The sequence below is a fragment of the Loxodonta africana genome, chromosome 1 (genome assembly GCF_030014295.1).
Source record: "Loxodonta africana isolate mLoxAfr1 chromosome 1, mLoxAfr1.hap2, whole genome shotgun sequence".
Lineage (NCBI taxonomy): Eukaryota > Metazoa > Chordata > Mammalia > Proboscidea > Elephantidae > Loxodonta > Loxodonta africana.
The window spans coordinates 109,788,700-109,903,320 of record NC_087342.1 but is presented as its reverse complement, the minus strand read 5'-3'; the positions used below and the strand labels follow the sequence as shown (position 1 = coordinate 109,903,320).

Genomic DNA, 114,621 nt, shown 5'->3' with positions numbered 1-114,621 from the left:
CTTTTTATCACTGAGTAAAGTGTCGTATTGATGTACCACAGTTTGTTTATCCATTCATCTGCTGAAGGACATCTTGGTTGCCTCCAGTTTGGGGCAATTATGAAAAAAGCAGATTTTTGTGTGGACATAAGTTTTCAACTCATTTGGGTTAAAACCTAGGAGCATGAATTCTGAATTGTATGGTAAGATAGTGTTTACATTTGAAAGAAATTGCCAGACTATCGTACAAAGTGGCTGTACCATTTTGCATTCCCACTGAAATGAGTTCCTGTTGCTCCACCTTCTCACCAGCATTGGACGTTGTCAGTTTTCGATTTTACCTACTCTAATTGGTGTGTAATGCTATCTCATTGGTATTGTAATTTGCAATTTGCTAGTGATGTATGATGTTGAGCATCTTTTCATATGCTTATTTCCATCGGTATATCTTCCTTGATGAGGTGTCTATTTAGATATTTTGGCCGTTTTGTAATTGGATGTTTTGTTTTCTTGTTGTTGAGTTGTAAGTGTTCTTTGTATATTTTGGATAAAAGTCCTTTATCGGACATGTGTTTTGCAAATATTCTCTCCCAATCTATGGTTTGTCTTTTCACCCTCTTAACAGTTCATTACTTTTTATTACTAATTACATTGAACTAAGTTTCTTTATCTAGTAACCAATTAAGGACATTTGGATTATTTCCAGTTTTTGACAATTATGACGAGAGTTGCTACACATATTCACATACAGGCTTTATGTGAATATGTTTTTATTTCATTTGGGCAGATATCCAGGCTTCAGATTACTAAATCATATGGTAAGTGTATATTTCACTTAAGAATAAATGGCCAAGAAGTTTTCCAAAGCAGCTTTGCCATCTTGTATTCCCACCAGCAAAGTATGGGAGTTCCAGTTGCTTTGCATCCTTGTTAGCACTTGGTATTGTCAGTTTATTTATTTTGTTTGTTTGTTTTGCTTTGTTTTTGTTGTAACAGGTGTGTAGTGGTATCTCAAGGAGCCCTGGTGGTGCAGTGGTTAAACGTTCAGCTGCTAACTGAAAGGTCAGCGATTGGAACCCACAGTGGCTTCTTGGCAGATGGCAATGGGTGTTTTTTGTTTGTGGTTAGTGATATCTTATTGTGGTTTTAATTTGCATTTCCCTTATGACTAATGAGATTTAATATCTTTTCCTGTGCTTATTTGACATCCTTGTATCTTCTTTGGTAAATTGGCTGTCAAATCTTTTGCCCCTTTGTAAACTGGATTGTTTTATTATTATTGAGTTTTGAGCTTTTTAAAAAATATACTCCGTATACAATTCTTTTCTTCAATATATGTTTTACAAAGATATTCTCCAAGTTTGTGGCTTGTCTTTTCATTTCCTTAACAGTATCCTTGAAAAGCAGATTTTTTCTATTATGAATCATGCTTTTGGCATCATATCTAAGAAATTTGGCCTTATCAAAAGTAATATTTTTTTCTTTATTCTCTTTTAGAAGTTTTGTAGTTTTGCATTTTATTTTCATTTGTATGATCCTTTCTGTGTTAATTTTTATATTTGGTATGAAGTATGAGTTGAGGCTCATTTTATTGCATATGAATATCCAGTTGCTCCAGTATGATTCATCGAGAAGATTTTCCTTCCTTCATTTTATTTCCTTGTCGCCTGTATCAGAAATCAATCGACTATATTTGTATGTATTTCTGGGCTCTTTATTCCATTCCACTAATCTGTATGTCTTTTTTTTTTTTTTTTTAACCAAAACCACACTGTCTTGATTGTTGTGAGCTATGAAATCAGGTAGTATGAGTCTTCCAATTTTATTCTTCTTTTTCTAAATAGTTTTGACTATTCTAGTTCCTTTGTTTTTTCTTATAAATTTTAGAATTAGCTTGTCTATGATGTATTATCCTTTTTTATATATTGATGGTTTGGATTTGCTAGTGTTTGGTTGAGGATTGTTGTGTCTGCATTCTTGTGGGATATTGGTTTATTTGTTTTCTTGTAATATTTTTGTCTGCTTGTGGCATCAGAGTAATGCTGACATCATAAAATGAGTTGGCAAGTGTTTCCTCCTATTTTCTGGAAGAGTTTATATAGAATTGGTATTTATTCTTTCTTAAATGGCTGGTAGAATTTGCCAGTGAAGACATCTAGGTATGGGATTTTCTATGTTGGGTGATTTTTAACTACAAATTCAATTTTCATATAGGTACAGAACTATTTAGGTTATCTGTTTCTTCTTTAGTGAGCTTTGGTAAATTTTGCTTTCAAGGAATCTTTCCATTTCCTAAAAGTTGTCAAATTATGGGCATGGAGTTGTTTGTAGTATTCTCTTATTAACCTTTTAATGTCTTTGTTGTTGTTGTTGTGTGCCCTGGAGTCAATTCTGACTCATAGCAACCCAGAACTGTCCCCTAGAGTTTCCAAGGAATGGCTGGTGGATTCAAACTGCCCACTTTTTGGTCAGCAGCCTGAGCTCTTAACCACTGTTCCACCAGGGCTCCTTTTAATGTTCTTAGGTTTCCCCAACTTTTATTCATCAAAAACTGTGTCAAACCAGCAGTCAGAGTCAGATTAGCATAGAGGAACAAGGGTTGTCTTACTAAATTGGTACAATTTCAGCCAAAGTAAAAATTTGATGTTTGAGTTAGGTCAGTCCTATTTTGTAAGAACAATTGGTTTCTTTTAGTTATTTTTTAAGCATTACTCTTTCAAAGCCCTCACTGGCATGTTTGCAATCCAGTGACATAACTAGTTATAATAACTTTTTTTTTTTTTTAATACGGATCCTTTGGGATTTACTAGCTAGAGAGCCGTGTCATCTGTGAATGCTATATTTATAGAAAAGAAAACTGAGATCAGAAATGTCAAGTTTCCCAGGAACACTTTGGATAAAGACTGAGAATGAAGAACCCAGCTAAATCAAAAAAAAAATTAGCCCATGAGAACTGTAAAAGAATTGGCTCAAGTAATCAAGGGTGCAGCTGAATTACTTGCATCAGTAATTTATTGGTGGCTTGATTTCAGACAAATGACTTCACTAAACTTCCATTTCTTTATCTCGAAACATATTTAACTTACAGGATTAGTATGATGTTTTGAAGAGATTGATACAAAACACCTGGCCTAGGATCAATGCGTCTATTATTTGCCTCTGCAATCAGCTCAGCAACTAAAGTTAAAATGAAACCTGTGCCTGAAGATTAGGCTTGGAAGACGGAAAGGTTAAAGCTCATCAAGTTGCAGAGAACGTCATCCTTAATTTTCACATACTTTGGTACATGTTCTTTGAGGTTATTTTCATAGTATGGGGGGAAAAATCTTTCCTCATTCTCATCTAGAAAATACTTGCTGTTGTTGTCATTGGCTGCCGTCAAGTTGACCCCAACTCATGGTGGCCCCATGCACAGGAGAACAAAATGCTGTGCCACGTCCATGATCGGTTCGTGAATTGAATCATTGTGATTCATAGGGTTTTCACTGGCTTATTTTCAGAAGTGAACTGTCAGGCCTTTCTTCATGCCCAGCATCATAGCAATATGCAAGCCTCCGGTGACAGATTGGTGGTGGCAGCACATGAAGTGCATTGGCCCAGGTCTCCTGATGGAAGGTGAGAACTCTACTCCTGAACTACCAATGCTCCCAGAGAAAATACTTAGTGACTTTAATTCAGTCAAGAACTGTGTATTGAGTATAACATGTGCTCAGCGTAGTGCTAAGTCCTATGGGGAAAACCAAAAAAGTATATGCACAGCTCCTGCTTTTCGGAGAGCTTAACATAGAAGCTCTTATTTAATCCTCACCACACCCTGTAGAAGGAGCCCTGGTGGTGCAAAGTTTAAGCACTGGACTGTAAACCGAAAGGTCAGTGGTTCGAGCCCCCCCAGAGGCTCCGCGGAAGAAAAGAGCTGGCAATCTCCTTCCATAAAGCTTACAGGCTAGGAAACCCTATGGGGCAGTTCTACTCTGTCATACGGGGCTGCTATGAGCCAGAATCGACTCGAGGGTACACAATAACAATACCCCATGCAATACACACTGTTATTATCCCAGTTTGCATATGGGGAAACTAGAAGTTAAGCAATCTGCCCAAGGTGCCACAGCCTGAAGGGTCAGAGCTCTGTCCAAATCCAGGCAGGCTTTAAAGTTTGACACCTGTGTTGCAACAGCAGCCAGGTGACTTTACGGCAAGTTACTTAACCTCTCAGAACCTCAGTTATATGTCAATTAGGGATAATGATACCTGCTTGCAGATGTGTCATGCAGATTAGATATGATATGTGTAAAGTGCTTAATACAGAGTCTTAAACCCAAATCCACTGCCATCAAGTCGATTCCAACTCATAGTGATCCTGTAGGACAGAGTAGAACTGTCCCATATGGTTTCCAAGGACAGCCTGGTGGATTCAAACTGCTGACCTTTTGGGTAGCAGCTGTAGCTCTTAGCCACTCTCCTGTAGGGTTGCTATGAGTCGGAATTGACTCGATGGCAACAGGTTCTTTTGTTTTTTTAATGCCACCTAAGCCCCATTGTATAATTTGGCCACTCCACACTTTTGAAGTTGTATGCTACCGGCCCAACATCTCATGAAGACTTCTCTTCAAGTTCCCAGGAGAAGAATCTTATTGGCCCAGTTTCAGTTAGATGTTTTCCCCTGATCCAGTCACTGAGGACTAAAACAACCATGGCAACTAGGAACCAGCCCTGTGAATTGCAGAGCATAGAGAAAGGGTATTGATGCTCAGGGGGTAAATAAGCACTAGAAAAGGTATTCCCTCTAGCTACACTACTTTCTTCTAAGATGTTCAAGCATTTTTGTCCTTTCGGAAAATTCAAGCCAGACATAACCTGTACTAACACAAGCATTAATAGAGGAATGTGTAATAAATAGGTTAAGTGGCTGGAGATATAGACAGGGAAATTCGTACTAGAATGTGGAGTACCCAATTAAAGTCAAATATACCAGACCAACCTCGTCAGGGAGGCTTTAAATGTTGTCTGTGTTCTATAACAATGCTGTCCATAGAATTAAAATGCAAGCCAAAAGATTTTAGAAATTTTAAACTTCTAGTAGTCACATTTTTTAAGAAGTGAAATAGTAGAGGGAAAATTCAATTTAATAATATATTTTATTTAACTCAATATCCAAAATAGTATCACTGCAATGTATAATCAATATGAAATGTTATTAATGATATTTTACATGATCTTTTGTACTAAGCCTTCAAAATCTGATGAGTATTTTATATTCATTGCACATCTCCATTTGGATGCTGTATTTTCATTGGAAACACCTGATCTGTATTTTGATTTCATAAAAGTACAACTTAAAAAATAGATCTGCAGCCACAGTTTTCATTATTTTATGCTTTCTTTAATTAGTTATGTGAGATGAAATTAATTCATCTCAGGGTTTTTCCCACTGAGCTGTTCCGATGCCCTGACTATTCATCTTAGGCAGACGTATCATAGGGAAAATGCCCACAAAATAGCTGGAAAGCAGAAAATCCATTTTGTTCACTTCTTTGCTTGGTCTATGTGATAGTGAATATTTCTTTTTTTATAGATTGACTAAAATGCATATAATGAGAATTTTTGAGATTTGTTGTTACTTTTTTTTTGCATTGCATATTGGGGAAGTGTCAGAAGATACAGTGCGAATCTGATGACAAAATGCAAGTAGCTGACATTGGTCCCCTCCTGATAATTCTTGTACGTCCCTGGGTGGTATAAGCGGTTTGTACCAGACTATTAACCTAAGTGTTAAAAAGCAAAGATGTCTCTTTAAGGACTAAGGTGCACTTGACCCAAGCCATGGTGTTTTCAATTGCCTCATGTGCATGTGAAAGCTGGACAATGAATAAGGAAGAAAGAAGAATTGACACCTTTGAATTGTGGTGTTGGTGAAGAATATTGAATATATCATGGATGCCAAAAGAACAAACAAATCTGTCTTGGAAGAAGTACAACCAGAGTGCTCATTAGAAGCAAGATGGTGAGACTTCATCTCACATACTTTGGACATGTCATCAGGAGGGACCAGTCCCTGGAGAAGGACATCATGCTTGATAAAGTAGAGGGTCCGCGAAAAAGAGGAAGACCTTCCACAAGATAGATTGACACAGTGGCTACACCACTGGGATTAAACATAACAATGATTGTGAGGATGGCGCAGGACTGGTCAGTGTTCATTCTATTGTATATAGGGTTGCTATAAGTTGCAATTGACTTGACAGCACCTAACAACAACACTAACCTAAAGGTTGGTATCTTGAAACAACCCCGTTGCACCACAGAAGACGGGTCTGACAATCTGCTTCCGAAAGATCATGGCCTTGAAAAACCCCGTGAAGTAAAGTTCCACTCTGTAACACATGGGGTAGTCAGTCATGCACTTGAATTGACAAGATGGCAGCGGGTTTGGTTTTGGTTTTGGCAATTCTTGTGGACAGCAGGCATTAGCATGGAGGCAACACCCATATGAGAACACCCAGGCCAGACTTCCAGATCAACTGACAGGTCAGGACCTGCTGAAGAAGTGGCTGGGTAACAGCCTACAAGTAAAATCACATAAAGGCAACACACTTCTAACAATCTCTAGTGTGGTGCCAGGGAAAATCCCTTGCGAGAAAAAACAGGTTCGAGTCCCTTGGACTGCTTCAAAACTGTTTCAGCTGCTCACACTCTCCTCCCCTTGTGATTACGGGGCCTGGCAGGCCCTTGACTTTTCTTATTCTTTTTATTAGTGCTTTGACTTGAGGAAGGAAGAGACTGCTCCAGTTCTGTTTTCTTGGCGTCCCAGTCTTCATCCCGCTGATCTAGCGGCAGCCCGTTCTGCTGAGCGATGTGGCGGTGGTCCCTGCACTCAGCCTCTGCCCTAGAAAACGGAGAAAAGAGGGATTTCTTAACATGTGGGGCAAAAGAGCCTCTCCTTGGCTTTGGAATTTGCCTCTCTTCCTACCTTCTGAACACTGAGTGGATAATTCAGCAGCCCATAGGGAAGGAATAAGGCCAAGTTAGAGCATTGCTAAGTGCACACTCAGGGAGGTCGCAGACACTAAGTGGAGAACAATGGGAGTAACCTAGTGAAATGTTAATAGAAGCAAAGACAGTGAGGTGCTCTGCTAATTCTTAAAGTGCTCACATCTGTAGAGCAACCAACATATTATTGGGGTGGCTATTTCCTTCGTTTATTTTTTAATTATTTTTTTCCTAATTATAAAAGTGATGCATGTTCATTGTATAAAATTTAGAAGTACATAAACATGTAAGAAAATAAAAATTACTGATCATCACATAGTTATGTATTGATGGAGTATATAAAGAATAGATATTTATTTATAGATGGATTATTGTTGTTGTTGTGTACCAATCAGGTCAGACACTATATGACAGAGTACAACTGCCGCATAGGGTTTTCTAGGCTGTAATCCTTATGGGAGCAGATCACCAGGTATTTTCTCCTGCTGAGTGGCTGGTGGGTTCATACTGTCAACCTGTTACTGTAAATTGCGGGTTCGAGTCACCTGCTGCAAAGCCAGTACTGAGACAGGAAGAGGTAAGCAGTAAGAAGGCTTTACTGAGTACTGGTATTCAAGAGACAGAGGGGGTTAAATTTCTCCCAAATTCTGACTGCCCTAAAGGGTTGATGGGAGCGTTTTATACGGGAAAGATCAGGGTTACCTAATGTTTTGAGCACTTAGTCCACAGATGGTCTTATACATCACAAAACAACTACAAAAACTCTTTATTAAACTAAAGATAAACATGTCAGGCACCTGGACTCTAATCAGTATATTTATAACAGGCTGAAAAACTCTCATAAGAATCTCTCAGCTAGTGGAGCTGTTTTGCCAAGTCCACTGTGGCTGAGATAGGGAGCAAGAAAGAAAGGCTTCCTGTTGGTTTTCAGGCTGAAGGCCATTTCTCAAGAGAACAAAGAAAGAAGAAGAGAAACCAAGGCCACAGGAGCTGAGATAGCTCCGCACCCCTTTGGAAAAGACCGTGCAGCTGGTGCAATTAAAAAATGTTGAGAGATTACTTAGAGCATCACTATGGCATTAGTTATGTCAAGCTCTCAATCACCTATTTCGAATAGGGGAAAACATGTTGTAAGGTATTAGGGTGTTTGCTATGTTTAAGAGCGAAACAGGGTGCTCAGCTATATTTTGAACAGAGCCTGCACCATTTTCCAAGGATTAGAGATTAATCACAGCTTATACAGCTATACTAAAACGAATGAGAAAGTATATTCTCCCTAATATTAAAACACTAGAGAAAATGCATTTTTGCTACTTAGCAGCTGAGTGCTTACCATTGAGCTACGAGGGCTTCTTATAGACAACAGATGCATGGATGGATGGATGGATGGACGGACAGACGGACGGATAGATCAATCATCATATGCTCATGGACAATGGGAAGCACACATACGTACAATTTTGTGTGTGAGTGACTTGCCTAAAGACATCGATGAAAGCCACTATGCAGAGATACAATTTGGATTCTTATGAGAACGAATGGAATTTGAGAGTTAGGGGATGGAACAGACAAACCAAAAGCCAAACCTGCTCCCATCGAATCAATTCCAACTCATGGCAACCCCATGTGTTACAGAGTAGAATTTTTCCATAGGGTTTTCTTGGCTGTGATCTTTATGGAAGCAGTTTGCCAGGCCTTTCTTCTGCAAAGCAGCTGGGTGGGTTTGAACTTATAACCTTTAGGTTAGCAGCCTATCACAAACTGCTTGTGTCACCCAGGCTCTTCACAGCAGGCAAAGCAAACAGTATTTTAAGTAGAAAGTATTATGAAAAGCAGAGTTCATTCGGAGGACAGAAAGCCTGCCTGTGGCTCACCTAATACCACTCCCCTCCAACAAACTGGAAATGGCCTTTCAGCCCTCAGGCTGCCCTGCTCTTTTGACCCTTATCACTTTCCTTTTTGTATTAGGGACATTGATAAGTTATCCTTTGTCCCAGGCTGGAAACTTCTTTTTTTTTCCACTTTTTTTGGTGAAATTATACACAGCAAACAGACACCAATTCAGGAATTCCTACCTGTACAATTCAGTTACATTGATTACATTCTTCAAGTTGTGCAACCTTTCTCAATATCGTTTTCTAAATTATTCCACCACCCTTAAGATAAGCTTACTGCTCCCTAAGCTTCTCAACTAACCTTTCCAACTGCTACTGCCAATTTGATCCTGTATAGATAATTCATTAAAATAGCACAATGATCAAGGCAGAATTTACTAATTAAGCTAAACTATTTGGGTTTTTGTTTTTTTTTTTTTTTTTTTGGTTTAAAGATGACTTCAGGGCATATTTGGGTTTTTGTTTTTTTTTTTTTTTTGGTTTAAAGATGACTTCAGGGCATAGTTTCAGTTTAAGGTTTAAGGATTATCTCAAGGCACTAGTTTGGGGGCATGGGAAGGGGAGGTTTGGAGCCTCATGGCTCCAGAAAGTCTGAATTCCATGAGAATTTTGAAATTCTCTTCCACCTTTTTCCCTAGACAAGGAATTTCTTCATGTTCAGCTCTGTACCTGATTTATCTTTATGTCTTTTCCAGTATCTAGCTCGATGCCTACATAGCAAGGCTCAAAAAATATTTGTTGAATGAGTAATTTACTACTTAGGAAGGTTGGATCAAAGTTGAATTGGTCTAATGATCTCTAGGATCTTCAGAAAATTATCAAATATTGTGTAATTAAAATTCTCTTATATCCTCTCTTTTCTACCACTGTCTTCATCATCCTAGCCCAAGAGCTCACCTACTCACAACATGAATCCTTAGGAAATTCTTTAAGTGACTTCCTTGCCCATAGTCTAAATAGCTCCAACTCTACCTGCATAGCAACTCTGTTGCCAGTGTCTCTACAACCCATGTAACTTTGCTAAAGGATCTGTTTCATCTTGCCAATCCACCGATGAGTTCGTGCTCATCGGCTTGCCCGTCTCACTATGGTCGCCCATCCATTCCCTATCTGCCACTTCTCCCCAGCGTGAATGTTCCACTCAGCCAAACCATGCTCATCCCTCCACCAGCCCTCCTCCTTCACACACATACACACAACCTATGCACATTTCCAGCTGGACACCTTCACCCCAATTCCAACCATCTCCCTACTTCGTCCATTAGTTAGGTCTTAGCTGTCTTTCAGGAATCCCTGAGTGGCACAAATGCTTAAGGAGTCAGCTACTAACAGCAAAGGTTGATGGTTTGAACCCACCCAGAGGCTCCTTGGAAGAAACCCAGAGTAGCCTCGGAAGAAATGCCCAGCAACATGCTTTCCAAAGGTCACAGCTTTGAAAACCCTATGAAGCAATTCTCCTCTGCAACACATGGGGTCACCATGAGTTGAACTTGATGGAAACTGCTTTGGTTATTTTTTTGATATTTATTTATTTTTATTTTTTTTTTGGCTAACTGTCAAGGTTCAGATTAATTTTCCCTTAATTTAGGATTCCATCTCTAAATCTTCTGTCAGAAGGGAAACTCCTAGTGCAAGATGCTGCTAAGAAGAAATGACTTTCACATGACGTGCTTGATATTTGCTTTTTTTGTTTGTTTGTTTTAATCTGCTTGGCTCCATCTTCTCATTTTTCCTGGCAATAGCACTCCCTGCTTTTTGGGGAAACCAGTTCTCCTCCACTCAGTTATGCTGGGGTCATATATCATAGTCATGTACCCACTGGCCACAAGGCCGAGGATGTGATTACACAGAGGAAGTTACTAGAAGAGAGCCAAAGACAGAACCCAAAGGACTTTCAGCATCTAAAAGGAAGGCAAGAATAGGAGCTTAGAAAAAATGAGAAGAAATGGTCAGAGAGCTATAAGGAGAACTAGAAGAGAGGCACCTGAGAGAGCAAGGGTGAAGACTTTCAGGAATGTCAAATGCTAAATAGAGGTGAGATATGGAATGAGAAGCCAACGATTTAGTAACCAGGAGCTCACTGGTAACTTTAGTGAGAGCTGATTCAGTACAATGATGGGGAAAGAAGTTGCAGAGCGGGAGGGAGGTGAGGAGGTAGAGACAATTATTTACATTAACTCTCAAGTAGCTTAGAAGTGTAGGGAAAAAGAAGCTAGGGTTACCTCAGGGCAGAGGAAGGACTTTTTTCATTGCTGTTTAATAAGAATTATTTGAACGTGTTCATAAACCCACCCAAAAAACAGAGGTTAGGAATAGAAACAAAATACAGGAGAGAACGTGAAGGATGCAACAAAGAACAAAGGAAGGTGATCTTGTAGAAGACATAAAGGATTGGGTCCAGGGTCCATGTGAAAGGATGACACTTTTCACAGAGGAAGGGACAGGAAGGCAAAAGGAGAAGAGATACAAATGCATATAAAGTCTGTTGGTGTAGGAGGTTGAAAATTTGTACCCAGTGGCTTCAATTTTCTCTTTACACGGAAGTGTTACCAGAGAATGGCCTCGGTTCTTGTCTTTGGTGTAGGAAAGAATTCAAACACTGAGACAAGTAGTGCCAAGCAAGCAGAGGAATAGTAGTAAAAGTACACTTGACTAGGAAGCATCAAGCAGGCTACTCAGGTAGAGAAAGAATCTGAGTGCCCCGATAGTCATTTTCTTAGGGTTTTATACCCTTCTTGCCTCTTATCTCTCTGTTAGCATTTAATGTCCAGGATAGGACCCCCTGTGGAGACGATTTCCTTGGCTGAAGGTTTAGTTACCAAGTTAAGGACCTTATCAAGTTAGGGACTTTATCAAGTGCAGGACTTTATCAAATTAAGGACCCCTGTAAAGATCATTTCCTTGGCTTAAAGTTTAACTATGTAGGGACCATCTTATAGAGGAATGTCACCACCCCCTGTCTCTTCCTTTGTAGGGACTGTATTATTGAGGAATGTCACCACCCCCTACCTCTTCCTCTTCCTAAGTGCAAGCTCTCCCTCTCCCCCTTACAGAAGGTATTCCTCTGAGAGACATGACTGAAGTGTGCTGGAGACTTGAAACTGTCAGTGAGGAAGTAGGAGAGGAAGCAATAGCCATGCTGCTCTGATGGCTCAGCTGAAGTTGGAAATCTTGGAACTTCTGGTGGTACCCATCTACTTATTTGTAGTATTTTCTCTAGCAGGGCAAGCATAGGAGTGGAGAAGATAGAAGATTGACCCAAGGTTGGGAATTTTGGGGTACATGCTACGAAAGGTTAGAAAGTTAAGAATAGTAGGAAGAGGGGGTGGAGCCAAGATGGCGGAATAGACAGACGCGTCCGTTGAGCCCTCTTTACAACAAAGACCCGAAAAAACAAGTGAAATGAGTATATTTGTGACAAGCTGGGAGCCCTGAGCATCACAGGCAAGCTTAGACAACGAACTGAGGGGTAGGGAGAGGAAGAGGCCGTTCAGAAGTGGAGATGAGTTACTAGACCTGAATCTCAGGGAGCCCTCAGGCACCATTCTCGGGGCGGTAGCCGCAGCCTGGTCCTAGCGTTCTGCCGCAGTTTCCTCAGGGAGAAGCAGCGGGCCACACAGCCCACTCACACCTCCGGAACCTGAGCAGAAAGGCGCTCTCGGCAAAAGCTAAGTACTTGCGTATATTTTACCGCACCCCACCACCACCCCAACCCAGCTTCAGCGGCTGAATCTCTAGGCCTGAGATAGACCCTGATGGGCACCTGGAGCCGTCCTCCCAGCCTTGGGGAAGGAAAAAATTTCCAACTAGGGGGAAAAGATAATTTGCTAGCTCCATTAACTGGGGGAGCTCAGGACAGAAGCGGCTCCTGTCCAGGCATAAAACGTCTGTGGACCTTGAGCACCTTTCCCTTCTGCGTGGACCTGTGTGGACCTATTTCGGGAGAATAGGCCCTTGTTGGCAAACTCCAACCATTTCAGCGGTGTGGTGGACAGGTGGGTGTTTGACGTTTGACATTGCTTTGCCTATTAAAAAAGGTCCTCACCTACCCACAACAGGGACCTAAGGACTGGTGGCTCCACTTGGGTCACCCAGCCACCCGTAAAAGGGGCCCAGGAATAACTGGTACCTCCCGGTCCTTACAACAAAATCTTTGGGTGCCCATGGTCCCTCTGCAGAGCCCACCCACCAGTACGCTCTAGGGAACGGAGACGCATTTTCCTCAGAGACACTTGGGGGTCCGTTCTCAGCCCCCTGCCTTGTTCAGAGCATGACCCCCTGCCGCAATCAGATACCGGTATATACGCCAATCACCCCTGCCCCTCTAAGACTGTAGGACAGAGCCTGCACCACTCACTTAATATCAGCTACCTAGAAACCTGAGCTGAATTCATACAAGAAAACTGAATGGACTCCTAGACTGATATACCTGATAACAGCTCTAGCCAGCTGGGGACAGGACGCCAGAGCTCCAAAGGCGAAAATAATCAAGCTAGCTCACTCAAGCAACCCATAGGGGTATACCAAAACAAAACAAAGCAAGCAGCTACGACACAGTAAGCAAGCATAAACTAATACAATAACTTATAGATGGCTTGGAGACAACAGTCAATATCCAGTCACATAAAGAAACAGGCCATGATCACCTCAACAGGCTCTCAAAACAAAGAATCCAGGGATCTTTTAGATGAAAGTGCGTTCCTGGAATTACCAGATGCAGAATACAAAAGTTTAATATACAGAACCCTTCAAGACATCAGGAAGGAAATGAGGCAATACGCAGAACAAGCCAAAGAACACACAGATAAAGCAACTGAAGAACTCAGAAAGACTATTCAGGAACATAATGAAAAGTTTAATAAGCTGGAAAAATCCATAGACAGACAGCAATCAGAAATTCAGAAGATTAACAATAAAATTACAGGATTAGATAACTAAATAGAAAGTCAGAGGAGCAGAATTGAGCACGTAGAACCTAGAATTTCTGAACTCGAAGATAAATCACTTGGCACTAATATATTTGAAGAAAAATCAGATAAAAGAATTTTAAAAAATGAAGAAACCTTAAGAATCATGTGAGGCTCTATCAAGAGAAATAATCTACGAGTGATTGGAGTACCAGAACAGGGACGGATAACAGAAAATACAGAGAAAATTATTGAGGATTTGTTGGCAGAAAACTTCCCTGATATTGTGAAAGATGAGAAGATATCTATCCGAAATGCTCATCGAACTCCACATAAGGTAGTCACCAAGACATATTATAATCAAGCTTGCCAAAACCAAAGATAAGGAGACAATTATAATAGCAGCGAGGGATAAAAGAAAAGCCACCTACAAGGGAAAGCCAATAAGAATAAGCTCGTACCACTCGGCAGAAACCATGCAGGCAAGAAGGCAATGGGATGACATATTTTAAAAATTGAAGGAAAAAAATTGCCTACCAAGAATCATATATCCATCAAAACTGTCTCTTAAATATGAAGGTGAAATTAAGACATTTCCAGATAAACACAAGTTGAGGGAATTCGTAAAAACCAAACCAAAACTACAAGAAATACTACAGGGAGTTCTTTGGGTAGAAAATCAATAACATCAGGTATCTGCCCAAGACTAGAACACTGGGCAGAGCACCAGAAGTCAACCCACACAGGGAAATCCAAAAAAAAAAAAAAAAAACAAAGCAAGATTAAAAAAAAAAAAAAGCCCAACACAGGGTAACAGCGATGTTGTTATATAAAAGAAGACAACATTAAAATAATAAAGAGGGACTAAGAAATGTAATCATACACCTTCCATAAGGAGAGGAAGATACAATGATACAAAGAAATAAAAGTTAGTTATAAATTTAGAAAAATAAGGTTTAGTAATAAGGTAACCGCAAAGGAGATAAACTATCCTACTCATCAAAATAAAATACAAGGGAAAAATACAGACTCAGCAGAAACAAAATCAACAACAACAAATATGAGGAAAGCATAATATATAAAGAAAATCTACTCAGAACATAAAATCAAGTGGGTAAAAGAAGCTGTCAACACACAAAAAAAGACATCAAAATGATAGCACTAAATTCATACCTATCCATAATTACCCTGAATGTAAATGGACTAAATGCACCAATAAAGAGACAGAGAGTGGCACAATGGATTAAAAAACCAGATCCGTCTATATGCTGCCTACAAGAGACACACCTTAGACTTAGAGACACAAACAAACTAAAACTAAAAGGATGGAAAAAAATATATATGAAGCAAACAACAATCAAAAAAAGCAGGAGTGGCAATATTAACTTCTGACAAAATAGACTTCAAAGTTAAATCCATCAGAAAGGATAGGAAGGACACTATATAATGATTAAAGGGACAATACACCAAGAAGATATAACCATATTAAATATTTATGCACCCAATGACAGGGCTGCAAGATACATACAACAAACTCTATCAGCATTGAAAAGTGAGATAGACAGCTCCACAATAATAGTAGGAGACTTCAACACACCACTTTCGGTGAAGGACAGGACACCCAGAAAGAAGCTCAATAAAGACACAGAAGATCTAAATGCCACAATCAACCAATTTGACCTCGTAGACATATACAGAACACTCCACCTAACAGTAACCGAGTATACTTTCTTTTCTAGTGCACATGGAACATTCTCTAGAATAGACCACATATTAGGTCATAAAGCAAGCCTTAGCAGAATCCAAAACATTGAAATATTACAAAGCATCTTCTCTGACCATAAGGCCATAAAAGTGGAAATCAATAACAGGAAAAGCAGGGAAAAGAAATCACACACTTGGAAACTTAACAATACCCTGCTCAAAAAAGACTGGATTATAGAAGACATTAAGGATGGAATAAAGAAATTCAGAGAATCCAATGAGAATGAAAACACTTCCTATTAGAACCTTTAGGACACAGCAAAAGCGGTGCTCAGAGGCCAATTTATATCAATAAATGCACACATACAAAAAGAAGAAAGGGCGAAAATCAAAGAACTATCCCTACAACTTGAACAAACAGAAAGAGAGCAACAAAAGAAACCCCCACAGACACCAGAAGAAAACAAATAATAAAAATTAGAACCGAACCAAATGAAATAGAAAACAGAAAAACAACTGAAGAATTAACAAGACCAAAAGCTGTTTTTTTTAAAAACTCAACAAAATTGATAAACCCTTGGCCAAACTGACAAAAGAAAAACAGGAGAGGAAGCAAATAACTCGAATAAGAAATGAGATGGGCGATATTACAACAGACCCAACTGAAATTAAAAGAATCATATCAGATTACTATGAAAAACTATACTCAAACAAATTTGAAAACCTAGAAGAAATGGATGAATTCCTAGAAACACACTACTTACCTAAACTAACACAAACAGAGGTAGAACAACTAAATAGACCCATAGCAAAAGAAAAGATTGAAAAGGTAATCAAAAAAACTCCCAACAAAAAAAACCCTGGTCCGGATGGCTTCACTGCAGAGTTCTACCAAACTTTTGGAGAAGAGTTAACACCACTACTACTAAAGGTATTTCAGAGCATAGAAAAGAATGGAATACTACCAAATTAATTCTATGAAGCCACCATATCCCTGATACCAAAACCAGGTAAAGACACCACAAGAAAAGAAAATTATAGACCTATATCCCTCATGAATGTAGATGCAGAAATCCTCAACAAATCCTAGCCAATAGAATTCAATGACATATCAAAAAAATAATTCACCATGACCAAGTGGGATTCATACCAGGCATGCAGGGATGGTTCAACATTAGAAAAACAATTAATGTAATCCACCACATAAATAAAATAAAAGACAAGAATCACATGATTTTATCGATTGATGCAGAAAAGGCATTTGACAAAGTTCAACACTCATTCATGATAAAAACTCTCAGCAAAATAAGAATAGAAGGAAAATTTCTCAACATAATAAAGGGCATTTATACAAAGCCAACAGCCAACATCACCCTAAATGGAGAGAGCCTGAAAACATTCCCACTGAGATCAGGAACCGGACAAGGATGCCCTTTATCACCACTCTTATTCAACATTGTGCTGGAAGTCCTAGCCAGAGCAATTAGGCTAGATAAAGAAATAAAGGGCATCCAGATTGGCAAGGAAGAAGTAAAAATATCTCTATTTGCAGATGACATGATCTTATACACAGAAAACCCTAAGGAATCCTCCAGAAAACTACTGAAACTAGTAGAAGAGTTCAGCAGAGTATCAGGATAAAATATAAGCATGCAAAAATCAGTGGGATTCCTCTACACCAACAAAAAGAACATCGAAGAGGAAATCACCAAATCAATGCCATTTACAGTAGGCCCCAAGAAGATAAAATACTTAGGAATAAATCTTACCAGAGATGTAAAAGACTTATACAAAGAAAACTACAGTACACTTCTGCAAGAAACCAAAAGAGACTTACATAAGTGGAAGAACATACCTTGCTCATGGATAGGAAGACTTAACATTATAAAAATGTCTATTCTACCAAAAGCGATCTATGCATTTAATGCAATTCCGATCCAAATCCCAACGACATTCTTCAATAACATGGAGAAACAAATCACCAATTTCATATGGAAGGGAAAGAGGCCCTGGATAAATAAGGTATTACTGAAAAAGAAGAACAAAGTGGGAGGCCTTACTTTACCCGATTTTAGAACCTATTATACCGCCACAGTAGTCAAAACAGCCTGGTACTAGTACAACAACAGATACATGGACCAATGGAACAGAACTGAGAATCCAGACATAAATCCATCCACATATGAGCGACTGATATTTGACAAAGGCCCCAAAACAGTTAAATGGGGAAAAGACAGTCTTTTTAACAAATGGTGCTGGCATAACTGGATATCCATCTGCAAAAAAATGAAACAAGACCCATACCTCACTCCATGCATAAAAACGAACTCAAAATGGATCAAAGACCTAAATATAAATTCTAAAACGATAAAGATCATGGAAGAAAAAACAGGGACAACGTTAGGAGCCCTAATACATGGCATAAACAGTATAGAAAACATTATAAAGAATGTAGAAGAAAAACTAGATAACTGGGAGCTCCTAAAAATCAAGCACTTACGCTCATCCAAAGACTTCACCAAAAGAGTGAAAAGACTACCTACAGACTGGGAAAAAGTTTTTAGCTATGACATTTCTGATCAGTGCCTGATCTCTAAAATCTACATAATACTACAAAAACTCACCTGCAAAAAGACAAATAACCCAATTAAAAAATGGGCGAAAGATATGAATAAACACTTCACTAAAGAAGACATTCAGGTAAAGGTAGCTAACAGATATATGAGGAAATGTTCATGATCATTAGCCATTAGAGAAATGCAGATCAAAACTACAATGAGATTTCATCTCACTCCAACAAGGCTGGCATTAGTCCAAAAAACACAAAATAATAAATGTTGGAGAGGTTGTGGAGAGACTGGAACACTTATACACTGCTGGTGGGAATGTCAAATGGTACAACCACTTTGGAAATCGATTTGGCGCTTCCTTAAAAAGCTATAAATAGAACTACCATACAATCCAGTAATCCCACTCCTTGTAATATATCCTAGAGAAATAAGAGCCTTTACACGAATAGATATATGCACACCCATGTTTATTGCAGCAGTGTTTACAATGGCAAAAACATGGAAGCAACCAAGGTGCCCATCAACGGATGAATGGATAAATAAATTATGGTATATTCACACAATGGAATACTACGCATTGTTTAAGAACAATGAGGAATCTGTGAAACATTGCATAACATGGAGGAACCTGGAAGGCATTATGCTGAGTGAAATTAGTCAGTTGCAAAAGGACAAATATTGTATAAGACCACTATTATAAGAACTTGAGAAATAGTTTAAAGTGAGAAGAAAACATTCTTTTGTGGTTATGAGAGGGGGCAGGGAGGGAGGGTGAGAGAGAAGTATTCACTAATTAGATAGTAGATAAGAACTACTTTAGATGAAGGGAAAGAAAGCACACAGTACAGGGGAGGTCAGCACAATTGGACTAAACCAAAAGCAAAGAAGTTTCCTGAATAAACAATGCTTTGAAGACCAGCGTAGCAGGGGCAGGGGTCTGGGGACCTTGGTTTCAGGGGACATCTAAGTCAACTGGCATAATAAAATCTATTAATAAAACATTCTGCATCCCACTTTGAAGAGTGGCATCTGGGGTCTTAAACACTACCAAGAAGCCATCTAAGATGCATCAATTGGTCTCAACCCACCTGGATCAAAGGAGAATGAAGAACACTAAGGACACAAGGCGATTACGAGCCCAAGAGACAGAAAGGGTCACATGAACCAGCGACTACATCATCCTGAGACCAGAAGAACTAGATGGTGCCTGGCTACAACCGATGACTGCCCTGACAGGGAACATAACGGAGAACCCCTGAGGGAGCAGGAGAGCAGTGGGATGCAGACCCCAGATTCTCATAAGACCAGACTTAATGGTCTGACTGAGACTGGAAGGACCCCGGTGGTCATGGCCCCCAGACCTTCTCTTGCCCCAGGACAGGAACCATTCCCGAACCCAACTCTTCAGACATGGATTGGACTGGACAGTGGGTTGGAGAGGGATGCTGGTGAGGAGTGAGCTTCTTGGATCAGGTGGACACTTGAGACTATGTTGGCATCTCCTGCCTGGAGGGGAGATGAGAGGGTGGAGGGGGTTAGAAGCTGACGAAAAGAGAGAGTGGAGGGAGAAAGCAGGCTGTCTTATTAGGGGGAGAGTAATTGGGAGTGTGTAGCAAGGTATATATGGGTTTTTGTGTGGGAGACTGACTTGATTTGTAAACTTTCACTTAAGGCACAATAAAAATTATTTAAAAAAAAAAAAAAAGAATAGTAGGAAGAAAGTGGAGGAAGCAGTGCCTCATGGTGTCCAGGCAGCAGGGGGAAATCTTCAAGCAGGCGATAGACTGGGACGAAAAGAAAAACTGAAAGAAGAGCGCTCTTGATACATTCAGAGACCTGTGCGGTGATTCAGGAACTGACAAAATAAAGAAAGAGTGTTATGGTTACATAATGGTATGTTAGAGTTTAAGAGGTCAGAGAACAATGTTTGCTGGCGCTGAGGCCCACAGTGGGTGAAGGTCATTGAATGCAGGACCCTCTCTTAAAAGTGATGTCTCACATTGGATGTACCTGAAATCATAATCAAGGTGATTTGGGGAGCAGAGAGGCAGATACTCCCAACGTGAGGCATCGCCTTTAAGAGAGAGTCCTTGCGTTACTTCTACAGACAGCTGATGTCATCATAAGCAAAGATTTGACTAGTTTAACTTTCTGAAAATCACCTTATTTTCAAGTTCTTAGGAGGATATTTCACTGTCACCTCCAATGCATTGCCTCTAATGTTTACTATTTGTCTGTCTGTGTAACTTTTTTTGGTTTCCAAGCAATGCTGCCCTCACTTGGTTACTCTTTCTTACATGAATCATTTATTGACCTATCCAGATCATAAACTCCCAGATTCTGTTTCCATCCCTCCTAGAGGTGTAACTGTTCTGTACATAACTGGTGCTTAATTCTGTTTGAATGGCTGGCTAGGTGCATAAATGAACAAATGCTACAACAGCTCTCATCTCTGGCGTGTGTGTGTGTGTGTGTGTGTGTCTATAGATGAACAGAAGTTTTAAAAGATGGGAGAGTCTTTTTGATGGTAGCTTAATTCACTGCTGCACTTTAAAGATGAAGAAACTGAGAATCAGGAAGGAGTCTTGCCCAAGGTCAAGCAGCTAGATGGAGCTTTTCAAGATCTGAAGAAGGTCCATAAATCTTGGACCATGTCCCGTCCTCAAACTTCGTGTCCCACCTCCTTTATCTGAGGTAATTTTGTATAATCTAAAATAGTGGATCAATATAGTTTCTCCCCAAACTAGTCATTTTGGTGAAAAGTTCATCAAAACAACTGAAAACAGCAATCACCTACCTGAATTTGCTCCAGGGTGTTGAACCGATTTGTCCCCGTTCAAACTCCTGCTGAGAATTTGCATTTTCACCCCAGATACACTGAATCAGAATCTACAGTTTAACAAGATCCCCAGGTGATTCTAATGTATAATAAATTTTGAGAACCACTGTTTGTTCTACTGTGTTTCTCAGAATTGGTCCCTACCCAGCAGCACTAGCATTGCCTGGGAGCTTGGTAGAAATGTGCAGACCATTTCAAATCCCTGATTTGTGCATTTCGTTTTCACAGCTCTCAACCTTGGTCACAAGCTCCTGTTCCTCTGCCCTTTCTAAATTGGAGAAAAATGAGACTTACTTCTCCAGGAATGCCACACACGTTTTCTGCCCGTAGATCTGTGCAATCCTCCTGGGCGTGTCTCCAAAGAAGTCGGGGGCGTCAATGGCGGCGTGCAAGGCATGCAGAGCTTTGAGCACATTCAGGTGGCCGGACTCAGCTGCAAAATGAGCTGGGGTCCAGCCCACATCAGTCACCAGGCAGGGCCTGGCTCCGTATTCTATCAGCAGGTGCAGCACCTCCATTTGCCCTTGCATGTACCAAGAAGAAACAGGATGAGATTAAGGGAAAAAGTCCCTGCCAGCCTGAGGCCAAGGCCAGCCTAGATAATAAAGAAAACAAACAAACAAACAAAAACAAATACGGTGCTGATGAATCTATTCCAACTCATGGCGACCCCATGGGTTACAGAGTGCAACTGCTCCATAGAGCTTTCCTGGCATAATCTTAACGGGAACAGAATTATGGGGCCTTTCTTCTATGGCATCACTGGATGGGTTCCATTCATCAACCTTTAGGTTAGTAGTCAAGTCCAAGCTGTTTGTACCACCCAGGGACCTGGATAACACAGAAGAGGGGAAGAATTTGCCTTTGAGGCCTCTCCAGTTTCCCACCATGCTCTCCTCCCTTCTCCATCTCTTCCTTGCCAGGCGCACTCAGTCCTCCCCTTTCTCCCTCCAAGAACCTTGCCTCCACCTGGAGCCTGAGGGTCTATACGCCTTCCCTGTACTCCTTCCTGGACACTCCCCTCATCTGTTCACTCTCTTGGGCCCTCCTGAGGAATTCTACTTTTTCTCTCAAGTCACAAAATACTAAAAAAACAAACAAAAAAAACAAACCCATTGCCATCCAGTCAATTCCGACTCATAGGACAGAGTAGAACTGCCCCATAGGGTTTCTAAAAGAGTGGCTGGTGCATTTGAACTGCTGACCTTTTGGTTAGCAGCTGAGCTCTTAAACACTATGCCACCAGTGCTCCAACACACTATGGAACAAACGGTAAACATGCTTGGCTGCTAATTGAAAGGATGGAAGATTGAGTCCACCAAGAGGTACCTTGGAAGAAAGTCCTGTGATCTACTTCCAAAAAATCAGCCATTGAAAATCCTTTGGATCACAGTTCTACCTGGACATACATGGAGTCACTGTAAGTTATACTCAATGGCAACTGGTTTTTGGTTAAGGCTCATTCTGCTTTCAGCAGTCTCAGTGCCAATTTTAAAAACGAATACTTTTTTATAATGTAAACCCCACTTACATTATAGCACAGGTTAACAGCACAGTCAGGTAGACATGGGTTCAGATCCCGGCAATACCACTTACTAGTTGTGGCACCTCAGACAAGAAATAAGTGCCGGAAGCTCCATTTCCTCATTTGTCGATTAAGGGTATTACCACTTACCTCGATGAATTCTTGTGAAGTTCAAATGAAATCACGAACATAAGGCACACAGCACAGTGGCCAGCACACAGCAAATGCTCACTAGATGATAATGTATAAGACACCATCATTTTGTACCTAGATTTCTGAAGAAATGTCTCTACTGACTTTTCTGCAGTCAGTTTTGCTTCCTGCCAATTCATCCTCCACATAGGAGTCAAAACAAGTTTTTCAAATGTAAAAAAGCAGCAGTTTCTTACTTAGCATTCTTCAACGATGTTCTATTGTCAAAGCCTTTAACAAGCTCAGTGGCGGAGTTTTTCCACTATCCTCTAATTCTACAATCAAGCTATGTTAGGCATGGGGGATACAATGATGAGCAAGACAAAGCCCCTATCCCATAGGATGCTCCATTCCTGTTAGTGGAGGAGAGGGCAGAGGGCTAACAGTTACTGAGAACAGACTACTGATAGGGGCAGTACAGCCATTACCTTAATGAATCCTCACCACAGGACTCCAACGCAGCATTAAAAACCAAACCTATCGTCATGGAATCGATTCCAACTCATAGTGACCCTGTAGGACAGGGTGGAACTGCCCCACAGGGTTTCCAAGGTTGTAAATCTTTATGGAGGCAGATTGCCACATCTTTCTCCTGCACAGTGGCTGTTGAGTTCTAACTGCCAACTTTCGGTTAGCAGCCCAGCGCTTAATCACTGTGCCACCTGGGTCTCCATTTTATAGATGAGTAAACTAATGCCCAGAGAAGTTAAATAACTTGCTTAAGGTGCTAAAACTAGTAAGTGGTGGTGCCAGGAGTGGAACACAGGCCCATGTGGCTCCAAAGAAATGTTCTTTCCAGACTACCCCCATACCATCTACTGATTGATAACCCCATGAACGGTGGAATCAAGAGATGGATTTTACCTAGGTATTGTCCACTCACCTTTGATGGCAGCCCAGTGAAGTGGGGTCCGGTCATTCCAGTCCACATCCTTGTAGTTTGGGTCACAGAGACCTTTCTTCAAAATCTTTTTCACTAAATTGTAGTCTCCTGCAGCCACAGCTTGGTGGAGCTTTGTCATATCTGACATTTTGGTCAATTCCATGGCAAAAAACAACTGTGGGAGAGGCATGCCCCTTAGTAAATTCTCTATGAACTTTTTTTCTTAGTGATTCCAAAGACTTTTCTGTATCACTGACTTTCTTTCCTGCCTCATGAATTTGCACCCAGGATTGCCTCAGGTATGTGCTCTGCTGAGTGTGTATGTAGATTTTCATTGCCACGGTTAGTGCATACCAGTCTCCAACCCAAAAATTAACCATGGCTCCCCACTGTGTATAGAATTATGTCTAAGCCCTTGAGTTGGCATTTATGACCCTATGCTATCTGGCCTCAAACCACCTTCCAGTGCTATCTCCTGCTCCTACTCCAAAGTGCTAGTAATGTGACTTTGAATTAGTTATGCAATTCTGTGCCTTAGTTTCCTCATCTGTAGAATGGGTATAATCTACCAGGGCTGTTGTGAAGATAAAGTGGCAATTCATATGAAAAGTTTATACTGGATACAGAGCAGGTGCTCCATGGAAATTAAATATTGTTACAAGTGGGGGAGATGGAAAAAATGTGAAGATACAAATAAAGTAGCTAAGAATGGTTATCAATTTTATGCCATAAACCAACAATTTTCAAACTACAGTCTATGGACCCCTGGAGATCTCCGAGTCCCTTTCAGGGAATCCATGGGGTCAAAACCACTTTCATTATAATATCAAGATGTTAGCGGCCTTGTTCACAGTGAGGACAATTGCGCTGATGGTATAAAAGCAATGGTGGGGAAAACTGCTACTGCCCGAGTACAAATCTGGCAGTGACACCAAACTGGACTTGTAGTCACAGTGTTCTTCACCACCACACACTCAGTAAAAAAGATCCAAAATGCAGTTTCAAAGGAATATCCTGAATGAAGCATTAAGAATTATTTTTTAAATTAATTCTTGACCTTTGATTACATGACTTAATAAACATGATTTTTATATGTTATGTAATGAAACATTTGGAAAATCTGCATAACTTGGTGAAATAGCATTTTCCAAATCATGAACAGTTAAAGAGATCCACTCAAGACAGAGCAATGGATTTTAAAGGAACAGGGTACAAAAAGTGCACTGATGTTGTTTCACATTCCACGTTGCCACTAACCTTTAAGAAACTACCACTTGTCCAATTTCAGTGCAGTGTTAAGGCCCCTGGGTACTGCAAGTGATTTGCGATCAGCTGCTAACTTAAAGGTTGTCGGCTCGAAGCCACCCAGCCACTCCATGGTAAAAAGGCCTGGCGATCTGCTTCCGTAAGGATTGCAGCCAAGAAAACCCTATGGAGCAGTTCTTTTCTGTAACATGTGGGGTCTCCAAGAGTCAGAATCAGCTCCATAGCAACAGGGTTTTTTTGTTTGTTTTTATCAAGGAAAATATCCACAATTATCTGAAAAGGCTTTTCAAATGCTCTTTCCTTTTCTGACTTTGCATACGTGTAAAACCAGGTTTTGTTTACATACTTCAACCGGTACAACAGGCTGAATGCAGACTCAGCTATGCGAATCAGCTCTCTTCTATTTAGCCAGATATTATAGAGATTTGGGGGAAGAAAAGTAAAACCATGCCACTCTTCTCCCCTTTTTTTGTTTTGAAAAATACATTTATTTTTCATAAAAATATTATTTATGCTATTGTACAATGGGTTCATTGCTGTCATTTATAGATGCATTAATATTTTCAAACCTTCTCAAATTAAACCTCTAATATAATAAATATTGATAGATATAGACCACGTAAACAAAAGCTCTCTGGGATTCTCAATAATTTTTAAGAGTATAAGGGGTCTTGAGACCAAAAAGTTTAAAAACTACTGATATAAACAAATAAGTGATTTAGAAAAAAGAGAGAGAGAACCACTTTAGATAGGACTATTGAGAATGTCTCTCTGATCTCTCAACATTTAATTTGAGATTTCAAAAAGGAACTGGAGTCAACCAAACACGTTGGGGCCCAACACAGCAGCATTGCCCAGAAACTTGGTAGAAATGCAGATTCTTGGGCCCCACTCTAGACCTACTGAATCAGGAAATCTTTAGTGGGGTCCAGTAATCTGTGTTGTAAAAGCCCTCCAGGTGGCTTGGCTGCTAACAGAAAGATTGGCAGTTTGAACCCACCCAGAGGCTCTGCAGGAGAAAGGTCTGGCGATCTGCTTCTATAAAGATTACAGCCAACAAAACCCTATAGGACAGTTCTACTCTGTCACACAGTGTCTCTATGAGTCGGAATTGACTAATGGCACCCAACGACAACAACAGTCCTCAGCTAGAGAAATTCTCTGAGCAAAGTATGACCAGCTGAGAGGCAGCCTAGCCACCGGATGGGCAGTGTCACTCTCTACCCCAGTGACACCCAGATTTCAACATGCCCTCTTTCCTCCTAGAGAGCCCTGCCATCTCAAGTTGGCAGCTGTCCAGAGGCAAGGCAACTTGCTGCACTGAGATTTCACCACTTGGTGCCCAGCAGTTGCCAATGGCAGAGTCTTTAATGTGTAGGTGGTGACCAGCAGTGCCCTGGGCAGCAGTGAGGAGCAGGAAGGCAAATGCTGAGAGTGGAGGCAGGAGTAGGGGTAGAAGAAGACACCTTGGTTTGGCCTCCAAGGCTCACAATTCTAGCCCATATGAGGGGTACCTTCAGCACAAAAAGAGGGGCTGAGCAGATTTGGCATGTGGGCCATAGTCCACCAACCTCTTGTGCATTCAGATCACCTGGGGATTTTGTTAAAATGCAGATACTGATTCACTAGGCCTGGTGTGGGGCCTAAGATCCTGCATTTGTAATAAGTTCTCAGAGCAGCTACTAGTTCATAGACTGTACTTTACATAGCAATATCTCTCTGGCTGCAAGGTAGGGCATGGATTGTCAAGGAGCAAGGTTGGAGGACTGCAATTAGATAGAGATAGTAAGGACACAGCAGTTCTCGACTAGGGTGCTACATGAGAATCACACATAGGTTTCAATAAAATAGATGAATGTGTCTCAGCCCAGACAACGCGAATCAGTGTCCAGAGTGTGCTGGACAAGGATTATGCCTTTTTTGCATGACCTAGATGTTCATGGATTGGATCATGTCACCCAAAATGGTACACTGAACTTCTAACCCCTGTACCTATGAATGTGACCCTGTTTGGAAATAGGGTTTTCATTTGTTACGCTAATGAGGTCATACTGAAGTAGAGTGGGTCCTAAAACAAATCTCTTTTGAGTGGTCTCTTATGAAAAGGAAAATAAACATGGAGAGACACACAGACACACAGTTACTAGAAGGTGAATGAGACAAAGAAGGACCTTTTCTTCTAGAGCCAACACCCCGAATTCAGACACTTAGTCTCCAGGACTATGAAATAATAAATTCCCACTCCTTAAAGTCTCCCTTTTGTGGTTCTATTTTTATGACAGCACTAGCAAACGAAGGCATAGGTTTTTAATGCATTTTATGTTAGGTAACAGAGAAGATGGCATGGACTGCATTTTTTGTTTGTTTTAGTAGAAAACACACTAGAGTATTTGATCAATAATAAAATGGTAAACAAAAATACTAGAGTGTTTGTAATCTGCAGATATCACAAAAAATATCCTTTTAAGAATCAGTCTGGAATCCTTTTCACTTGCCTTTCACACAAGACTTTGACCAGGTTTACACTTAGACCAGTCCTAATAAATAATAAATAAATAAATAAATATTATTTATGCTATTGTAGAATGGGTTTATTGCTGTTATTTATAGATTAATTAATAAATATTTTCAAGCTTTCTCAAATTAAACCTTTAATATAATAAATATTGATAGATATAGACCACGTAAACAAAAGCTCGCTGGGGCTCTCAATAATTTTTAAGAGTATAAGGGGTCTTGAGACCAAAGAGTTTAAAGACTTTTTGATTTCATGCCAAGGAGATTTCATAACTTCCCACAGATGAGTTGCAATTCAAGTAGAAGCATTAAATGGACAGCTAAATTATTTGCAGAAAAATTGACAAGCTGATCCTAAAAATTTATGTGAAGGTGCAAGAGATGCAGAATAGTCATAACAATTTTGAAAAAGTACAGGGTTGGAAGACTCACACTTCTCAATTTCAAAACTCACTAAAAAGCTACAGTAATCAAGACATTGTGGTGATTTTAAAACACACTACAAAGTTATGTTAATCAGGACTGTGTGGTACTGGCATATGAATAGACATATAGAACAATGGAATAAAATTGAGAGTTCAGAAATGAACCCTTATATTTATGGTTAAATAATTTTTGACTAGTGTGCTAGAATGATTCAATTGGGGAAGAATTTTTTTTTTTCAAAAAATTGCTTAGACAACTGGATATCCACATGCAAAAGAATGAAGTTGGTCCCCTATCCCACACCATACACAAAAATTAACTCAAAGTGAATCACATAACTAAATGGAAGTTCCCAAACTACAGAACTCTTACAAGAAAACATAGGAGTAAATCTTTATGACCTTGGGTTAAGCGATGATTTCTTAGATACCAAAAGCACAAGCAACAACAACAACAAAAAAACATAAATTGGACTTCATCAAAATTAAAAACTCTTGTGCTGTAAATGATACCAAAAAGAAATTGAAAAAGACAATGTCTTAGTTACCTAGCACGGCTACAACAGAAATCCCACAACTAGTTTAACAAACAGAAATTTATTTCCTCACAGTTTCAGAGGCTAAAAGTCTGAATTCAGGAAGTCCTTATCTCTTTGAGCTTCTGCTCCTGGGTGATCTTCATGTGACTTGGCATCAATCTTCCCCATCTCTGTTGCTTTTGCTTGCTTCTTTAATCTCTTTTATATCTCAAAAGAGATTGACTCAAGACACACCCTACACTAGTAACAAAATAATCCCATTCCCAAATGGAATTATAACCACAGGCATAGAGGTTAGAATTTACAACACATATTTTGGGGGGACACAATTCAATCCACGACAGACGACCTACAGAATGGGAGAAAATATTTGCAAATCATATATCTCATAATGGACTTGTACCTAGAATATATAAAGAACTCTCACAACTCAACAATAAAAAGACAACCAAATTAAAAAATGGACAAAGGATATAAGTAGGTATTTCTCCAAAGAGATATAAATGACCAAAAATCACATAAAAGGATGATCAATATCATTAGTCATTAAGGAAATGCAAATCACAACCACAATGAGACACACTTCACAACCACTAAAATAACTACAATAAAAAAAGACAAACAATAATAAGTATTGGTAAGGATATGCAGAAATTGGAACTCTCGTACACTCCTGGTATGAATGTAAAAAGGCATAGCCTCTTTGGAAAACAGTTTTGAAGTTCTTCAAAAGGTTAAACGGAATTATCCTATGGCCCAGCAATTCCATTCCTAGATATATATCCAAGAGACAGGAAGACATGCACACAAAAACTTGTATAGAAGTGTTCATAGCAGCATTATTCATAATAGTAAAAAAAAAAGGGAAAAACCAAAATCTCCAATGGGTGAATAGATAAATAAAATATGAGCTAGCCATACAATGGAATATTATTTGGTAATAAAAAGGAAAGAAGTACATGATACTTGTATAATTCCATTTATATGAAATGTCCAGAATAGGCAAATCTATAGAGCCAGTAGGAGTTCCGGGTGGTACAGATGGTGAAGCACTCAGCTGGAGGTTGGAGTCCACCCAGAAGTGCATCAGAAGAAAGTTTGGTGACCTACTTCTGAAAAATCAGCCGCTGAAAACCCTATGCAGCACAGTTCTACTCTGACAGACATGGGGTCGCCATGAGTTGGAATCAACTAGCAGCAACTGGTTTATAGATACAGAGCGTAGATTATCGGTTGTCTAGGGCTGGGGTTGGCATGGGCTTGGGGAATGACTGCTAATGAATACAGAATTTCTTTTGGGGGTGATGGAGTGTTCTAAAATTAGGTTGTGAGAAATTATGATTCACAACTCTGAATATACTAAAAACCAATGAACAATACACTTTAAATGGATCAATTTTATGGCACACAAATTATATCTTAATAAAGCTGTTTAAAATATAAATGAGAGTATTAATTATATTATAACCAAAATTATTTGCAGAAAATATATACAATTCACCAGCCTATCAATGACTACCGAAATGTAGCAAGCTTTTCTTCACATGAATCCTTGTAAATTTAAGTGCTTGAATTCCTGACTTTCTGGCAGAGATGTGTCAATTTACAAATTAGCCAGCAACTACAAGGTGTAATAAATATGAGTGATCCAAAATAACTATAGTAAACATCTGAAGACAAGGGTTATATAAAAATACTTACTCTCTGGTTTGAAATCCAAGGAACTCTGTGCTGGCAGACAGTCTGAGCTGCCTGGATTCTTGTTGTGTTGACACTATGGGAACTGACCCCTCCTTCCTCATGAAAGCCTCCAATCTAGTCAGCCTCATTAGCTGTCAGGTGGGGTGAGGATTGCTCTTCTCTACAGGGCACTGCAATTCTTCAGTGCTCCAGTCTGCTTCTGTAGTTCAAGTGTGGTCCTTAACAGGTTCTTTCAAGTAGCATTTGATCAGAAAGAAATGAAAATTAAAAAACAAAAAACAGCGAACCATTGCTAGCCTACACAATACTGTGAAGCAGTTAAGATGTTTAGTAACCACTTGCACGTAGGAAATGTTTGTCCTGTGTGGAGTGGTGGACACAGCATGGACTCACCACACTCATAACTGGCTGTGAGATCTTGGCAAGGTCCTTAATTTCACTGAGCCTCTATTTTCTCACAAGACAATGAAGTTTTAATGCCTTTCTCTTAGGGCTCTTCAGGTGATTAGCTGAAATAATTTATAAGGCACCTGGCACAAGGTAAATGCTAGAAAAACAGCTAAAATCTAGGAACACCAACAAAAAAACTTCAGTTGCTTTCTCCTTGCCTCTTCTTTTGGCTTCTTTGTTCTAGGCATCTACTGTCTTTATGGTGATGCAGATCAAAAATACTTCTCTCTCTCTTTCCCTTTTTCTCTCTCTTTTTTCCTCCTTCCCTTCCTCTCCCTCCCATTCTTCTCATATATATTCACTCAATACCTTATATCTGGCAGACACTGCACTGAGCCCTATGGACAACAAGACAGGCATAGCCCCCATTCTCTTGGAAATTAAAGTTCAGAGAAAAAGATAGTAAGTAAGAAAACAAGCAAATGTGTAACTGTGAAATTACAACTTGTGTAAGTGGCATGAACAAGCTACATAAAATGCAGAGAATAATGGGAAAGGAGAGTGATCATGAACATTTGCACTGAGACTTGAAATATGACAAGAGGCCAGGTATCTGAAGAGCTGGGGAAGGTATTCCAGGCAGAGGAAGGGAAACGGCTTGACTCGTGCAAGGAATAAAAAGGAGGAGGATACTGGTCTATGGAGTGAGGTGCAAGCAGAACAAGATGAGTTTGGGATAAGCAAAAGCCAGATCATCCAAGGTTTTTCGGGACATCATAAGAAGGCTGGATGTTATTCCAAGTATAAGGAGAAGTCATTGAAATGTTTTAAACAAGATACTCCACTTTATTTATTTATTTTAATTACTTCAGAATATCACTGAATTATGTGCTTGCAAATGGTTAAAATGATGAGTTTCATGTTATGTGTATTTTACGCAACTTAAAAAAAAGATTAATTTGGTTGCAACATGGAGAATGGGCTAAAGGGAGATGAGACTAAAAGCAAAGATACCACTCTGAAGAGGTTACTGCAAAAGTTCAGACTGGAAAAGATAGTGGATTGGTGTATTGTGGCATTGGAGATAGAGAGAAGAGAGTGAAAACAAATTACTTAGGAGGGAATATTGACAGGAGCTGTGGATTGATTAGACATGAGTAGTGATGGGAAAGGAACCCTGGTGGCACAGTGGTTAAAGTCTCAGCTAATAACCAAAAGGTCAGCAGTTGGAATCCACCAGCCACTTTATGGGAGAAAGATGTGTCAGTCTGTTTCTGTAAAGATCATAGCCTTGGAAACCCTATAGGGAAGTTCTGCTCTGTCCTACTGGGCCACTATGAGTCAGAATTGACTAGACAGCAACAGGTTAGTGAGAGAAGTGAGGGATCAAAGATCATCTTTGCATACCTGGTTTGAACAACTTCGTAGAAGGTGGTGACACTTAGTTGTATGGTGGTGACTGACGTAGGGCTAGGCTTGAGTGGGGGAAGGGTAGTATAAATTAAGTGTTCTGTTTTGGATGTGTTAAGTTTGAGATACCTATAAGACATCTGAATATCAAGTGGGAGTCCATAGTTCTGTGACTTTCAGGCTAAAGATGCATGCTTGGTAGTTGTCAGCATATAGATGAGATTTCAATGTATAAGAGTATAAAAGATAGCCTAAGAATAGAGAAAACACACAAGACCAAATTCTGAGGTCTTTCATCACTTTGAGATCTGAGAGCAGATGAAAAATTAGATAAGGATATTAAGAAGCATTTCCAGGAAAGTTGGAAGGAAACTAGGAAGATATAGACTCACAAAAGTCAAGAGAGTTGTTAAGAAGAGGTTAAGATGACCCAAGATGGAGGCTTAGTCAGACACACTATGCTGTCCCCCTACAGCAAAGACCTGAGAAACTAAGTGAAATAGATACAAATGACTGGAACCCTGGAACCCTGGAACCCCGAGCATCAAGTGGAGGGAAAAAGAATTAGATAGAACACTGTTGGGAAGGAGAAACTGCCAACAAGCAAGCAGTAGAGAGTGCTCCCGTGTCCCTGGTCATCCACCACATCCCCTGGCATGCCACCCCACCCACCCAACAAGTGGCAGTGTGTGCCTGCCCTGCCGATTGCCTGACACACACCCCCACCTGCCACCCCACTCACCAGTGAGCATCACCCCATGCTCCCACACACCACTGGACCAATGACAGGAAGTGGCCTGCACCTGCCCAGCCCACCTCCAGCCACCCCGCATGCCCAGAGAACAGCAATGCATGCTTACACTGCCTGCCAGATTGACAAAGGAACAAAATGAAAAGATGCAAATAACTAAAAGAAGAAATTAAACAGTTGACATTACAACAGAACCAACTAAAATAAAGAGCATCATAACAGGATATTATGAAAATTTTACTCTAACAAATTTGAAAACCTAGAAGAATGGACAAATTTGTAAAAACACGCTAAGTACCTAAACTAATACAGAGGTAGAAAACCTAAATAGACCCTTAACAGAAGAAATTGAAGATGTCATTAAAAAACTCCCCAAAACAAGAATAAAGTCCCAGCCCAGATGACTTCACTGTAGAATTCTACCAAACATTCAGAAAAGAGTTGACCCCGATTTCACTCAAGATATTCCAGAACACAGAAAAGGAAGGAATACTCCATAATTCTTCCATGAAGCCAGTATAACTATGATGCCAAAGCCAAGCAAAGACACCACAAAAAAAGAAAATCACAGACAAATATCATTCATGAATATAAATGCAAAAATTCACAACAAAATTTTAGCCAACAGAACATGACGATGTATCAAAATCATAATACATCATGATCAGGTGGGACTCATAGCAAGGATGCAAGAGTGGTTCCACATTAGAAAATCAATCAATGTAATTCACCACTCCAAATGAGAAGAAACAGCTGCAAACACCCATTAATAATCGGCACCTGGAATGTACGAAGTATGAATCTAGGAAAATTGGAAATCGTCAAAAATGAAATGGAACGCATAGACATTGATATCCTAGGCATTAGTAAGCTGAAATGGACCGGTATTGGCCATTTTGAATTGGAGAATCATATAGTCTACTATGCTGGGAATGACAACTTGAAGAGGAATGGTGTCACATTCATCATCAAAAAGAACATTTCAAGATCTATCCTGAAGGACAACACTGTCAGTGATAGGATAATATCAATACACCTACAAGGAAGACCAGTTAATACAACTATTATTCAAATTTACGCACCAACCACTAGGGCCAAAGATGAAGAAATAGAAGATTTTTATCAGCTGCTGCAGTCTGAAATTGATCAAACATGCAATCCAGATGCATTGATAATTACTGGCAATTGGAACATGAAAGTTGGAAACAAAGAAGAAGGATCAGTAGTTGGAAAATATAGCCTTGGTGATAGAAAAAATGCCGGAGATCAAATGATAGAATTTTGCAAGACCAACGACTTCGTCATTGCAAATACCTTCTTTCACCAACATAAACGGTAACTATACGCATGGACCTCGCCAGACAGAACACACAGAAATCAAATTGACTACATCTGTGGAAAGAGATGATGGAAAAGCTCAATATCATCAGTCAGAACAAGGCCAGGGGCTGACTGTGGAACAGACCATCAATTGCTCATATGCAAGTTCAAGCTGAAACTGAAGAAAATCAGAGCAAGTCCACGAAAGCCAAAACATGATCTTGAGTATATCCCACCTGAATTTAGAGACCATCTCAAGAATAGATTTGACGCATTGGACACTAGTGATCAAAGACCAGATGAGTTGTGGAATGACATTAAGGACATCATCCATGAAGAAAGCAAGAGGTCATGAAAAGACAGGAAAGAAAGAAAAGACCAAGATGGATGTCAGAGGAGACTCTGAAAGTAGCTCTTGAGCGTCAAGCAGCTAAAGCAAAAGGAAGAATTGATGAAGTAAAAGAACTGAACAGAAGATTTCAAAGGGCCTCTCGAGAAGACAAAGTATTATAATGACATGTGCAAAGAGCTGGGGATGGAAAACTAAAAGGGAAGAACACACTCAGTGTTTCTCAAGCTAAAAGAACTGAAGAAAAAATTCAAGCCTTGAGTTGCAATAGTGAAGGATTCCATGGGGAAAATATTAAACGACGCAGGAACCATCAAAAGAAGATGGAAGGAATACACAGAGTCATTATACCAAAAAGAATTAGTCGATATTCAACCATTTCAAGAGGTGGCATATGATCAGGAACCAATGGTACTGAAGGAAGAAGTCCAAGTTGCTCTGAAGGCATTGGCGGAAAACAAGGATCCAGGAATTGATGGATTATCAATTGAGATGTTTCAACAAACAGATGCAGCACTGGAGGTGTTCACTTGTCTATGCCAAGAAATATGGAAGGCAGCTTCCTGGCCAACTGACTGGAAGAGATCCATATTTATGCCTATTCCCAAGAAAGGTGATCCAACCGAATGTGGAAATTATAGAACAATATCATTAATATCACACGCAAGCAAAATTTTGCTGAAGATCATTCAAAAATGGCTGCAGCAGTGTATCTACAGGGAACTGCCAGAAATTCAGGCTGGTTTCAAAAGAGGACGTGGAACCAGGGATATCAGTGCTGATGTCAGATCGATCCTGGCTGAAAGAAGAGAACTCCAGAAAGATGTTTACCTGTGTTTTATTGACTATGCAAAGGCATTCGACTGTGTGGATCATAACAAACTATGGATAACACTGCGAAGAATGGGAATTCCAGAACACTTAATTGTGCTCATGAGGAACCTTTACACAGATCAAGAGGCAGTTCTTTGGACAGAACAAGGGGATACTGGTTGATTTAAAGTCAGGAAAGGTGTGCACCAGGGTTGTGTTCTTTCACCATACCTATTTAATCTGTATTCTGAACAAATAAGACAAGAAGCTGGACTATATGAAGAAGTATGGGGCATCAGGATTGGAGGAAGACTCATTAACAATCTGCGTTATGCAGATGACACAACTCTGCTTGCTGAAAGTGAAGAGGACTTGAAGCACTTACTCATGAAGATCAAAGACCACAGACTTCAGTATGGATTACACCTCAACATAAAGAAAACAAAAATCCTCACAACTGGACCAATAAGGGACATCATGATAAACAGAGAAAAGATTGAAGTTGTCAAGAATTTCATTTTATTTGGATCCACAATCAACAGCCATGGGAACAGCAGTCAAGAAATCAAAAGACGCATTGCATTGAGTAAATCTGCTGCAAAGGACCTCTTCAAAGTGTTGAAGAGCAAAGACGTCACCTTGAAGACTAAGGTGCGCCTGACCCAAGCCATGGTATTTCCAATCATATCATATGTATGTGAAAGCTGGACAATGAATAAGGAAGACCAAAGAAGAACTGATGCCTTTGAATTGTGGTGTTGGCGAAGAATATTGAATATACCACGGACTGCCAAAAGAACGGACAAATCTGTCTTGGAGGAAGTGCGGCCAGAATGCTCCTTAGAGGCAAGGATGGCGAGACTGCGTCTTACATACTTTGGACATGTTGTCAGGAGGGATCAGTCCCTGGAGAAGGACATCATGTTTGGCAGAGTACAGGGTCAGCAGAAAAGAGGAAGACCCTCAACGAGGTGGATTGACAGAGTGGCTGCAACAATGAGCTCAAGCATAACAACGATTCTAAGGATGGCACAGGACTGGGCAGTGTTTCGTTCTGTTGTGCATAGGGTCACTATGAGTCGGAACCAACTCTACAGCACCTAAAGACAACAACAATTTACCACGTAAAAGGGAAAGTATCACATGATTATGTCAATCAGTGAAGAATAGGCATCTGATAAAATCCAACACCCTTTCCTGATAAAAACTGTCAACAAAAGGGAATTTCCTCAACATAATTAATGACATATATACAAAACCAATAATAATAAAAAAAAAAACCAATAGCCAATGTTATTCTCAAAAGAGAGAGATTGAAAGCATTCCTCTTGAGAAGAGGAATGAGACAAGGATGCCCTTTATCACCATTCTTATTCAATATTGTACTGGAAATCCTAGCTAGAGCAGTAAGGCAAGAAATGGAAATAAAGGGCATCCAAATTGATAAGGAAGAAATAAAACTATCCCTAATTCACAGATGATGTGATCCTATACATAGAAAGCCCCAGAGATTCCACAAGAAACTTACTGGAATTAATGGAAGGTTTCAGCAAAGGGGCAGGGTACAAGATCAACATACAAAAATCAGTTGAATTTTTGCTCTACACTAACAAGGAAACCTCTGAAGAGGAAATCAAGTAAACAATACTACTTATAATAGCCCCCAAAAGGATAAAATACCTAGAATAAATCTAACAAGAGGTGTAAAAGACTTAACACAATGAAAACTACAAAACACTACTGCAAGAAACCAAGAGACCTACATAAATGAAAAAACATACAATGCTCATGGATTGGAAAACTTAACATTGTGAAAATGTCAATACTACATATAGCAATCTATAGATATAATACAACCCTGATCAAAATCCCAACAATACCCTTTAATGAAATGGAAAAACTAACGTCCAACTTTATATAGAAAGAGGCCTGAATAGCTAAAGCATTATTGAAGGAGAAGAACAAAGTAGCAGGCCTCACACTTCTCCAACTCAGAATTTACTATCCAGCCACAGTAATCAAAACAGCCTGGTACTGGTACAATGACAGACACAGAAACTAATGGAACAGAATTGAGACCTAGAAGTAAATTCATCCAGCTATGCACAGCTGAGCTTCAAATAAAAGGTCAAAGTCCATTCAGTAGGGAAGAGGTAGTTTCTTTAACTGGCAAAACTGGATATCCATTTGCAGAAAAATGAAACAGAATCCATAACTGACAGCATACACAAAACCAAACTCAAAATGGACCAAAGGCCTAAACGTTAAACCTAAAACTATAAAGTCTCTGGAAGATAACATAGGGACAAAGCTAGGAGTACTAATTTATGGCATAAATACACTATCAAACATAACTAAAAATGCGCAAGCAACAGAAGATAAACTAGATAACTGGGAGCTGCTAAAATTAAATACTTATGCTCATCAAAAGACTTTACCAAAAGAGTAAAAAGAGAATCTCCAGACTAGGAAAAAAAATTTTGGCAATGACACATCTGGCAAGGGTTTAATCTCTAAATTATATAGAAAACTTCAATATCTCAACAATAAAAAGACAAACAATCCAATCAAAAAAATGGGCAAATGACATGAACAGACACTTCACCGAAGAAGACATTCAGGTGGCTAATAAACACATGAAGAGATGCTCACGATCATTAGCTATTAAAACCAAAAACCAAACCCACTGCTGCTGAATCAATTCCGACTCATAGCAACCCTGTAGGACAGAGTAGAACTGCCACATAGAGTTTCCAAGGAGCTGCTAGTAAATTCAAACTGCTGACCTTTTGGTTAGCAGCTGACCTCTTAACCACTGATCCAGCAGGACTCCCATTAGCCATTACCAAACCAAACCAAACCCAGTGCTGTCAAGTCGATTCCAACTCATAGCAACTCTATAGGACAGAGTAGAAATGCCCCATAGAGTTTCCAAGGAGCGCCTGCCGGATTTAAACTTCTGACCCTTTGGTTAGCAGCCATAGCACTTAAGCACTGCTCTACCAGGGTTTCCCATTAGCCATCAAAAAAACCAAACCAAACCCAGTGCTGTCAAGTCGATTGGAGAGGTGCAAATCAAAACCACAATGAGATATCATCTCACCCCTATAAAAATAGCACTGCTCAAAAAAACAGAAAATAACAAGTGCTAGTGAGGCTATGGGTAGATTGGAACTCATACACTGCTGATGGAATTGTAAAATGGTACAACCACTATGGAAAATGGTATGACACTTCCTCAAAACACTAGAAATAGAAATACCATATGATCCAGCAATCCCACTCTTAGGAATATACCCTAGAGAAATAAGAGCAGTGATTTAATTGGCACCCTAAGACACCCTTTTAATCTGGAACAGAAGTCACCTTTTGGCCAAATAATAGATTGTCCTATAAAATTAACAATAACACCCGTGAGGAATGTGCTCCTTAGAATAATCAACCATAGGGGATCAAACAGGCAACATTTGCCCCAAAGGAAAGATAAGGAGGCAAAGAGGAGGAGGGAAACTGGATGGATGGAAACAGGGAAGCCAGGGTGAAAATGGGGAGAGTGCTGACACATTGTGGGGATAGTAACCAATGTCACAGAATAATTTGTGCATGAATTGTTGAATGGGAAACTAATTTGCTGTGTAAACTATTACCTAAAGCACAATGTTTTAAAAAAAAAAAAAAAAAAAGCCAAGGGAGAAAAATGTGATTAGAAAAAGTAGTGGTCAACTATGTCAGAGAAAGCAGAGTTTAATGAATGCCTGTTACAGACTCCCTGAGTAGCATAAATGGATAACACACTCTGCTGCTAATAGAAAGACTGGTGGTTCAAGTCTACCCAAAGGCTTCTTGGAAGAAAGGCCTGGCCACCTACTTCTCAAAAATCAGTCACTGAAAACTCTATGGAACACAGTTCTACCCTGACACATATGGGGTCATTATGAGTCGAAACTGACTCAACAGCAATTGTATTCTTGTTCCTTTGTCTGGTTTTTTAATTACAGGCCATAAACAATGCATTTCAGATCCCATCCTCACCCTCAAAGAGCTCAGCATCTCATTTTGTTTTCTCAGCTTTGTAACAGTTCCAAGTCAGCCTGATTTAATTCAACAAAAATTTGATGAGTACTTAGTATGTGTTGAGAAGCCCTGTGGTCCTGTAGCTAAAGCACTCAACTGCTAACCAATAGGTCAGTGATTCGAACCCATGGCCCCTCTTCCAGAGAAAGATGTGTCAGTCTGCCTCCATGAAGATTTACAACCTTGGAAACCCTATGCGGTAGTTCTACTCTGTCCTACAGGGTCGCTGAGTCAGAATCCACTTGATGGCAATGGGTTTGGTTTTATATGCTAAGTGATTTAATACGGGAAGTAGGCTCTGTTCTCAACGAGCTTGTATTCTAATAAGGGATGGCTTGTAAGAAGTGGCAGCTGTTGCCATCAGCAAACTGGATACTTTTGGGGACCCACCCTCCCCTACAAGTTTCCTTCCCCTAAAAACAGATTTCTGGAAAGCCATGAACTAACCAGGGAGTGAGAGAACCAAAGGGAGAGGCCCCAGGACTTCTCAGAGTTCAAGAGTGAGTTAGGATAGTTCCATTACATTAAACACAAAGAAGCAACCCCCCAAAATGGTTAAAAATATTGTGATATATTTACAATCTAAAAAATTAAAAATTTTGGCACAAATAACATTCAAGGGCATATAAAAATAAGGCAAGATGAATCCTGATCTTATAAAAAATTAATTCCTTATACACTACAAGTAGTAGGATCTATTAATATGATAAAAAACAATCAACTTGTGTGATTGTTTTTCATTGTTGTCAGCATAACTCTTGTGAGTGAATGAACAACTTCATCTGGGGTTAATGTCAAAAATCTACACTCAAAAGCCTCTCTTTCCTCCCCTGGGAGGCTGTGAAGCCACCCAGGGCAGTATCTGTAGGCCACCTATTGATATTTGGTCACACTGGCTCAAGAACTAGAACTAAATTTCTGGCTGAGGTGACTTCCTTGAAGCCTTTCTCCACAGGAGCAAAGCCATTTTTAGATCAAGATGGGACTCTGGAAATCATAAGTCAAAAACTGATTTTATAGATGAGGACATTAAGATCTATTGACATTAAATATTTACGTAAAGTCATACTGCTACTTTCTCCAGACGAGCTCAACAGATAGCAAGTGTAAGTTTAAGGAACGGATGAGTGTGGGCTGAACAGCTTTCCCAGTCTCTTGCACCTTTGCAAGTTGCTGTTGACTCCTGCTTGGGCCAGCGGAACATTGTCTGATTCAGCGCCAGAAGATGAACCCCTCAGGCTGGAAGGCACTCAAAAGAAGGCTGGAGACAGCTGCCTCCTCAAATGATGTGGATGGAGTCAAGCTTTCCAGACCTTCATTTGCTCATGTGGCACAGCTCAAAATGAAAATTGAGAACCCAGAAAGGATTTTGGACCTTTGTCAAAGATGAGGTGACCGTAGGTGGATGGATTTCCTTCTGGATTCTCAATTCTGTTCCATTGGTCACTTTGCCTGTCATTGTATCAGTACCAGGCTATTTTGAGTACTGAAACTGTATAGGAGGTTCTGAGGTCAGGTGGTGCAAGTCCTCCTACTTTATTCTTTTTCAATAGTGCTTTACTTATGTAGAGCCTCTTCCCTGCCCATATAAAGTTAATGATTAGTTTTTCCATCTCTTTAAAGTATGCTGTTGGCATTTGGATCGGGAATGCATTGTTTTTGTAGATTGCTTTGAGTAGAATTGACATTTTCACAATGTTAAGTCTACCAAACCATGAGCAAGTTATGTTTTTCTATTTACTTGTGGAAACAAACAATAAATAAAATGACGCCAAGGGAGCCAGTTGGTGACAGTGGAGCAGTCCTGGTAAGGCTGTGTGCAGTGACTCTCCAACCAAGCTGTGTAGCATGGCTCCTCCAGAAGGAGTAGGAGCGGTGCACAGGGCTAGGTGGGCAGGAGGAAGGAAAGGAGAGAGAGATAAGGAACAGAAGAAAAAAAGAGGAAGAAGAAGAAAAAAGAACAAAGCAAACAAACCAAAAACTTAGTCAGTCAAGAAGGGGAGGGAATAGCATATGGGGCTAGCTGGGCAGGAGAAAGGAAAGGAAGGAAGGGACAGGGAGAAGCAACAACAACAACAACAAAAGAGCTCAAAAAACAATATCAAAAAACAAACAAACAAAAAGAGCAAAGCAAACAAACAAAAAAATCACAGCTCATGGAGAAGCGGAGAGGAGGGCACATGGGGCTAGCTGGGCAGGAGAAAGGAAAGGAAGGAAGGGAGAGAAAGAGAGAGAAGTAAGAAAGAAAGCAACATCAAAAAAAAACCAAAAAACAAAAATACAAACCAAAACAAACAAACAAGAAAATGGTGTTGAAGGGGCTGGCTGGTGACGACAAGGTGGACCCGGGCAGCAGTGAGCTAGTGTCTAGCAGAGCAGCTGAGACCCAGTGGAAAGCAGTGGAGGCCTCCTACAAGGAAGAAGGGCCCCAAAAAACCCCAGTGCCGTCGAGTCGATTCCGACTCATAGCCACCCTATAGGACAGAGGACAACTGCCCCACAGAGTTTCCGAGGCGCATCTGGCGGATTCAAACTGCCGACTCTTTGGTTGGCAGCCGTAGCACTTAACCACTATGCGTATGGGGTGGGAAAACATGTATCCTTGGTTACTGATTCCTCGGTCTCCTATCGGAAGCCCCATGAAGTTGCCTTCCAGTACTCCCTGTCTACGTTCTTTGGTGGCTGTAGTCCAAGATGGTGAATTTGGACATGTTAGCTGGTATGGGACCTCCACTCCATAGCTCTCCTTGTTCTCTATTGTCTTCAGTTTCTTATTACATTCAGTGCTTGATCGAGTTCTTTATTCCTTCATTTGGTACTTAGGTTTCCAGGATTGGCATTTACTTAGTTTTTCAGGTCTTTGCTAAAGAGAGACAGCATGGTGCTTCTGTCCATAGCGCCATGTTGGCTCTGCTTCTTCAAATATTTTTTCGATCCATGATAGGAAATGCATTTTATGTCAGTTACATACATATATATGCAAAGGAAATAAAAGTTCTGTGAAACAATACTTAGCCTTACCACATGTGACACACTTTAAAATTTACCATGTTTCATTTCATTAAGAAATACTTGTCTCAACTCACCAGATTGATTTTATAAGCCACAATTGGTTCAAGACTCACAATTCTAAAACACCATTCTCAGGCCCTTCAAATTCAATATATGCAGAATTTGAGTTTATCTTGCTTCCACAATCTGTTCCTTTCCTTATTTTGCTTCTCAATTAATGACTTTATTATCTACCTGATTTTCCCAGCTGGAAATCTTAGGGTCATTTTGGGCTCAACCCTTTATCTCTCATGTCCAATTCTGCCTTGGAAATATCTCCCAAAATAGATCTTACGATTTCCTTTCCCCCTACCACCACAATAGCTTATGACTTAGGAACTACCACAGTATCCTCCTAGTTCATCCCGTTCTGGTTTCTCTCATCTCAATTCATTTTTTTTCAGTATAAAATTATTGTTTCAAAATTAAGTAATTCTACCTCTCTGCTTTAAAACATTGATAGTTCCCTAAGCCCAGAAAATATTTTTCATTCATTCAGAAAGCATTTATTGAGCAACTGCTACGTGCTAGGCTCCACACTGGATAGAGGGGGATAAAAACAACATGATTCCTGTACTCACACAACTCACACTCCAAACTTCGCAGCATTACTCAGAAGACTTTTTCTTTTTTTTACTAGTCGCAGCTCACCTTTCTATCCTTACATTCTGTTCCATCCTATGAATGCACCTGACGCTCTTAACACAATGAGGGATTAAAAGGCCACATAACTTGCCCAACTGACACTCCCAAGGTGTATCATTCACTTTTAGGCCCCTGCGCCTTTGCTCCCACAGTTCTGTATTCTGTGGAATGTGCTTTCTCCCTTTTTTGCCAGATGAGTTCCCACTCATTCTTGAAGGCCATTGTCTTGATGGAGCCTTCGTTTTCTAATTTTCTATTCTTAAAAACTTTGAAGTTTTTAATCAGTGCAATCATGTGCATAGTTAAAATTATTAAATAGTTCTGTAGGACTAAAAAAAGAAAAGCCAGAGTCTGCTACCTCAGCCCACCTGAATCTCAATCCCATCCCCCAAAGATAATCATTCTTAACAGCTCCTGTTTTTAGTTTATTGGTGGCTATCTCCATGTTTTCAGAATAATAAACCAAAAAAAAAAACAAACCCAGGGCTGTCGAGTCGATTCCGACTCGTAGCAGCCCTACAGGACAGAGTAGAACTGCCCCATAGAGTTTCCGAAGAGTGCCTGGCAGATTCGAACTGCCAACCCTTTGATTAGCAGCTGTAGCACTTAACCACTACACCACCAAGGTTTCCTTCAAAAGTAATATGGTATATAATTATTTTTCTGGTATATCATCTTAGACACTATCTAACTACTTTCTGCTAAGAGAGATAAGGATTTACTAGCTCACATATTGGTTCATTCCCTTCTCCTCCCTCTCCCTCTTAAAAGAGTTACATCTCTATTCTCAGGCCCCCTACTGCTCTCTCCTCTGTAATGTTACTGTACACCCAGACTTTATTTCCTGTTCTACCAACCATAGAGAGTATCCCTTGATTCTCCACTCTTAACATGAAAACTTAGTAATCCAACCTTCTCTCCACCCTGCTCCCTGCTTCTGCCTCCTTCTTATATATCTTCGCTTGTACTTTTTAAAAATTAGTGAATTCTTCTTTAAGTTGTTTGTAAGATGATACTAAAATTTGAAAGTCAATAAGCAGTGTTTCCATTATTATAACTATGTGCATATTGTCTAGTGGGGTTTTCTGATCAGACTTCCTTCTACTCTGTACCACTCAGAGAATATATTTGAGATTTCAGATTTAAATGGAGTCTTTTTTTAGACACCACCAGTTGCTCAAAATCAACTCATTTTAAGTTGTCTCACACTTGCATTATTCCTTTCCTGGACATTTTCCTCCTTGGAGTTTTTAGTTTTAATTTAAATATTTTAAATTTGGATAATTTAATCTTTTAAATATTTTCTTTCATTTGTCACCTTCAAATCAGTTGCTGTCAAGTTGGTTCCGACTCACGGCAACACCCTGTGAGTCAGAGTAAAACTGTGTTGCATGGAGTTTTCAGTGGCAGATTTTTTGTAAATAGACCACTAGGTCTTTCTTACAAGGTGCCTCGCAGTTGAGCACATTCACTGTACTACTCGTGTTCTAGCTTTTTCCCAATGATACTTTCAGTTTTATTGAATCCCATTCTTTCCTCCAGTGTTCCTCCTACTCCAGTCAGGATGAGTTGCTTTCTGGGCCTAAGCACAGCCCTCATCCTGGGACTTCCCTTCTGCTCTTCTCAGTTGGAGTCACAGTTTCTTGGATCCAGGTAAGACAGAGAACAGAAGGGCCCCCAAATCTGCAAAGTACAGGAAATGGGCCAGGGTACAGAAAAAAAGCCATTCCCCAGAACAATGGGGCAGGGTATCAGAAAATAGCCCGCAAACTCCTTTAATGTTGTCTTTCAGAAGCAGCTGGATAAAACCAGCCCCAAGGACATGTGCAGAACATCCACCTGTGACTGCTGTGTGACCTCCCACCAAGGGCAGTGAGGGGCTGCAGCAGCAGCAGGGGAATCGAACTCAGGGAGTGAGAGACTGCAGGGGCGTAACACCCCATAGTAAGTCCTGCTACAAATCCCAGAGGCCTCCAGGATACGAGCCATCTTAGAAAGCTGCTACATGTGCACCGTAGTTAACATATCCCTACCTATGCCTATGAATAAACATGAATCTTTTCCCGCCCAAGAACTTTTAAAAACCCAGACAAGTCTTTTGTTCTGTGAGACAGGGTTATGTGTTGCTTAGGCCCCCCTCGTCTCTGCTTGCAAGCCTCTTCAATAAAGCTTTGCTTGTGTGGAAAATTCTTCCTACCTTATCTGTTCATTCTTGACCAGTGAGAGGCAAGAACCTTATTTTATTCCAGGAACATGGTGATTTAGGGCATCTTGACTCCTACCTCTTTCCCAGGACAAATAATAAATCACTTCTCTGAATTCCCACAGTCCTCTGTGTTTATCTACATGGGAAAGAACTTTATGTTGTTGTTGTTGTTTTTAAATCTTCTGGGGCATGGACTGTGTCTTGGCAGATTAATATTAATTTTAGACTAATACTTTGCAGCAACGTGTTTCACAGAGGGTTTAGGAAGTATAAGAAAATGTCATTAAGCACGTAATAGTTTTATTTAAGATCGCAACTAATGCTTAGTTTAAATAAGTCACTGCTTCTTTAAAGTCTTAGAAGAAGTACAGCCAGACTATTCCTTAGAAGTGAGGATGGCGAGACTTCATCTCATGTAGTTCCAGTCCCTGGAAGAAGGACATCATGATTGGTACAGAGTCAAAGAGGAAGACTGTCAGCAAGATGGACTGACACAGTGGCTGCAACAGTGGGCTCAAACATAGCAACGATTGCGCGGATGGCACCGGACCTGGCAACACTTCATTCTGTTGTGCATAGTTTCACTACGAGTCTGAACCAACTAGAGGGCACCGAACAATAAATATCGGATGACACGTATTAAACTTTCCCATATGCCAGACTTTCCTAAGCATTTCAAACACATTCCCCTTTCATTCTTGCAAGGCACCTCTGACACTTGGATAATCTCTACGTTACAGATGAGGAAACTGAGAAACAGAGAGGATAAAGACCTTGTCCAATGTCATGCCACTACTAAGTGGGAGAACTAGACTAGTGTCCATGCCTTCTGACTGCAGAGTCCTCAGGCCTAACCACATAATAAAAATTTAAGAAATAAAATAAAATTTCACCTACACTTCCGTCATCTCAAGAAGACAAACCACTCTTAAAAAAAAAAAAAAATTAACACCACAAATGAATTCCGCACTATTTCCCCCTAGTCACTAACTCAAACTTTAAACTAATGTGTTTTTAACCCATTAAAAAGTGCGTTTAGAAGAAGAAAGCATTTGAAAATGAAAGGGAATTTCAGTTAAAGCCCAAAAAGCTCGGATTTAAATTGAGCTATGTTTATGAGATGGCCCCTTCCTGCACCATTTCCGCAGCCATAAGCCCTCTTCCTTACTGTCCTTCGGTGTAATTTCACGGAAAAACGAAACTAATGCAGTGGCAGATCTTCCAACCGAAAGCATAATGCATACAATTCTGAATCGATACCCAACGGATAAATTTCCGAAATGCGGGAAATGCGCGGCATTTCAGATTATCCATGGGGACAGAGTAACTCCGAACATGGTGAAACAAGCATGTGGGGTGTGATGTGGAGTGAATTAGGGAACAAACAGGTCCTTCGGTCTGAGAGCTATTTGGATCCACCTGGGTGCAGGTTAAATTACCTGCATCCGAGTTACGGGACCCAGGGCCCCGGGAAGGTTGGCGCGCCGGAGCCCGGCGGGTGCAGAGCCCGGGCTCGCTGTGGGCGGCCGGCGGCCACTCGCTCCTCCCCGGCCCCTCCTCCCGCAGCGCCGGGGGAGGGAAGGTCCGGCGGATAAGGCCGCGCTGGGCGCCGGAGCCGGGAGCCTAGGCGCAGCCAAGCCGCAGGCCTCAGGCCGCCCGCCGCCCGCCGCCCGCCGCCCGCCGCCCGCCGCCCGCCGCCCGCCGCCCGCCGCCCGCCGCCCGCCGCCCGCCGCTCACCGGGGCTGCCTGTCACCCCACAGCGACGGCGACTGCAGCCGGCCAGAGCCTCGGAGTGCTGCCAGCAAGAAGCGGTCGGGTTTGGCGCGCTTGGGTTGCGTCGGTGAGTGGCGGGACGTGCCTAGAGACTCGGGTCCCCGTAAGCAGCGCAGGGCAGCATCAGGGTAAGGAGGGAACCCAGGAAACGCTGGAAACCAAGGAGAGGTGCACGGCGGGCTCAGGGGGAATTGTCACTGCGCTGCAGGCTGGAATCCAGGAGCAGCGACAGGTCGGGGGCGGTGTCTGGAACCGCACCCGCCCACTGGCTGGTCCTGGGCTTGCAGCCCCTGCAGCCCTGGGGAACAGCTCTAGAATTCTTTGAGGGAGGAGGGAATTTTGGCGCAGTGGCTAGAGCGCTCGGCTGCTAATCAAAAGATCGTCAGTTCAAAGATCACCAGTCTGCTTTGGTAAAGATTTACATACAGCCTTGGAAACCCTACGGGCAGTTCTACAGCGTCCTGCAGGGTCACTGTGAGTTGAAATTGACTTGAGGGCAGTGCGTTTGGTTTGTTTGTTTGCTTTTTGCCTCCCAAACCTTTTTTCAGAGACATGAACACAAAGAATAAGGAGCCCTGGTAGTGCAGTGGTTGGCTCCTGACTGCTGGGTTAAGCGCCCGGCTGCTAGCCGAAAGGTGAGCGATTGGAACCCACCAGTCGCTCTGCAGGAGAAAGATCTGGCAGATGCGGCCGTCTGTTTCCTTGGAGATTTATAGCCTTAGAAACCCTACGGGGCACTTCCGCTCTGACCTATAGGGTCTCTGTGAGTTGACTCCATTATAGCAAAGGGTTTGGTTTTTTGTTCAACCCAAAGAACTAGGTGCTAAAAGGGGGAATCAGACCAGGGGAAATAGGGAGTTTTCTTACCTATAGATCTTCCGCCAGGACAGAAAAGTTCTTTGGGGGAGTTCTGCTTTTCTTTAAAGCCCCCTTTAAAGGGCACGTGAGTTCAAGTGTGAGAGAGAAGAGTTCCAAATCAGACTTGCACAAATGACCTTTGACCCAAATAAGAAAGCTAAACTAGGAAAGTGTCTTAAGAGTAAGAGCTGGAAAATGTATCCCCGAAAGTGTTTTTCACCACCATTTCTATGGTGGCTTTTGTGTTGCTGTAATGCTGGAAGCTGTGCCACTGATATTTCAAATACCAGCAGGGTCATTCATGGTGGACAGGTTTCAGTGAAGCTTCCAGACTAAGGCAGACTAGGAAGAAAGACCTGGAGATCTACTTCCAAAAACCAGCCAATGAAAACCCTATGGATTACAACAGAGGATTGTCCTACTGATATAGGACCAGGCAGTGTTTCATTCTGTTGTACTTGGGATCGCCACGAATGTGAGCTAACTCCATCCCATAACATGTTTCTATCAACGGTAGTGATGGTCTTCGGAGTGTTGACAATCCCAAAAAACTCGGGGCCAAATCTTTGCCTAAACTTTAACTTGGGAATCAGGGCATTAATATTGGCCTGATTTGTAAGAAGGAGGTGGCCTTCCAGGTCTGAGGCACCAGTGAGCTGCCAGCACCCAGGCAGATTTCCTTTCAATGAGAACCCTTGTGGCCTTCAGAAGCTGAGGAGAGCACCCACTGACCTGGCAGTTTCCAGTGCCCATGTCAGCTCACTGCACTCGAGCATTGAGGGTTCCTTCCCTTGCAGAGACATCTGTGTAGGAGGAGCTGCTAAGGACCACATGGTGATACTCCTTCTTGAACTGAGCTCTTTATACTCAAAGCCAGCACCACAGATGTCACTGTTCATAGAACCACTGAGACGGAAGGAGTTGCAGAGTTGGAAGGGACTTAATCTGGTTTGGCTGCTTATTTTACAGAGGAGGAATCCCTTCTGAAGTGTGAAAGGGCTTGCCCAGCTCCCCAGGACTTGTCCCTCAAACAGAACCCTGAGCATCTGGTTCCTCATTTCCTTCCCTCTGGGTGTCTCTGCCCTTTGCACTTTAGTAGTGAGGAACCTGAACGAACCTAACCACATTCCCTCACCCAGTTATGTTTGCAGAAGAATACAATTTATCATGCTTCTTGAGGCTCTTTCAGCATAGAGCTTTAAAAAGAGTGCTAACTAGATACTTGAGTGTCTGGAGTGGGAGCCATGGGAATGTCAGCTAGAATTTAGGGGGCCTCTCTTAATTCATTTTCCTTTCCCTGACAGCCCAAAACCAAAAACACCAAACTGGTTGGCATCGAGTCAGTTCTGACTCATGACGACCCCATGTGTTACAGAGTAGAATTGCTCCATAAGGTCTTCTTGGCTGTGATTTTTATGGCAGCAGATGACCAGGCCATTCTTCTGCAGTGCGTTCAAACCACCAACCTTATGGTTAGTTGTCGTTAGTTACTATTGAGCCGATTCTAACTTGTGTTAGCCACATGTGTGCAGGGTAGAGCTGTTTCATAAAGTTTTCAAGGCTGTGACCTTTCAGAAGCAGACAACCAGGCCTGTCTTCTGAGGTGCCTCTGGGTGGGTTCGAACCACCAACCTTTCTGTTAGTAGTCAAATGCAAAGTGTTTGCACCACCCAAGGACCTAGGAGATTGATATTTCCTGAAAAAGAAGATGGTCAGCAAGCTATTTATACCTTGATACATCTTAAGCCTAATTTTTTTCCTAGACCGATGATAACTGAGTCCTACTGACCCCTTGAGATGTTGAGAAATTTCCCTAGAGGTGAAACATTTGAAGAGAAAATACTGAATGAAGAGAACTTTAAGAGGATTATTTAGCTCTAAAATCGTATTCCTCCAGAAGCCAAGGGAAGCTTTGTGGTCTGAGGTGTGAGCAGCAGGCTCTTACTGCTCTTCTGTGATGTCAGGCACTTGTCGTGTGCCCTCACTGTCACTTTGTTCCCGTTTACATGTATGACTCAGAACACACGAATAGGAACAGGCTGATAAATATAGGCTTAGTAGCTTTTTTTTTTTTTTTTAAATAAAAAACAGTTGAGGAGAGAAAAAAAAGTCTGCTATAAAAATAGATACTGATTTAATGAAATGGGCTAGTGGATTTCTAGCACAGAAAAACCTGTTGCTGTTGAGTTGATTCCAACTCATCGCGACCCTAGCGGACAGAGTAGAACTGCCTCGTAGGGTTTCCAAGGAGTGCCTGGTGGACTCAAACTGCTTATCTTTTGGGTAGCAGCTGTCGCACTTAACCACTAAGCCACCAGGGTTTCCAATTGATTTCTAGCACAAACTTTGTTTATTCATTCATTTCAGTAACTACTTATTGAGCACCTACTGTTTGCCAGGCACTGAGTATACAGCAGCAAGCAACATAGAGTCCCTACTCTCCTGGAGGTCCCACTCTAGTACTGAGGATTGAGCAAAAAGTAAATTCAGATGGTGCTCAACATTTTGAAGAAAAGGAAACAGTGCTGTGGTAGCATGTTGTGGAGGCAGAGTGTGTGTATATGAAGGACAGGTGGAAGGGGGCAGGCTCCTTAGACTGGGTTTTGTGGAGATGACCTTGGAATGAGACTCCAGGAAGAAGGGCAGAGGGTTCAGGCAGAGGGAGCCACAAGTACAACATTTCTGGGAAGAAGCTCAGTGTGTTTGCAGCACAGTCAGGAGGTCAGCGCAGCTGGACTGAAGAAAGGTGGAGGAGAGTGGAGGAACGAGGCTGGGGGCCAATCATGAAGAGCCTCTGTCAGGATTTTGAGAGCAGTGGGAAGCCAGTGAGGGCTACAAGCAGACGTATGACATGGTATATGACATGGCGTGATTTGCGCTTTTTAAGGGATTACTCTGGGTGCTGTGTGGAGAATGGATTGTAGGGGAGAAGAGGACAGGCAAGGCCATCAGACCCAGCTTGGTGGTTGGTGACCTAATGGAGGGTGACAGCAGTAGATGGAAGTAGGCTATTTTGGGGAGGTAGAGTGGGAGCTTACTTAATGTTTCTCTGTCTCAAATTTCCCATCTACGAAATGGAGATAACACTGTTACATCTGGCCTGCTCATGTCATAGAATCAAATAAGCTAATGAATATGCTTTTAAGAGTAATGTAAGATTTTATTATTCTTATTATTTGCTAATGTTGTATTACTTCGAATTCCCTGTGCTTCATTTTTACAAATTTTGTAATAAATTCCAATATCTTTTTAGCTGTTTTATACTTGTTAATAAAAATGATTCATTACACATATGAAAAAAATTTTGCCATGTTTCAGGGTATTGAAAAACCTTAACTAAGAGTCACCAATAAAACACACCATCAGAGGCTGCAGTGAAATTAACGTGAAAAGAATGGCTGGCTTACTTTTTGAAAGTTGAATGTGTTCAGATAAAATTCAAAATAGAATATTAGAAGTGGAGTTTAGAAAAAATAGCAAAAAAAGTAGATTTCCCTTTGTCCTGGATAGGCACACATATCTTTTAGTGCGAAGATCTGTAGATAACTGAAACTTTATACATGGCAGTGGAATTTCTGGAAAGGGCTATGAACCAGAGTTGAATAGAATTGTTTCCCTTAGTGAAGCATTCTCTCTGAGGGGGAGCTCTTGAACTTTCCCCAGTTGATCACTGACTACATTTTAGAGAGTCAAGGAAGAGTTTTAAAGTTGTTTACCAACTAGGGTAGGCATGACCTTCTCAGCGACAGGACAACTAACTGCTGCAATGAGGCAACCCTATTTCTCTTTCCTGCCTCACTTTGATGTGGAACTTACTTGAAGTAGATACAGCTGCTTAGAAGAAAATAGAAGCCCTTCCTTATGTTGTGTGCAGTGAAAGGTTCCATTCTTTGTGACTTCGTGGCCTCGGGGTTATCTTCACATACCAGACCGCATTAGTTTTTTATTGGTAAATATGAATAAATTTCACCTTCAAGTGGCTCATCTAGTGATTCAAATTGCAGACAAAATGAGATAGTTAATTCTAGGACCTGGAGGAATTTTTTGTTGTTGTTGTTCATATCTACCATCATAGTCCTATAGGGTTGGAGTTGAGAGGTGTTGGGAGCATTTTTAAGGAAGAGGTCACAGCCTCTCCTGGAGGTCACTGGTCTGTTTTGTTTGACTTATATATTTTAAAAGCTGGACATAGTTGCTATCCTTTAAAATTCAGTAGATTTTACATACAAATATGGTTTTCCAGCTTTTCTTAAAAAAAAAAAAAAACAGAAGATCTAGTAACATGGTGCTGTCATTCTGAGATGGCAGCAATCAGCTGGAGTGGCTTGTTGTTAGGTGCCGTAGAGTCAGACCGACTTATAGCCACCCACATACAACAGAATGAAACACTGCCCAGTCCTGTGCCGTCCTCACAATCATTGTTATGCTTGAGCCCATTGTTGCAACCACTGTGTCAATCCATCTCATTGAGGGTTTTCCTCTTTTTCGCTGACCCTCTACTTTACCAAGCATGATGTCCTTCTCCACGGACTGGTCCCTCTTAATAACATGTCCAAAGTATGTAAAATGAAGTCTCACCATCCTTGCTTCTAATGAGCATTCTTGCTGTACTTCTTCCAAGGCAGATTTGTTTGTACTTCTGGCAGTCCGTGGTATATCCAGTATTCTTCCCCAACAATGCATCAATTCAAATGCATCAATTCTTTGGTCTTCCTTATTCATTGTTGTCCATATTTTGCATGCATATGAGATGATTAAAAATGCCATGGCTTGGGGCAGGCACCTATTAGTCCTCAAAATGACGTCTTTGCTTTTTAACACTGTAGAGAGGTCTTTTGCAGTAGACTTGCCCAGCGCAATGTGTCATTTGATTTCTTGACTGCTGCTTCCATGGGCATTGATTGTGGATCCAAGTAAAATGAAATCCTTTACAACTTCAGTATTTTCTCTGTTTATCATGATGTTGCTTATTGGTCCAGTCGTGAATTTTTGTTTGTTTGTTTGTCTCTTTATGTTGAAATGTAATCCATCCTGAAGGCTATAATCTTTGACCTTCATCAGTAAGTGCTTCAAGTCCTCTTTACTTTCAGCAAGCAAGGTTGTGTCATCTGCATATTGCAGGTTGCTCATGAGCCTTCCTCCAGTCCTGATGTTGCGTTCTTCTTCATATAGTCCAGTTTCTGGGATTATATGCTCTGTATACAGATTGAAAAAGTATGGTGAAAGGATACAACCCTGATGCACACCTTTCCTGACTTGAAACTATGCAGTATCCCCTTGTTCTGTTTCAACGACTGCTTCTTGGTTTAAGTACAGGTTCCTCATGAGCACAGTTACCCCTATTAGATGGTCCACTTTGCCACAGCCCCCACCACTCCTTATTCTATTACACAGGCCTGTTTAACTCATTAATGTTACCTGGCTGGCCTTTACAGACTTCTGGCTTTTTACTTCAGGTTTAGGGTTATCTAGTCTACCGTGTCTCTTCCCGCATCCAATACAGGAATCCTTCTTCCTATATTCCTTCTGATAGTTCACAGTCCTGTGCTTAAGCCCCTCCTCTGATAAAGAGGATGATGCTAATTGTTGGAAAGCACCTGCTAGTCGAGTTCTACAGTTGGGTTCCACAAAGAACCTGTTGAGGTTCTTTTCCACAGAACTGGGATCTGAGTTTTTCCGCATCGTGTACGTCTGTGGTTCCTTCCATAGCTCCTCATGTGACTTGCTGCCTTGTTTCCTCATCAGTCTGGTTACTGAAAGTTGTCCCTTTTCCAGCAGAGGATCTGCTTATTCATCTCCTGTTTTCTGTGGTCTCTCAGCCTCCTGCACACCCCAGTCTTCATGGCTTACATGTACATGGCAGACTGCTGGGGTTGGGCAGCAGTGGGTAGACACTGGATAATAATGGCATTCTTCTAAGTGCGTACACCACAACTTCACTATAACCCCATGAGTAGGGTTTCCCCTTGACAGATGAGGAGAGAGGCAGAAAGTAAAAACTTACTTATGGTCATCCATCTAGTAAACAGAGATTCTAGATTCGGATCTTGGGAATCTGAAACTAGAGCTAGATTCCTTAACCACTTATTCTAACCATCATGTAGCCACATATACATAGAATTCTGAAAAGATCCACTTACTCTTACATTTCTAAGTAGTAGTATATACATGGTGTGCGTCGTGCCTCTGTTCTGCTTCTTTTGCTAAGGACAGGGACTGAGTGTGGCTTTAGTTTTTCATAATGCAAAGATCTCTGACCTTTTAAGGGGAAGCCGCAATTATTTTTCCGAAACCTTAAGCTCATTGGATATGTATAGAGAGTACTAAATCTGGCAGGCCAGCGTCAGGCTGGTCTGTCTGGGAGCCACGGTCAGGGAGCTACAGGAGCAAGTAGCAATCACATGGGTTCGGGTCCTGACCAACTACCTGGATACCCTCCCTCCACCATAATGTTACAGACCTGTATGCCCTGCTTGGAAGGAGTGGGAATCCAGCTAAAAAAATGAAATGTTTAAAGAAGAAAATTTGAAATAGCAAGAATTTTTAAAATCAAGTATATTTTTCAGTGAAAACCATTTGCTCTGGAGTTATTTAAATAGCAGTCTTTCCTACTTTGTTAAAATGCTTCTAATGCTTTAACTTGTAAAAGTTCTAGAAGCTCCCAGCTTTTTCAGAAACCCATCTTTTCCCTAAAGCAGTTGCGCATTGCTAAAGTGGTTATTTCATGCGACTAAAGTTGTCCCTTCCATTTGTGCTTTAGGAAATCTATTTATCTTCATCACCCTGGTTTGGAACTACCCCAGTGTGTGAAAGCCTGTAATATATTGAACCTTAGATCAAGAGGCAGTTGTTCGGACAGAACAAGGGGATACTGATTGGTTTAAAGTCAGGAAAGGTGTGCGTCAGGGTTGTATTCTTTCACCATACCTGTTCAATCTGTATGCTGAGCAGATAATACGAGAAGCTGGACTATATGAAGAAGAATGGGGCATCATGATTGGAGGAAGACTCATTAACAACCTGTGTTATGCAGATGACACAACTTTGCTTGCTGAAAGTGAAGAGGACTTGAAGCACTTACTAACGAAGGTCAAAGACCACAGCCTTCGGTATGGATTGTACCTCAACATAAAGAAAACAAAAGTCCTCACAATTGGACCAATGAGCAACATCATGATAAACGGAGAAAAGATTGAAGTTCTCAAGGATTTCATTTTACTTGGATCCACAATCAACAGCCATGGAAGCAGCAGTCAAGAAATCAAAAGACGCATTGCATTGGGCAAATCTGCTGCAAAGGACCTCTTCAAAGTGTTGAAGAGCAAAGATGTCACCTTGAAGACTAAGGTGCGCCTGACCCAAGCCATGGTATTTCCAATCGCATCATATGTATGTGAAAGCTGGACAATGAATAAGGAAGACCAAAGAAGAACTGATGCCTTTGAATTGTGGTGTTGGCGAAGAATATTGAATATACCATGGACCGCCAAACGAACGAACAAATCTGTCTTAGAAGAAGTACAGCGAGAATGCTCCTTAGAGGCAAGGATGGTGAGACTGCGTCTTACATACTTTGGGTATGTTGGCAGGAGGGATCAGTCTCTGCAGAAGGAAATCATGCTTGGTAAAGTACAGGTGGATTGACACAGTGGCTACAACAATGAGCTCAAGCACAGCAACGATTGTAAGGATGGCTCAGGACAAGGCAGTGTTTCATTCTGTTATGCATAGGGTCGCTATGAGTCGGAACCGACTCGACGGCACCTAACAACAACATACTGAACCTGACCTTTCTGTGAAAATACCTCCACTTTGTGGCGTTTTTAGGGCTTCCCCGCCTTTTTCATGGATCACAGAGAGTATTACGTTTGTGCTGCTATTTGCCCCAGCTACCTCAGATCTCTCCCAACCACACAACAGGTTTGGTTTTTTGGCTGTGGTAAACCAATGCGGTTCCATTGTGCAGTCAGGGATGAGAACCCTGAGTTAGAGGTTTAGACTGGAAAGTAAGATCAGGAAGCTCTAGTATGGCATCGGCCTGCCCAGTGATCTTAGATAACTTTTAACCTTTATGACCATTAGGCTGTATAGGATCTCAGGTGTCTAGGCATTGACACACTGAATGCAAATGAGTTCTGATGTTCAAAATGTTGAATAGGATCAACTAGTGTTATTTTGCATGCAGCTTTTAAGTTCTTGTGCTTACTAGTGGCTGTTTTATTAACTTATTTCCACAACAGGGAACTACTTATTTTGCTCTTTTGACTCTACCTCTTTTTTTAGGTTGTGAAATGATTACACAAGAGTTATATCTACTGTGCTCAAGATAAGAGTCTTTAGGCACTTCTGAGAAGTCACTTGAGTGTTATGCATTCAAGATAGTGTCCAAATTAGTTTTGATTCTCTTAGCTACTGTGAAAGGGAGAAAATAATGTTAATAGGTATTAACTTTTCTCGTTTGTAGTTTCTATATTAGCAAGTATTGAGTGGGAAATCTTTTACTAAGGTGTGGAAGAGGAATCATGGAGCCCTGGTGGCACAGTGGTTAAGAACTCTGTTGCTAACCAAAAGGTCGGCAGTTCAAATCCACCAGCCACTCCTTGGAAACCCTATAGGGCAGTTCTACTCTGTCCTGTAGGGTTGCTGTAAGTTGGCATTGACTCTATAGCAACGGATTTTACCAAACAAGGGTATAAAACCAAAAGCCAAGCCCGTTGCCATTGATTCAATGCCAACTCATAGCGACTGTCTTGGTCATCTAGTGCTGCCATAACAGAAATACCACAAGTGGATGGCTTTAACAAAGAGAAATTTATTTTCTCGCAGTCAAGTAGGTTACAAGTCCAAATTCAGGGCGTCAGCTCCAGGGGGAGGCTCGCTCTCTTTCTGTGGGCTCTGGAGGAAGGTCCTTGTCCTCAGTGTTCCCATGGTCGAGGAGCTTCTCAGGCGCAGGGACCCTGTGTCCAAAGGATGCGCCCTGCTCCTGGTACAGCTTTCTTGGTGGTCTGAGGTCCCCCATCTCTCTGCTTGCTTCTGTCTTTTATATCTCAAGAGATTGCCTCAAGACACAATCTAATCCTGTAGGTTGAATCCTGCCTCACTACCACAACTGCCGCCCATCCTCCCTTATTAGCATCATAGATGCAGGATTTACAACATATAGGAAAATCACACAATACCAGGAATCATGGCCCAGCCCAACTGATACACACATTTTTACCCACCCATGGCCATGGAGTGGACTCTGACTCAGAGTGACCCTACAGGACAGAGTAGAACTGCCCTGTAGAGTTTCCAAGGAGCGCCTGGCGGATTTGAACTGCCGACCTCTTGGTTAGCAGCCATACCGCTTAACCGCTACGCCACCAGAGTTTCCCACACATAAAAAAAAAAAAAATTTTTTTTTTTTTTTTTATGTTTTCAATCCATGACAGCGACCCTATAGGACAGAGTAGAACTGCCCCACAGGGTTTCCAAGGAATGGCTGGTGGATTCAAATTGCCAACTTTTTTGGTTAGCAGCGGAGCTCTTAACCACTATACCACCAGGGCTCCCAAACAAGGATATATAGTTGCTTAAAAAAATATTTCTCACAGAAAAATGTATGACCTAATTTACATCTAATTGTGAACAGTAGTTTTCACTTGTTCCTGAGCAGGGGAGGGAGTGGGTGTAAAGTTACAGAGATTTATGCGTTCAAAGTCACACCTTTTTGTAATTTTTAAACTTTTAAACAATTCTTATATAATACTATGTAAAACGGAAACCCTGGTGGCGTAGTGGTTAAGTGCTCTGGCTGCTGACCAAAAGGTGGGCAGTTCGAATCCACTAGGCCCTCAGAAACCCTATGGGGCAGTTCTACCCTGTCCTATAGGGTCTCTGTGAGTCAGAATCAACTAGATGGCAATGGGTTTGTTTTGTTTTTTTGTTGTTGTTTTTGGTTTACTATATAAAACAACAAAAGACAGTGCAATAAAAAAATAGTAATAAATTACTTAGAAATCAGGGCTGGAAGAGCAACAGTCTTCTGTCTTCATCCTGTCATGATGTACCTAAAGCAGATTTTATCATCTTCCTCCATCGTTCAGTCTGTTATTAGATGTATTTTGTGATATTTAAGCAACATGCTTTGATGTTAGTTGATGACTAAATTGGCTGTCTGGTCTCAGTCTATGTATGCTCTGTGTTAGTCTTCTATTGATGTTGTAAGGAAGTACGACAAATTTCAGTGCTTAAAGCAACACAAATGTATTTTCTTTGAGTTCTGTAGGTCAGAAGTCTGATTGACACAGGTCTCACTGGGCTAAAACCAAGGTATCAGCAGGGCTGTCCACGTTCCTTTCTGGAGGCTGTAGAGGAGAACCGATTTCCTTGCCTTGTCTAGCTTCTAGCGGCTGTCCACATTCCTCGGCTCATGGCTTTCCTTCAGCTCCAAATCCAGCAATGGCAGGTGGAGTTCTCACATTGTATAATGCTGACCACCTCTTCTGCCTCCCTCTGCCACTTTTAAAGATCCTTATGTTTCCCCCGGGCTCCCTGGGTAGTGCAAACGGTTAATGCTCTTAGCTGCTAACCGAAAGGTCAGACGTTCATGTCTGCCTAGAGGTGCCTCAGAAGGAAGGCCTGGTGCTCTAAAAAAAAAAATCTACCTCTGAAAAATCAGCCAGTGAAAACCCCACGGAGCACAGTTCTGCTCTGACACACATGGGGTCACCATGAGTTGCAATCAGCTCTATGGCAACTGGCTTATGACTACAGTGAACTCACCCAGGTAATCCAGGATAATCTCCCAATTTTAAGATCAGCTGATTAGCAAACTTAATTTCATCTGCAACCTGAATTGCCCTTTGCCATGTAACATAACATATTCACAGGTTCTGGGAACATTTTGGGGGAGGGGCGGTTATTCTGCCTGTCACATGGCCCCATCTTAAAAGCTAATCAGAACAAATCTGGCAAAGAGAGTACTGATATTTGTGAAAGATGTTTTCTTTTCTGAGCCTTTGCTAATAACAGGAATGTTAAACCAGGAATGCCCTGGTCTCTTGCCAGGACTGGGTTTTTACTTGGACAACTTACAGCTTGTCAGCTCTTGATATTAATCTTATAGACCCGAGACTGGAGCTTTTACGATAGCAGTGGACTGAGTTGTTTTGGTTTGTCTTTTGTTTCAAGACGGGAGATGATGTCTGATGAGAACTCGACGGTAGCATTCAGATATGGGGATATTGGGGTTAGCTGCAGCCATGCTAGCGTGTGTAGACCTCAGCTGAGATTTGAAGAGGACAGTAAACAGGAAACCGTGGTTTCAGTAGTAGGCACGAGGTTCTCAGAACAAAGGCAAAAATGTGACACAAACTCTTAAATGGAGTTAAATAGAATGTGTTAACCTGAATGCTCTTTGAAGTGTTTTCTTGACCTGTCAGGAAGATACTTTATCTAGTGGTCAGGGGGACAAAATTGAGGAAAATGGTTTTGGGACCTTATTAACTATTGAAAAAATTATAGATTTTTAAAGTATAAATATTCTCATTGATTTAAAGAATTGGAAAAGAGAAAAGTACAAAGAAGGATAAAAATTTACCTTTAGTTTTCAGTTATCCATAAAGAAGACAAGCCCTGTAAATATTTGTTATTTCCTCTCCTTCCCTCTCCCTCCCCCTCCTTCGTCTTTTGGTCTTCGGTATCTGGGATCACAAGTGATTCTTATGACTTTTTACTTGGCATTAAACATAAACACTCTTGGCGATCATACAAACTCTTCTTAAATATTCTTTTCTCTTTATTTTTTATTAGTAAAGCATTTTATTGGCGAAAATGTGAAACATAATTAGAAAAACACCCATAATTTCACCCCCATTATATTAATTAATAACCATGTAATGATTTTTACATGACAGTAGTTTATCTTTTTCAATTAAAATTCTGTTGAAAACAGTTTCCTAAGTCATAAAGCATTATTTTGTAAATATCCGGTTAGATCACTAAATAAGAACCCATTGATGAATAGCATGGTTTACTTAACTATCCAGCTATTGTTTGATGTTTAGAGAACTTCAGCGTGTGTGTGTGTGTGTGTGTGTGTGTGTGTTGGCTCTTATAAATAGATGCAATAAGTTTTGCAGGATATTAAGTTTTCAGGGTTTTATGTCCCTGTGTATAAGTTTTTTTTTTTTTGTACTAATCCCAGAAATTTAATTAAAAGATCAAAGGGTATGTATAGCTTGAGTCTTGCCAAATTGCCTTCCAAAAGCCTGTGTACCCAATTACATTCCCACCAGTGTTGCCAAATTTGATTTAGTAAATTCTACAGTTGTAAAGCATAGTAAGACCATAGGTAAGCACCAGGCTTTTAGTCTGTCAGTTATTACTTTGTTTGGCTGGTTACGTCTTTCTCAAAGAACATTTTGTATTGGTTGCTGCTGCTGGTGGTGGTAATGGAATTTCTGACATTGTGATTCTGAATGTTGTATCAAGGGTTTGATCTTGGATTCACCAGGTCTGTGAGAAATATACAAAGTCACTTTTAGACTTTTCAGAGTCTTTGGAACTGACTCGACAGCACCTAACAACAACAACGATGACAGAGTTCTCAAATGTAAATACATTTCTAGCTAACTCACATCCCAGGTTCAGAAAAAGGAACTTCACTATGGAAAGAGAACTTTGAAAGTTAAAAGACTTCTTATGAATTGTTCGTTTGTCTTCAGTGGTCATCCTCTCAGAGAACTTGGTGATCATCAGAAAATGAAAGAAGCTAGTGTCTCAGGAAGCCAGGGACTTGGTGGCCATTTATAGTAGAACTTCGTTCTGAAAATCAAAAAGTGCTCTTTTCATTTTAGTAACAGGAAATTTTTTGTGATATTTATCTATAATTTATAACACTTCCATAAAGGATGAATAGTTGCATATAATAAATTCACATAGAACTATGAAACAGCTAATGTAAAAAAATTAAGTTAGAGAAATGGATCAGAAACCAGAGGAAGGTATTGTTAAGTGCCCAACATGTACAAAGAACTGTGAGAAATTTAAAAAGATGAAGGGTATTGGCCCCTTTTCAGGAGCAGCTTCAACCTATTTGGGGAAAGAAAATGGACAGGAAAAGATTTTAAACATTGCAAAGCAACATGTGAATTACATGCCAAGTAATGGTTTAAAAGTGAGAATGGTTTCTGAGAGCTGAAGAGGCGTTGGGGGAAGTTGATTTTGGGTCTTTATCCCCTAGACTGGAAACCCTGGTGGCATAGTGGTTAAGCGCTATGGCTGCTAACTGAAAGGTCGGCAGTTCAAATCCACCAGGTGCTCCTTGGAAACTCTATGGGGCAGTTCTACTCTGTTCTATAGGGTCACTGTGAGTCGGAATTGACTCGACGTCAACGGGTTTGGTTTTTTTGGTTATCCCCGAGACTCAGGAAGGAGGAGACCCACAGCATGGGATGAAGAGCTGGTTATAGAGAGGAAAGGGTGAGCTTTGGCTGGGACCTGAATCAGTGGCAGGTTGAAGGGCTTTCTGAGGAAGTGTAAGCCAGGTGTTCTCCATTGTCCTCGGAGAAGCATGTTTTCAGATCCTCATCTGTAAGGCATAGGAGAGCAGAGTGAAGGTGGGCCTATGCATTTAAGAAGAGAATACTTTACCCCAAGGGAGAGGGGTGAACTAAGGAGAAAAGAAGCGGGCTGCTTTCTGATCAAGAATCCCTGGTGGTGTAGTGGTTAAGAGTTCAGCTGCTAACCCAAAGGTCCACAGTGCAAGCCCACTAGCTGCTCTGCAGGAGAAGGATAGGCAGTCTGCTTCTGTAAAGATCACAGCCTTGCAAACCCTATGGGGCAGTTCTACTCCATCCTATAGGTTCTTTATGAGTCGGAATCCACTCCATGGCACTGGCTGGTTTGGCCTTGTGATCATTGAGATAGCCTATAGCTGGACTGAGCCTCTGGGCTCAGCTGTGTTCAACAGACAAGTTGAAGCTCCAGACCCATCTGCTTTACATATTCATCTGCCTTGTTCTCCATACACACACGCACATACATATACCTGTATCATGGGGCTAAGGACACATAAACGCTCCATTCTATGGTTCAGAAGTCATTTCCGTGTTTATTCAGCAAGCATTCATTGCACGTCTGACAGATGAAAGGCCCTCACTGCTGGGTGCAGTGGGAAACATCACTGCCTGTAGGACAGAGGTCTAAACTCAGATGTACTACATGCAAGTTCTCTGTGTTCTGGCCCCTGCTCTTGGCTCCAACCTCCTTCCTGCAACACCCCTCTTCTAATATATCTTACACCTTTCTTAGTAATACCCCAGCTCATCACAACATAAAGCGTCCCGTGCCTGAAGTGCCTTCCTTCTTCCCCCCATCAACCCAGGTCATTCTGCCCAGTGTTTTTCAACTGGCGGTGATTTTGCCCCCAAGAACACATTTGGCAATGTCTGGAGACATTTTTGGTTGTCACAACTGGGGGAAGGGAGTGTGCCACTGGCATCTAATGGGTGGAGGCTAGGAATGCTGCCAACCATGCTACAATGTGCAGGGCAGGCCCCCACAACAAAGACTTATCGGCTGCAAATGTCAATGGCGCCAAGGGGGAGAATCCCTGATGGAGCCTGAGCCTGAGCTACTGATGCTGCCTCAGCAACTCAGCAAGAGGAAGGAAATAAGTCACCACCTCTCAGGTCATCAGTCTCTCTCATTTCTCAGGATGTCGTCTCTAGAATCTAATATATTTTGCTCCCCATGAAGCCTAGCTGGTTCCTGGTGGAAACGGGCATTAATTAAGAGTCTGTGTCTGGCCCTATGTTGGAATTTTCTCCTTTTTTCTCTGACCTTAACCCTCTGAAATAAAAAAAAAAAAAAATTTTTTTTTTTTTCCTCTGAAATAGGCATTGTTAATCCTGTTTCGCTGTTGAGATTCAGGTTTCAGGTGTGAAATAATTGACGTAAAGTTGGTGCTTCTGACTGCAAACCCAGGCCGCCTTGTGGTGGCCTCAGCAGTCCCTGTCCACATCTCTACAGAACCTCGTTGTGCATACAAGAACCCAGGTGCATCTCACCTACTGCTGCCACAAACCGCATGGTGTGGTGCCCAGGGAACCAGGTGATCTAATCCTAGCACTGCCATTAATTTGCTGTATGGTCCCAGGCGAGTCACTTCCCCACTCTGGGCCTCAGTTTCTTTGTATATAAACAAAAAGGATTAGACTAGCTGGTCTTTACTGGTTTGACCTGAACTAGAGTAGGTTATGCCCATCTTTATCTGGACCACAAAACTGTGCATTCTTTGAAGGATGTAAAACCTAAGAAAGCCAGAACCTGTAAAGTGGAAACCTGTCAGAGAAGGAAAACTGTCTTCCACTAAGAGAGAGCAATAGAAAAGTGGTAAGACTGGTGGGAAACTTGTGAGACACTGAAAAACAAGGCAGTCCTGTTGAGTTCCGGCTCCCACAGGTTTCACTGTATTTTGTTTCTCATTGTATACCCCAACATCCCCTGCCTCCTTCCTTCTGTCCCTCCCTCCCCCAACACACACACGCACGCGCGCGCACACACACACACACATGCACACACACACACACACCTGGACTCCCTTGAAGGCTTAGCCCAATGCCTGGCTCATGGTTACTAACTTGAAATTGTAGTAATGAGCCACAAGCCACTGAGTTTTTCTTTTTTTGGGTGGGGGGGGAGGTGCGCAGTGGGGGTAGGGTTGGGGGGAAATACCTACCCCGCATTTTCAAACTGGAACTAAGCATACCTTTCTCCTAAACTGTTGATATAAAGCAAAGCTCCACAACCAATCTTGTCTCTGAACTGGACCTATCTGCCTTCTGCTAGGAAAACTCTGGGGGCATCGTGGTTAAGTGCTATGGCTGATAACCAAAGGGTCAGCAGTTTGAATCTACCAGGTGCTCCTTGGAAACTCTATGGGGCAGTTTTACTCTGTTCTATAGGGTCGCCATGAGTCGGAATTGACTCGATGGCACTGGGTTTGGTTTGTTTTTTGGGCCTTCTGCTGGGTTGGAAGTCATTCCTTTAGATTTAGTTGCCCAAGGAAAGAGCTGGGGGTTTGTTTCTTTTCTTTTCTTTTTTATCTACTTAAGTAATGCATGTTCATTGTTAACAGTTAGATAAGTATATGTTAAAAAAAAAAAAAAAAAACCCTGTATCACCTATAATCCTACCACTTAATTATAACCACTGAGAACATTCTGGGATTATATTGATCTTTATTTTTTTACTATTTGCACATAAATGTGTATATTTAAAAAATAAAATCACATTATACTGATTATTTTTTTTGACATACACCTCTGCCGACTGGCCTTGGTGGTCATAGCTCTGAAGCCTATCAGTCATATGATTCAGTCAGTCTCTCTAAGCCTCACTGCTTTTAACTATAAAGTGGAAGTAATAGTACCTACCTAACTTTACTCCTATAGGAGCCCTGGTGGCACAAAGTTAAAGCGCTCAGCTGCTCATTGAAAGGTCAGCAGTTTGAACCCACCAGCAGCTCTGTAGGAGAAAAGACCTGGGATTCTGCCCTCATAAAGATTTGTTGTTGTTGTTGTTAGGTGCCATCAAGTCAGTTCCGACTCACGGTGCCCCTGTGTACAACAGAATGAAACACTGCCCAGTCCTGCGCAATCCTCACAATCATGGCTATGTTTGAGCCCGTTGTTGGAGCCAACCTGTCAATCCATCTTGTTGAGAGTCCTCCCCTTTTTCACTGACCCTCTGCTTTACCAAGCATGATGTCCTTCTCCAGGGATTGGTCCCTCCTGATAACATGTCCAAAGTACATGAGACAAAGTCTCACCATTCTCGCTTCTAAGGAGCATTCTGGCTGTACTTCTTTCAAGACAGATTTGTATGTTCTTCTGGCAGTCCATGGCATGTTCAGTATTCTTTGGCAACACCATAATTCCAAGGCATCAATTCTTCTTTGGTCCTTCTTATTCATTGCCTAGCTTTCACATACTTACCAGGGGATTGAAAATACCTTGAAGTATTTACTGATGAAGATCAAAGACTACAGCCTTCAGTATAGATCACACCTCAACATAAAACAAAAATCCTTGCAGCTGTACCAGTAAGGAACATCATGATAAACAAGAAAGGAGCCCTGCTGGTGCAGTGATTAAGAGCTCAGCTGCTAACCAAAAGGTCAGCAGTTTGAATCCACCAGCTGCTCCTTGGGAACCTTATGGGGGCAGTTCTACTCTGCTGTGTAGGGTAGCTGTTGAAGTTGTCAAGGATTTTGTTTTACTCGAATCCACAATCAACGCTGATGGAAGCAGCAGTCAAGAAATCAAACGACACATTGCATTGGGCAAATCTGCTGCAAAAGACCTCTTTGAAGTGTTAAAAAGCAAAGATGTCACTTTGAGGACCAAGGTGCCCCTGACCCAAGCCATGAGGATTACATCCTAGGCATCCTCATGGGGCAGTTCTACATTGTCCTGTAGGGTCACTATGAGACAGAATCAACTCCACAGCATCTAACAACAACTTTATTCCTTAAGGAGCCCTGGTGCTATGGTTAATGGTTAAGTGCTCAGCTGCTAACTGAAAGGTTTGCAGTTGCACACAACAACTCTACTCCTTGTTGTGAGTACTAGAGATAACGTAAAGTACAGGGTGGAAGAAGTTGGCCCATAATAGGCTATCATTAAGTAATAACTATTTATGCCTCAGGAATCCCTGGTGGTGCAGTTAACTTGGCTGATAACTGGAAGGTGGGAGGGTTGAGTCCGCCCAGAGGTGTCTCCGAAGAAAGGCCTGGTAAGCCACTTACAAAAAATCAGCTATTGAAAACCCTCTGGAGCACAGTTCTACTCTGACATACATGGGGTCACCATGAGTTGAATAGACTTGATGGCAACTGGTATTTATGCTACACATCACCTTTTTTTCTTCTTAAGTAAACCAGCAATCAAACTTTGAATTATTCTGAAGGTCTGAGTTGAAGTCAAAATACTTCTTTGCTTATCTTAGGAGTTCCTGCTTCTTCTCACAGGAAAACAAGTGAAAGCAGCAAGTTGAGACCTTGGATCACCTATCCCCAGGGTCTCTCCTCGGCTGCCTGTGATATGTTAATCAGGAACATTGGTTGATACTTCCTGAAATGTGTTTCATCATGTCCTCTTCTGGCCCAAGGAGTTCTCATTCAGGTTTTTTAAAAAATGTAAAGCTGATTAAAAAAAAATACATGTGAGTTTTTCTTATTCTTTAAGCCCTTTGCTATCACATCAATAGTTTAATTTCAAAAAGACTTGTCCGGAGCTGCACACTTCACTCTTCAGCCTTCTGAGAAAGGACTGGCTTATGTTGTCCCAAATCAAGGGAACAATTTGTTTCAAAGAAGAAAAATTGTCCCAATTTGTTTTCAAATGTGAGAAGAAATGGTATTCTAGGAACAGAACTGTTTGCTCTAAGGTTTGTTTTCCTTCTTAAGTATGGTCTATTGCCTTTCTTCCCTGAACACAGAAATATGATCACAAGCCATACTCTGAATAATTCAAGCTCCTAATTTGATGCCTGTCTCTTCTTAGCAGAGCTTGGTGACAGAAAGCAACCTTGCTTCCTCCTGTCTGAAACTGCCTGAAGGTTGCTGGGGTAGCCAGAGTGGATTACTGCTTTTAGGATCTGGTTTGGAGGACATTAAAATCCTCTTGTCTTCAAAACATCTCTCCACAGTAGCCTACAACTCTTTCCTTTGGAGTGAACTTTCAGGGTTTTGAAGTGAAGTCTCCGGAAGGCCTTGGTTAAAAAGAAAGGCTGTTACTTGGAAGTCAACGAGAAAAACCTAAGTAACACACCTTGTTGAACTGCAGTGCCTTTGTGTTGCCATGATGCTGGCAGCTGTACCACTGGTATTTCACATAAAACCCTGGTGGCATAGTGGTTAAGTGCTACAGCTGCTAACCAAAAGGTTGGCAGTTCAGATCCTCCAGGCGATCCTTGGAAACTCTATGCGACAGTTCTACTCTGTCCTATAGGGTCGCTATGAGTTGGAATCGACTCGACAGCACTGGGTTTGGTTTTTTTTTTTTGTTTGTTTAGCAGGGTTACCCATGATGAACAGGTTATAGCAGAGCTTCCGGACTAAGTCAGACTAGGAAGAAAGGCCTAGCCATCTACTTGTGAAAATTATCCAGTGAAAACCCTAGGGATCACAACAAAATACAGTCCCACAAAGTGCTGAAACAGAAGCCCTGTAGGTTGGAAGGCACTAAAAATACACAGTGGTCGCAACAATCACTCAAGCATACCAGTGATCATGAAGATGGTGCAGGACCTGGCAACATTTCATTCTGTTATACGTAAATTCACCATGAGTCGGAGCCCACTCAATGGCAGCTGACAACAATGGCAACTCTCAGCAGCTTGTTCACCTTGGGGAGTTGTGATGGTTGAGACTGTGTGTCAACTTGGCTGGGCCATGATTCTCAGTGTTTTGACAGTTGTGTAAGATTGTGATCACTTCCCTGTTGAAATCTGATATGCAATCACCCCCATAATGGAATCCGCTGAGTGATACCAGCAGGGCAGGTCCTGTGATAGCTCACCGCCTCCTTAGCCTTCATCTTTCCGCCCTCTGCTGCCTGCTTGCTTCCTGCACACCTTATCAAGGCTTTTGGCTTGTTCTGGATCCTGCCTGCAGCTGCCTCTTGTTCCTCTGACCTCTGGTTCTTGGCACTTGAACTAGCAGCTTACCTACCAATCTTGGGTTCGCCAGCCCCTGCAGCTACGTGAATCGGGAGAAGCCTTGCGGTCTTGCCTGCTGATCTTGGAATTCATCAACCTTCATAGTCTATGAGCAAGATCCCTGCTCTCCAATCTGCCAGTCTTGGGTTTGCCAGCCCCTGTGGCTTTGTGAATCAGGAGAAGCCTTATCCTGATCCACAGACTTGAGACGTTCCAGCCTCTACGATCGCGTGAGCTGTTTCCTTGATATAAATCCCTCTCTATATATACTTGGAAACCCTGGTGGTGTAGCGGTTAAGTGCTACAGCTGCTAACCAAAGGGTCGGCGGTTCAAATCCACCAGGCACTGCTTGGAAACTGTATGCGGCAGTTCTACTCTGTCCTATAGTGTCGCTAGGAGTCGGAATCGACTTGACGGCACTGGGCTTGGTTTTGGTTTTTATATATACTTATATGCTTTACTGGTTTTGCTTCTGTAGAGAACCCAGCCTAAGACAGGAGTTTACACCTTGAAAACCAGGGCAAGGAATTGAGGGTGTAGAACATTTGATAGTTAAGTTTTAACCAAGGCAGATCATTGTGGTAGACCACAGGGAGGTACCCAGACATTACCAGGGCATTTAATAGCCTATGGAGGTGAAGAAGGGCAGTGAACCCAAAATTTCCCAAGAAGTGCAGGAGAAATGTTAATTCCAGTTTTAGGGGAAGCTGGAGCCATTAACAAAACCCGTAAAATCTATTTAGCAGTACCATCAGTGGACCAAGTGGATGATGACTAAGGAGTGACTTTAGTCAGCAAAGAAAAAGTCTTCCTGTTCCTACCTCAAGGTCATTATTTATGGCTTAGCTTTAATGTAATTAACATTTATTAAGCAACAACTACTTAGCTGTAACAGTGTACAGTGCTAGGAATGTAAAATGAGTATGCCGATATTAGTATAAGGAGCCCTGGTGGTGCAATGGTTAAGCGCTCAGCTGCTAACTGAATGGTTAGTGGTTTGAACCCACCAGTGGCTGTGCAAGAGAAAAGAGCTGGTGATCTGCTTCTATAAAGAATACAGCCTAGGAAACCCCGTGGGGCAGTTCTGCTCTGTCCTACTCTGTTGCTATGAATGAATATCGACTTGATGCCACACAACAATATTTGTATTTAACTGCTACATGCAAAATGTATAATTTAATGTATCATTTAACCCTGGTTGGTATTCTCATCCTCATCCCTGTTTTACAGGTGAGGAAATAAGAAGGATTAAGTAGTTTGCAGGAGGTCAACTACTAGTGTCAAGGCTGGGCTTCATACCCAGGCAGTTGGACTGTAGATGCTAGAGATGAAACAGCCAATCACTATAGTGTATCAAGAAGTCACAACCTAGTGTGAGATCATCTGAGAATGTGTTTATGGTCTACCTTGTGGCCCACGTCAAAAAGAAGGGATTCTTGACATTCTCACTCAAGAAATGTTTACTGAGTGCTTGCTATTTGCCAAAGGCTCTTGTGGTGCAAATGGGCAAGGCACTCTGCTGCTAACTGAAAGGTTGTAGGTTCAAGTCCCCCGGAGGCACCTCAGAAGAAAAACCCGATGATCATCTTCCCAAAAATCAGACATTGAAAACCCTATGGAGCATAGTCCTACTCTGACATACATGGGGTCACCATGAGTAAGAACTGACTTAAGGAGGGTAACTGGTTTGTATTTGCCGGGTCCTTGCTAATAGGAATACAAAGACAAATGGGCCCAATCCTTTCCCTCCAGGAGACCAGTCTCTGCCCTTGAGGAGCACACTGGCTATTGGACTAAGCCGTTCTATAAACAGATCATTGCAGGAGAGTCAGCTAAGTGGCTTGAATAGAGCCATGCACAGAATGCTGCGAGAGCAGAGGGAGCCTGCGATGCTTGTAGTGCCTTGCAGCCTGACTGTACCCACAGGGGAACATGCCTTCTCTTTTGGAATCCATGAGGAGTCAGTCCAGAGAAGACCTCTTTTCCTGACTGCAGGGAACCTTCAGTCAGGGTTGCCCCCTTCTTGGGACACGGCTGTCTTGCCAGTAATCTGAGAATAGTCTTAACATATACTTCCATCCCACAGAACACGCCAGGCAGAGATAGTGGTGGAGGACTATGTATTTTGTGGCACTGGGAAGGTGAAGAGAAGAGCAGGATTCCATTTCGGTCCTTCTATCACTTGGAGAGGAGCCCTGGTGGCACAGTGGTTAAGAGCGTGGCTGCTGACCAAAAGGTCTACAGATCAAATCCACCAGCTGCTCCTTAGAAACCCTATGGGGCAGTTCTACTCTGTCCTATGGGGTTGCTATGAGTTGAAATCGACTTGATGGCAACAGGTTTTTTTTTTTTTGTTTGGTTGTTTTGGTACACTTGGAGTAAAAGGAGGAAGACCTGCCCTGCCGAAGGTTCTCTATGTGACCTCAGGCAGGTTGCATAGCCTTTCTGTATTTCAGTGATCTTCATCCCCTAAAATGAAAAATGGAGGTGCTAAAATTTGCTTCTCTTCCTTTATTCTTTCTTATTGTTGTTAGCTGTGATCGAGCTGTCCCAACCCCATGCACAATGTAACGAATGCTGTTCACTCCTGAGCCATCCCCATGATCAGTTACAGATCACACCATTGTGATCCGTAGAGTTTTCATTTGCTGATTTTGGAAGTAGATCACCAGGCCTTTCTTCCTAGTCTGTCTTAGTCTAGAAGCTCTGCTGAAACTTGTTCAGCGTCATAGCAACATGAAAGCCTCTACTGGCAGAGAGGTGGTAGCTGGGCATAAAGTGCAATGGGCATAAAGTGCAGGAGTCGAACCCAGGCCTCCTGCATGGAGGGCAAGAATTCTACCACCGAATCACTAATGCCTACAGGCCACTGTGTTAGGAATAGGTTACAGGGGCAAGGGGAAAAGGAGGGACACAAATTGGAGGTTATTGCCATAATACAGGTTAGAGATGGCAGTGGCTTGGAAATTTTCCATCACCTCAAAAAATTGGAGGGAGACATTTTAAAGGGGAAAGTAATACAAAATACGAGATAGTCATTTTCATTAACAAGATGTTAGCATAGAGCCCAATTGTAATATAATTTATTACAAGGAGTAATCTCATGCTTCATTCATCCACTTATTAATTTATTTTTTAAATTAAGATTATAGAGATTAACAAAAATATAACTGTCATTGTCATCAACAAGAGCAGCAGCAGCGACAGCAGCAATGTAATCAATCACTTTATAATTATAATGAAAACTTTTTAGCGTTTACTATATGCCAGACATGATGCCTATGGATATTATCATGATTATAATATATTATTGTTAATTATTATTATATTTTGATGCACTTCTTTATAACCAAACTAGACTGCCACAAAATTAGCAAACTAGTCACCAAAAGCCTCATACAACTGCCTAAAAAAAAAAAGTCAGTGTTATTTCTGTGCTCTACAATCCAGCATTACTAATGATTTACCCACCGTTGTACCTATCTAAAACCCAGCCCAGAAAATGCATGCCCCATATTTTCCAGATGTCTTCTTCCTTTATAATACATAAAGTCATGTTACTAGTGCTTCATTCTCACTGAGTCTGTCAGCTTATATAAGTCTTCTTTATTGCATTGTTTTTTCTTTGAATTATCTGCTTGGAAGAACATTAAGCTGAAACCGTTTCTCAGCCCCCAAGATGGTGCCGTCCAAATTGCATGCACTTTTCTGCCTCTGCAGCTGCCTCACACTGGTTCGTTTTGGCTGGCAAGACCTACATCCTGCTGCCCAGATGAAATCATCAGGTAAGAACTGTATTTGTTCAAGGACTTGAGCAACTAACATGTTGACAGATGGCCCCAGATAAGTTGCATGTAGAACCCCTAAAGCAAGTCTTGTTAAGAAGAATGCTCATGGAGACACTCTGTTCTTCTGGGGTATGAGCGAGAGTCTCACTTTCTTGTAGTTCCAGCTGGAAGCAAAGCAGTGCCTCTCTTCTTCAGTATCATGACTGAAGGATAGAACCAGGGTAAGATGTTTTAAGACAAACTGGAATCTCAGCTTACAATCACTGTCGAAAACTGTGCCCTAGTCACTCCCACTTGAGCCCAGTAGCACAAACTCTGCAATTCACTGAGAGGCAACCTCAAAACCTGCTTCCACAAAGGTGAGGAAGAGGCAGGTATCTTGATCAACAGGCATGGTCCTTGTTAGTAGTGGGGATGGTGTGAGAAGATGGCAATTTAGGGTCTTGGGATCCAGAGGGAAGCAATGTTTTCTCCGTAATAACAGAGAGGAGTAGGGACAAATAGGTACCAAGAAGCTCCTGATGACAACTGACCTTCCTCACCTGCTCTTTTTTACTTTGTGCTGGGTGGGAAGGAGAAGAGATAGGTGAAGGCTTAGGCAAGCCTAGGAAGAGTGGCCAGAGCTGGATAGCCATCTCTAGACAGGACTGATTGCTAGGAGAGTGCTTCTGGAGCTTTGTGAATTCCTGCTAATCTCAGAGGGTCATGTCCCTATCTGGTCTCCTAATGAGAGCTGTGTAGGTGGCCTCTGAATGGCATCACACTATCTGTGCACCTGGATAGATGTGGTGGCTCTGGATCCAGTCATTCAGGCTCTATGGGTGACTCCTTAGCATAGCATTTACAGAAGTGCTTTCATAACTCAGTGACTGACAGATAAGTTCTGCCCTACTTTGTAGTTGAGAAAGTGAAGGCATTAGTAGGAGAAGGACTATATCTTATATCTACATTTGCATATGAAATGGAATAATATCTCACAGGTCTATTGATTCACTAGTATTTATCAGGAAGCTAAGGTAACTAAGACAGAGTGCTTGCAGTCAAGTTCAAGGAGCTTGCAGTCTAGTTGAAATTAAGTTCATTTTTTCCCATTGCTTTTTATATGATGAACAAATTACCACCTAGGAGGCATTTGTATCATTCACTTTTTCTTGGCACAGGGTGAGGAACTTAAAGCATGTTTTCTATCCCCTCATATTTAAAATTAATTGGGAAGCTGACTACAGAAACTTGAGGACAGAGACACTGCTTCTTATTCATCTATGCATTTCCAGCATTGAGCCAATGCCCTCTCCATTGTAAGTTTTCAAAAATGAATGCATAATTTTTTTTCAAAAATATTGAAAAACTTTAACAAAAGATCAAAATAAGACACAATTCTTTATAATCTTTTAATTAAATGGATAGACATAAAATATGGGCTAGAGATATCATATTTGCTAATGGAGGACATAAAGCCATACAACCAAAAAACCAAACCTGTTGCTGTTGAGTCAATTCTGACTCATAACAACCCCATAGGACAGAGTAGAACTGCCCCACAGGGTTTCCAAGGAGCAGTTGGTAGATTCGAGCTGCCGACCTTTTCAGTTAGCAGCTAAGCTCTTAACCACTGTGCTGCCAGGGCTCCAAAGCCATACCCAAAACCCATTGCTGTGGAGTCGATTCTGACACATAGTGACTCTATAAGGACAGAGTAGAACTGCCCCATAGAGTTTCCAAGGAGCACCTGGTGGATTCAAAGTGCTGACCTTTTGGTTAGCAGCCATAGCACTTAAAACTACACCACACAAGAGCATATAATTTTTTTCTAGCCTGTATATAATTCATCTTCAAACCTGGGACTGAATATCAAGAACATCTGACAAATACATGCCACCATAAATGTGTATTAATAGTATACCACTCGTCTTCAATGCTGCTATTAAAATAAGCTGAAGAAAAATAGAAAGAGACATTTATAAATTCTGACCACAGAAACTGTGTCATCTAGAGAGTGGCCATTTAGCCTGACAAGCATCTTCCTTTATGATGAGTCCTGGTAGATTGTTAAAGAATAGGAGATTCAAGACCATGGCTGAGCTGGCTTCATGTCAGTGAGCTGTTTCTGCAGCCACCCTGACTCTGACCACTGAACACTCTCATGGCTCTTAAGCCGAACTCACAGCTCTCAGGGTAGTGCCTTCCAGGCAGCTGTGAGTTCTCAGGAGCTGTGTGCCCTGGAGGTCTCCCAACAACCCTTTATACCCACACCATGGCTACCTGTAGGGTGGGGTGCAGCCCCTCGCAGGCTGCTCATTGCTAGAAGGAATGGCAGGCATGGCCTAGCCTGTCGTCCTCTGGATCTGATGTTCCCCTGTTACACCATGAAGCATGGCACAGTAGAAAGTCTTTAACCGGAGGGGAAGAGCCTATTGATAGCCTTACTGGTAAAGTTAAAAAAAAAAAATCACTGAGGAAATGTCCTGACAGATATAAAAATTCTGAATCTGCTCAAAGGGAAAGTGCTATGCTCCAATCTACATCTGCTAAAACCCCTCCAATACCTTTACCGTGCATTTGGGTAGCACGAGTGGACAAACTCTGAGGAAGGGAACTAATATCAGTTGTCCACCTATTATGTGTCAACTTGTGAAGTAGGTGCTTGACCTACATTATCACTTCATCCTCACAGCTGCTCTGCAGACCATCCTGATGGTCTCTAACCATCAGGAAAAAAAAAAAAAAAAAAAAAACCCAAATCTGCTGCCATCAAATCAATCCCGACTCATAGTGACCCTACAGGACGGAGTAGAAATGCTCCATAGGGTTTCCAAGGAGTGCCTGGTGGATTTGAACTGCCGACCTTTTGATTAACAGCTGTAGCTCTTAACTACCACTCCACTGGGGTTTCCGTAACTATCAGAGAGGTAGTATAAATTGCCTAGGCTAGAGTATTGTAGCTTGTTAGAGGCACATCTGGAATTCAAAGTAGGATTACCTGGCTCTAATATCCAGAGACTGTCCATCTTACCCCGCTACCTTCCTGAGAACTGCCTCTCACCATTTGACTGTGGATTGCTGATCCATGTGTCAGGTCAGGTGGCTTGGTGCCTTAGCTAAGTGCTTCTTAAACTTCAGTGGACACATCTTTTCTGATTCAGTAGAAATGAATGCCTGAGATTCTGCATTTTCCAGCTGCCAGGTGATGCCAGTGGTGCTGGTCCACAGACCCCAGTTTGAGTAGTAAGGCTTTATTGTTGAAAGGCTTCATGGCTGGCAGGTGCTTCATACATGAGTCACCTAAATGGGCTTCTTCCAATGATGCAGCCTTTCTGGGTGATGCCACATGATAGCAATGGAGATGTCATACCTAATAAGGATCTTGGTGTCTTAAGTGGTAGAGGCAGGGTATGATGGCAACCACAAAGGAGTCAGTCCTAGCAGAGTAATCAATTCCCATAGTCCAATAAAGAGGAAGAGATGGGCCAGCTGAATGTATGGAAAAGTGAGGGTCTGGAGTACTGGAAATCAAACCAAATATGGATTTGATGGGAGCTTAGAAAGGAAGAGAACAGATGAAGCCTCAGGTGTGTGGAAGGGTTTTGGCACCAGAGAAGAGCAGAGCAGTTTCAGGAGTGGGTGTAAGTAAAAGGATATATATGATAAAGAGTTTGAAGGAGGAAGAACAAGAGAGGCCAGCAGTAGTGAAAAGCTTAGTTCAGTTCATTTTCACAAATATTTTTTGAGCACCTACTCTGTGCCAGACATTGTATTGAGACCCAAAAATCCAAAGTCATGGATCCAGCTCTTGAAAAATAGCCAAGTGTGGGACACAGAGAATGCAAACAAATAATCGTCATATAAATGTGATAGGAAGGATGATTTTAAAAATATGTACAAGGTATCTATGTAATACCGAGAATGATATGATTAATTCTGTGTCTTAGGCTGGGTTTTCTAGAGAAGCAAAACCAGTAAAGCATATAATATATAGAGAGAGAGAGCTTTACATCAAGGAAATGGCTCAAGCAGTTGTAGAGGCTGGAAGTTCCAAGTCTGTGGGTTAGAATAGAGGCTTCTCCTGATTCACGTAGCCATAGGGGCTGGCGAACCAAAGATCGGCAGGTCAGAGAGCAGGGCTCTTGCTCACAGGCTGTGGAGATCAAGGAATCCCAAGATCAGAAGGCAAGACCAGAGGTAAGCTGCTGGCTCAAGTCCTAAGAATCAGAGGTCAGACAAACAGGAGCCAGCTGCAGGATCCAGAACAAGCAAAAGCCCCAAGCCTTGCCAGAATATTCATTTATATTCAATGTAGGCTACACTTCCGAGGAAACTTCCTTTCAACTGATTGGCTACTCACAGCAGATTCCATCATGGAGGTGATCACATCATATCAAATCTCATCACGGAAGTGATCACAACATCATATGACTGTCAAACCACTGAGAATCATGGCCCAGCCAAGTTGACACACAGCCTTAACCAACACACTCTGTATGAGGGGTCAGAGAAGGCTTCAGAGAAGATATGGCATCTGATCAAAGTATTAAAGATTGAATAGAAGTTTGCCAAGGGAATTTCAAGCATAGGGAATAGTATTTACAAAGTGCAGAGGCATCGAACAGCCTAGTGTGTAGGTCAGGAGTGCTGAAGCACATGGTGGGGGGATATCTTAAGGGGTAGAAGCAGGAGAGGAGTACAAGGCAGTGGACCTCCAGATCACGGAGGGTCTTTCTTATAAAAGTCCTGGAAGTTGGGATTTAACTTATATCTATGAATCTAAACACACTTCAATCCCAGTACACTGGCAGGAGTCCCTGGTTGGTGCCGTTAAGTGCTCAGCTACTAAGTGAAATGTTGTGGTTCAAATGCACCCAGAAGTACCTTGGAAGAAAGGCCTGGCAATCTGCTTCTGAAAGGTCACAGCCATGAAAACCCTATGGAGCAGTTCTAGTCTGACCTACCTGGGGTTACCACACACTGGTTACATTTGTGCCTCAGTGACAGTGTATTTGCTTAGGAGGATATGTGCAGATTTAAATTCCACGTGCAAACTGCCTTCCAAAAAGATTTCAATACATTCCTGCTTCGAGAATTACTTAAAATCCCTTGAAGACTTTTGAGAATTTCCTGGTGAGGTTTGTGCTTTTCATACTCCAGGAGCTGTGTGAAGGGTGCATTTGAAGGGTCCAAGGTGCATAAGACAGGAGGGATAGCAACTGTCTGGTGAAGAAACAATAAGGGTTTAAATGAGGCAGTTGAGCTTAACGGTCAGAATATATTGGAGAAATAATCCTAAGCTAAATAAAAATATTAGAAATTGAGACTTGGTTAGATGTAGGGAATTGGTGAGAAAGAGGTAGAACAGTAGAATGATTCCCAGATTGCTGGTGTGGGATACAAGAGATAGGATTTGCAGGCTACATGGTAGAAAGGTGAGGAGGAAGAGTTGGAAATGGTCGTTTAGTTTCATTTTGGACCATTGGCTTTGATGTTCCTATGGGAAGAACATCAGGCCGAGGGGAAGTTGAAAGCACAAATCTAAAATGTAGGGTCAAGTTCATGTTTACAGAAAACAGATATGGTAAGTCATTTTTAATATAATCTGCATAGGAGTAAAAAGTGAGGGCAAGGTCATAAATATTAGGGGGTGATGGTCTTAAGTATCTTACGAGAAGGGCTACGTCTGCCTCCATCTTTTTATCCTTCAAAAACCCCACACACTGCCTTGCGCACAGAAGGCCCTCGATAATTATTTGTGTATTTTGCCAGTTAGGTAAAGAAATGGAGGAGTCCAGAAACCATGGGCATTAACTTGATTCCCTTGGAATTCCTTTGCATAATAAAGTCTGGGGTGTAATTGATGACTGATGAGATGGTATTTACCTGTTCTTTTTTTTTTTTCAGTATGGCTTAATGAAATACAAGCTTTGATAGCTGCTGCAAGTTTTGGCCAAACTAAAATTCCCAGAGGAAGTGGATCTTATTCTGTTGGTTGTACAGACTTGATGTTTAATTACACCAAAAAGGTAATGCTTTGATTAATACAACTTACTTATTTTTTTTACCCTTATAGACTTTTTGTACTGACTGTTTCTATGGCCCTTTAGAAGGTACTGCAACTTGACATTGTCCTCACCTGAGAGTGACTCATTTTACCATTCATGTTGCTTCATAAGAAGCCTTTTGCTAGTTTAGTCATTCCCCAGTTCTTTGCTGTCATCCGATGAATTAAGCAGCATCCTCTATTTTCCTTTTCCTTAATGGCTGAAGCCAGGTTGCTTATAATTTCTTTTCACTTAGAAAGCATATTGTTCTATTTCTCTTCTCTTTCATAATGGTTTTCAGTCACCACAACAGCTTAAAATATTCTCTCCATCTTTTCATGAACTACAGAGTATTTGGGTCCTCACTAATTAAATGTGCAAAATAGCTGTTGGCATATGTTTGAAAAGCAACTTCTCAAAAGTACATTAATTTCCTTTCTCAACAGGGCAGCTTCTTGCGTCTGTATTATCCAACCCAAGATGATGACCACCATGATACTCTTTGGATCCCAAACAAAGAATATTTTTTTGGTCTTACTAAAGTTCTTGGAACACACAGTATTATGGCCAAGTTTTTGGGCTTATTATTTGGTAAGATTTTTGTTGATCCTACTTTGTAGGCTCTGCTCTTTAGTTTTCCTTCTTCCACGCTGTGGGAGAGCAATAATGTGAGAGCAGCATGTTGGCTGGTGTGACCCTGTATGCTCTGTGTTAGGTGCTTTCTAAAGCCAGGAAAAAAAAAAACAGAAGGAAGGAAAGGAGAGAAGGAGGAAAGAAAGGAGGGAGGTATCTTAGTTACCTAGTACTTTTATAACAGAAATACCACAATTGGATGGCTTTAAGAAATTTATTCTCTCACAGCCTAGGAGACTAGAAGTCTGAATTCAGGATACCAGCTCCAGGCTTTCTGTCTCTGCCAGCTCTGGGGGAAGGTCCTTGTCATCAGTCTTCTCTGGGTCTAGGAGTTTCTCAGCACATGGACCCTGGATCCAAAGGACATGCTCCACTCCAGGCTCTTCTTTCTTGGTGATAGGAGGTCCCTTTCCTCTCTGCTTACTTCTCTCTTCTGTATCTCAAAAAAGATTGAATCAAGATAAAACCTAATCCTGTAGATTGCATCCTGCCTCATTAACAATAACTGCCTCTAATCCTGCCTTGTTAACGTCATAAATGAAAAGAAAAACCCAAACCCATTGCCATCAAGTCAATTTTGACTCATTACAACCCTGTAGGACAGAGTAGAATTGCCCTGTAGGGTTTCCAAGGAGTGCCTGATGGATTCAAACTGCCAGTCTTTTTGTTAGCAGCCAAACTCTTAACCACTACGCCACCAGTAACATCATAGCGGTTAGGATTTACAACACACAGGATAATTACATCAGATCAAATGGAGGACAAGCACACAACACTGAGAATCATGATCTAACCAAGTTGACACATACTTTTGGGGGTTACAATTCAATCCACGACAAGAGGGAAGGAAAAAAAGAACAAAAAGAATGGCAGGAAGGAGGGAGGAAGGAATGAAAGAGGGTGGGAGGGAAGGAGAGAGGGAGAGCGGGTGGTAGCAATGGAGGGAAGGTGAGAGGGAGGAAGGGAGGGAGAAAAGGAAAGAAGGAAGAAAGCAAGGGAGGAAGGAAAGAAGGGATGAAGGAAAGAAAGAGGGAGGGAGGGAGGGAAGGAAACCATTGTGTTGTTCCAAACCCAAAACGAATGAGCCATAAATGTCATAAATGAAAGAGGCTGGACTGTCATTCCCACCCATGGCAGCCTAAAGGGCCAGTCTTCCTCACTGAGATAGCTCTACCACCCCTGATAATTAAATGTGTATCCATCACTTAATTCATCCACATTACAGTCATAATAGACTTTTCCTTATCTGTTTGCCCAGATACTGCTGTTGTTGGGCTGAGTTAATTATGTTTTGAAATTTTCCCCTCAAAACTATCTGCAACTTTTGGGATTCATTTTAAACATCACCCTGGAGGGTTTTTGTTTTGTTTATAATAGAAGTGATGACAAGATTATAACTGTGTACTTAGATGGTGCTATGTATCTTATAAGAGGAATCCTGGTGGTGCAATGGTTAGGGGCTCAGCTGCTAAGGAAACGGTTGGTGGTTTGAACCCACCCAGTAGCTCTGAGGGAGAAAAACCCTGGCAGTCTGCTTCCATAAAGATTAAAGCCAAGAAAACCCTATGGGGCGGTTCTACTCTGTCACATGGGGTCGCTATGAGTTGGAATTGACTTAGCACCTAGCAAAAACATTTGGAGCCCTGGTGGCACGCGGTTAAGAACTTGGCTGCTAACCAAAAGGTTGGCAGTTTGAATCTACCAGCCATTCCTTGGAAACCCTATGGGGCAGTTCTACTCTGTCCAGTAGGGTTGCTATGAGTCAGAATCAACTCGATGGCATTGAGTTTTGTAACAACAACAACAACATATCTTATAAATCATTTCCATAGCAGTCATTACAATCTTCACGATCACATCTCTATTTTGAGAAAATGAAACACAAATAATAGCTAATAATAATGATGGCAGTAACAATTAAGAAGTGAAAACAATGTCTTCCATTCTTTTTAAATTGTGACCTATGTGACTGGTGCTTTACTTATGTTATCTAATGAAATAAAATTCTCACAAAAACTCTGTGCGATAGATATCATCTTCTCCATTTTACAGAAGAGGGATCTGAGCCTCAGAGTTGGCATAACTTGCCCAAGGTCAGTAGCTAGTAGGTGGCAGAGCTGCTTCCAAAGCCCTGAGTCTGAAGGCAGAATGAGAGAAGGCTCCAATTCTCAGGCTCTAGCTCTCAATGTAATTTTCTTGAGGTTTATTGGTGTTATAGATTGAATTGTGTCCCCCGAAACATGTGTTGCAATCCTAACCCCTATACATGTGGATGTAATTCTATTTGGAAATAGTTTTCTTTGTTATGTTAATTAGGTCCTATCAGTGTAGAATGTGTCCTAGACCTAATCCCTGTTGCATAAGGCCCATCCTGGTGGTGCAGTGGTCAAGCACTCAGCTACTAATCGAAAGGTTGGCTGTTCAAACCCACCCAGCGGCTCCAAGGGAGAAAGACCTGGCAATGTGCTCCCTTAAAGATTACAGCCTACGAAACCTTATGAGGCAGTTCTACTCTGTCATGTAGAGTTGTTGTAAATTGGAATCCATTCAATGGCACACAGCAACATCATAGACAGAGGCAAGTAAATAGACACAAGGAAGGCAGACACTATCTGAAGACAACAGAGGCAGATGAGGCTACCAGCCCAGCACTCCAAGGGTTGCTGGCTACTAGAAGCTGAAATAGATTTAAAAAAGGACCTCTCCTTATAGCCAGTGTCCTGAATTTAGACTTTTAGCCTTAACTGTAAGAAAATAAATTTCTGTCCTTTAAAACCACTCATTTGTGGTATTTCTGGTATACCCACTCCCAAACTGGTATAAAAAACTGGTATAGCAGGTGAAAAAACAAAGACAACTGGATAGTCTAGTTTTGGAGCATTCCCACTAAAGTTTTGCCAAGACCTGGGAATGGCAATAAGGAGCAGCCTTCTGGAATACACCACTAAGAAGGAACAATCTTTCACCATAAATTGAGGACTGACAGAACTGATAATTAATGATCCTATGGTCTTAAGGGAGCCCTGGTGGCATAGTGGTTAAGAGCTCGGCTGCTAACCAAAACGTTGACAGTTTGAATCCACCAGCCGCTCCTTGGAAACTCTATGGGCAGTTCTACCCTGTCGTATAGGGTTGCTATGAGTCAGAACCGACTCAATGGCACCTAACAATAACAACAACGTGGTCTTAAGAGCTGCCCTGGTGGCATAGTGGTTAAGAACTCGGCTGCTAACCAAAAGGTCAGCAGTTCTAAACCACCAGCTCCTTGAAAATCCTATGGGGCAGTTCTGCCATGTCCTGTAGGGCTGCTGTGAGTCAGAATTGGTAACTGGTTTGGTGTTTTTTTTTTTTTTTTAATGGTCTTAGGAAGGAGCCCTGGTGGTGCAGTGGTTAAGTGCTGGAGTGCTAACTGAAAGGTTCAAACCCACCAGCTGCTCCATGGGAGAAAGATGTGGCAGTCTGCTTTCATAAAGATTACAGCCTTGGAAACCATATGGAGCAGTTCTAATCTGTTGAAATTGACTCAGTAGCAACGAGTATGGTTTTGTCTATGATTGATGGGTATCAAGTAGCAGACTTTTTTTTTTTTTAATGAATTCACTGTTAATCCATACCAAAAAACCAAACCAAACCCGTTGCTGTTGAGTCATTTCTGACTCATAGCGACCCCATGTGACAAACATAGATATAGATTTCATGGGTCAGGATTTTTTTTTTTAATTGTGGTTTAGGTGAAAGTTTACAGTGCAAATTAGTTTTTCACTCAAAAACTTATACACAAATTGTTTCGTGACATTGGTTATTGGTTGTAATCTCCACAATGTGTTGACACTCTCCCCCTTTTCCTTTCCCCCCAGGGTTCCCCACTTCCATTTGTCTAGTTTTCCTATCCCTTCCTGCCTTCTCATCTTTGCTTTTGGGCAGGTGTTGTGGATTGAATTGTATTCCCTAAAAATGTGTAACAACTTGGCTAGGCCATGATTCCTAGTATTGTGTGGTTGTCTACCATTTTGTCATCTGATGTTTTTATCCTATATGTTGTAAATCCTAACTTCTATGCTGTTAATGAGGCAGGATTAGAAGCAGTAATGTTAATGATGTGGGACTCAATCTATGGGATAAGGTTTTATCTTGAGTCAATCTCTTTGAGATATAAAAAAGAGAATTGGGGCAGAAAAGAGAGGGAACTCATTACCACCACGCAAGAAGAGCCAGGAGTGGAGCACATCCTTTGGACCTGGGGTCCCTGCTCTGAGAATCTCCTAGACCAGGGGAAGATTGATGACAAGGAACTTACCCCAGAGCCGATAGAGAGAGAAAGCCTTCCCCTGGAGCTGGTGTTCTGAATTTGGACTTCTAGCCTCCTAGACTGTGAGAGAATAAATTTCTTTTTGTTAAAGCCATCCACTTGTGGTATTTCTGTTATAGCAGCACTACATACCTAAGACAGTAGGTGTTGCCCATTGGATATTGTATACATGGTTGAACTAAGAAGCACTTTCCTCATGTGTGTTATTATTTCTTTTATTTTAAAAAAAAAAAGAAGCAGAAAAACATTGCCTTTGAGTTGATTCCCACTGATAGCAACTCTATAAGACAGAGTAGAACTGCCCCATAGGGGCTGCCAGGGAGTGGCTGGTGGATTCAAACTGCCGACCTTTTTTGGTTAGCAGGCAAGTGCTTAACCACTATGTTACCAGAGCCTATCTAATCTTTGGCTGAAAGGTATATTTTGGGAGTGGCTTCAATTCAGAGTTAGCAGGGTGTCTGGGGACTATGATCTCAGGGATTCCTCTAGTCTCTGGCAGAACAGTAAGCCTGGCCTTTTTCTGTGAATTTGAATTTTGTTATGTATTTTTCTCCTGCTCTGTCTGGGACCCTCTATTGTGATCCCTGTCAGAGCAGTTGGTGGTGGTAGCCAGGATCAGGCTGATGAAGACTGTGGTTCATGTGGTCCCATAGTCCTTTGGACTAGTATCTGTCTTTGGTTTTCTACTTTCTCCTTTGCTCCGGATGTAATGGGACTGATAGATTTATCTTAGATGGCCACTGTCAAGCTTTTAAAACCCCAGACACTACTCACCAAAGCAGAATGTAGAACATTTTCTTTATGAACTATGTTATGCCACTTGACCTAGATGTCCCCCAGAGACCATGGTCCCCACTGCTCAGCCCTAGTAACTTGGTCCCTCAAGGTGTTTGGATGTGTCTAGAAAGCTTCTATGACTTTGTCTTGTTCAAGTTGTGCTACCTTCCCCTGTAGTGTGTTTCTTTCCCTTCACCAAAGTTAACTTGCCTACTATCTAGTTAGTGATTTCCAGTCCCCTCCCTCGTAACCATCAAAGATTTTTTTTTTCTGCGTATAAACCTTTTCTTGGGTTTTTATAATAGTGGTCTTATACAATATTTGTCCTTTTGTGGTTGACTTATTTCATTCAGCATAATGCCCTCCAGATACACCCATGTTGTGAAATGTTTCCAAGATTCATTATTGCTCTTTATCTTTGCATAGTATTCCATTGTGTATATGTACCATAATTTGTGTATTCATTCATCTGTTGTTGGGCACGTAGGCTGTTTCCATCTTTTTGCTGTTGTGAATAATGCTGCAATGAACATGGGTATGCATATGTCAATTTGTGTGACGGATCTTATTTCTCTAGGATATATTCCTAAGAGTGGGGTTGCCAGATCATATGGTATTTCTATTTCTGGCTTTGTAAGGACACACCATATCGTTTTCCATAGTGGCTATACCATTTTACATTACCACCAGCAGCACTTAAAAATTCCAAGTTTCCTGCAACCTCTCAATATTTGTTATTTTCTGTCTTTTTCTAGTAGTTCATTTTTTTCACAGATGGACATCCAGTTTTTCCAGCACTATTTGTTAAAGAGACTGTCTTTTCCCCATTTGATGGACTTTGGGCCTTTGTTGAAGATCAGCTGACCATAGGTGGATGGATTTACATCTGCGTTCTCAATTCTGTTCCATTGGTCTTTGTATCTGTCATTGTACCAGTACCAGGCTGTTTTGACTACCATGGCTGTACAGTAGGTTCTGAGATCAGGTAGTGTGAGGCTTCCTACTTTGTTCTTTTTCTTTAATAATGCCTACGTATCAGGGGCCTCTTTCCTTTCCATATAAAAGTTAATGATTAGTTTTTCCATCTTGTTAACGAATACTGTTGGTATTTGGATCAGGATTGCTTTATATTTGTAGATCGTTTTGGGAAGATTGACATTTTCACCATGTTAAGTCTATTCATGAACATGGTATGCTTTTCCAATTATGTAGGTCTCTTTTGGTTTCTTGCAGTAGTGTTTTGTAGTTTTCTTTGTATAGGTCTTTTACATCCCTGGTTAGATTTATTCGTAAGTATTTTATCTTTTTAGGGACTATTATAAAAGGTCTTGTTTTCATGATTTCCTTTTTGAAGATCTTTTTGTTGGTGTATAGGAATCCAGCTGATTTTTGTATCTTGATCTTGCATCCTGCTACTCTGATGAATCTACTAGTTCCAGTAGTTTTCTTGCAGAATCTTTGGGGTTCTTTATGTATAGGATCATATCATTTGCAATTAAGGATAGTTTTACTTCTTCCTTTCCAATTATTTCTTTAGCTAGGACTTCCAGGACAGTGTTAAATAGGAGTGGTGATAAAGGGCATCCTTGTCTTATTCCCATTATCAGGGGGATTGCTTTCAGTCTCTCTCCATTAAGAATGATGTTGGCTGTTGGGTTTGTATACCTAATAGATGCCCTATATTATGTTGAGGAATTTCTCTTCTATTTTATTGAGAATTTTTATCAGGAATGGGTGTTGGACTTCATCAAAGCCCTTTTCTACATCTATTGAGATGATCATTTGATTCTTTTGTTTTATATATGTGGTGGATTACACTGATTGATTTTCTAATGTTGAACCATTCTTGCATACCTGGTATGAATCCCACTTGGTCCATGGGCAGGGATTTTATGCTAAAGAGATAGACTTTGAAATAACTGGCAAGACAGAAGAAACACTAACTATAATCTCCCATGTTGTTTAGGCTCAATGACAACTCCAGCAAAGTGGAATTCACCTCTGAGGACTGGTGAAAAATACCCACTAATTGTTTTTTCTCATGGTCTTGGAGCATTCAGGTAATGTTTGAAAGGCTAAACAATTTTAGCCTCTAGATGTCAATGACTGAATACATTTCCCCCCCCCCCCAAAAAATGAATAGCAGGTTTTGGAGTGTCCTAGAGGGGTTGGGATTCCCCAAGAGTTGGCTGTCATCTACTGATCAGTCCTAACTCTGCCCAGTCAGGGTACAATATGGTTCATTCTCTCCCTCCTGCTCATGACAATTAGCCTCATAACAGAGGAGAGAGACTTTTGCAATTTTGGTTGCTGTCCTATATTATACACTTTAAAAATTATTCTCTCTGCTAGTTCAGGTCTTCCGAGTAGCAGACACTAAGATTGGATTAACTCTGAAAGGTATTTATTGAGGGAAATGCCTGTGAAGGAAAGAGGGAAGGGAACAAAAAAAAGATGGGGAGAGCCTTCAGACCATGATAGATTAGATAATAAGCGTCTCAGAGTGCAGCACCAGTTCTGTGAAAGTTTGGGCCAGGCCAGTGGAGGGAGCCGTTTGAGACAAAGCTACTCATCCAATGAGTCCCGCATCTCACAGAAATGGGCCTATGTTAGCACCCACACTATGCTCAGTCACTGGTTGGAGGCAGCCCAAAGGAAGCTTAGCTTGGGCTTGAACGTGGTGGTGGATCTAAAGGAGCTGGAGCTGGGCGGGGTCTTAAGTCAACTATGCTCTCTGCAGCAGGTTGTCTGAGAGGTACATTTTCACGGCCACCACAATTTCTCCTACCATCTTTTCAACTGCCTCCCTGTATTCCACCTCAGAGGATCATAAGACTTTCAGAAAACAAATGGTGTTTTTTAACTGGGAAGAAGCTATCACCTGCAATAAGGAATTATATTCGGCCCTTTAATTATGGCCTAGCTAGTTATTTGATTTATACTAGACCAGTGATTATCAAATTACAGCCCTAGGGCCAAATCCAGGCTGCTTCCTGTTTCTGTAAATTAAGTTTTATTGGAACACAGCAACACCTACTCATTTTTCGTATTATCTATGGATGATTTTATATTGCAACAGCGGAGTGGAATAGTTATAACAAAGACAGGATGGCCCACAGTGTAAAAATATTTACATTGTGGCCCTTTACAGAAAAAAAAATGCTAATTCCTATTCTAGACCATTTCCCCTCCCTGAAAATGTCCTGTGTCTTTAGCAGTAGAATACATAGCTTCTATCTACCTTCTTTTTGTTCTCTGCGGACATTTCCTATGTAATGCGTGATATGAGAAAAAGATTGTGCAAAATGAAGACATGAAAAAGGGCATAAATGTAGTTGCTTAGTACATGATTCTTTAACCATCGTATCCTGTCCAATCATTTAAATGACAGCTAACATGTTTTAAGTATTTACCCTGTTTCAGACATAGTTGTAAGTACTGAAGATGTATTAAGTCACTTAATCCTTTGGTAATCCCATGAGGTACTATTCTATTATAGTATCACTCTTACAGGTGAAGAAATCAAAGCGTAGAAAAGATAAGTGACTACCCCAAGGTACACAGCTAGTAAGTGATGGGTCCAGGATTCAAACTAGGTGGTTAGACTGTAGGTCCCATTCTCTTAATCAACACACTGCACAATCCTCTTATATACATTATCAAACCTTACAACTACCCTAAAGCTAAGGCTTTATTAGCCCTGTTTTTCAGGCAGGACAAAATTCAGTAAAGATCAGAATTACCTAAAGCCATGTAGCTGTAAATGGCAGAGGTAAGAATAAAACCCAGAACTATCAAAGGTATAATAACTGTGGTACTATTGGCATTTTGGATCAAATAATTTTTTGTTGTGGGGAGTTGTCCTATTCATTGTAGGTGTGTAGTAGAATCCTTCTGCTTATTAGATGCTAGTAGCACTCTCTCCTCAGTCATGACAATGAAAATGTCTCCAGACATTGCCAAATATCTCCTGAGAGGGGGAGAGGGGAGGGCAGGATACTACTCCCCCCTCCCCAGCCTTTGAGAACCTCTCTACCCCAGGGCATTGCTACAGGGGGGTGATGATCTCCATGTTCCTAGCTTTATTATGAACCCAGCCTTGTGGTCATGCTTTTTCATACAATGTGAGCGGTAGTTGAACGCTTCCTTCTCTTTGTTTTAAAGGACAATTTATTCTGCTGTTGGCAATGACCTGGCATCTCATGGGTTTATCGTTGCTGCTGTAGAACACAGGTATGTCACCTGGTATGTAGCTGAGCTCTAAAATAAAAAAAAAAAAAACTAAATAAAGGGAGTGTTAATGCCCATAACCGTACTTCTTTCATAAAGCTTTATTGTGAATGTTGACAGAATTGTTGACTATGATTATATGAAGAGGAAAAAAAAAAAAAAGAAATTGTTAGATTGTCCAAAATTTAAAAACAGGTGTATTTCTAGAGTGCATATTGTGGGCATGTGCTGTGCTGAGTGTCTTTATACACCATTGCCTTTTTCTTCATAACAGCCATATCAGGTAACTACTATTATCACTGTTTTAAAGAGGAGGAAAATGAAGTTGAACAGGGGTAAGTCATCGGTCCAAGGTTACACAGCTAGCAAGTGAAAGCATTGAAATTCGGAGCTGAGTTTCCGTCATGGCTGGTAGCACCTTTAATCATTGTGAATATAGAACGGGTTCAGATTACCCACCACATTAAGGTCTTTTGCTAGAACTCCTTTGGGAGTCTTTTGGGTTAAAAAAAAAAAAAAAAGAGTAGAAGAAGAAAGGTAAGCCTGAAAGATCAGTGGGAAGTCGAGGCAAGGATGCAGATGAGAAACACAAGTGAGATGCGGAAGAAAAAGAGCAATTAATTCTGTTTGCATCACAGAGATGGATCTGCATCTGCAACTTACTATTTCGAGGACCAGTCTGCTGCAATGAAAGGGAACAAGTCTTGGCTGTATTTTAAAACCCTAAAACGAGATGAGGATGAAGCACCTCTACGAAATGAGCAGGTACATTTCAGTGAGAAGAGAGGCAGTTTGGTGACCAAGAGCACGTGCAGAATGATGCCATTTGCTCATTTCATTTTACAGGTAGCAAGCTATGATCCTAGACCTCCCACTTCCTATTCCCAGAAGATCTGTCAGAAGATTTCCTGAGTCATAAAACGTCCTTAATGAAATACCCGGTTCATATTAAAGACAAAGGCAAACACAAAAATCCCAGAAAATAACAGTGGATATTCAGTTTTTTTTTTTTTTTTTGCTTTAGAACTTTTAATTTTAGAATTTTAAAAGCACGAAAAAATATTTTTTGGACTGTCTGCCAAAAACTATATAAAAAGACTTTATTTCAGCGAGAGTGCATAGAATAGTATTAAGAGAACAGACCTTAGAATTTGAATTTCTAAGTTTGAATCCTGGCTTCATTACTTAGCAGTGGGGTGATCCTCTTGGACAAGTTAAGTTTCTTTGTGCTCACCTGTTTTATCTGCTACAAAATAGTAAATATAACAGTGTCTGTCTCCGGGACTGTTAGGAAGATGAAGTGAAATAAAATACACTGGCTGCCACCTTTGTGCCAAGCTCTCTAGTGGCTGCCTTACCTATGTTATCACATTTAATCCTACCCACAATTCATTGAGGTAGGCATTATTATTGCAATAAATGGAAGCTCAGAGAGGTTAAGTAAATTATCTGAGGTCAAACAGTAGGTAAGCAACAGAGCCAGGATTTGGACTAAGGTATACCCAGCTCCAAAGCTAACGCCTGAGTCATGCTAGGTGGTGTTCTATTCACTTTCCTTTAGCCATTTCCAGTTTATACTCAATCACTTGCTTTCCCCACATGCAATCTCTATACAAACTTTAAAGTAAGAGTTACAACATTTTACTTTGTTATTTTCTTCTTAGGTACGGCAAAGAGCCAAAGAGTGTTCCCAGGCTCTTGATTTGATTCTTGACATTGATCATGGAAGGCCAGTGCAGAATGCATTAGAGTTAGAGTTTGATGTGAAACAACTGAAGGTGAGCTTAAAAAAGCCATTTTCCCCTTGTCCTATAGTTCTTTAGTGTCTGTTTTTCTGTTATAATACAAGGTATAGCATGATAAAGGACCACACATACAAAAGAAGGTACAAGTCAAGTATTACAATAATGAGGAACTCATTAGTTTGAACTATGTGTGAAATTGACCGTAGTTCATCAGTTTTGACCTAAAAAATGGTACTTTCATATGATTCAACTTAATACTCAATTAAGTTGATTAATACAATAATAATATTAATTAATAATTCAACTGAATACAATACTTGAATTGTAATTCTTTGGAAGCCTTCTGAATGTTTTGAGCCTGATCTTGAAAAATTTGTAAAAATGTTTAGACAGAATGTGGGAGGGGGTGGAAGAATATCAAGCACAGTAGACTGAATTAGCAAAAAATCAGAAACCTTTAGGGGGGTTGAGTGGAGTACAGGGAGGAGAGGGAACTAGAAGTGCTTTAGTTTGAGTGTAAAGATGGTCTGTTCTGCAGACACATAATGAAGAGTTTGTTGTCCCTCAGTCGATCACTTTCTCCTGTCTCCATGCCTTTGTACCCTATACACACTTCCCCCTGACTAACTGCTGCTTAACATTCAAGATTCAAGTCAGGCATCATATCCGTCAAGAAGCTTTCCCAGACCCCAGTGCTTGCCCCTGGACTGGATTAGATATTCATCATATGTGTTCCTTGGCACCATTGTATTGTATTTGCATCATGTGCTTGTATCTCTTTCTTCCTTAATAGATGATGAGCTCATTGAAAATGAGATGACAGGGGGCTGGTACAGAGCAGGGGCTCAACAAATACTCAGAGAATGAACGTACTAATAAACATGGGGTGGGAGGAGATGCAGAAGTCATCATTAACGTTGAAGTTTCAAGTGTGGGTGACTAAGGGAACCATTAAATTCACTTCGGCATTTTTTTACAAATCTTCAACCCACACACACATATGCACGCACATACGTATGTAGGTATTTCTTCTCTTATATAAGAAAAATTCAAGGTACTTAACCATGTGCATGAGATGAATAATAACTGCATGATTCCAAAATCATTTAGTCTATTTTTCTAGCACCCTGTGAGATAGTTATGAATTTATATTATGCATTTTCACATAGGACTCTATCGATAGGAACAAAGTAGCAATGATTGGGCATTCTTTTGGTGGAGCAACAGTTATACAGGCTCTTAGTGAAGACCAGAGATTCAGGTAAGAGAACAATATATCATAAAGTGAGAGAACAGTGAACTGCTGGGTGGGTAGGGGAGGGGGGAGCCATTACACATGTGAGATTCTAAGTGGGGAAGGGATCCTTTGGGTTTTCCAGGTCTCTTCCTTTGCCTCCACAAGTACTCTGTACAGATTGTCCTGAGCGGAAGCTGTCTACTCCTCCTCCTATTGAAAACTCTTCCCCCCGACCTTGATTCCCCTCATCATTCCTATTTATCTGTTCCAAGGGCTTAACATTTTCATTTGGAATTTTATCTTTATGTATATCTTTTTTCTGTGACATAATGATTATGATAATAATGTTTCCATCTTATAGTATGTCTATGGCATAGTGGTTAAGTGCTATGGCTGCTAACCAAGAGGTTGGCAGTTCAAATTCGCCAGGCGCTCCTTGGAAACTCTATGGGGCAGTTCTACTCTCTCCTATAGGGTCGCTATAAGTCAGAATCGACTTGACAGCACTGGGTGGGTCTGGGGAGTATGCCTAGGACTTCCCCAGTAGGCAGGTCATTTCTTATTAGATTTTTTTTCAATCTAATAAGATTGAATGGAGCTGGGTCTAAAATTTACACGTTATTTGGCTAGGAGCTGGAACCAAGCCCCAGTCTCCCAACTTGCAGAAATGTTTTTTGTTTTTGTTTTTTTTTCCTGGAATCATTTCATTCTAGAGTGATGAGATCCCATAGAGCCAACTATGTAGGAAGTAGGCAGGATCATTTGTGAAACTTCCTCTCACAGTTCTTAAAATCTATTTAATAGAAGGGAACTTTTTTCTTTCATCCTTTTAGTGTATATAACACAGAGGGTCCAAAAGATCAGGAAACCTATGATAAACTTTCTTTTAAACAGAAAGTTACATTTTCAAATGTTATGCTCAACATGTTTTTCTTCAATCTCCAGATACTTTTTCAGGTAGAGCACCTCTAAATATAAAGCAAGGTGCCCAACTGTCACTATACAAAAGGTACAATAAATACACTAGTGAGTGTCCAGAATATCTGGAACCGTAGGGAAAATCATGTATTTATTGTACTTTTTCAGATACCCCACAATTTTGAAGAAATTATTACTTGTTTTTAAATTTTATTTTTAAAATAATGTAAAAAATGAATAATAAAAATTCATAAAGATATATCTTTTTAAAAGTTGTAATTCCTAAATATAGATCCCTGGGTTACACAAACAGTTTGCACTCGACTACTAACCTAAAGGTTGGTGTTCAAACCCACCCAGTGGCACTGTGGAAGCAAGCCCTGGCAATCTGCTTCTGTAAAGATTACAGCCAAGAAAACCCTGTGGAGCATTTCGACTCTGTAAAACATGGGGTCACCATGAGTCAGAATTGACTCAATAGCAACAGGTTTAATTCTTAAATTCCTCCTTAAAAAAATGATTATGTAATTCCAGGTCTGCTGTCTTATGAAGCTCATCACATTCTCTTTCTACACATTAAGGTATAATAGCTCATAAACCCAGTGAGATAACCCATAGTAAACTGGTATAGTCAATATCTGTTAATCCTAGCATTTTTAGGAGACCTTATATGTCAGTCACTGTTTAACCAGCCTTCTTTTATCATTGCTAACAAATATCTACAGATGTGGTATTGCCTTGGATGCATGGATGTTGCCACTGGGTGATGAAGTATATTCCAGAATTCCTCAGCCCCTCTTTTTTATCAACTCTGAACAATTCCAATTTCCTGCTAATATCATAAAAATGAAAAAATTATACTCACCTGATAGAGAGAGAAAAATGATTACAATCAGGTAAGTGTTCATAAGTGACTTATTTCATCACCTGGAACAGAAACTTCAAACTTGGATAAACATCAACAGATCTCATTTGATAGGCATTGTAGAAGTGTTAAATTAATGGTTTAGGCTTTCGATAAGGGAGAATATTAGATAATCTCAGTTTCTAAGTGTTTTTAGATACATTAAAGTTTCAACTAGTGTTTACGTACATACAGCATATACTGTTAACTAAAATTTGCCTTAGGATACCTGCTACTATGATCTAAATATAAGAACACGTCTACACTGTTTTTTTTGCGGGGGCAGGGGTGGGTGCTGACGATTCCGTCATTAGGCTAGGTTAGGAATTCTTTAGAGGAAAAGTCAGATCAAGTGTTGAGACGTGACATGTGCCTACTTGTTGAGAAAAAATATGAATTTATAAATTCCCAAAAGCTAAATTGGGGTCCATTGAGTGTTGGCAATATGCACATATCCTGGACGTGAAAAAGAACTCTTCAGTAGGATTTCAAACTCACAGTGAAATATATAAAAGCAAAGATAGAGTTCATTCCTTCTCTGTCTAAAACCTAGTTTATTCAGAAGAGGAAAAAGGGGCAGCAGGGAGGAAGTGTATGAAGAGCCAGTGAAGAGCATGGGGTAGTTGGAGTCAGAAAGGAAGATGCAATGTCAAGGAAAGGAAGAGAAAACAGACAAACCAAGAAAGCCATCAAATGTCAACTGTCTTAGAGGGAGTAGAAAATGGCACTAAAAAATGCCATTATATTTAATGTTAGGTTGTTGATGACTTTAGAGAGCCATGTGAGTGACATTTATAAGGTGCTTACAGTTTTTTACAGTTTAAATAATACAAGGAAAAAAAATTTGTTGGTTTGTTTGTTTTTAAACTATGTTGAATCCAAAGCTTCAGTCCAAAGTGATTTGCCTAGTAGCAAATATCAATAAGCTATATATTTTTTATATATGGTCGGAGGAGGCAGGCATTGGCTCTGAGTTCAGGGCCCCTTCAACACATTCCATCTATTCAAATTGAAAGTATTCCAGTTCCCTAAAAACTGGAATCATTTAATCTAGAATTGTTTTCTAGAGGGGAAGATGAATATACTTCAGAGCCTCTAAATGAATAGCCCGTGACCCTGAAATACATCTAATTTGATCCAATCTATAATTTTTGACTCATTGATATTTTTTAGTCTTCAGTGAATAGGCCATTCAGGCCAGTATCTTTCCTGCACCCTAACTACAAAAATAATTTTATGAAAAAATGTGATTTTTAATGTCTCATTTCTCTTTTAGGGATTCAGTCCATCAGAATTTTGATGACTTCACTTTTGCAACTGGCAAAATAGTTGGATACATATTCAGATTAAAAGGACATATAGATTCAAACGTAGCTATTGATCTTAGCAACAAAGCCTCATTAGCATTCTTACAAAAGCATTTAGGTAAGAAATTAATATTCTTTTATGACATAAACCAGATGATGTTCAGGAAAAAACTGCCTATCTTAACACAGCATTCATCCTATTTTCAAGTGTTTATAATTTAACATCACAGTAAATCAGTTTAAAAACAAAAATTTGAGAAATTAATTTTTGCTGCTTTATAAGGAGTCCAGGTGGCGCAACAGCTACGTACTTGGCTGCAAACCAAAGGGTCGAAGGTTCAAACCCACCCAGTGGCTCTGAGGAAGAAGGACCTGGTGATCTGCTTCCATAAAGATTATAGTTTAGAAAACCCTATGGGTTTTTTTTTTTTTTTTTTTTTATGGGGTAGTTCTACTCTGTAAATGGGGTTGTTATGAATCAAAAATCAACCCAAGGGCAAATTCAAAGCAAGCCTACCTGTTTATACTCATAGTCTTTCTGTGAAGACTGGGCTAAACTTCTGTGCTGGGGATACTGATAGCAGTGGGCCTCAATCCCATCTCTAACTTAGATGCAGCCGATCACTTGACGGCTGACACAGGGCATACCTTGGCTGTGCAATGACTGTGCATTAGTGTAATTTGTGATTCTATAGTGCCACCTAGAGGTACCCAGCTGTTTAATGCTTTCAAAACTTTGACCTGCTTATTCATATTTACATTTTATAGGACTTCAGAAAGATTTTGATCAGTGGAACTCTTTGATTGAGGGAGAAGATGAAAATCTTATTCCAGGGACCAACATTAACATAACCTGCCAACACATCAACACTCTACAGAACTCTGCAAGAATAGAGAAATAAATTGAGAAGACCTTAAACAGAAGTTTTGTTTTAAAACTGTCTTAAAGAGTAAATATATGCGTGCATGTATGTGTATGTAACTGTATTTTCCAAAATAACATTATAAAATGTGGGCTATACCATAATAATGATTGAAGCTTGGATTCAGATTTTTTTCTTCAAATGTAAAGAAATAATGTCCTGTACAAAAATCATATCAGCCTAAATTTTAATTTTACTAAGATGATAATGGAAACCCTGGTTGCATAGTGGTTAAGAGCTACAGATGCTAACCAAAAGGTTGGCAGTTTGAATGCACCAGGTGATCCTTGGAAACTCTATGGGGCAGTTCTACTCTGTCCTGTATGGTCCCTAGGAGTCAGAATCGACTTGACAGCAATGGTTTTTTTTTTAAGATAATTTTTTGTGTCAAATTAAAAACTGCTTTTACATTATGTATTTTTAATGGGAAAGTATATTAAAACAATGCCAATGAAGACATGTTATTGTTGTTGTTGTGTGCTGTTGATTCTGACTTATAGCGACCCTATATGGAACTGCCCTATAGGGTTTCCAAGGAGCAGCTGGTGGATTTGAACTGCTGACCTTAACCGCTTTGCCACCAGGGCTCCATAATGACATGAGGCTCCCTAAAAATACAATAAAAAGGGATTTTCTTACAAAATAGTTCTCTAGGTAGAATTTATATTTGGCAGCACTTCCCTTTACCTTTTTGTCCTAGTAAGAAAAATTAGATCAAGGAGATAGTAAAATCATTGTCTTACCTAGGATTTGTGATACAATATATTAATAGTTTCAGTATGAAGACTTACGGGGAATGGAGAAGGGACAGAATACTGGAGACAGGGCAAAGGCAGCTAGTTAAGGGCAGAAAGTTGATATTTTATTTGCATCTTTTTAAAGCTGTATCTTTGATGCATTCTACTTACTAAAGAATGGAGCCATTGGTATTACATCTGTAAAAACAGGCCAGGAATTCTAGCTGTAACACTTATTAATAAATTAGCTATGCACTCAACAGCTGCAAAGGCTAATGGAGAAAACATTTAAAAGTACATTTAACAGCTTCATTTTCTAATTCAATTTAATTTTAATTTAAATAAATTTTATTTTATTTAATGGATGTTTTCAGTTCTGTATGTAGTAGTGGAAATAGAATAACATAACAAATGGAAATAAAAGCACAAAAACATACACACTTACACATCCAGGAGTCGTGAAAAATGTTTTTGTTTCCGAAGGGGTATACAAATTCCTGCCATTCAGTTACTTTTGGCCTAAGTATTTCTTAGCCTCGTTCCTATGAATTCACAATTATTAAGCCTGTGGAAAAATGGGAATTCCAGAACACTTAATTGTGCTTATGAGGAAACTGTACATAGAGCAAGAGGCAGTCATTCGAACAGAACAAAGGGATACTGCGTGGTTTAAAAGCAGTAAAGGTGTGCATCAGGGTTGTCTCCTTTCACCATACTTATTCAATCTGTACTTGGAGCAAATAATCCCAGAAACTGGACTATATGAAGAAGAGCATGGCAATAGGATTGGAGGAAGGCTCATTAACAACCTGCGTTATGTGTATGATACAACTTTGCTTGCTGAAAGTGGGGAGAACTTGAAGCACTTACTACTGAAAATCAAAGACTACAGCCTTCAGTATGGGTTACAACCTCAATATAAAGAAGACAAAAATCCTCACAACTGGACAAATAAACAACATCATGATAAGTGGAGAAAAGATTGATGATGTCAAGGATTTCATTTCATGTGGGTCCACAATCAATGGCCACGGAAGCAACAGTCAAGAAATCAAACGATATATTGCACTGGGCAAATCCGCTGCAAAAGACCTCTTTAAAGTGTTAAAAAGCAAAGATGTCATTTTGAGGACTAAGGTGTGCCTGAACCAAGCCATGGTATTTTCAGTTGTCTCATATGCATGCTAAAGATGGGCAATAAATAAAGAAGACCAAGGAAGAATTGATGCCTTGGACTTATGAGGTTGGCAAAGAATATGGAATAGACCATGGACTGCCAGAAAAATGAACAAATATGTCTTGGAAGAAGTGCAGCCAGAATGCTCCTTAAAAGCGAGGATGGCAAGACTTTGTCTCATGTACTTTGGACATGTTATCAGGAGAAACCAGTCCCTGGAGAAGGACATCATGCTTGGTAAAGTAGAGGGTCAGCAAAACAGAGGAAGACCCTTAAGGAGATAGACTGACACAGTGGCTGCAAAGATGGGCTCAAGCATAGCAACAACTGTGAGGATGGCGCAGGACTGGGCAGTGTTTCCTTCTGTTGTACACAGCATTGCTATGAGTTGGAACCGACTCAATAGCACCTAACAACAACAAGCCTGTGAAAACAGGGATAATCAATATCTAATAAGTAAGTGTGGTTAACTATTATATCCCTATCTCTTCTGCTCAGCTAATAATGAACTGTGTGTTCTGACTTGGTACCTCAGTCCTATTTTTAGGTATAATATCACTTATTTTGAGAAATTTGACTTCTTTCCTCCTTTAGCTATTCATATTACATTTTTTTGCCTAAGGAGTTAAATTAAGCTCCTTAGCTTGAAACTGAAGACTTTCTATAATTTAGCCCTAATACATCTCCTCTGACCTTTTCTCCTGGTAATTTACAACTATTTCTCCTACGTGAATGAGCCAAAGTCTATTCATTTTCCCAAAAATAAACAATACGCTCACCTAACTCAATGATTTTTAGTGCAAAACCCTCTCTACTTACTGAAATTATACCCAGCTTTTAAGGTTCTTAATTCTCACCATTCCCATCAGACTTCAGGGTCTAATAATGCTTCCTATACATTCACCTTTTCCCCAGTCTCACTTAGCAAACCTTTTCCCTACTCGTTTTAGAAATGAATAAACATTCCAATTGTATTGATGTCCACTTCAGTAGGACTTTTAAACAATACTTTCTTGGTTGCACATACTGATGCCAAAAGGAGAAAATAACTAAGCCAATGAGTTAAGGTTTAAGAGAAAACCAACATAATGCATATTGAGTATTTTCAGGGAAAAGACAGAAACATCGAATGCCTATTCCTTTTCAGGCACTGTTATAGATTGAATTGTGTACCCAAAAAATATGTGTTGGAATCCTAATTCCATTACCTGTGAATGTAATCCCTTTTGGGAATAGGGATTTCTTTGTTATGTTAATGAGACAATATTATTGTAGGGTGTGTCTTACACCTAACCACTTCTGAGTTATAAAAAGAGCAGATTAGACACAGAAGGAAGCACAAACGGGAAGATAGATGCCACATGAGTATCGACAAGGAACCAAGGGCTATCAAACCAAACCAAGCCAAACCCAGTGCCGTCGACTCAATTCCGACTCAGAGTGACCCTATAGGACAGAGTATGACTGCCCCGTAGAGTTTCCAAGGAATGCCTGGTGGATGTGAACAGCCAACCCTTTGGTTAGCAGCTGTAGCACTTAACGCCAGGGTTTCTATTAGGGCTATAGAAGCTGAAAAAGACGAAGATCCCCCAGAACCTACAGATAGAGAGGCTTCTCCTAGAGCCAGTGCCCTGAATTGAGACTTCTAGCCTCTTGAACTATGAAAAAACAAATTTGTTTGTTAAAGCTACTCAGATATGGTATTTCTGTTACAGCTGCACCAGGAAATTAAGACAGAATTTGGCACCAAGAATTGGGGGTGCCGCTTTAACAAATACCTAAAATGTAGAATGCATTTTGGAATTGGGTAATGGATAGAGGCTGGGGGAATTTTGAGGTGTTTGATATTAAGAGCCTAAACTGCCTTGAAGAGACCGTTGATAGAATTATCAACATTAAGGGTGATTCTGATGCGTGCTCAGAAAGAATTGAGGGCTGTGGGGAAAACTTGTTGCCTTGAACAGACTGTTTCTAGAAATGTGGACCTAAATGTGCTTTGGTGTGGCTTCAAGAGGAAATGAAGAACATATTATTAGACACAGGAAGGAGGATGGACCTTTTTATAAAGTGGCAAAGAACTTTTCTGAACTATGTTTGAATGTTTGGTGAAAAGGAGAACTTGTAAGTGATGAAGTCAGATTTCTAAGTGAAATTTGGAAGGCGCAGTGTGGTTTCCCTTTGCCACTTAAAGTGAAAAATCAGGATGAAAGAGATACATTTAAAAATGAAGCCAGAACTTAAAGATTTGGAAAATTCTGTTATACAAATTAAGGAAAAATGTCCTGGAACTTTGACCAAAGGCATTGCCACACGATCCTTTGCTAAAGAGATCAGCTTTTGACTGATAGATCTAATCCAACACCACAGCAGATATCCTGTCAATTTAGGTCAAAAGGGACAGAGAAAGAGCTAGATGAAGGAAAGTAGTCTGACTCCTTGAATTCTATGGCAGTAAACGGGCCAGTGAAGCTACTTCGTTGCAAACATCTGTTGTCCTCCAAGAAAAGGAAGCCATTATCCTGGGAGTAGTTTGAAGATCAACAGAACTGTTAGAAGGAGCACAGGGGAGCAGGGAGGCAGGACTCCCCTGGTTCCAAATGGTGGAACCACCATCTCTCAGGTTTCAATAACTTCAGTCATCACTACCTCAGTTCCAGAGGGTAGGGCTGCCATTTAGGTGGGCCACTTTACAAATTATTTCTAATCTTAAAAACACTGCAAGAAAGGCTTCATTAGTTCCATTCAACAGATGAGTAAAATCAAAGGCTCAAGACATTATATAAACTTCCCAGGTCAGATATCTACTAAGCAGCATATAGCTAGGTTCTGTTTCCAAAAGCTAGGACCTATTCTTTGCATACTACAGGCTATACAAAACCATGTTTAAAAGCATGGGCTTTGAAGTTAGATGAGTTTGGGTTTTGTCAAGTCTCTGAGACTCACTAGCTATCTGTCCTTGGGTGAGTTATTTAACTTCTCTAAAAAGCTTCAAATTTCTCACTTAAAAATTTGGATAATATTAATAAGCACCTCCAAATGGAGAATCAAATAAGAATGCATTTAAGGTACCAGCTGAGTTCCTAACACATAATAGCTAATATATAATATTACTATGCTTTCTCGATTAGAAAGGAGGAGCTATGTAAACACAGATATTCAAGAATTCTATTTGTTTTTTAATGAAATAGGACTACCATACCTTTAAGGAGAAACTTTATTTAAATCTTAACAAATGAAATTTAAACAAATTCAAATAGGATATTAGTCAAAGTTTAACCAGACAGACAAGGCAAAGCTTCAAAAACAAAACAAAAATTCTACAGGAGTTACTCCTAACAAAGCCATCCTTCTAAGTAGCATTATAACTTATACTTTTCTATTTTATTTTAAACACTATATTCAAAAGACAGCAAAATAGATTTCTGAAATATGAGTAAGTACTTTAGCAAATCATTTAGCAAACTAAATCTTCCTAGGTGATTAGAAACATAAGACATTTAAAGGAATAGCAAAGATCCCAGAACTGTGTATGTAGCCATACCACTATAAATATACCTGCACAGTCAACCTGATACCTATTTTGTTTTAGGCATATGTCCAAGTTTTCAAAAATACAGCTTCTTGTAGTTACTTGCGCACACATTTCTCAAACACTCTGTTGGTCTGGACAAGGTGCTACTTGTTTATGAGCAGCGTCTGTCTGACTGGCCACATTTGTGGATCCACAGTTAAATCAACATCGCCTCCAGAACCTTTTTCTAAAACGAAAAGAGAAAAACCTTAAGTTGAGAAAAGAAACATAAACACAAGAATATTATTTATAAGGATATGACCACAACACACTTAACGTTCTCTAAAAAAGGAGGGGGGGGTGGGCGGGAATAGACATGTATTCTAATTACCATGGTGAATTATTCCTACCGACTTGATGGGTTTTTTTCTTTTAATTATATTTTGATTCTCACATGGTAACTATTATCAAAAAAAGTTTCCTTGAAATATCATGAAACTGTCATAACATTTCCCTGAAATACTATGAAATTTTCTATTTTACTAGGATGATGCTGACAAGTTTGATAACTGATTGGTTCTTTGTCCCTTTGATTACTTTGTACTTTTCACATGATACTAAAGCCACCAAGAGCTGATTTCATTCTCACTGTGCCTCCATTCTAAGAACCAATGTGCTGTTTATGAGAAACACCATGCAATAACCAGAAATGTTCAACAGATTTAATCTTGTCATGTATATAAACTAAAAACTCAGATACAAATTGCAAGAGATTATTTAGCATACGAAGATCATTGAACATATGACCTAACTGACCCTACAAAATCCTCTGAAATCCTTTAAAATAGGCATTTATCAGATTCACAATTTCATTTTCAAGATTAATTCAGTCAGCAAACAAATTTCCTATGCCATTTCAAGAAATTCTCTTCTTGGTTATCACCATAAGCACATTGAACACTTTTAGCTAAAGCATCTTTTTTTTTTTTTTTTTCCTATTACTACCATGAAAGGAAATCAATAAATCATCTTTTTTAAGAGGTTGAAGGTAATGGTATCTTTAAGACTTGGTGATTCAAGTGATAAAGGCATTTTGCTTTAAAAACACAAGTTACCTTTAATTGCCGTTATCATCCAACGACATGAGGTAAAGATCTTTTCCCATAGTTTGGAATACAGCCTAACAAAAGAAACTTTTGGATTAGTCCCAATTCTTTATTACAGGTGCACAATAATTAAAATTAGAAAAGGGACCATACGTAACCCAGAAAAACAAGGTAAACAACAAAAAGTATTCCAAGTAAAATTATGACAATCTAATTTTATAATTAAGAATCACTTCAAGTACATTTGCTGTTATTCAATACTCATTTCTCTGGAATATCTCCCCTGGACCACTCCTCGCAGAGAGTGAAGTACCCTTTATCCAGTTTTTAACCTTCAAGCTATTTGAGCATATAATTTGTGGTCAGCCACGGATGCTATATCAAAGACAATACCACCACCAGTTGCCATCGAGTCGATTCTGACTCATGGCAACCCTGTGTGTGTCAGAGTAGAACTGTGCTCCACGGGGTTTCCAGTGGCTGACTTTCTGGAAGTAAATGGCCAGGCCTTTCTTCTGAGTTGCCACTGGATGGACTTGAACCTCCAACATTTCAGTTAGCAGCTGAGCACATTAACCATTTGCACAACCCAGGGACTCCAAAGACTTAATGAAGAGGGGTAATTCTCCTACATTCCGTCCAATAACTAATAGCATCATTTTCATGCATGATGTGATACAGAAACTAATGAGACACACTTATGATGAAATTAAATAGCTCAGATGAAAAAACAATCTAAGAAAAATGTAATTAGAAAGACTGCCAGAATGATATGATACTATACATAGAAAACCCAAAAGACTCCATGAGAAAACTACTGGAACTAGTAGAAAAATTCAGCAGAGTAGCAGGGTACAAGACAAAGATACAAAAATCAGTTGGATTCCCATACACCAATAAAAAGAATGATGAAAAGGAAATCAGGAAAAAAAATACCATTTATAGTAGCCCCTAAAAAACCAAATACTTAGGAATAAATCTAACCAAGGATGTAAAAGATCTATACAAAGAAAACTACAAAACACTACCACAAGAAAGCAAGAGATCTACATAAATGGAAAACATACCATGCTCATGTATAGGTAGACTCAACATTGTGAGAATGACAATTCTACCCAAAGTAATTTACAAATACAATGCAATCCCAATCGAAATACCAACAACATTCTTTAAAGAGATGGAAAAACTAATCATTAACTTTATATAGAAAGCGAAGAAGCCCCGGATAAGTAAAAGCACTATTGAAGAAGAATAAAGTAAGAGGACTCACACTATCTGACCTCAGAACCTACTATACAGCTCTGGTAGTCTAAACAGCCTGGTACTGGTACAATGACAGATACATTGACCAGTGGAACAGAATTGAGAACCCAGATGTAAATCCATCCACCTGTGGTCACCTGATCTTCCACAAGGGCCCAAAGTCCATCATATGGGGAAAATACAGTCTTTTTAACAAATGGTGCTGGCAAAACTGAATGTCCATCTGCAAGAAAATGAAACAGGACCCATACCTCACACCATACACTAATTCAAAATGGATCAAAGACCTAATTATAAAGCCAAAAACTATAAAGATCATAGAAGAAAAAACAGGATCAATGCTAGAGGCCCTAATACACATTAACAGGATACAAACCATAGCTAATGACAAGCAAACTGCAGAAGATAAGCTAGATGACTGGAATCTTCTAAAAATTAAATGCTTATGCTCATCAAAAATCTTCAACAAAAGAGTAAAAAGAGAACCTACGACTGGGAAAAAATTTTGATTATTACAAACATGACAAAGGTCTAATCTCTAAAATCTACAACAAAAAACCAAATAATCCAATTAAAAAAATGGGCAAAGGAAATGAACAGACACATTCAAGCAGCTAACAGACACATGAGGAAATGCTCACGATTACTAGCCATTATGCAAATCAAAACAACAATGAGATACCATCTCACCCCAGCATTACTGGCACAAATCAAAAAAACAGAAAATAACAAATGTTGGAGAGGCTGTGGGGAGATTGGAACGCCTATACACTGCTGGTGGGAATGAAAAATGGTACAACCATTTTGGAAACAATATGGTGCTCCCTTAGCATGCTAAAAATAGAAATATCATATGATCCAGCAATCCCACTACTAGGAGTATATCCTAGAGAAGTAAGAGTCGTCACGTGAACAGATATATGCACATCCATGTTCACTGCAGCATTGTTCACAATAGCAAAAAGATGGAAACAACCTAGATGCACATCAATAGATGAATGGATAAACATACTATGGTACGTACACACAATGCAGTACTATGCAAAGATAAAGAACAATGACGAATTTGCGAAGTATCTCACAACATGGATGAATCTGGAGGGCATCATGCTGAGTAAAATAAGTTAATCACAAAAGGACAAATATTATATGAGACCACTACTATAAAAATTTATGAAAAGGTTTACACACAAAAAAGAAACAATCTTTGATGATCCCAGTTATTTAGCTTATCCTCTGGTGTTTGTGTATTGTTAGTTATGGTTTGTATGCTATTTATGCTGTGTATTACAGCCTCTAGCCTTGACCCTATTTTTTCTTCTATGATCTGTATAGTTTTTGCTTTTATGTTTAGGTCTTTGATCCATTTTGAATTAGTGTATGGTGTGAGGTATGGGTCCTGTTTCATTTTTTTTCAGATGGACACTCAATTTTGCCAGCACCATTTGTTAAAAAGACTGTCTTCTCCCCATATGATGGACTTTGGGCCCTTGTCACAGATCAGGTGACTGTAGATGGATGGATTTACATCTGGGTTACCAATTGGCCAATGTATCTGTCATGGTACCAGTACCAGGCTGTTTTGACTACCACAGCTGTATAGTAGGTTCTGAGGTCAGGTAGTATGAGTCCTTCTACTTTATTTTTCTTCAGTAATACTTTACTTATCCGGGGCTTCTTCTCTTTCCAGGGCCATTTATAATAGCCCCTAAAAAAATAAAATAATGAGGAACAAATCTAACCAATGATGTAAAAGTCCTATACAAAGAAAACTACTAAACAAAACTTTGCTGAAGGGCAAGACAGTACACAATACTGGGGAAGCCAGCACAAATTCTCCAAGGCAAGGTCATGGAAGCTCCATAGATATATCCAAACTCCCTGAGGGACTGAAATGCTGGACTGAGGGCTGGGGGGACCATGGTCTAGGGGAACATCTAGCTCAATTGGCATAACATAGTTTATAAAGAAAATGTTCCACATTCTACTTTGGTGCGTAGTGTCTGGGGCCTTAGAAGTCTGTGAGCGGCCATCTAAGATACTTCACTGGTCTCACCCCTTCAGGAACAAGGGAGAATGAAGAAAACTGAAGACACAAGGGAAAGATTAGATCAAAGGACTAATAGACCACAACTACCATGGCCTCCACCAGACTGAGTCCAGCACAACTAGATGGTGCCCAGCTACCACCACTGACCGCTCTGACAGGGATCATAATAGAGGGTCCTGGAACAGCTGGGGGAAAATGTAGAACAAAATTCTAACTCACACAAAAAGACCAGACTTACTGGCCTGACAGAGACTGGAGAAACCCCAAGAATATGGCCCCGGGACACCCTTTTAGCTCAGTAACGAAGTCACTCCTGAGGTTCACCCTTTAGCCAAAGATTAGACAGATCCCGAAAACAAAATGAGACTAAATGGGCATGCCAGCCAAGGGGCAAGGACTAGAAGGCAGGAGGGGACAAAAAAGCTGGTAATAGGGAACCCCAGGTCGAGAAAGGAGAGTGTTGATATGTTGTAGGGTTGTTAACCAATGTCATAAAACAATATCTATACTGTTTAATGAGAAGCTAGTTTGTCCTGTAAACCTTCATCTAAAGTACAATAAAAAAAAGAAAGATTGCCAGATCATGGTGACTCGATGTATCCTAAAAAAAAAAAAAAAAAAATTTTTTTTTTTTTGCTCAAATTTGAGGAAAGAATCACTTAAATTCCATTAATAACCAAATCAAAAAAATTAAAGCCTTACTTATAAGTAGTGTCTACAGGATTGTTAGTTAGGTTGGTTAAAGCCAGAAGTGTTGTGTCTATATTATTTTATGTCCACTTTAAATAGTCCTACATGGTTCTCTCCTATTCATCCAAGCAGGAGCCTCTATGTATGTAAACATATGAACCTTTCAAAGTTAATGGGTGGAAAAGATTAGAATGTAATAAATTACAGCACAATGTTATGCAGCTATGAAAAATTGTTTACAGTCTTCTAGTGCCAGCCACGGTGAAGTAAGGTGATGACAGCCTCTCTAATCCACTGATTAAAACTATATATTCTGGACTGAATACAAAAAGCACCTACCTCAAGACCCTGAGATGTAGAAAGGAACAAATAGATTGAAGACTGAAGTAAAAACCTGAAAAACGTAACCGAGGTGAGTTTCATCATCTTTTTTCTTCTTTTCCTCCTTTTGTCTCCTGATAGTGAATGACGGCTGGGCCAAATTACAGAACCATACAGCTGGCAGCAAAACCTTTATTTCTAGTCGGAGGATCAGGAAAAGGGGCCTCTATATGCTAAAGAGTGGGAGGTGGTGTGGGAAACCCCCAAATCGTTTTTTCTGTTTCATCTTCTAGCCCTGCCCTGAGGGTAGCCACAGCCACAGTCTGGGGGCAGATGTGGTAGTACAAACCCAAAAAAAACAAACTCATTGCTATTGAGTTGATTTCCTGACTTACAGTGACCCTGTATGAGAGAGTAGAACTGCCTCATAGGGTTTCCAAGGCTGTAATCTTTATGGAAGCAGACTGTCACATCTTTCTCCCATGGAGTGGCCAGGGAGTTCAAACTGCCAACCTTTTGGTTAGCAGCCAAGCACTTAACCACTGTGTCACCAGGGCTCCTTAGTGGTAGTGCATACACCTAAAAATCTAAGAGAAGACCTATCTCTCTACCCAGAAAACTGGGAGATGGGGCCTCTGTTCTGTAGTAGTGAGAATTCCCATGAATTTCTTCTATCTGCTTCACCCCAAGGCAGGCTTGATTATACAGAACTGCACAACAGCACAGAGGGAAACTGAGAAAAACCTGCGTTCTGGCCAGAGGAACCAGAAAAAGGGGCCCTTGGGGACTGGAAAAAGAAAACTCGGAAGCCAGAATATTTGGAGAAAATCTCAGAGAGGAAAGAGTTGGGAAATTTGAATCCCTAATATGATATATGACGCCCTGGTGGTGCAGTGGTTAAGAGCTCGGCTGCTAATCGAAAGGTCGGCAGTTTGAACCCACCAGCTGCTCTGCAGGAGAAAAATGTGGCAGTCTGCTTCTGTAAAGATTTACAGCTTTGTAAATTCTGTGGGCACAGTTGTACTCTGTCCTATAAGGTTGCTATGAATCAGAATCAACTTGACAGCAATAGGTAATACTGCATGTGAACTGATATAAGTTCCAGGGTCACCCCTGAGCTATGCATGTACAGACAAAACCAAGTAAGCACAGCAAAGGCTTCAACAACTGAACTACAGTATAAATCACTGCCCAAGTCCCAGAATGAGCCCCAAGTGGCTCATGTACTAGGAAGACCCAAACAACACAGCCAAGGTTTTAAAAACTAAACTGACATTGAAACCACCAACCACATTAAGGAGAGAGAGAATTTGTGGTATGAACCTAACTGGGTTGATTGCCTGATAAAACAAAAATTTCAACATATTCCAGAGGATTTAACAGGACCCAAAGTCTTACAGCATAATATTTGAAATGTCCAGGATAAAATCTACACTTATTCAACATACAAAGAATGAGGAAAATCTAACCATTTCTCAAGGGAACAGACAGTCAACAGATGCAAACCCTGAGATGACCAAATGTTGGAACTATCAGACAAACTTACAAAAGCAAGAAATTCGGCAAATTCCAAACAGGATAAGCTCAAATGACCAGCCACATCATAGTGACATGGGAAACTGCCCTCCATATAGTCTTAAATGAAGAATATGGACAATAAAATATATGTTGAATGAAATCAACTATGACCAAATATGTAGATGTTATTGGGTGCCGTCGAGTCGATTCCAACTCATAATGACCCCATGTGACAGAGTAGAACTGCTCCATAGGGTTTTCTTAGCAGTAGTCTTTACAGAAGCAGATCTCCAGGTCAGCTAGCAGCCACGTGCTTAGCCATTGTGCCACTAAAAAAAACCACTGCCTTGGAGTCGATTCTGAGTCATAGTGACCCTAGAGGACAGAGTGGAACTGCCCCATAGAGTTTCCAAGGAGGGCCTGGTGGATTCAAACTGCCAGCCTTTTGGTTAGCTGCCATAGCTCTTAACCACTACGCCATCAGGGGCACCTAAATATGTAGATGATACACTTATAGTCCATATAAATTAAAAAATTATGAAATAAAAACAAACTGCTAACCCTGTTTGTATGTGGATGGGCATATTAAGTGCGACTGTTACTTTCTCCTCTTTAACTTTGCCGTATTTGCCAGATTTTCTGCACCAAGAATTTATTTTTCAGAAGTCATGAACACTAAACAATTTTCATTTTTTAAATCCCAAAGTGAAAATCAAGTAGTAAAACATTAATTACTTTTCCCTAAGGTCCAGAAACCTTGATTTTTTTTAATTGCTTTTTTGAGTTGTTTTGGTACATTATAATTTTTTTCTCAATTTTTCTTAACACAAGGGCTTTAGAAATAGTTTTATAAGTCATCTTTCCAAACAAAAGGCAATGCTCTCATTAATAAGTAATTACATAATTCTATACCTCAGATGGACTCTTGTCCAAATTAGGTATGCCATTCCAGACATTCTCAGGATCCACTGTCTCCTCCACGCCATTAGAAAGGTTCAAAACCTTTAAGAGAAAACAGAAAATTTAATAAACTTTGGCAAGTTCCAAAAACTGTAACTGATTTATGTACCAAACAATTCTTTTTTAAATGAAATACTTTTAAAAGGCAATGAAAATTATTTTATTAAACTTATGTTTCAACTCAGTGGTACTTCACTTCAACAAGTGTATATTGAGTATCTACACCTGGAGATAAAAGACGGATAAAATTTAGATCTTACCTCAAGAAGTTCAAAATCTAGTGGAGACACAGACCTCTAAGCAGGTAATACAATGCAGGAAGTACAGACTTCTGCAGGAGGAGGCAGAATAATATGATATAGGTATAAAGCAGGACTTAATTTCTAACAAGTTCCCTGTGGAGAATTTGCATTTCTAACAAGTTCCCAGGAAGTTATATATAAGAATCACCTAGGGATCTTGATAAAATGTAGATTCCAGTTCAGTATAACTAGGGTGGAAACACAAATTCTCAGCTGGGGGTCGAACCAAAAATAACCAGTTCGAAGATCTGGTATGAAGCACTTTTGGTGAAGGAGGGTGGAGATGGGGGAATGGCAAACGGAGCTGCATTAATAAAGACACTGAAGCAATCCAACACAATGTTATATATATATAAAGAGAACTCAAGAAGTTTAATGGTAATCTAATATAAAGTACAAAATACAAAGGAGGAAGACGTAAGGCTGGAGAGGTACATGAAGGCTCAACCCTAGAGGACCTTCTATGCCATGTTAATGAGCTTGACTTTTTTATATTGTAGACCAATGGTTCTCAAGTTTTAATGGTCTAAGAGTGCACTTTCCTGGATCCTTCTCCCAGAAATTTTGAGTCAGCAGGTCAGGGCAAGACCCAAGAATCTGTAATTTAAGGAACACAGCTGGTAATTCTGGTACAGGTGGTTTTCAGATCACAGGAGAACTACAACACAACTGGATTTCCCTGAAAATTTTTTCACACACAGGCATGATGTAGTCAGATTTACATTCGACAAACTTTACACTGACAATGTGGAGAAACTGTTTAAGGAAGACTGGATAAAAGGTTATTAGAATAATCTACTTGCGAAATGATCGACTCAGCTAAGGCAGGGATAAAAAGCTCTTTCAGTTAAGAGCTAAGAAGTGGAAAGTGTGGCTCTTGGTGACTGATAGGATTTTAGGAGGGAAGAGGAGTGAAGAGCCCAGGATGGTTTCTTATATATGGACTTTTAAGGTAGGTTTTTGCACTGCATCAAATAACCAGGAGGAAAGAGCAGGTAAACATCTGTTAAATTGCATTCTCTTGTCCATTAAAGCTTGATAAAATTTTCTTAACAGTCTGCAAGTACATGTTGAGATAAAGTACTTAAATTTCACTTACTCTTGTGCCTTCTTCAGCTATTTCCAAAATCTCACACTTGGACCACATGTTTCTTAGACTTGACCACACAACACATTTGGATCCAACAGTAAATCCTTTCAGAGCATAGGTGTTCTCCAGTTGAGCTGCTAAATTGAACAAAGTGAAGACTCAATTCATAACTCTTAATTCCTTAATGCTAGATACACAAGCAGAGCATTTTCCTAATCTGCATTTAAAATTCCTATATAATCACTATCATGTAATCAGTACATTGGTATGATATGTACTAAGCCTGTCTCTTTTCCTAGATTTTATTTTTAATTCTTCCTGTGCTTCCTCCAATACAATCCCTTCTGCTTTCCTTTAGAAACACCACTATCATAAGGATGTAAACCTAATTTCTATCACTGGAAATTACTAGAAGCTGGTACTGTTGCTGCAAGTGGTGTTATCTATTTTTACAACAGCCATTCCTATAATGAAGCAGCAGTAAGTGAACAGATATTCTTACAGAAAAGTCAGTACTTAGGAAAATGTGATAAGAAGAACTAAATATCGAATGCTAGGGTAACATTTAAATCAATTATGGTATATCCACAGGACGATATACTATGCAATTAAAATATTTTGAAAGCATATTTAAGGGATTAAAATGTAGGGTTCAATGCTGTATGATCTCTATTTCATTTTTCAAATCATATGTAGCCAGACATACACAGAAGGGCCCTGATGGTGCTGTGGTTAAAGGGCTAAGCTGCTAACTGAAAGGTCAACTGCTGGAATCTACCAGCTGCTCCCCAGGAGAAAGATGGGGCAGTCTGCTTTGGTAAAGATTAAAAACCAAACCCAGTGCCGTTGAGTCGATTCCGACTCATAGCGACCCTATAGGACAGAGTAGAACTGCCTCATAGAGTTTCCAAGGAGCGCCTGGCAGATTTGAACCGCCGACTTTTTGGTTCGCAGATGTAGCACTTAACCACTACACCACCAGTGTTTCCTTGGTAAAGATTCCAGCCTTGGAAATCCTATGGGGCAGCTCTACTCTGTCCTATAGGGTCACTATTTGTCGGAATCGACTCAACAGCAAAGGGTTGGGTTAGACATACACCGAAAGGGTAAAAGATGACAGGAAGAAGTACACCATAGTGTTTATAGTGGGCATTTCTTGGTAGTAGGATTATGGTGATTTTCATTCTTCTTATTCTATTTTTAAAATTTTGTGCAATGGCTCAAATTTAATGATATAAAAACTGACATTTAAAAAGTCTAACATCCTTTAAAAAACTGAAAGTTAGCCATTTGATGTAACTTTCAAATCTTTTAAAGTAGCAAAGAGCAGTAAAAAAAATCCAAAAATGTTAACGATAATGTTCTCTAAGCTTTACTCATGACTATGAACTTCCTTTAATAGTCTCCCTAAACCTATTTTTTAAGAGTTTCTACATGAAACAAAACTGTTAAATTTGAAAAATCTGCTAAAATGATCCCTATCTTAAATTCATGCCTAAATAGTGCTTGGCAAAGGTTCAGTGTGTTTTTTTTTTGTTGTTGTTGTTGTTTTATTAACTTTTATTAAGCTTCAAGTGAACGTTTACAAATCCAATCAGTCTGTCACATATAAGTTTACATACATCTTACTCTGTACTCCCACTTGCTCTCCCCCTATTGAGTCAGCCCTTTCAGTCTCTCCTTTCGTGACAATTTTGCCAGCTTCCCTCTCTCTCTATCCTCCCACCCCCCCTCCAGACAAGAGTTGCCAACACACTCTCAAGTGTCCACCTGATATAATTAGCTCACTCTTCATCAGCATCTCTCTCCCACCTGCTGACCAGTCCCTTTCATGTCTGATGAGTTGTCTTCGGGGATGGTTCCTGTCCTGTGCCAACAGAAGGTCTGGGGAGCATGGCCGCCGGGATTCCTCTAGTCTCAGTCAGACCATTAAGTATGGTCTTTTTATGAGAATTTGGGGTCTGCATCCCACTGGTCTCCTGTTCCCTCAGGAGTTCTCTGTTGTGCTCCCTGTCAGGGCAGTCATCAGTTGTGGCCGGGCACCAACTAGTTCTTCCGGTCTCAGGATGATGTAGGTCTCTGGTTCATGTGGCCCTTTCTGTCTCTTGGGCTCTTAGTTGTCATGTGACCTTGGTGTTCTTCATTTTCCTTTGCTCCAGGTGGGTTGAGACCAATTGATGCATCTTAGATGGCCGCTTGTTAGCATTTAAGACCCCAGACGCCACATTTCAAAGTGGGATGCAGAATGTTTTCATAATAGAATTATTTTGCCAATTGACTTAGAAGTCCCCTCAAACCGTGCTCCCCAGACCCCCGCCCCTGCTCCGCTGACCTTTGAAGCATTCATTTTATCCCGGAAACTTCTTTGCTTTTGGTCCAGTCCAGTTGAGCTGACCTTCCATGTATTGAGTGTTGTCTTTCCCTTCACCCAAAGCAGTTCTTATCTACTGATTAATCAATAAAAAACCCTCTCCCTCCCTCCCTCCCCACCTCGTAACCACAAAAGTATGTGTTCTTCTCAGTTTTTACTATTTCTCAAGATCTTATAATAGTGGTCTTATACAATATTTGTCCTTTTGCCTCTGACTAATTTCGCTCAGCATAATGCCTTCCAGATTCCTCCATGTTATGAAATGTTTCACAGATTCGTCACTGTTCTTTATCGATGCAGAGTATTCCATTGTGTGAATATACCACAATTTATTTACCCATTCATTCGTTGATGGACACCTTGGTTGCTTCCAGCTTTTTACTATTGTAAACAGAGCTGCAATAAACATGGGTGTGCATATATCTGTTTGTGTGAAGGCTCTTGTATCTCTAGGGTATATTCCGAGGAGTGGGATTTCTGGGTTGTATGGTAGTTCTATTTCTAACTGTTTAAGATAACGCCAGATAGATTTCCAAAGTGGTTGTACCATTTTACATTCCCACCAGCAGTGTATAAGAGTTCCAATCTCTCCGCAGCCTCCCCAACATTTATTATTTTGTGTTTTTTGGATTAATGCCAGCCTTGTTGGTGTGAGATGGAATCTCATCGTAGTTTTAATTTGCATTTCTCTAATGGCTAATGATCGAGAGCATTTTCTCATGTATCTGTTGGCTGCCTGAATATCTTCTTTAGTGAAGTGTGTGTTCATATCCTTTGCCCACTTCTTGATTGGGTTGTTTGTCTTTTTGTGGTTGAGTTTTGACAGAATCATGTAGATTTTAGAGATCAGGCGCTGGTCGGAGATGTCATAGCTGAAAATTCTTTCCCAGTCTGTAGGTGGTCTTTTTACTCTTTTGGTGAAGTCTTTAGATGAGCATAGGTGTTTGATTTTTAGGAGCTCTCAGTTATCGGGTTTCTCTTCATCATTTTTGGTAATGTTTTGTATTCTGTTTATGCCTTGTATTAGGGCTCCTAGGGTTGTCCCTATTTTTTCTTCCATGATCTTTATCGTTTTAGTCTTTATGTTTAGGTCTTTGATCCACTTGGAGTTAGTTTTTGTGCATGGTGTGAGGTATGGGTCCTGTTTCATTTTTTTGCAAATGGATATCCAGTTATGCCAGCACCATTTGTTAAAAAGGCTATCTTTTCCCCAGTTAATTGACACTGGTCCTTTGTCAAATATCAGCTGCTCATACGTGGATGGATCTATGTCTGGGTTCTCAATTCTGTTCCATTGGTCTATGTGTCTGTTGTTGTACCAGTACCAGGCTGTTTTGACTACTGTGGCTGTATAATAGGTTCTGAAATCAGGTAGAGTGAGGCCTCCCACTTTCTTCTTCTTTTTCAGTAATGCTTTGCTTATCCGGGGCTTCTTTCCCTTCCATATGAAATTGGTGATTTGTTTCTCTATCCCCTTAAAATATGACATTGGAATTTGGATCGGAAGTGCGTTATATGTATAGATGGCTTTCGGTAGAATAGACATTTTTACTATGTTAAGTCTTCCTATCCATGAGCAAGGTATGTTTTTCCACTTAAGTATGTCCTTTTGAATTTCTTGTAGTAGAGCTTTGTAATTTTCTTTGTATAGGTCTTTTACGTCCTTGGTAAGATTTATTCCTAAGTATTTTATCTTCTTGGGGGCTACTGTGAACGGTATTTATTTGGTTATTTCCTCTTCAGTGTTCTTTTTGTTGATGTAGAGGAATCCAAGTGATTTTTGTATGTTTATTTTATAACCTGAGACTCTGCCAAGCTCTTCTATTAGTTTCAGTAGTTTTCTGGAGGATTCCTTAGGGTTTTCTGTGTATAGTCATCTACAAATAGTGATAACTTTACTTCCTCCTTGCCAATCTGGATACCCTTTGTTTCTTTGTCTAGCCTAATTGCCCTGGCTAGGACTTCAAGTACGATGTTGAATAAGAGTAGTGATAAAGGGCATCCTTGTCTGGTTCCCGTTCTCAAGGGAAATGCTTTCAGGTTCTCTCCATTTAGAGTGATATTGGCTGTTGGCTTTGCATAGATGCCCTTTATTATGTTGAGGAATTTTCCTTCAATTCCTATTTTGGTAAGAGTTTTTATCATGAATGGGTGTTGGACTTTGTCAAATGCCTTTTCTGCATCAATTGATAAGATCATGTGGTTTTTATCTTTTGTTTTATTTATGTGATGGATTATATTAATGGTTTTTCTGATATTAAACCAGCCTTGCATACCTGGTATAAATCCCACTTGATCATGGTGAATTATTTTTTTGATGTGTTGTTGGATTCTATTGGCTAGAATTTTGTTGAGGATTTTTGCATCTATGTTCATGAGGGATATAGGTCTATAATTTTCTTTTTTTGTAATGTCTTTACCTGGTTTTGGTATCAGGGAGATGGTGGCTTCATAGAACGAGTTGGGTAGTATTCCGTCATTTTCTATGCTTTGAAATACCTTCAGTAATAGTGGTGTTAACTCTTCTCTGAAATTTTGGTTGAAGTCTGCAGTGAAGCCGTCCGGGCCAGGGCTTTTTTTTGTTGGAAGTTTTTTGATTACCGTTTCAATCTCTTCAGTGTGTTTTTGAACTTACCAAAAAATATAACCTTTTCATTTTAAAGATGATTGGTTTACATTTTAAATGTGGTTACCTTTGGAGGCTTAAAGACTTGAAGCACTCTATTCCTAAACACAAAATTAACAATTCAGCATTTTACCCAGTGTATAAAGTAGTATTTTACACTGATTTTCACAAGTTATTTCCCCCATGTTTAAAATGCCCTTCGTAAAATCCAAATCTCAGTCACTACCAGGTTTTAATCTGCCCCCCATCAAAAAAAAAACCTAATTTTTAAAAATTCCATGTAAGATTCTCTTTTTCTTAAAACAAGTATTTTTGAAAGACATCAAATTTAAATAACAGAAAAAAAAAATCCACATACCTGAGACATGATCGTGTAAAGCATTATTGCGTTTCCTGCCGGGTCCAGATTCCTCTTCAGAAAACAAAGGAGTCAGCGATGAAATGGTATCCTTGTTTTTATAGTCCATCAATTCTTCTTTAAATATATTCATTTCAATCTGCATTTTGGGGTTGCAATTCTTTCCATGTAGATGCAATGGTATCCTGGGCTGCTCATCAAAACATTCCACACAATTTAACTTTCTGGTGTCCTCAGCACATGCAAATTCTTGGGCTTTCTGACTAAGTTTTAAAGGCAAAGGATTTATTTTGTCATCTAGAGATAGCTGGGCTGTAGGTAGTTCCAGTTCTGGCTGTTTCTCGGCTTCATCACTGGGTAGAAGCGGCTCTGTAAGTGGTTCCAGGGTGGCTTCTGTATCACAGCCTTGGGAAAGTGGCACCAAACTGAGCTCTTCTTTATGTTCCTTCCCGTCTAGAGAA

At 40.5% G+C, this 114,621-nt stretch overlaps 3 protein-coding genes across 10 annotated transcripts in view; 1 reads left to right on the top strand and 2 right to left on the bottom strand.

Moving 5' to 3' along the window:
• Positions 1–774: 774 nt before the first annotated feature.
• On the bottom strand, positions 775–46,909 carry ANKRD66 (ankyrin repeat domain 66). Of its 3 annotated transcripts, none has more exons than XM_064287024.1 (5): positions 46,676–46,908; positions 29,930–30,158; positions 23,482–23,656; positions 21,176–21,404; positions 775–6,862 (listed from the first exon to the last, which is right to left on the bottom strand). In XM_064287024.1, the coding sequence occupies exons 3-5, from the start codon at positions 23,642–23,644 to the stop codon at positions 6,664–6,666; spliced, it is 591 nt and encodes a 196-aa protein (XP_064143094.1). In that variant the 5' UTR covers positions 23,645–23,656; positions 29,930–30,158; positions 46,676–46,908; the 3' UTR covers positions 775–6,663. The 3 variants fall into 3 exon arrangements, with proteins under 3 accessions (XP_064143094.1, XP_064143096.1, XP_064143101.1); XM_064287026.1 differs by lacking the exon at positions 46,676–46,908 and adding an exon at positions 31,727–38,610; XM_064287031.1 differs by lacking the exon at positions 29,930–30,158 and having other exon boundaries at positions 46,676–46,909.
• On the top strand, positions 46,651–95,276 carry PLA2G7 (phospholipase A2 group VII). Of its 6 annotated transcripts, none has more exons than XM_023545197.2 (12): positions 46,651–46,778; positions 70,926–71,065; positions 76,958–77,079; positions 77,544–77,688; positions 84,783–84,876; positions 86,981–87,049; positions 87,685–87,811; positions 88,711–88,824; positions 89,961–90,052; positions 91,672–91,842; positions 93,127–93,275; positions 93,926–95,271. In XM_023545197.2, the coding sequence occupies exons 2-12, from the start codon at positions 70,960–70,962 to the stop codon at positions 94,057–94,059; spliced, it is 1,323 nt and encodes a 440-aa protein (XP_023400965.1). In that variant the 5' UTR covers positions 46,651–46,778; positions 70,926–70,959; the 3' UTR covers positions 94,060–95,271. The 6 variants fall into 6 exon arrangements, with proteins under 6 accessions (XP_023400965.1, XP_064143090.1, XP_064143083.1 ...); XM_064287013.1 differs by lacking the exon at positions 89,961–90,052 and adding an exon at positions 91,481–91,527 and having other exon boundaries at positions 46,670–46,839; positions 93,926–95,276; XM_003404450.4 differs by having other exon boundaries at positions 46,674–46,839.
• An 11,639-nt stretch (positions 95,277–106,915) lies between these two features.
• Positions 106,916–114,621, bottom strand: part of TDRD6 (tudor domain containing 6) — a 13,291-nt gene continuing 5,585 nt past the window's right edge. The window contains exons 1-3 of the mRNA XM_023545208.2: positions 114,161–114,621; positions 108,815–108,939; positions 106,916–107,455 (exon numbers count right to left, since the gene is read on the bottom strand). The exon at positions 114,161–114,621 is cut by the window's right edge and continues 5,585 nt beyond it. Coding sequence (XP_023400976.1) covers positions 107,360–107,455; positions 108,815–108,939; positions 114,161–114,621 — 682 coding nt within the window. The 3' untranslated portion in view covers positions 106,916–107,359. The remainder of the gene's footprint in view (positions 107,456–108,814; positions 108,940–114,160) is intronic.

What these genes read in the sequence shown, in the direction of transcription:
- ANKRD66 (XM_064287031.1), bottom strand. Translation starts at nt 23,644, where the DNA reads ATGGAATTGACCAAAATGTCAGATATGACAAAGCTCCACCAAGCTGTG. An exon ending in TCACTGGGCTGCCATCAAAG is followed by an intron (nt 21,405 to 23,481) that starts GTGAGTGGACAA and finishes GGTACATGCAAG; the next exon opens with GGCAAATGGAGGTGCTGCAC. An exon ending in TGTGTGGCATTCCTGGAGAA is followed by an intron (nt 6,863 to 21,175) that starts GTAAGTCTCATT and finishes TCCGTTTTCTAG; the next exon opens with GGCAGAGGCTGAGTGCAGGG.
- PLA2G7 (XM_023545197.2), top strand. Translation starts at nt 70,960, where the DNA reads ATGGTGCCGTCCAAATTGCATGCACTTTTCTGCCTCTGCAGCTGCCTC. An exon ending in TGTTTAATTACACCAAAAAG is followed by an intron (nt 77,080 to 77,543) that starts GTAATGCTTTGA and finishes CTTTCTCAACAG; the next exon opens with GGCAGCTTCTTGCGTCTGTA. An exon ending in GTTTTTGGGCTTATTATTTG is followed by an intron (nt 77,689 to 84,782) that starts GTAAGATTTTTG and finishes CATGTTGTTTAG; the next exon opens with GCTCAATGACAACTCCAGCA.